General features: G+C 41.3%; 2 protein-coding genes and 1 non-coding gene across 3 annotated transcripts; 1 reads left to right on the forward strand and 2 right to left on the reverse strand.

The window, feature by feature from the left end:
- Positions 1-17,383: 17,383 nt before the first annotated feature.
- LOC126267188 (uncharacterized) lies at positions 17,384-93,352 on the reverse strand. Its single transcript, XM_049972156.1, has 5 exons — positions 93,286-93,352; positions 76,790-76,909; positions 66,510-66,787; positions 39,809-39,991; positions 17,384-17,681 (listed from the first exon to the last, which is right to left on the reverse strand). The coding sequence occupies exons 1-5, from the start codon at positions 93,319-93,321 to the stop codon at positions 17,642-17,644; spliced, it is 657 nt and encodes a 218-aa protein (XP_049828113.1). The 5' UTR covers positions 93,322-93,352; the 3' UTR covers positions 17,384-17,641.
- Trnas-cga (transfer RNA serine (anticodon CGA)) lies at positions 46,698-46,772 on the forward strand. The gene has a single exon. It is a non-coding gene; the product is annotated as a tRNA-Ser (tRNA).
- Positions 93,353-115,618: 22,266 nt separating the features above from the next.
- On the reverse strand, positions 115,619-137,876 carry LOC126267689 (uncharacterized). Its single transcript, XM_049972992.1, has 3 exons — positions 137,841-137,876; positions 130,782-130,928; positions 115,619-115,750 (listed from the first exon to the last, which is right to left on the reverse strand). Exons 1-3 carry the CDS (start codon positions 137,874-137,876, stop codon positions 115,619-115,621), a joined length of 315 nt encoding a protein of 104 aa, XP_049828949.1.
- Between the last annotated feature and the right edge of the window lie 6,303 nt (positions 137,877-144,179).

Raw genomic sequence — 144,179 nt, forward strand, 5'->3', positions numbered from 1 at the left:
TTTGTTGCGTAGTTAGTTGTAACAATTTTATTGTTTCATCTGTGTGTAGATAAGGTAGCTCGCTGTGTTTTCCAATTTCCTTCAATTATTATTATGGTTTCAGAAACAAAGATACAACTGTACATACTTTCTTCATCAAATGAGACCAGTGGTGTAGTGCCAGTGTTTTTAATGTCTACCATCTGAGAAGAATTTCTTATTTTTCTATCATTTTCTAATTTATAGTACTGGGTTACATGTAACTGTATTTGTTTGCTAGCAGGTCTGTCGAAGCTGCTCAGAAATTCTTAATTAGTTGGACAGGATAATAGTCTTTATGGACTGTTGGTAGCTATCTCATATTGTGGCTGGCAGATTTTTTTTTTTTTTGTAAAAGTCGCCGTTTCTCTCTGACTATGTTTTTAAGATATGTTTGAAATGTTAGTTAGGTTTCATGTAAACTTTTTTGTGTTGTTTTTGCTGATGAATTCTTTTGTTTTCTCGATGTTCATTTGTTTCCTTGTGCACAACACAACTGCATTTCTCAGATTTTGTTATAATGATGTTTTATGACACTGCAATGATCTTTGAATTTATTGTTTTCTTTTTTAATGTGTGTTGCTACATTTTCAATTTCTTCTTTTATTAGCTCCCCAGTTAGACCTGATCTACATTACTGTTGTCTTTTGTTTTTGTTACTCAGATTCGGCAACGAAATCTTCTATCTGTTATTCCCTTGCATGTGAGTCAACATTGTGTTTAGACCTGTATGTAAGAGCTGTTATTCGTTTGCAGTTAGTGTTACACCTGTGAAATTGGTGACCCTTGGATACATATGGTATGTGTGAATGTGGTTTTTGCTATTGGGTTTTGTGCAGTGCAATTAGAGAATTTTAATTTTCTTCTTATGCTGCAGGCGGATTTTGTTTATAGCTGTTTCCTTGATGGAAGCGAAAATGGCAGGATTATTTGATTTTCATGCTATCAGAAGGTGAATTTCATATAATTCTTGGTTTAGTGTCTGTTCTTTTGTATTCAGTGATTTAATTTTGTGTTTTTGACAGGCACTTTTAGCGGCCTGTCTGGAAACATTAGCTGCTTTTGAACTGTTTTTGATCTTTACATTTATATGTTTTGTCATAAGACGATAACGTTTTATTCCCACACACCCACTGACAACGGTGCACAGATATCACTTCTCTGTTGCCCCCCCCTCCCCCCTCCTATCAGTGGAACTGATCTAAAAAGTTTGTATATATATTTTCCTGGCTAGTTAAGAACCATAGAACCATTCCCTACCATGTGGGTCAGGCATAAAACATCTCTGAATCACCTTGTGAATCTAGTCATGTGAATTAGCAGTTTAAAGTTGATCGCATTTTTTCAGAGATAATTCATACACTTTCAGCTTCAATGGATCCATGGACAGTTTCGTTTTTTATTACTCTGGAATAAGATATTAATTGACTTTCAGTATATTTTTACTAATTTGTTTCCCTGAGTAATTTGGTTTAGTTACTTTAGCAGTCTCCAAGCATTTGTTGAATCCCATAAAATCTGTTTGTAAAAAGGTTTATCGGCTTCCTTCAATAACCCTTGAATGTTCACAGATATTATTGTCTATATACTAGATGATTATGGAATTTAGGAAACATTGCAAATGTCTCGATTATTGTGTTTTATTGACACAGTTAATGAGAGATGGCTCAAGGAGATCTATGAAAGGAGAGTTGATCCTAGTGTGTATTGTTTCGGTATGATAACAGTCAGTCAGTACTACATTCCTTCCTGTACCTATCACCAAAGGTATGCTTTCCCATGAAACTGTCCTTGGCCATTTATGTCTGACAAATTATAAATATGCTCTGGGCTTTACACTGTATAAGCTTCTCAATTTTTACGACACAGTATTAATTATGGTTTCGAATCCTTTCAATGTCTGTTCAGCACAAGTTTAGTCTTTTAAAGGACACTATTTTTAACTTCTCGTTTATTAGTGGAATGACCTTGACAATGTGTGGCAAAGGCACCAGTGTGATAATGTCCAAACTATTTTCGGTCCCAATACTCTTTAATAATTCGCATACAGCGAATAAAGTCCTAATTCAACATAAAAGTTTGCGTATTCTCAATAAATCTCTTCACAATCGTAAGTATACGATCGTAGCGCTTCGTTTAACACGTACAATCACCATTCACTTGAATATCAATGTTAAAACACCCAATCACATCTAATTGACTCCGTCTCTGAATTTATCCAAAAATAATCTATTCTCCACCACTCCAATCTCTAATCCAGTTCTAAGAACTCAATTTAATTATGCTTCTAATCCCATAATTCCGACTACAACGGAAGAACTGCGAACACACTCGCAACCACTGAAAACAAAATCTCAAGAGACCTAACAATGCTGCGCATTGGTTTATATATTACATTCAAAACAAAACACAGCTCTGTTATGTCTTCCTTGCATTCCCTTTGTACTACTTTGCGTTACTCTATTTCGACTATCTACTCTTTGTAGAATTTTAACTAACTATTACTTCGAAATACTACTGCCATGTTTTGGCTCTTAGGTCATTTCATATTACAGAATTTAATCTAATATTCGTTTCTGTATAACCACTACCTAAAGATCCATTACAGTGTACATCAGTTAACGAATCTGTTGGTTTCAACTGTTTTATACGGATTAAAATAAATCTACTTAAATTGGTAATAGAGACCAACTGGAAATGCTGGACAAGGCTTCATTAATTTCTTCATTTGTGAGACCATATTGCTGAAATGTTTTGCAATTACTGAGGGTATTTTCGTTCTGTCGTTGCAGCTACAAGAAAATGCGTATTTTTTTACCAGAAGCGTTTCACTTTACTGAGGTAAAGTATCGTCAGTGGTCTATGATTAAAGATATTTACAATTCGATTGGTTTTCAGTATAAAAGAAAGGTCGTTAACCATGTTTCGCTTTTTACTTATTGTGATTTCAGGTTGATTTCTCTCCTACATCGGGAAATTCTGCTTGCAAACATATCTTCTGTATTTTTTTCGGGCGGCCGGGGTGGCCAAGCGGTTCTAGAAACTCCAGTCTGGAACCGCGCAACTGCTATGGTCGCAGGTTCGAATACTGCCTCAGGCGTGGATGTGTCTGATGTCCTTAGGTTAGTTAGGTTTAAGTCGTTCTAAGTTCTAGGGGACTGATGACCTTAGAACCTAAATCCCATAGTGCTCAGAGCCATTTGAACCATTTTGTTTTTCTACATTAGACACTGGTACTTCTAGACTAATTTTTTGTTTCTCTGCAGAACTTTGCATTTCTCTTGTCTTATACGGCACACTTTTTGCGCACTATAGGTTTCTGTTTATTTTTTTATTTCTAACTGTGCATTGTAGTTTTATACTGTTACCAACATATCATTGGTAATAGTTGTCATTGACCTATACATTTTTAGTTAATTGTGTACATGAAACACTATTTAATTATGTTGCTGTGTATTTATATGCTGTGTAGGAGTAGTAAAGAATTAGTGTTTGAAATTTCTTTTGGATGGGAGAGAAAGAACCACGATTAGTGGTTGTAAGTGTATAGTAGTGTGATGTGTGATGGAGTGTAAGTTGGAGGAAAAAGTGAGAAGCAAGAAGTGAAATGAAAATGCGAGGGAGGGTGATGGATGCGAAAGGGTTAAGAATGGAATACTCTGTTTTCATTTTCATGCAATATCTTCAATTCTTTTATATACTGTCCAATTTCCAAAATTTATTTTGTACTTCAGCAAATGCTTATTTTGTGTTAATGCTTTGATAATGTGCTAACTTATTTAGCAAGGGAGAAGGTGTCTGTCTTCACTGATTTTTATAAAGTTTGTAACATTTGCAATATTGCTTTGTCCACGGCATTCTCATTTTGGATTATCTGCATTTGTGGAATCGTTTCTACCATATTTAAAAGCTCTGATGTGTTCTTTATACATTGTGTAAAATGTCCTGACACTCAGTCCAATTCACAATTTCTTATGGTTATGTCGAGAAAGTTGAGTGAGTTTGCTTGTCCTTCTTCTACTGTGAACCTTGTGTTTTTGTGTACACTATTTAGGGGTATACAGAATGAGTTTTTCGATGAAAAAATCGATTTTTGGGTAAATGCATTTTCGAAAAATTTAGACTCTCCCGTTTAATACAATGTATAAAATATTTGGATGGCGTGAATAGAACTGTTTTAAATATTTTTTAATATAATTTCGACACATGATGTTCTCACCTTGTATATGAGACGCGAAATATACCTGATATAGACAGCCTTGCCAGAGATGTAATTGAGCACAACAGAGTTAGCTTTTCTGTTGGCTACACTGCTAGACAGTTGGCAATAGATTCTGCACCATTTGTATTGTTTCCTTTGTGAGTACATCCATGTCACTGTTGTGAAAGTCATATGTGGAGAAGTCATTGAGTTTTCTTTCCTTCAACATGCCAAGACCTAGTCTGAAGGTATTTAGAAAGCGTGTACATTGGAGCAAGACAGTAAAGGGTACTAAAAATTCGTCTGATTCATCTTCATCAGTATCTGATGTCCCAGTAGCGACTAACCTCGACACTGGTAGTGATACGTTGAGTGATGCTGCTGCCACTACACCGGAAAGTGCTTCAAGAAGGAAACTAGCTGGAATTGAAGAAGAATACAAGAAACTAAATGCTGGGACTACAAAATATGAGGTAATTAACGTCTGTTTATTATCAGACGTTTTGGAGAGCAATGTGTGCTGCAAACAATGTGGAAAATGTGGTGTTTCATTGAAAACAAACTTGCGTGTAGGACTTGCTTTTGAATTAGAGTCGATGTTTAGTTATTGCAAACACAGTGTTACTTTCTTCAATTCCTCACATGTTACTGCAGATACCGGTAAACTATACAATATGAATATTAGACTGGTTTATGGATTACGGTGTATAGGAAAGGGCAGGGCTGCAGGTGCCATGTTGTGTGGTGTGATGAACCTCCCTCCTCCACCTTCAAAATTTAACAAACACATAATTGCAATAGGCTCTGTTGTGGAAGCTGTGGCACAGGAAAACATGAAAGATGCTGTTGAGTAAGCAGTTCTTGAAAATAATAATAGCAGAGGCTTTTCCATAGCTTTTGATGGAAGCTGGCAGAAGAGAGGCCACACATCTCTGAATGGTGTAGTAACAGCTACAAGTGTGGACACTGGTAAGGTAGTTGATGTGGCAATACTTTGCAAGCATTGCAGATGCAAGGAGAAAATGAAAAATAAACATGAAGAGGAGTGCATGGCAAATTACTATGGGTCAAGAGGTGGTATGGAAGTTGCTGGTGTAAGAAGTATTTATCAATGCTCAGTAAAATGGTACAACATTAGATACATAAATTATCTTGGAGATGGTGACTTAAAGGCTTTCAAAGAAATTGAGGAACTGAGACCCTATGGTAACGATGTGAAAATTTCCAAACTGGAGTATGTTGGCCATGTTCAGAACAGTATGGGATCAAGACTTTGATGGCTCAAGGCTAGCATGAAAGGCAAGAAATTGAGAGATGGAAAAACTTTAGATAGGAAAAATAGACTGACAGATGCTACACTAGATCATATTCAGAAGTGCTATTGTCAACAATAAGACAGAATACAGCAGATGCAGAATTAATGAGAGGAGCAGTCTGGGCTCTGTTTTTTCATACAGCTTCAAACAATGAGAATCCCCAACATGGGCTATGTCCAAAAGGAGACGATAGTTGGTGCAAGTACAACAGAGGCAAGGTAACTAAGAAACAATACAATCAACCTCATCACCTGCCACCTGCCATAATGGATGAAATAAAACCAATATTCTGAGACCTCGGAGATATTAGTCTACTAAAGAAATGTCTTCATGGCCGGACTCAAAATCCAAATGAGTGTGTGAACCATGTGATATGGAATAGACTACCTAAAACTGTGTTTGTGGGTAAAATACACTTCACTTTGGCGTTTATGAGGCTGTTTCATCATTCAATCAGGGCAATATAACAAAGGGCAAAGTTCTGCAGAAGTTGGGGCTCTGTGTAGGACTACGAACTGCCACAGCTATGCTTTGTTTGGACAAGGAACAGCTAAGGTCTTCAGATAATGCCATAAAAGTATATTCAAAGATGGTTAGACATCATAACAGAGCCATCAAGAGGAAGCTGTTGGACGATTCTGATGATACAAGGTATGGAGCAGGCTTGAACTGAAGTAAAAAGTTTGAAGCTAATTTCCCATAACTTTAGTTTTTGTGTATAAGGTACATTTTCTCAGGGCCTATTTATAGTATAAAGATGACATTTTCTGTAGTTGTTCCTTAAGACCTTCTAATATATCTAAATTAAAAGATATATGGAATTATTTTGTATTAATGGATGTAAATTTTAAAATACTTGTTAAAATGTATAACTTTTTTTTAACATTTACAAAAAATAAAATATCTGAAAAACTGTACATTATTTTTTTCAAAATTAATAATTCAGCATAAAAGCAGAACATATCTCTGCGTTCTGTGAAAAAATCAAGTGTATCGTCCAAATAACAAATGAGAAAATGTTCCTAACTTTTAGCTCAATTTAACATTGTAAGCATAGGGTGATCCATATACCCTTAAGCTTTTATGTAGAAACTTTATTCATTTTTTAGATTCACCTATCATGCATATTATGTCATCCATGTACCTGCACCAGTAGATGATGATGTAGCTTTTTCTTTGTTGATCAATTATTAATCTTTTTATATGATTCACGAAAATGTTGACTAATGTTCTTGAAATAGGTGAACCCATGGGTAACACTTCTTCTTGTATCTAGTATTATTGATCAAATTAAAATAAGTTTCTGTGTTATTAACACTAAAAATTTTATTGTTTCATGAAGTGGCTGGTTGTGTGTTTTCATGTTTTTCTCAATAATTTTTGTGATTTCGTTAACTCAGATGCAACTATACATACTTTCTTCATCGAATGAGAGCAGCTTTGCTGTGCCAGAGATTTTAATGTCTCTTATATATACTACTGGCTCAACGGTATTACTTATTGTTCTCTCATTTTCTAATTACATTTCTTGAGAGATGTAACTGTTTTTATTTTTTTAGCACATATGTAGGGGCTGTTCTGAAATTCACAATACAATGGAAAATGGAAATGAAGTTCTATGCTTCTTGACAGAGCATAGGGGAACAACATGGGAGATGTGCACCGCCGTACTAGGCAGGGATACAATGGAGGTGGTTTACTGTTGCCTTCCTCTGACTGTAAAAGGGGATGAATGATGATGATGAGGACGACACAACAACCATCCATCTCAGGGTAGATGAAAATCCCTGATTCTGCTGGGAATCGAACTCGGGACCCTGCACTCGGGAAGCAAGAACAATAATGCGAGACTACGAGCTACAGACACTATACAATGGAGAAGATAATTTTCTTTACGGATCTTTAGTTGACATCGCATGATGGGGGCTGAGGATTGTTTTGCACAAGTATCTGTTTTTCTCTGCCTGTAAATGCTCTGAATGTTTTTTTCCACATGTGTTTAAAATCTTGACTTATTTATGTTGTCTTTTCTGATGAATTTTTATACTTTATGTACTCTTGTATTTTCAAGTGGACAACACAATATCGTTACTAAGATTTTTTTATAATATTTATTTTTCTGTTTCACTTTGTGTTTCTATATTTTTTACTTCTTCTTTTATAAAGTCCCTAGCTTGCCCTGTGTTTACATTACTCTTGTCATTTCCTGATCCTATAGTGAGAATATGTTCAGATTCTGTAATGAGGTCTTCTATCTGTAGTTTATTTGCTGGTGAGTCAACATTCTGTTTTAGACCTTTTATAAGAGTTGTTGTTCGTTTTCATTTACTGTTGTATATGCAATATTGTTCGCCCTTCAATAGAAATGTGTGTGAAACTGTTTGTTGTTATGGGGTTTTGTGTGGTGCAATTTGACGTTTTCAATTTGCTTATTATGCTTTAGTCGTATTTTTTATAGTTTTGTATGAGCAGTATTCGCCTTTTTTCATGATCGAGGATCAAAATTTTTGTGCTATCTGAAGGGGAATTTCCCACAATTCTTGGTTAGTGTCTGTTTTTGTGTATGCTGTGATTTAATTTTTTATCTCAGTCAGGCATTTGTAGCGCCCTGCCCGGCAACTTTTGCTGCTTTCGAAAAATTTTTCATCTTAAAAACTGTATTTTGGCATATGATCATTATGTTTACATTGACTATTAAAGATATTCGGTTTAGGCTCTTTTACACCTATTAAAATGAATATTCTGAAACTGGTAAGAGAGGTCAATAGAGGTTTCAGGAAAATTAGCCAAAATTTTCAGGACATAATAGCAAAAATAAATTCAACAACATCATCTACTGATGCAGGTACATGGATGACATAATATGCATGATAGGAGAACCTAAAAATAGAACACAGCAACTAAACATAGGCGTAAATAGTGTACTCACACACATAAAGTTCACAATAGAACAAGAACAAGAAAATGCACTCAACTTTCTGGGGATAACCATAACAAAAGAGAGTTACAAACACACATTTGACGCATATAGAAAGCCCACGCCTAGTGATACTCTCTTAAATACATCCTCAAGCCATCTACAGAATCAGAAACTAGCTGCAATATTAACACATGTTAAGCAAGCTGTAAGGGATACCCCTAAGCACTACTATTTACCTGAAAGAGCTAGACATTATAAAACCAACAGCCTTAAAACGGACACAAAGGAACAATGGCAGACAAACTGAATAGAAAAGTAAAGACACAAATAATGAAAAAAGTTAGCCATACTAATATAACCTGCATTACTACAAAAATAAGGGCATGCAGTGACCTACCACAACAAAGTCCCACATAAGACATTTAACATGTTAAAAAAAGAAAGACTTAAACACTGCTTACAAAACAAACAACACAATACAAAAGCACATCTCAAACTTAAACCAAAACTAGACAGATGCCAACAATACATATCTAACAGCTGTGTTGCAGAGATTACAAATAATACACAGTGGTATGACTGGCAGGACACTGGACACAAGACATAAAGAACATGTTGGAACATTTCAGTGATGTACAAACCATTCAACATTTGCAGGTCACCTAAAAGAAGAATACCATAGCCCAAGAAATATTGAAAAAGCTACAATCATCATAAGAATCAGTAAGATAGACACCTCTTCCCTTTCCAAAAAAATTTCCACATACACAAAGCATTGACATTAAATAAGCAGTTGCTCAATGACCAAATAAATATTGGAAACCAGACACTATTTAAAATAATTGAAGAGATTACATTAAAAAGGGAAGTGCCTATTTTGTCCTTCACACTCTCCCTTCCACCACCTTCCCTCTCAACTTTATTTCACTTCTTGTTCCTCACCTTCCCCTCCAACACACTCAACACGACACAGTACAACTACACCCTGTAACCGCTCATAACTGCATCTCCCTCACCTATCTAAAGAGAAAAAGAAATGTAGTCCACCTCTACTCTCCCACTACTCTTACACAGTATATAAATATAAGGCAACAAAATTAATAGAATTATATGTAAAAAAACTAGAAAGTAGTATAAGTCAATGACAGAGTAGTGGAAATGTCATGTTGGCAATACTACAAATCACATACCACAGTACACACTTGGAAGTATAATAATAAACAGAAAACAGTAATGTGTGTAGCAGTGTACTGTGTAAATACCAAGCAAGGTGGCACAGTGGCTAGCACATTGGACCCGCATTCAGGAGGACGACGGTTCAATCCTGTGTCCAGCCATCCTGATGTAGGTTTTCCGTGATTTCCCTAAATCGCTATAGGCAAATCCCGGGATGGCTCCTTTGAAAGGGCACGGACGACTTCCTTCCCCGAGCTTCCCTAATCCGATCAGACCGATGACCTCACTGTCTGGTCTTCTCCCCGAAACAACCAACCAACTGTGTAAAACATAAGAAATGCATAGTTATGCAGAGAAACTAAAAATTAGATTGCAAGTATAAGCATTCAATGAGGCAAAACACCAAAGATGTGGCAGCTGAAGAAATTTTCCGATGTAGGAGAGAAACCAACTGGAAATCATCATAAATAGAATGGAAAATATTATTAATGGGATTATATTAAATGAGATTATTTTAAATCTTGAAAGGAAATAAAATTACAAATATCTTTAACTACAGAGCACTGATGATGCCTTATCTCAATAAAGCGAAATGCATCTGCTGAAATAGCACATGTATTCTCATAGCTGAATGACAGAACAAAAATACCCTAAGGAACTGTAAAGTAACTACTGACAATATGGCCACACAAATGAACTATTTAATGACACCTTGCCAAGAATTTCTATTTTCCCAGTGTTACCAGTTTGAGAAGATTCATTTTAATCTGTATAAAACAGTTGAAACCATCTTTTTAATAACCAATGTAAATATAATTACCTAATGTCAAAACATATAAATGTAAATGTTAAAAACAGTATACAAGCAGAAAAAGTTGTCAGGCGGGCCACTAAAAGTGCCTGGATGGAACAGAAAATTAAATCACTATATACAAAAAACGTACACTAAACCAAGAATTAAACAAAATTCAACTTCAGATAGCAGTAATATTTAATAATCCGGCTATTTTCGCTTCCATCATAGAAAAGTCGACTGTTGAACACGAAGAACTACAAATAAAATGCCACTAAAGAATGAGAAGAAAATTGGAAATCTCAAATTGCACTACACAGAATCCCATAACAATAAATACTTTCACACACATCATTTCTGCCCAAGGGTGCTTACTCTTACAGATATAACTCCAAATGAAAACGAATAACATATCTTAAAAAGGGTCTAAAACCCAACATTGACTCACCAGCAAATGAACCACAGACAGAAGATTTCATATAGAATCTGAATATTTTCTCACTCTAGAAAAAAATAAAGAAAGTAATGTAGATAAAGAGCTATCTGTGGAGTTAATAAAAGAAAAAATGAGCAACATAACACCAAAAATTAAAACAAGAAAAACAAAAAATTCGAAAATTATTGTGATTAAACAAAACTTAAAAATCTAATAAAAAACTGCAAGCAAAAAATATCATTATAACAAAATGTGACAAAGGTACCAGTGTTGCCCTCATGAAAACAAACCAATAGATAGAAGAAGAAGTAGAATTCATCAACAAAAGCAACATTAAAAAGTTAAAATCAAATCCAACTCAGAGACTTCAAACACTTATTAAAAACACACTTAGGTGCATAGAGTATACATTTGCAGACAAAGAGGAACAGGGACTTGTACAAAAATTCCTCATACCTCCAACATGATACATCAACCAAAGAAAATAGTGAATTTCAGAGCATGTCCTTCATACTAACTACCAAAAGAAATGCAGTCACACCTTGCTCAATACTATAAACTAGAAAATGATAGAACCCCTCAGCTAGTAGAACATATAAAAGACATTAAAATCCCTGGAACAGTGACACTGCTCTCCTTTGATGTAGAAAATATGTACAGTTGCATCCAAGTTAACAAAATCATAAAAATAACTGAAGAAAACCTGAAATCACATAACCTGCAACCTCATCCACACACACACATGAAACAAAGTCCTTACATCTAATAGCACAACATATTCATTTTGAATTCAATCAAGAATAGCATATACTAGAGGAAGGATTACCCATGGGTTCACCTGTTTCAGGAACACTAGCCGACATTTTCATGGATCATATAAAAAAATAATATTATAAGACATAATAACAAAGAAAAGCTACAACATCTTCTACCGGTGCAGGTACATGGATGGCATAATATGTGTGATAGATGCACTCTATAAAGAATCAGGGCAACTACACAAAGACATAAGGAGAGAACACAAAAACCTAAATTTGACAATAGAAGAAGAGCAAGAAAATTCACTTGGCTTCATCAATGTAACTGTGAGAAAAGAGAGTAACAAACACGCATTTGACATATGTAGAAAACCCAGAAGTGACTCTGTCTCAAACGCACCTTCAAACCACCCGCAGTATGCAATTAGATACATGTAAAACAGACTGAATGGGATTCCCATATGCACTTCTTATCATCTGAAAGAGCCAGACATTATAAAACAAATAGCATTAAAAAGTATACAAAGGAAAAATGGTAGATAAACTAAACAGAAAAATAAAACCACAAATAATGAGGAAACTAACCAAACCACAAACAACCTCCACTACCACAAAAATTGATATACAATGACCTACCACAACAAACTGACACATAAAATGAGTAACACATTCTAAGAGAACAAGGCATAAGCATTTATTACAAAACAAACAATTCAATACGAAAGTACATCTAAAAACTGAAATCAAAACCAGACAGATACTAACGATTTGGTATCTGTCAGTTCAGCAGTAGAGAGCTTGTGGAAAGATATACGCAGGAAAGACTACCAGGGAATTGGACACAAGATATAAAGAACACATCAGAGCATTTAAATATGGCACAAACTATTCAATATTCGCAGATCAAGTAAGACAAGAATACCACAGATCAAGCAACATTGAAAAGTATGTGAACATCGTAAGACTCAGTAAAGACAGCCACCTCCACCCCTTCCAAGAAAATTTCCTTATACACAGAGCATTAACAGAGCAGTTTCTAAATGGGGAACCAACCACTATGTAAGATAACTGAATAAATTACGTGAAAAGAAAAGAGTCTATTCCATCCTTCACCTTCTCCCACCCACCACCCTCCCACCCAGTTTCATTTCACTTCTTTTCTTCTCTGTTTTTCCTTCGATTCACACTCCATCACATATCACACTAGTATACACTTATAACCAGTTATCAACAGGTCAGTGTGTTACTAGCTGTCAGTGTCGACTTGCTTCTAGACAAAAATTATCGTTCACAGTTATTACTGCGCGAAATGTTTCATGTACTATGGTGGGCTTAAAAGAGCTAATTACTATTGTTTAAATTATGGTATAACTTTCCTGCCGTTTATGGCAGCCAAGCTTGACAGTGGTCATTGACCGGCACTAGTAGCGTATTATGCAACAGAAATTACAACTGAATGTTTCACATGAATTTTAACAATCGAAGGGAAGTGCACGTTTGTTCCCCATAACAAACGAAATTACTTTTAAAGCGGTATTTCACGTGCCCCTTCTATAGAACAGTCCCAAATTAGTCCATTGTGTTATGTTATTCAGTTTATCGCTGTGTGATAACCACGCCAGTCACAAATGCAACAAAAGCAAGAAGGAACTGCCACATTGCGCACACTGTGGCAAGGACAACATAGCCACATGGCTTGAGTGTGCAACGGTAAAGAAATCTCTACGCATCAACGCGGGAATCAAAAACAAGAATCGCAAGCTACAAAGAAGTTCCGCTAGAGGCCGCCAGATGCCACTCGCGGTCTACGACATGCGGCGGCCGTCCGCCACGCCGGCCATCGGCATCGAGGGGAAGGGGGATCTAGCCCCACCCGAGCAATATGCTGGAATACTCATTACCAACATTACACAAGCACGTGCGCTAATGCCTTCGGGAGCGATCTCGCGTTTCCACACGATGTCGCTGTTGAGAAGCGGTAGCAACGTGGTACATGTATGCCCGTTCTGGTATGAGACTATCCCTCTTAAATTAACACTCATTTACGAAAACTGAATGGCAAGGTAGCGAAGTGTGCGTACGATAGGAACATGCTTCCTACGGCCACGACAAGAGTGAAACTATGAATTATGACTACTCTTGACACAGTACACGCCATTATTCAATATTTTCTATCAGATAACTTCTAATCTGCCGTCCTTACTTTTCAATAGTACTGCATAAGCCGGTTCGAGTCCTCCCTCGGGCACGGGTGTGTGTGTTGTTCTTAGTATAAGGTAGTTTAAGTAGCGTGTAAGTCTAGGGACAGATGAAATGGTTTAAATGTCTTTGAGCACTATGGAACTTAACATCAGAGGTCATCAGTCCCCTAGAACTTAGAACTACTTAAACCTAACTAACCTAAGGGCATCACACACATTCGTGCCCGAAGCCGGATTCGAACCTGCGACTGTAGCGGTTGCGCGGTTCCAAACTAAAGCGCCTAGAATCTCTCGGTCACAGCGGCCGGCTCGGGAACGATGGCCTCAGCAATTTGGTCCCTTAGGAATTCATACACATTTGAACTGCACGAGAGTTTTCAGAGCGTTGAACACATTTTCTGCGTCACAGTTAGGATGACCAGATCTCAAAGAGAAAAAACCGGGACGCTTGTGTTTATACTTGAGTTCATTACTACACATACGCTTACCTTTCTTGTCAGTTACCATGTTACTGCTAAACAAATAATAGTAGATTATGGGTCTATGATGGAGTAGCAGTTGAAAAACCCTTAGCAAGAATATATCTTCATTTTGTGAATTGGGAAGGAACATCTATGAACATTACAGATAGCTGAAATTTTCTTCAGAAATAAAAAAAGACTGATACATACTTTTTCATTCTAATAGCATGGATGTATTTTCTGCAGTGTTTAGTCACCTACTTACTTGGGTACAATTTGTCAACTCTAAAAACTGTGTAATATTACTAGTCAGTAATCAGACCCAAATTATACATTTCATAGTTTAATTTACGATCTCGTTTGAGCGCTGACTCTTAGGGCAAGCATGCGTATATGCCAAACGATATTCAATAAGCATTGCTACTACCCACCGCAACGCCTCCTTTTCCCACGTGGTTACCGTTCCGTTAGGAGAAATGATTTAAGTGATACTCATTTATACCTGCTTTAGTTTTGGTTTTAATTGTAAATAAAGTGGAGGGTCAGCAAGTTCGAGGCGGGGGTAAGTAATATCTGCTTTTCTTTTCAACATACCTCTTACAGTTTCTTTAGGCATAAGACGAGTTCAACAAAATGCTGTAATCCTTATAGGAGGGTATTGTGAAAATATGTATTTCTATAACTTTCAACTTCTAGAAAACATGTTTTTTCACAAATATTTAGTTAAATGAGATACATTTTCGAGGGATTTTGATTCTCGATTAAAAACAGGGACAACTGTGTGTCCCGAAAGATCTTCTCCGGACGCGAGGACATTTATGTGAAATCCAGTACTGTTCTGGCAAAACTGGGACCTCTGGTCAGCCTAGTCACAGTCATCAATAGTGATTAACATTTTTGCACGCAGATGTGAAGTAACAAGAAAAAACACAATTCCAATTACCTGACACATGCACAATTATATAGGCGCTTGAGATTAATCGTCACACCTAACCAAAATGCAGGCATGGCACCGATTTAATTTCACTTCTCTACGGCCTTTTTCTGTTTCTTTCCTTTGGTCCACTTTTTTCTTCGTAGATGAAGTATATCTAATGTGTTAACCATAAATTTTCGAGTTTTTACAAAATTTTTATTATTTATTTCAGAAACCCCTTTTCTTCTGTTACATCATCAACAGTTACAAAGATAAGTATGTGGAGCAGTGAAATTTTAATTTTTGTGGGATAAAAGATTTTAAACTAGTGCATCTCCAGAGTACCTCCGTTTTCAGTGATGAAAATGGTTAATATTAGATTTATGAACAAAAGTAAAGAAACTAGTTCAGTGAAAATGCTATGTAACATTATTTAACTAAGATAAAATATATGATACGTTAGCTTACGAGCTGTGTAGCAAACGGCAACAACTGTTCTAAGAAGAAAATAAATTGAATGATAAACTTGGGTGATAAACTTGGGTGATATGTTCCAAATGAGTGCCTGAACAAAATAATCTTGTGTTTAACGGGTCCTAAATTACACACTAGCAGTGATATGAAGCAGCTAAGTGAAGCACGTGCGATTATACAAAGCAATTTTTTTCCATGAAGCCTATTGAGTAGAGAATGGAAAAGCAGGATGAACGGCTGTAATGTAAAAGCTACAGTGTAGGCCTTGCAGTCCACTTTAAGAACTTCATTTGTGTGAGTTTCAATAATCCGGGCTGGCGATCTTTAAAATTATGCTACAGACAGTAGCAGCTTTAGCGTTATCACCCTGAGATCTTCTAAAGAGCTGAACCCACAGATAATATGTCTCTGGATATTTGCGAAAATTATTAATATTTGTCTGAATGTAGTTTACACGTAAAGCCACAGCCCAATTAGGCATTATTAATGTCAAATAGAACGAAGAACACGATAGAACAGAAAAACAAAGAGCAACAACACAGAAGTTATTCGCCTCAACACGTATGAGCACACACGAACTGAGCGGAGGTTCTCGACAGTAACATCAGTCGTAAAACGGAGAAAAACCTCTGATCTTGTCACTGACTTTGGGTCTGCACGTGAACACTCCGATTCCCTTAACCGGTGGAAGCGGCAGATGTGACCTGCATACCAGACCTGAATCATTCTTATCATCCATAACAAAAGAAGATTCGGTCCAACTGAGACGGAACTTTTAACTTACCGGGGGGCGCACTTGATTCTCACTGAACAAATTTGAGCTTTCGGTGAAAATTAGACAAGTATTGTCTCATCCCGTTCCAGTTTACCAAGTTCGTGTGTGCCGCTTGTAGTAAAATCAGTGTGGTGCGTAGGAAATTAAACTCTATGTCTGATTGATCCAGTTCATGTTTAACAATGAGTTGGAAGAACTGTGAATTCTGAGCTATGCTGGGTGCCGAGGAAAGAAAACAATGTTACTGGACTGTTGTCATTTTGGGTGTGTGATACAAAGGAATATTTAGTATATTTAGTTTTTCTTGAACAGTTTTTTACGTGATTTCAATGGCTACTTCATCACTACCTCACAATATCAGATAAGGATTTCTGTTTAGCTATGGACAGCTAGAAACTTTAGGTAATATAGACTACCAGTGACTCGAAATTCCTGTCAGATTAAAACTGTGATCCGAATGGGGACTCGGATCTGTGACCTTTGTCTTTCACGAACAAGTGATCTACCGACTGAAATATCCAAAAATGACTCACGACTCCCTCTTACAGCTTCATTTCCGCCAGTGTCTCATCTCCTGCATTCCAAACTTCAAAGAAGTTGTAGTACATACTTTGCCAGACTAGAATTCGTGGAAGAAAGGATATTGTGCAGACAAAGGCTTAGCCGCAGCCTGGAGAGTTATATCCAGAATGAATTTTTACTCTGAAGTGAGTGTGTGCTGATTTTATTACTTCCAGCATCCACCATTTCCATTTAAACACGACGACAACTATGCATTTTTCATTTTTCAATTTGTTAACTACGTTCTTGCAGGAGGTTCCCTAGTCTTCTGTTTCCACTAACATCACCCATCTCCAGTAAGAGAAAATGAAGCAAGGCATAACGTTTTGCTTTCCAAGGTTTAACGGCAATATTTTTAAACATATCCCTCACAGACATAAAAATAATGAAATAATTTATTTCGTAAACTTTAAATAATATACTTTCATAAATTAACGATTTTAGCTAAAATAAATAATTACGGCGCTTTATTGGGCAAAAGTGAAGACAGACTCTCAGTGGACACAGGGTGTGAGATAAATGAACATCGCACACGGTGCCAATCCACTCGACTGTCGTACTCCATCATGTCAGCACGATGACTGCTGCGAATCAGGGTTGTGGCTGCTTTGTGACATCGTAGATACCGGTTAGATTCACATAATAGCCATGGTTGTGGATGTGCTCTCAACACAGCTGCAAAAGAAAAACTTCTTGACGACACAGGAAACATGGAGGTCTGCTCGTTGAAACATACGCATCCTGAACAGCGCTCGTGTCTGTTTCTGCATAAGTCAGAGTTTTAACTGTTACCTCATCAATGATCTCAACTTACATCTATCCATATCGGAATCCAAGTCATATTGCTAGAGTTGTAAAACTATCGTAGGCTACCACATATTATCATAAGTAGGCGTAGACTGCGGTAGTTCTCTTTTTTGGTCATTTAATATCGTACCCACATTGCCTGTACGTTGGCTGTGCTGCATACAATTTCAGTGTAGTTCATAATGATCGCTTTCTTTATGTATGCGATCAGTGTCTTACTAGATTCCCCTAAAAACTGGAAGCGGTGAATTGTCTAGAAACTGAATGAGCATATACAGGGTGTTACAAAAACGTACGGCCAAACTTTCAGGAAAGATTCCTCATACACAAAGAAAGAAAATATATTATATGGACATATGTCTGGAAACGCTTACTTTCCATGTTAGAGCTCATTTTATTACTTCTCTTCAAATCACATTAATGGAAGCACACAGCAACAGAACCAGCGTGGCTTCAAACACTTTGTTACAGGAAATGTTCAAAATGTCCTCCGTTAGCGAAGACACATGCATTCACCCTCCGTCGCATGGAATCCCTGATGCCCTGGAGAATGGCGTATTGTATCACAGCCGTCCACAATACGAGCACGAAGAGTCTCTACATTTGGTACCGGGGTTGCGTACACAAGAGCTTTCAAATGCCCCCATAAATGAAAGTCAAGAGGGTTGAGGTCAGGAGAGCGTGGAGGTCATGGGATTGGTCCGCCTCTACCAATCCATCGGTCACCGAATCTGTTGTTGAGAAGCGTACGAACACTTCGACTGAAATGTGCAGGAGCTCCATCGTGCATGAACCATATGTTGTGTCATACTTGTAAAGGCACATGTTGTAGCAGCACAGGTAGAGTATCCCGTATGAAATCATGATAACGTGCTCCATTGAGCGTAGGTGGAGGAACATGGGGCCCAGTCAAGACATCACCAACAGTGCCTGCCAAAACGTTCACAGAAAATCTGTGTTGATGACGTGATTGCACAATTAGGTGCGGATTCTCGTCAGCCCACACATGTTGATAGTGAAAATTTACAATTTGATCGCGTTGGAATGACGAAACTAAAATGAACTCTAACATGGAAATTAAGCATTTCCGGACACATGTCCACATAACATCTTTTCTTTATTTGTGTGTGAGGAATGTTTCCTGAAAGTTTGGCGGTACCTTTTTGTAACACCCTGTATAAAGGACTAGGTAAACTATGGAACATTTTTGTTCTACAGTTATCCCCCTGTCTGTTAATTCAGAGTAAACAGTATTTCCGGTACATTGAAATTTTAGATATTTGATTCAAGTTTTATTCGAATATTGTTTACTTGTAACGTGAAAAGTGGGATGTTGTAATAAAAACAAAGAAAATAATATAGATTTATCATATAGCGCTAGAAAACACAATTTCCTCAACAAAAAGGTAAATTAAAACATAGCAAAATAAAAATATATCATGTTGGTTCATTTAAACTGCACTTACCTCTCCCGTTATTGGTTTTGTTACGTAAAAGGGCAGAAGTTACGCGGTCAACTAATTTTTACTGCTTACAGAACGCAATTTATATTGAATGCGGATATATAATACACAGAGGATAATGTGCGGGTCTAATTATGTGCAGAACAAATAAATAAACAAACAAAAATACAAACCGACGTCGTAGGTTCCCATTTTCTCTCTTACACACTAATCTATGCTTCTTTTTCTGCCAGTTCTATCAATAATAACGGTAATTCAATCATCTACTACGTCATTTATGTAATATACCAAAATTACCGAACCGTAGTTTTGGTAGAGTGCAAATCAACACACTGATGAGCCAGAATATTATGATCACCTGCTTAATAGCTTGTCTGTCCATCTTTGGTTTGAAATACATAATTGATTCTGTGTATCAGGGATCCGATAGTTTGTCACTAGGTTCGTAGAGGTTTGTGGCAATTGATGTCTACGGAGAGGTCATGTAATTCGGGATTTGTATACGCGGTGATGACGTCCCAAAAACGATCCAGATGTGTTGAGTAGGATGTACATCAGGCGAATTTGGTCGCTGGGACATCAACGTGACTTCATGTTAATACCTCTCAAACCACTGTAGCCCGTTTCTGGTTCCTAGACAAGGACATTTATACAGCTGAAAGATGACATCGCCGTCGGGGAAGATATCAAGCATAAAGGGGTGCAGATGGTTCGCAGCTGTCAGCATGTATGTCTTCGATCATTACCACAGGTGCCATGCAAGAGCAGGAGAATATCTGCCATAGCTAATACCGCTCCCACCACGCTTCGTCCATGGCGCGCTGCACGTTTCGAGCCTCCGTGCACCTCGATAACGCGATTCGTGGAGACGACCATTGACCTACTGTTGCAAAAATGTCATTCAGCCGAAGAGCCGATACGTTTTCACTGATCAACGGTCGAATCCTGATGATGCCCATTGCAATCGTAATTGACGGTGTCGATGGGGCAACACGTGTACACGTAGTATTGGTTCCATCTTCATTAATGTATGATGAACTGTGCGCTCCGAAACACTTGTGCGTGCACCAGCGTTGTACTGTTTCTGCAGAGATGCCACAGATCACCATCTACCCTACTTTACAGAGCAGTCAAGCCTCTGAACCGCACGTTCTGTGGAGAGTCACGGACGTCCAATCATTTAACGCCTAGTGGTATTTTCACTGTCCTTCCACCTATTACCCTAGATGCTTATAATAGCACATGAATGTTCAACCATCCTTGCCGTTTTCGAGACACCCGTCCACAGGCTGCGCCTAATAAAAATCTGCCCTGTGTCAGTATCGCTTTTCCCATTGGATTTCTCCATTTTCATAACATATTTCCGCTACAGCGCTCTCCCGTCCGTGTCTGCTCTGTTTACGTACTTTTGTGACTGCGCCGCGTGCAAGCAACACAACCAGGCGGCATTTAACATCACGGTGGGCAGTGCTCGTAATGTTTTGACTTATCAGCGTATTACCCTTAATATGTCGAAAGTGTTTCAGTAAATCAAAGACGCATTTACTGGAACAGAAGCTACATTTCTGTTTCATTGGAATGAAATACCTTTTAATGGCTTTCAGTATCCAATGAAAGGCACTGTGTTCGCCAGACAGAGACAGGGCGCCTCTCTGGTTGGCCAGCCTCCGAGGGTTGGAGGGGGGGGGGGGGGGCGGGGGGGTCACAACATTGTTGTGGTCAGACGCCATGGGCGGTGCGAACAACACAGACTCTGTTATGCTTCAGCCTTACATCACGCAAATAGTTCCCAAGTGACCAAGTGAACACTGCCAACCGCAGATCGATGTGGGTCCACGGCTCGGCTCAACCAGGCGTCTTAACAATTAGTTCGACAGTATCAGTTGCCGCCTGGAAGAACCCAACTGCACATTCTACTAGTTGCTCACTATTCACTGGATTCATTACTAGACTAGAGTTGGCAGACAGATCAGTACAAGTCAAAATAAATGTTGCCACACATCATTATCGTACTAAAGTATGGTATTTCTATTAAGGAATTGTTAAAAATTGATCATGATCTGTACTGCCAACATTCTTTTCGTAGCTGTTGCCTGATCGTATTTGGCCCTGCAACAAGGCTGTATGGCTGCTGTATGCAAGCAAGCGAACTCCTTAACAGAAATAGGGGCTTATTCCTGGTACTTAATTATTCTGGACGACAAGATTGCAGTGTACAATAGTCTCCTTGTTTATAGAGAACAGATTCGTAAAAACAAAGAAAGATATATAAATATGCTAACTGCAGCGACAAAGTGTGATGATAGAGATCTGTTTGAAGGCTCATTACTAGTGGCCAGAGCAGTGTCGAGTGCAGTAACAACAACGCAGTGAAAATGAAATATCGTGTGGCTAGGGCCTCCTGACGGGTAGACCCATCGTCTGCTGCAGGTCTTTTTCGTTGCGCTACTTCGGCGACTTGCGCGTCGATAGGAATGATATGATAATGAGGACAACACGACACCCAGTGCCTGAGCGGAGAAAAACTCTGACTCCACCCGCACCCCTTTGCATGGCATTCTGTCGTGATGACAACTTTTTTTTTTAACTCTCATTTTGTTCGTTGCATTTATTCGGGGTAGATGTCCCATGACACCCACTGAAGTTCTCTATTGATCCATTCACTCAGTTTTTTATTACAGAGGGCAGCTAATCCTCTGACCAAACATGCTAAGCTATTGTGTCGGCGCCACTCATCTAGTGAGACAGACAACAACGTAGTGTAATGCAGAGTAAACTTTTAGACAGGAGATCTGAATGAGATTTTCACTATGCAGCGGTGTGTGCGCTGGTAGCAAACTTCCTGGCTGATTAAAACTGTGTGCCGGATCGAGACTCGAACTCGAGACCTTTGCCTTTCGCGAGCAAGTGCTCTACCATCTGAGGTACCCAAGCATGATTGACGCCACATCCTCACAGCTTTAATTCCACCAGTATGTCGTCTCCTACTTTCCACACTTCACTGAAGCTCTCCTGCGAACCTTGCAGAAAAAACTTATGTTTTTGAAAAAATATTTAAAAAACAGGCAACAAGAAATGTAAAAACAGATAATAATAAGGAATTTGCAGAATTGATGAAAAAATATAATATTAATCACTACCCAACTTTTACAGAATTAAAAGCATCTGTCATAGAAACATTTAACTGGACATTCAATGAAAAAATGTGGAAAAAATTTGCTCTACAAGGTAATTATAAATGCTTAGATTTAGTTTCTAAATACTGCAAAACAAACAGTAATAAAAATGAATCCAATAGAAGTTAATGAAAAAATAATGAGCAGCCATCACGGTATCTCAGGACAAAGCATAATTTAAAATGGAAGATTAAGTTGGGATTAATAAAATTAAAAGAATTTTTGAAAAAGGATACATAGCTAGTTGGTTAACAGAAATGTTTGAAGTTGATGTAATTCATTCTATTCTAGATACATATTAATTGGAAGATGTCAAAGCAAATTTTTTGAGTAAGAACTACAGAAAATAAAATATCCTGATGAATAACTTGTTGAAACAGTTTTGAAAAAGAAAGATGATAAACTGTTTGTTAAAAGTTTGGGATTTGATAATACAGTAATAGTTACATAAATAAAATACAATAATTTTATAAAAGAATTCTTATGTCTTGCAAAACTTGTTTTCAGTATATCCATAAGTTAATGCAAATTCATTTCTGTAAAAATTAATATTTTCTTTCAATTCCTGTTTCATTTTAATGTACAAGTTGATCGAGTAAGAATTATATTCTGTTATTATTATATCTTCACCATTTCAAAGTGTGTCTAGAGCTACATACTCATATTCATAATCAATAGTTGTAGAATAACAAACAAATTTCTCTAATTAATATCTTTAGTTGGTAAAGTTACATGTGTTTGAAATTCAGTTATTTGTTTTACAAGCACTTCCTTTTGTCATTTTAAGTTTCTGATCACAACATAGCCATTTCTTTAACAGTTTCTAAGGCTTCAATTTGTTCTTGTAAGTTTTCAATTGTTCATTGTAGTTTATATTGTCTGTGCCTGAAGTGATTAATGTTGTTTTAGAGAAGCATTAATGATATTTCAGGACACACACAACCTTTAAATATAAGAACTTTCAGCATTGCAGCGCTTCAGCAATCGTAATTATCTAAATAAATTATTAATAATCCGCCTCGATTGCGAAAATTCCCGGTGTTTACCCAGGTTTCAACGTGGATAACCACGCCTTCTTCAGAACAAAATTAAAAAAAAATTTGGCAAGTTGTTTTTTATTTTGTTCTGAAGAAGGCGTGGTTATCCACGTTGAAACCTGGGTAAACACTGGGAATTTTCGCAATCGCGGCGGATTATTCATCATTTATTTAACCTTTAAATAAATGGTGAGTTAAGTGAGAAGACTCTGAACTTTATCAATAAACCTATAAGTGGTGCAAGAGATGTAAATACTGACTATAGAAACAGTATGTAGAAACAACAAAAATATAAAATGGTATTACAAATATGCAACCATAAGCGTGTTCCATATAAAAATGGCAGCATTTCGGCAAAAGTATATTGACATATGGTTTCATGAGGATAACAATATTTAAAATACAAAAAAAAATCAAAGTTGTGAAATATGTTGTCACTATTGTTCAAAACACCTACATGGAAAAGGCAAAGTGATAGGTGGTGCGTTTTTACAGATATGGGAAATGATCCAGAGGAAATACATATAGATGACAAATAGTTGTGGTACTTGGAGACCGATGGGAACATGCCATAAGCTAAATTAAGTCTATCTAAAGTTCTAGTTCATGAAATTGGTCATCATTAGATCTAGAACACCGTTCTGTTTATGGGGAAATAATGTATTCTTGACACAATGGTACAAAATTAAAATTTACTCAAGATAGTATTAATGCTATTCACAGCTTGTACGCTGCGGCAACATCAACACAATAAATTACACTAAAAACTGTACCAGACTGTACAGACTGAATGATGAAAGCATTTTGATCATTTACTATTTATGGACAAATGTTGATATATTTTTATCAGAAGTGGATGTCGATATGTTAATATGTGAAATCATAATTAATAACTAATTGGTTACCATTTTTACTTCAAGATTTACAAAAAATAGATGGGTGTATAAAAGATGTTGTGGTGAAGTTGTGTTATTTGTTGAGGATATGACACATATAAATTACAATAAATTTGAGGATATCCCCAATTTCAGGATACCTAGTATAGGATTAAGTAAAAAATTATTTATTAAATGGTGTCGCCAACACTTACAATAGGTGAACACTTTTATTCTTTAATGAACTGTCCTATGTGGAGCTAGATTAGTGCGATTTTAAATGTAAAACACAAAGAGTTAAAACTTGAAAATTTCCAGGAATGCCTATTGTAATGAATTCTGCCTTGAGTGCTTCGATGGAATGTTATATTTTTCAAGACTGATATCTTGCCGTTGGTGGGGAGGTTTGCGTGCCCCAACGATACAGATAGCCTACCGTAGATGCAACCACAATGGAGGAGTATCTGTTGAGAGGCCAGACAAACGTGTGGTTCCTGAGGAGGGGCAGCATCCTTTTCAGTGGTTGCACGGGCAACAGTCTGGATGATTGATCTGGCTTTGTAACATTAACCAATACGGCCTTACTGTTGCGATTCTGCGAACAGCTGAAAGAAAGGGGAAACTACAGCCTTAACTTTTCCCGAGGGCATGCAGCTTTACTGTATGGTTAAATGATGATGGTGTCCTCTTGGGTAAAATATTCCGGAGGTAAAATAGTCCCTCATTCGGATCTCCGGGCGGGCACTATTCATCAAGAGGACATGGTTATCAGGAGAAACAAAACTGGCATTCTACGGATTGGAGCATGGAATGTCAGATCCCTTAATCGGACAGGTAGGTTAGAAAATTTAAAAAGGGAAATGGATAGGTTAAAGTTAGATATAGTGGGTATTAGTGAAGTTGAGTGGCAGGAGGAACAAGACTTCTGGTCAGGTGAATACAGGGTTATAAATACAAAATCAAATAGAGGTAATGCAGGAGTAGGTTTAATAATGAATAAAAAATAGGAGTGCGGGTAAGCTACTACAAACAGCATAGTTAACATATTATAGTGATCAAGATAGACATGAAGCCCATGCCTACTACAGTAGTACAAGTTTATATGCCAACTAGCTCTGCAGATGAAGAAGAAATTGATGAAATGTATGATGAGATAAAAGAAATCATTCAGGTAGTGAAGGGAGACGCCAATTTAATAGTCATGGGTGATTGGAATTCGACAGTAGGAAAAGGGAGAGAAGGAAATATCGTAGGTGAATATGGATTGGGGCCAAGAAATGAAAGAGGAAGCTGTCTGTTAGAATTTTGCACAGAGCATAATTTGATCATAGCTAACACTTGGTTCAAGAATCATAAAGGAAAATTGTGTACATGGAAGAATCCTGGAGATACTAAAAGGTATCAGATAGATTATATAATGGTAAGACAGAGATTTAGGAACTAGGTTTTAAATTGTAAGACATTTCCAGGGGCAGATGTGGACTCTGACCACAATCTATTGGTTATGAACTGTAGATTAAAACTGAAGAAACTACAAAAAGATGCTAATTTAAGGTGATGGGACCTGGATGAACTGAAAGAACCAGAGGTTGTAGAGAGTTTCAGTGAGAGCATAAGGGAGCAATTGACAGGAATGGAGGAAAGAAATACAGTAGAAGACGAATGGATAGCTCTGAGGGATGAAGTAGTGAAGGCAGCAGAGGATCAAGTAGGTAAAAAGACGAGGGTTAGTAGAAATCCTTGGGTAACAGAAGAAATATTGAAAATATAAAAATACAGTAAATGAAGCAGGCAAAAAGGAATACAAATGTCTCAAAAATAAGATCGACAGGGAGTGCAAAATGGCTAAGCAGGGATGACTAGAGGACAAATGTAAGGATGTGGAGGCTTATCTCACTAGTGGTAGGATGGATACAGCCTACAGGAAAATTAAAGAGACCGTTGGGGAAAAGAGCTCTGATGGAAACTCAGTTCTAAGCAAAGAAGGGAAAGCAGAAAGGTGGAAGGAGTATATAGAGGGTCTATACAAGGGCGCTGTACTTGAGGACATTATTATGGAAATGGAGGAGGATGTAGATGAAGATGAAATGGGAGATACGATACTGCGTGAAGAGTTTGACAGAGCACTGAAAGACGTGATTCGAAACAAGGCCCTGGGAGTAGACAACATTCCATTAGAACTACTGACAGCCCTGGGAGAGCCACTCCTGACAAAACTCTACCATCTGGTGAGCAAGATGTATGAGACAGGCGAAATACCCTCAGACTTCAAGAAGAATATAATAATTCCAATCCCAAAGAAAGCAGGTGTTGACAGATGTGAAAATTACCGAACTATCAGTTTAATAAGTCACAGCTGCAAAATACTAACACGAATTATTTACAGGCGAATGGAAAAACTTATAGAAACCGACCTCAGTGGTCTATAAAATGAGAATTATACTCAGTAAATAAAAATGTGGATAGGACCACAAAATATAAAAATGTATTTGTCTTAATCAAAAACCTGACGGTTTTTAATTTCCTGTAGAGGCTGATAGATAAGAAAAAGAATATATTTAATTTAACTCTTAATATTTATTCAGTTGATGGAAAAATATCAAATGTATCCCTTGAAATAACAAAACGAAAAAGAGAAAACAGGTTAATGTACTTTTTTTAAAAAGAGAGGTAATTCACACTACAGTTTTATCAGAAATTTATGTAACCTTATTTTGAGTCAAATTACAAAACATGTAGAAGTAAAATTTATTTGTGATACGTATTTGCCCCACTTCAATTTTAATGAAAAACTATTGAATGTATGAAAAATGGTTTTAAGAAATTGTAAGAACGTATTCTGAAATGGAAGAAATGAGATGATTGGTGTCTGAAGAACAAACAAGACATCAAGATCTGACATATGCTCATAATATAGATATCATCATCCAAAAATTAATAAAAATGTCGGTCATATGATCATTTGACTGGAAAATCTATAGATCTGTTATGTTTTAATTGTAATATAACCTCAAAATATTCAAGTTTTTCTACCAATTTATTTACATAACCTCTGAGGATATGTTTCTGATTTGTTTGACAAAGAACTTGGTTGTGATAGAAAGAATATCGATTTAAAAACAAATAATGAAGACAGATACATTAGCTTTGGAAAGAAGACAGAAAATTTGAATGAGGTTTATTGAGATGTGTAAATTTATATCTACTACCCTTGAAAAACTTTTATTAAATTTTAAAAGAAATAAATGAAAAATATTTTTAAAAAAATTTCCAGAAATTCTATTCAATCTAGTATTCAAGAGAGGCGTCCCTCAAGTCCACCCAGCTAGCTACACAATCTAACATCCTTCTTCCTGAGTGGGAAGGCATGCAGGCCCCCAGCAAGAATCTGCCCAGCAGATTAGTGTCGAGGTCCAGTGTACAGGCAAGCCTGTGAATGGTTTGTAAGGTGGTTTTCCATCTACCTCAGCAAATGCAGGCTGGTTCCTTTTATTCCGCCTCAATTACGCTATGTTGGCAATTGCTGCACATGCATTGTCTCCACATATGTGTACACCATAATTACTCTACCACACAAACATATGGGGTTATACTCATCTGGTATGATACTTCCTGGAATGGGGGGGGGGGAGCACATGGGGCTGAATAGCACAATAACCCTGGGTTTAGTGTTGGGCAACAGCGAGGTAGGTGGACTGCTGTGGCCTGTTGCGGGATTGTGAACCACTGAGGGCTATGGTGGAAGAAAGCCTCTCCATCGTTTCTAGGTCCCTGGTTTAATACACAATATACAACACAAGGTGTCTGTCAATATGATTACATGAATAGTTGAACAAAATTTGAAGGAACACAGAGTCCACCAAGAGCAAAATTAGTAGGGAAAAAATTTAATATAAAAAATCTTGCTGAATATCATGATCTATATGATAAAACTGTTGTTTTGTTATTGGATGATGTACCTGAAATTTTTTAAAAAGGTATATAAGACCATATAACTAGGTCCATCTTGGCATTATACAGCACAAGGTTTATCTTTTGATGTGATGTTAAAAATGAAACATCGACCACTCCAATTACTACACAATTGTGATATGATTTTAATGGTTTAAACGATATAAGAGGTAGTACATCCAAATCTTGTAAACCGTATGTTACAGCAAATAATAATTATATGAAAGATCATGTTGTAAAAATATATAAAATTATTTAGCATATTAAATGCAAATAATTCATATGGTCATGCCATGAGTCAATATTTACCATATGGTTGACTTGAATGGGATGAACTAAATATTTTCGATTTTACAAATATCCATCCAAAAGCATATATATATATATATTTGAAGTAAATCTAGAAAAACCAAAAGAACTGTATGAGTTGGATAAAGTTTTACCACCAGGTCATGAAAATACTACTCTGGAGGACAAGCATAATTATGTAGTTGTCTACAGAAATCTTAAACAGTATCTGCCTCTAGGACTGAAGATAACCAAAATACATAGAGTTTTAAAATTTAAACAGTCTGATTGTTTAAATAAATATTCAGATTTTAACACAGCTATGAGGATGGAAGCAAAGAATGATTTCGAAAAACGTTTGTGTAAGTTAGTAAATAATTCTAGTTTCAGTTAGGTAATAGAGAACTTAAGAAATAGAGTAGATATAAAATTGGTTTCAGATGGAGATAAGTGTAAAAACCTTGTAGCAAAGTGAAACTTCAAAGAACAACAATATTTAATGATAATCTTTCTGCCATCCAAATGAATAACAGGAATTGTATTTAAGAAGACAGTTTATATTGCAATGAGTGTACTTGATTTATCTAAATACCTAATATATGATTTTCACTATAATGTTCTGAAACAAAATACAGAGAAAATATGTAACTTTTCTATATATATATATATATATATATATATATATATATATATATATATATATATATATATATATTGATGTACAGGTATATTGTACTGACAAGATTTTTATGAAGATCTGAAATCCATGACTTACAAATTTGATTCTAGTAACTTTCCACCACATAATATACATAGTATTCCCAAAGTAAACATGAATGTTTTCGATAAATGAACGTTAAATGTAATTGGCAAACAAAGCAGCAGTTTTGTGGTTTAAGGGCAAAAAAGAGAAAAAATATAAAGAAGTTAAGAAAAGTGTTGATGAACATAAAATATGTATAGAAGATTATAAAGATTGTTTGTTTCAGAACAGAAGCAACACAACACTGTGAATTTAATATTAAGCTTTAAACATGAAATTTATTCACTCAAAGTAAATAAAAAAGGTACTTAGGCCATATGACAATAAATAATATATTTTAGAAAATAGAATTGGTACATTGTCATATGGACATTATCTGTTCAAATAATTTCATAAATTTTGAGTGTGTGGTTTAAATTTTATATTAACCCTTTCAGACCTAGTGGCCACTATTGTGTACATAAAGTTTGTTCACTAATATTTCACTGGCAAGAAATGTCAGGTGCATCAAAACTCACTGTGCACATTTGTGTAGGTTTATTTTAGCCATGCTCCAGCATCTGCTGCTCTCTTGTGAGCAGTCTGTGAACTACATAGTAAAATATACTCTCTGGTGTTGTCTCTCTGTGGGAAGCCATTACTCGTTGACGTTATTGCTGTAATAGTCACATTGTGGGTTTTGTTAATGAATGTTTTGTGTGGTTTCCTTCTTTTGGAAACATTATACATTCCTTCGACGAATTTTCAGCAATTTCATTCAGTTCGTATTTGTGTACAACAAGTCTTTAATGGTGTAAAATAGAAAACGTAACCTAAAATTTGTCTCAGATGTATTTGCATGGCGATGGTAGTTTTGTGTGGTATTTTTTTCAGTAATTTCAGTACCAGCAGCAAGAAGGAGAGTAACTGACCAGTACAAATGATTTTATTTTATATTTCTGGCATTCTCTTACAAATGCAGATAAGAAATTTCTTTCTGTGGAGAAAGTTTGGGACTTGATTATGGACATAATTGAAAATGCTGACGTTTCTGACATTAGTTTGAGTGGAGATGAGGATGACAGTGTACCACTAATTGAAAGGCAAGCTCCACAGATAGCGAAATGTGTTGGAGAAGATAAAGTGGCCGTGAATGATACGTGTAGAAACACCATATCTGAAGATGAATATGACGCAGATGTGGTGGATGCTGAAATGAACTTTTTATGAAATGAAAACAACTCAGAATTGAATAACCTGTGTGACAACATAATGGTGACACCTAATGAATCCATAAAATGGAAATGCAAGCCTCTAAGTACCATGGCAGAATCATACAAAGCTCCAAATTTTGAAGAATCTTTCTTGTGTTCTCCAATACAATTCTTAAAAAGATATATACCAGATGATTTGTTCACTAGCATGGCAGCACATACTAATGTTTATGCATTACAACAAAGCAAATCCTCATTCAAGCAGACAACAACTCAAGAACTATAGGTGCTATTTGGTTTGCATATACTGACTAGCGCTTTGAAATTTCCCAGATTACGAATGTATTGGGATACAAGCCTGAAGGTAAATGTGTTTTGGGAAAACATATCACGAGATAGATTTTTAGAATTACGAACAAATTTACACTTGGTGAACAAACTGGAGAAGCCACCTGAAAATAAAGATAAATTTTTCAAAGTCAGGCCAGTTTACACAGCCATTCGAAAACGCTGCAGTGAACTTCCTATAGAAGAGAATGTATGTGTGGACGAAGGAATAGTAAAAAAATTGCATTAGGTCCTGCTGTTGTTTTGGGATTTTCTGTTCCACTCTCAAAAGTTAAAGGTCTTAAACTATACTTTGACAACTTCTTTTTATCTTATCATCTGTTTCAAGTTCTGAAATCTCAAGGCATCAATGCAGCAGGTACTGTCCATCAAAACAGATTTGGAAAGAACTTGTATTTTTCAAGTGATAAAACAATAATGAAACAAACCAGAGGTTACTGTGAAGAAATCACTAGTGCTGATGACATTACCATGTGTAAGTGTTTAGACAATAGGCCACTTGTATTGTGTTCTAACTTTGTTGGTAAAGGCTCAGTGGATGAAGTTGAGCGTTGGGACAAAAAGCACCATAAATATGTGAAAGTAGAAAGACCTGAAATAGTGAGAAGATATAAACATGCAATGGGTAGTGTGGATCTATTTGATCAATTGATAAGCTACTACAGAGTTTTCATCAGATCTCGAAAATGGCCTTTGCGTATGATTTTTCATGCTGTTGACTTTGCCATCGTGCAAAGTTGGTTGGAATACAGAAGAGATGCAGACAACCTGTCTATCCCAAAGAAGAAGCAAATGGACCTTGTTTCCGTTCGTATCAGGGTAGCAGATGGATTGATAATGTGCGAAAAGAAAGTGACTGGAAAGAAGAGGGGGCGTCTGTATGATGAAGGACTGGCTTCAGACAAGAGGGTCATACCAAGAAAAAGAGGAGAATTGCGACCAACTACAGAGATACAGTTTGATTCCATTGACCATTTGCCTTTGCATGATGTAGGAGCTCCAAGTCGCTGCAAATTTCCAAAATGTACAGGGCGTTCAAGAATTCAGTGCAGAAAATGTAAAGGACAGAAATTGTTTTTTGCAGTTTCATAGTAAACCTTAAAATCAGGTGTTGACCATTGTTGTTTAAACAAGAATGGAATATGGAGTTATTTTTATTGTTTCCTCTATTTTAAAGTGAAATAAAGAGCGGCATAATTGATCCGCACTGTTAACTGCCTTAATGTATGACATGAAGCTCGAGACCTGATGAACACATTTGTGTACATTAAATATCTGGAAAAGTAGAAATCACACCAAATTTTTTCTTAGAAAAATGTTGTCAGGAGACTCACCTGAATGCAAAAATGATGTCAGACATTTTTTTTACAAGTAAATAAAAAATCAAGTCTGAAAGGGTTAATAAAAATTTTTGCTATATAAATGTAGGCTCTACTGAAGAAGCTCAGCAACACTAACCATTTTAATATGTTACAGTACTCGTTTTGAATATTTCAATTCTACACATGGAGAAAACATTTGTATGGAGCTTGATAATAAATTTAAGATTATTTTACAAGACAGATACATGAAATTAATTAGGTGCTGGGATATTCAATTTTTTGGAGATAGTATTAAGGTAAGATATAAAGGAATGAAAAAATTGCTAAGTAATCGATTTCATCATGTAGAATTTTCATTCTGAAAAATGGACAACAACATTCAGCTAAAGGAGTGTGGTGAATGTCTGAATACAAAAATTAATTATCGAAAAATAGATATCATAATAAACATATATATCTACCATGTAAAAATAACAGTTCATAATAATCTTATGTCTGCTAAAAAGCAAGAACATATGAAAATATATAATAAATACAATACATTTCCCTTATTTTCTTAAGTTTGATTTTTTTCTGAAAAACAGAATATTAGAAAGAAAACCTTCCTTCTAGTTTTTCTTAGTTTTGTATATATTTTATAATAAAATATATATACTTTTAATGAAAGGCTGTGGAAGATCAGAGCTCCACATTGATTAAGCTGTTCCAAGAACCACACATAACAAAGTTTGCTCTGGGAAATTGTCTACCCCTGGAGATGTTGTAATTGACGTTTTTATCGCGTCATTATCAATGATACGAGTCTCGGTCATCAATCGAGACGTTTTTGTCAACTGCATGCTCACAAAGTAAATCTACATGCCACTAATGATCTAAGAATATTAGGTGATGAAGGAGAACCTTGGGTCAGTATTTGTCACCGGCTGCCACAACTCGTCCCTAAGCTGTTAGGGACAGCCAAACATGACACTGAGGAAGAAACGTGCTCTGTTATCGCTACAGACAACACAGGGGAGGAAGCATTAGTGCTATCTGTGACAAGCTACTAGGAAGGCTAGATGAATGGGGCCAATGGAAAAAGAGTAAGTATAGCACACGCCGCCAGTGTACCACACATATGATGCTGCAAAGGAAACTTGGTCCAGTTACATTGCCAGACTGGGGCAACACTTCACTACACACTGCATAACAGGTGATGTAACCTATTGTGCATTTTTTAATATCCAATGCTGGTACTCGTATCTATGGATTGGTGCAACAACTGTTTCTGTGGGAAAACTCATATGTGTTAGTTTATACCGAAGTGAAGGACAAAGGACTGCATATTTTGAAAGTAAGATTCTATTGGCAGAGCACGCCGTAAATTGTATAGGGCTTATTTCGGGGAATGGGTAGCTATACTTCAACGTTTCACTAGGGATTGTAAATTAAATCAGGAAAATCACGGCAGCAATCTTTCCTATGCCAATACACTGCTCAGGAATGTGCTTACTGTTCATGTACTAGACGCAGGGATGCGGAATGGCGTTATGCACACTGGAAAAATCTTTATCTGTTATTTTGAATTTCAACAAACAATGCAAGTAGAGCTGGCTTTCCCTCACGGAGTAACGAGGTACTTAAGACAGACTTTCATAGTGGCAACAAATCTTTCTTGGAAGGATAGACAGAAGGCAGAACCCACCAAACTGTATGGGGTAGTTCCACCTCTCCAAAGGACAAGTCGGAATTTGTTGAAAATTAGCCATCTAAAGCGAAGTCTGGTACTCGGTGCTTCGTCACTCATCATAGACGGTGATGTTACTACAAAAACTTGAAGTGTTTACATTGTCGAAAAGAGGAGCGTAAGTCAGTGGTTTGTTTGCAGATCCAACGTCACCCTGACATGTAATCTACTTGCATGGGTGACTCGACAGATGGATGGATGAATGGATGGAAGATGACTTCGAAGACAGTTTTCATATTATTATTTCTCCAGGTACTAAATCGGTTTTGGGCGATGTTGGGTTCAACTGACGAAATGGGCGATTTCAAGTTGAGATAATAAATAGTGCTACTAATGGCTTTATTGGCTCTCCGTGGCTGATCGAATTTCAAGGCACCGAGTTATACTGATCAGCTGATCCAAACCAAAGATCATTGTATAGTAATTGCCCTGTATAACAACAAACATCTGCAGACAATTCTACTGCTGACGCCATCTCAAACACCGGCCAAAATAATGGGAGTTCATATTTTTCAGCAACTGGGTTTCACGGTTCATAATTCGGCAAAACATATCTACGTTACAGACGGAAATGTGGAATGTACATAACTCTATGGCCGGCGACACACTCACCACTAAAATCTAATTTTCCTTAGTCACAGGAAATGAAACGTTGGATTCGACTCCATCTACTCTACACTGGACTATTTCTGGGGACTGACTGGTTTATTGTTGTGGATGCCTACACTAACTATCCTCACGTCGAAAGGCTGAGCAGGACCGGGGAATACCAAACGGTCTGCATCCTGAAACAAATTTTCAGAGCGAAATATCTCCCAGCAGTTATTGTTACAGATAATGGCGCCCAGTTCACTGCTCAAAAATTTTAGTCTCTCTGCGCTCCTCATGGAATTCAACATATTCGTAGCACACCATTTCGCCCAGAGTCAAAATGGTTTCTGGAAGACTTTGTTTGGACAATCAAGGCTCAAAATAAAACTCACGGCTGAATACAATTAAGAAATGGCCTTGTTGGTGTTTGTTCCTCCTTACAGTAGTTTTTCCCATAAGGCCACATCTACCAGGAAGATGCTAAACAGACGGAAGATGAAGACCCTTATTTTTCTTATTGCACCTCATCCTTGGAGTAGCATCATTGCCAGTGGCTTCGGAAAGAAGGCTTTTGCGGTGGTTGCCAATGGAAGGAGAAGTGATATACTGGGGCTGTGGTCCGTCGCCTGTGTAGTGTTATGTATGTCACACTGAAGGCAGGAGAGGATATATGACACAAACATGTGGATCAGTTCCCACCACGACTTGATACTTTTTCTCCTTCCAGGAATTATAGGCCTGTTTCAGTTTCAGGTGGGAATTCTTCTACCTTGTAAGGGAAGGGGAAACCACAGAACCACAGCAACTTATGGCCTGACACCACCAGAACTAATAAAGCCCAACTGTGATGGTGCGGAGGCCAGAGTGGGGGTGGACCTCATTCAGCAACGACAGCAGCATCCGAAAAAGAAGAGGCTTCGTCTCTACCCCTTGGAGGTGGCGGGATGTTGTGCCACATGTCACTTCCCCTGTCACAGTTAACATGAGAGTCTTGCCTTCATCAGCCGGCCACGGTGGCCGTGCGGTTCTAGGCGCTCCAGTCCGGAGCCGCGCTGCTGCTACGGTCGCAGGTTCGAACCCTGCCTCGGGCATGGTTGTGTGTGTGATGTCCTTAGGTTACTTAGGTTTAAGTAGTTCTACGTTCTAGGGGACTGATGACCACAGCAGTTGAGTCCCATAGTGCTCAGAGCCATTTGAACCATTTTTATGGCCTTCATCAAGGTAAAGCCAGAGCAGTGAGAACTTTAACGGTCTTCCACAGACACTGCTAGTGGCAAATGCACTGAGTTGCACGTCTCCGTCCTGTGCTTTAATGTTGCAGAGTGATGAAATTACTCCGCCCAGGAAGCCAATGACTGGAAGTGTGATACCACTCAGCAGCTGCAACTGTTCACACAGATTCCTAGTATCAATCTGCGCGGCTGTTTTATACTAGTGCTACAGAGCGTCAGCAGCAGTCTTGTCCTTGAATCAGCATTATACAATCTTCATCAGACATCGTCGCTCAGTAGGTACATCGGTCGTTGCAGCCGTAACAGCTCGCTGACGTCGGTAACGGACTTAGCTCTGGACAGTATTATTTCTGGAGAGTGACTATACTGTGTATCGGACTAAGTCTCAGCCATAACAGATTCAGATTAATGTGGTACCTAAACTGGATGTTATGGTTTTGTATTGTTATAATACGAGTCAATTAACATTTTACTAATTATTAGACAGTGGTGTTACACTACTCAACAGCTGCGCAGTTACTGTTATTGAACAATCATCTTGTTGAAATTCACGTGATTTCCTTTTCTATCCTTTCCTTTGACATATCTTGCAGCCACTCTGCTTTATTTCCGATAGGTGTCTGTCTAATTAATTAATAGTTGTCTGTCTTACAAGTATTTTATACCCAAGGTACTCGAAAATTTAAATTCGTGAGAACATTCCCGTAGGTGACGATACCTGATCGTACAGGAACTTTTCCCAAGACACCTGTTACTTTAGTTTTCTGGTACTGCTTTGACCATCCATTTAAAATTTAGTCTCACTTTCTTGAACTCTAACTTGATCTCCAGCCTAGAGTGTTAACATATTCATAGTTTTCGAACTGTATATTGAGAGGGAAGCTATCTTCAGTCCAGGATGTTGCATCATTAGCGATTTAGATGTTAAACTGCGATGGGCACCTGCCACATTCCTACATAGCTCAAATATTCGTATTTATACACGATGTATCCGTCCTAAGAGTTTTCAGGCATATTTTCGCCAGTCTTTCGGTAGATATTTGCAACTGCGTTTTTGCAGTGTGTAGGTACAGTCATCAAAAACAAATATTACATATCAAATGTTTCATACGACACCTACTGCCATTGCGAACGTGGCAGTTTGACATCCCAGGAGAATATGGGGGAGGGGGGCGGGATGATGTAAGATTTTATACTCCAAAGAAGTAGCAAGTGTGACTTTATCATGTGGGGCGTTGTCATGCAGTATAAACAGCCCCTCAGACAGCTTCCGCGGCACTTCATTTTAACGATCTCCTGTAACCTCGTCAGGAGACTGCGGTAGCATGCTCGTATGACGATGTGGCCCTTACAAGCATAATGTGTTAGCGTCAATCATGACAGTCCCAAAAAATACTGAATTTCAGATTGCTCAGTGAGAGTAGTGATGAATCCATGTCGCTCTACTTTTTTGGTTAGTTTCTTTGTCTCCTTGTCATGGTGTTTCGTCCAGCACTCATACATGGTGATTAAAAGAAGGAAGGAACGTCCCGTTGAAAAGAAGTAAGGAAGATAAGAGTTTAAAGACCCGCTGAGGGCGCAGTCTTTAGACACGAAGCACAAGCTCGGCTTATGAAACGATGGGGAAGGAAATCACCCATGATCTCTTCAAACACACCATCTCGTGTCCCTTCGGTAATAAGGTAGTTACAGACGGATCTCGAGCTCTGATTAACGAAGAATGAGGAAGGAAATCGGCTGTGCCATTTCAAAGGAACCATCGCGGCAATAGCCTTAAGTGATGTAAGGAAATCAGGGTCCAAGAATACAGAGTCTCTTGGCGGTAACATTGAATAAAAAGTTCTCCGGTTTCCAGCCGCGTCACATGATGAACATTACACAAGCTTTCGGCCAAGCACGCCTTGGCAATTGAAAAGTGGTTGGAAATGACCAAGGAGTGCTTGGCGGAAGGCTCGTGTAATTTTAATCACTTGAATCGGCCGGAAACTCGAGAACTTTTTATTCCAAATCAGGATGGCCGGGCGGGGTTTGAAGCGTTGTACTCACGAATGTGAGTCCAGGGTGCTAATCTCTACTCTACCTCCTCTCTGGAGCCATGGTGCATAGCCAGCTAAAGAAGTAATCTGGATTGTTGTGACAATGTTGCCACGTTTACGCTCGTGCCTCGGTTCGGCGCGCTTTTTCTATTGGAAACTGCATACTCTAGCGAGCGGCGACTCTTTTCATGTTCAAAACCCCGTGCGAGATGTTGAAAACTGATTCATGACTGCGTTCCACTTTTTACACTGTCGCCTTGATTGTAATACGCAGAACTGCGAGCAGCAGGCCTCCATATTTCTTGTGATTTCCCAGTGCTTCACTAAGAGTTGGTATCACTCTTCGTTTCTCGTCATCCCAAATTGTTTGACCAGATTGTAAACGCCTACGCCTCCTAACGCTTGTGTCATATAACTATGCTTTTTCACAGTAAAATCCATCATTTCACTTTGGTCTTGTTGCGGCGTTCTTCCTCTCAAAATACCAGAAAACTGATCACTACACGATACTCCTCTTCATCAATGGCGTGCGCCCTTTCGTTTTGGACCCTTTGATGGCATGCTACGGTACCGCGGCGCAGGCATTTCAATGTATACGAAAACTGCAGGGCATGTATCTGAAAGCAGTCAAAAACTTAACAAAGTAACGATAATTTTTGGGAGGTACTTAAAACCATATGACCAGCAATCGCACAATAGTAACGGAGCAGCGGGACGAGTGTTCTCTTAGTGCTCTCCCTCGTAGATTAACTGCGCTTCATAACTGTGGTATCTTCTACCCCACAAGATTATACGATCGATCGAGCGAAGGGACGCCCGCTTAATCAAACAATATCGGACCTATCGTTTTCTTCGGTAACGTTATACAACATTTCGTTGTTTCAGAACGCAGATCTAAATCTTCCTCCTTGTCCTAATCATCTGGAGGTTGTCCTGCACTTTGCAACATTTTTCTTAATACGTTGGCTTTGCCACCCGTCTGCCCATAAATTGCATGGAAAGGGAAGGAACACCTATTAGAAAGTGCTGGGTGGGTAGTAGAAAATAATGAGCATGTGGTGTGTAATGCTATATTTCCCCAAGTTCTTATTTTCACCTAGGGGAAGGAGGGATGGAGGGAGAGAGAAAGACAGACAGACAGAATTATAGAAAACACGTTAGTAGTTAAATTGCGTAGACGTGCATAATGCCTACACTACACTTGTTCGTTCTCTCCTGGAGTACTATTGCAGCGTGTGGCATCCGTATCGAATAGTGTTGATGGAGGACACTTCGAAATTAATAGAAGTGCAGCTCTTTTTGCATTAAGGCGAAACAGGGGAATGATACGGGCTGGTAATCATTAAAAATAAGTTTTCCGTCGCGAAGATATCTTTTCACGAAATTTCCGGATGCTAAAATATTTTATTGACAACCACCTACAAGATGATTACATCATCATACTACAATAAGAGAAATCAAAGCTCAGGCGGGTTAATTTAATTGTTCGTTGTACCTGTGCGTTTTTTTGCGGAGCAGAACTATAGACAATTAGTCTGAAGGTGGTTCCATGAAACCCTCGGCCAAACACTTAATCGTGAATTTCTGAGTGTTCATGCACATTTAGATGTAGATACAGATTGGAGAACCTGTTAGCAAACCATATTGAGTGGCAAACACCACACCTATTATTACGAGAAACTGTCGTTAAGGAAACTTCAGGGATGTTTTAAATCTGTGATAGATAACGCTTGGTTTTCCTAGAGAGTTCTCGGATGTATCATCAAAAAAATTCTTATACTTAAAACGGGCTAATCTCCGTCTGTAAAATCCTTTATAGCAACAAGGTTAAAAACAGCGATTTTGACAGTGTAGTCAAAGTTACAAGTAAATGGTCGAATAATTACATTGCAAATTGTAGGTTCTTCGACAGTATGCAAAAGATGTGTTTAACGCCAAACTTCATGTGAAGTGTATTTGTTCCATTTTTTGTTAAAACTGCTATGGATACTTACGCAGCAACGGCAGTGTCAAAGATCTGGCTGCCAGGACATCTGTACATTTCCGGGACGATTTCGTCTTCCTGCTTCATGCAGATGTAGTAGATGGCGGGGTTCTCTGGAACAATACCAATCTGCCCCGGCTGAGAGCAAGGCACAACGGGGCCTTCCGTGCACACTCGGTCGGATTTCGTCAGGCTGGCAACATAAAGCAAGTTTTGTCTGAGAAGTCTTGCAGACGGATTAACATCAGAAGCGAAAGCCAGAGGTTGAGAGACAGATGTTAGCTTTCGGTAAAGCGAAAATTGTAAAAAATGCAACATTATACTGCAAAATATTCAACATTTGTCAAGGATTTTGATGCTGTTAAAATGGATATCACTACGTCGTTATCAAATCAAAGCGTTATCACAGATAGAATTGAAGTAGCCCAAAAGTTGGCATACTGTTTCGCTACATACACTTCTATAGGGAGCTTGTTCGTTTCATTCATTCGTTGATTAAAAGTGAGTGCTTTTTCTGTATGACGATTTTAGTCAATTTCTGAAGATACTTCACGGAAAGGAGGCGTATATGTCCAGCTTATATGAACAGCCCTCCCATGAACCATGGACTTTGCCGTTGGTGGGGAAGCTTGCGTGCCTTAGCGATACAGATAGCCGTACCGTAGGTGCAACCACAACGGAGGGGCATCTGTTGCGAGGCCAGACAAACGTGTGGAACTGAAGAGGGCAGCAGCCTTTTCAATAGCTGCAGGGGCAACAGTGTGGATGATTGACTGATCTGGCCTTGTAACACTAAAAAAACGGCCTTGCTGTGCTGGTACCGCGACGGCTGAAAGGAAGGGGAAACTACATCCGTAATTCTTCCCGAGGGCATGCAGCTTTACTGCATGGTTAAATGATGATTTCGTCCTCTTGGGTATAATATTCCGGAGGTAAAATAGTCCCCCATTCTGTTGGCCGGTCAGGACTTCTCAGGATGTCGTTACCAGGAGAAAAAGAACTGGCCTTCTAAGGATCGGAGCGTGGAATGTTAGATCCCTTCATTGCGCAGGTTGCTTAGAAAATTTAAAAATTAAAATGGACAGATTAAAGTTAGATATCCATAGTTTCATATCAGCGCACACTCCGCTGCAGAGTGAAAATCTCATTCTGGAAACATCCCCCAGGCTGTGGCTAAGCCATGTCTCCACAGTATCCTTTCTTTCAGGAGTGCTAGTTCTGCATGTTTCGCAGAAGAGCTTCTGTAAAGTTTGGAAGGTAGGAGACGGATACTGGCAGAAGTAAAGCTGTGAGTACCGGGCGTGAGTCGTGCTTCGGTAGCTCAGTTGGTATTCTCGCTTCGCGCGTCGGGCGACTAGGTTGTGCTCTTAGTTCCGCCTCTACCGTAGCGCAGCGTGTTTTCCTCCTGTCGGTTTAGTGCCGTGTTGGTCTCCGTGCGCGTCGCATCGCTGGTTGTCGGCTGGTGTTTGGTGTTCGTGCGGCCCTTCCTGTCGCGGCGTCGTCTCTCGCCGTGATGTCCACCATGGTTCCCACGAAAGTTCCGCGTACAGGTACAGTCAGTTTTACCTTTGACAAATCCACGCTTCACGTCCAGCCCGGTTCTTTGGAGATACATGACTGGTTAGTCGATACAGTTAAGGTCACTACTGATCAGGTGCATACCGCATATTTCGACAGCGAATTATATGTGTTTTTTGTTAAGTTTCTTGACCCGCTCCAGGTTGATAGGCTACTTTCTCGTCATGATTCTCAGGTACCCTTTACGCACCGTGATGGTTCCACTAGTATGGTTCTCTTGGCAAATGCAGAAGTGATATATACGAATGTTCGGGTATTTAACCTTCCGCCCGAGGTTGACGACTGTTTTCTGAAGTCCGTTTTGCTTCCTTATGGGGACGTACGCCATATTCGAAAGGAACGCTGGTCTGCTGAGCACCGCTTACAGGTATATAGTGGTATTCGGTCGGTGGAAATGGTGGTCAAAAAACCTATTCCTTCTCACCTACAGGTATGTGGTTATAGGGTCCATATCACGTACAGTGGCCAGGAAGGAACATGTTATTATTGTAATGAAACTGGTCATTTCCGTACTAATTGTCCGCGGCGTGTGGTGGTATTAAAACCTACATACGAACAGCGTAAAAAATTGACTTTAGCTCATCTTCTCCCGCAAGGATCTCGGACTGAATCGCTCACTGTTACTGAGGGACGCAGTGATCCGTTGCCCGACAACGGCCGTGATTTTCCCCCGTTGTCCTTGAGTAGGGATGTTGCTGCCCTTAATTCCGATGTGCCCGCGCTGATTTCTCACAACAAGCGTCGGCGAACACAGGATGATGCGGCTGATGAATCTTCCTTATTGGCTCGCCCTTCCGATGGGCCTCCGGTAAAGGACTCTCTTTCTCAGTCGGAAATCGTGGATGAGGACGCCACAGGTGCTATCACGCCTTTGCAGAAGCTCCCTGACACCTTATTTGACGTTGTTCCTGCTGCCGCGGCAGCCTCTTCGGAGACGCCCGTGACGGAACCTGCTTCTGGTTGCCACGTGTCTTCTCCGGTTCTCTCTGACACTTCTCCTATTGACTCTGTTTCGCATCCCCCTTCTGGGATTTCTGTCGCCCCCTCTGGGTCACAGCCTCCTCCCATCAAACAACTGATTGATTCTCCAGAGCCAGTGGATCCCGTTGTTATTCACCAACTGTCCCACCGTGAACCCATGTCTGCGGACGAGTGGGATGTAGAGGCCTCTCTCCCGCAATCTGACACGGAATGTCTACATGATGCTCCCACGCAGCCGAACGCTGCAGCGTCGGCACCGCGGAGCCGCAGTCGAATCCGTAAACAGCCACAGAGAGCCGCGTCACGGCCGAAGAAAAAGCAGTGGGAAGATGAGGGTTCTGTTTCGTAGTTTTTCTCTCTGTGGTTCAGCGCTTGTTTCTGGTATGATTACTTGTATGTTGCTCCGTCAGCTGACGGCTCTCTACCGATCTTTGTTCTTCTTTCTGGGTTGAAGTTCCATGCAAGCATATACATTTCTTACTCTGAATATTAACAGAATATGTTCTGAGCTTCGGCTCGCCGCTTTGCGACAGTTTATCTATCAGTCTGGGGCAGATGTTGTTTTTTTACAGGAAGTCCTATTCGACCAGTTTTCCATTCCTGGGTTCTCGACGTTTTTTAATGTCGCTTCCGAACTTTCTACGGGCACTGCCTTGTTTTATAGAGAAGGCATTCCGTTGATGAATTTCGAAGTACTCGACAGTGGAAGGGGGATCGGATGCACGTTTTATGATCTCAGTTTACTCCTTCTTTATGCCCCTTCTGGTTCGGGTTGTACTACCGCACGTTCGAGTTTCTATAAAGAAGAAGTCATTTACCTGCTTCGTAAATCCCCGACAAAGATAATTTTAGGTGGGGACTTCAATTGTGTTCTACGGCCGGTAGATCAGTCTCCTAATTTTAATTTCAGTAGAGAACTCGACGACCTTGTGCGCTCCTTGCACCTGCGTGACGTGTGGGTTTCTCGCTATCCTACACTTGTGCGACATACCTACTTTACTCCCACGTCTAGCAGTCGCCTCGATCGCTTTTACCTTTCCGATTCCTTGTGTGGGCAACTTCTGGCTGTTGATGTGATACCAGCCTGTTTTACTGATCATTGCGCTGTAGCCGTTACGTTTAATTACGAGCGACAACCGGTAAAATTGTTTCGTCCTCCTTGGATGCTCAATATCGCGTATTTGCAAGATACCTCCCTTGGTATCGTCCTGGAGGACATTTGGACTCGTTGTTCTCGTACTATGGACCGGTACCCGTCTATCGTGGCATGGTGGACACTGTATGCAAAACCACACATTCGTAGGGCTCTCATGCGTTTTTGGGCTGCGAAGGTGGCAGAAGATCGACGAACGCAAGAATTTTACTATTCTGTCTTACGTCAACTGTACGATAGTGCTACGCATGCTCCCCTACGGGTTACTGATATACAGCGCATCAAAGCCAAATTGCTGCAGCTCAAACGCATTCAAATGGAGGGCCTGCGGACGAGGTCTCAACCACGTTCCCTTCTACAAGAGGAACTGACGTCACTCTACCATCTAGTCCGTTTACGGTCGCGCCGGAAACGTGGGTGCCTTGCCTCCCTCACAACCGCTGACGGCCGCGTGTTCACCTCTCACCGTGACATTTCTGACTTCGTTTACACCTATTTTACTGATCTGTACGATACTCATGTCCCGGCGGAAACCTCTCTTGACGACTTTACCTCCTTGCTGCCTCGCGTCGTCACTCCTCAATTAAACGACGCCTTTCTGCGTCCCTTTCAGAAGGATGACATATATGATGTTGTTGCAGGATCGCAGTCCCGCAAGTCGCCTGGATTAGATGGTATTCCTAAGGAGTTCTATGTTCAATTTTGGCCGCTCATTGGTGACACCTTAACGTCAATGGTAAATGAAGTGATGCGGGGAGTCTCACTTCCTGCTCCTTTTCAGCAAGGCAGAATGGTCCTCCTCCCGAAATCCACAGGTCGACCTGCAATTGATTCCCTCCGTCCTATTACTCTCCTTAACTTTGATTATAAACTTGTCGCTCGAGCAATTAATATCCGTCTCTCTAAGCTGCTCGATACCATTATTGCCGCCCACCAAAGCTGTGTGCCTGGACGCACGATACTGACTTCCGTTCTCGATTGTCGCGATGTAATCTCGGTGGCGGCTGCCGCTAATATCCCAGGGGCTTTGCTTTTTCTTGATTTCCAAAAAGCGTTCGATCGCGTCAGCCATGATTTTTTATCGAGAGTGCTCACCGCTGTCGGCTTTAATAATGATGCTCGACAAGTCTTAACTAATCTTTTTACCGGTATCAGTGTCTCGGTGATTGTGAACGGTCACCCTACCCCCCGGATATCGATCAGACGGGGGTTACCCCAGGGAAGCCCCTTATCCATGTCACTTTTTGTTCTATCCTTAGAGACCTTACTTCGCCATCTCACCATGCAATTACGTGGCTGGAATATATTGGGGGAAAATTTTGCAGTCCGTGCATACGCCGATGACGTCATGGTTTTAGTACGACATGCCGAGGACATACCGCGGCTTAAGGATACCTTGGATTCATTTTGTGGTCTTGCTGGTGCTCACATTAATGATCGCAAATGCACGTTCCTGACGTTGAGAAGCTTTGATCATGTCGTCATGCCTTGGGCGACGGTTGTCGATCGCCATAAGACCTTGGGGATCATAGTGGATCGTAATCCGATCAAAATGGCGGCACTAAATTGGCGTGAGGTTACGAGTCGTGTTCACGGGGCGATCCTTGAACATGACCGCCGTTCCCTTAGCCTCCTTCACAAGGCACGGGTTTTAGAGACCTATGTCTTCAGTAAAATATACTACGTTGCGCAGGTCTTCCGCTTCCCGCGATGATGGCCCGCAGGCTGAAACAGCTGTCTAGTCGATTTATGTGGCGCCGCCATGTCTTCCGTGTCCGGTATGAAGTTGTGGCCAAGCCTCGGAAGCTTGGAGGATTGGGTCTTTCAGATATCAAAGTGAAGACGTCCATCTTATTTGCCCACCGCAATGTTTTAACCTGTACGCGGGCTCCGCATTCAGTCACCTCTCGTTTACTTTCCCGCCTCCGGCCGGCCAGTCTGACCCCTCCTGTTGATGTTGGACGGATTAATCCTAAATTGCGGCACATTCGTGAATACTTTGTACTTGTCGGTATTCTGGGTGCTGATATACTTTCTATGACGCATATTACTACCAACATGCTACAAATCCGTTGGGGTACAGCACGTTTCCCTTCTTCTGTTGAACTTGCTTCCCCGTCAACGTCATGGAAAACGGTCTGGTCTCATCTTAGTCTTCCCATTTTGCCGATGGAGATTGTTTCAACGTGGTATAAGGTCATTTACCGTCTGATACCTACTGGTGATCGTCTTTTTCGTATTGGCCTTCGTCCGACTGATCAGTGTGAGGAATGTCATCTAACTGACACCTTACTTCACAGGCTAGTTGCTTGCGGACGGGATCATTGGCTCTGGGTCCGCCGTCAATTAGCTTTTCTTACTAGAGGGCCTGAAACCGCATTCCCAGACGACATCTTCTTACATCCGGACATCTCTTATTTTCCTCAGACGAAAACGAACACGATTGTCTGGCTCTTGGGTTACTATGTCCACTACGTCATTGAAGGCGGTAATGACCCAGATCCCCGCGTTTTTCACCATTATTTGTCAACTGCGCATTGGAAATGGCAGCGGTTACCACAATACCGAACGCTTTTTGCGAATATGCTTTTTCTTGTGTTTAACCGTCAAGGTGTTGGTTAAGTTCCCCTGTGATTCCTGTTTCTTCCCTGAGCTTGAGTCCCCTCCCTTGTTGTATTTTTTCGTAATTTTTTTTCTCTTTTGCATGTATATATATACACCCAAAATTCATACGGGTGGGATAACGGGTTGGTCTTCCCCTTCAGAAGTAATGTTTTATTTGTGTTTCAACTAATTTGTCGATTTTCTTTTTGCAGCTAATATTAAATGATGATTTGACTATGGTTGTCTGAATTCTCGTGAAATATACGAAGTCAATCTGATAATAAAAATAAAAAAAAAAGTTGGTAGAGGACTTGCCCGCGAAAGGCAAAGGTCCCGAGTTCGAGTCTCGGTCGGGCACACAGTTTTAATCTGCCAGGAAGTTTCATATCAGCGCACACTCCGCTGCAGAGTGAAAATCTCATTCTGGAAACATCCCCCAGGCTGTGGCTAAGCCATGTCTCCACAGTATCCTTTCTTTCAGGAGTGCTAGTTCTGCATGTTTCGCAGAAGAGCTTCTGTAAAGTTTGGAAGGTAGGAGACGGATACTGGCAGAAGTAAAGCTGTGAGTACCGGGCGTGAGTCGTGCTTCGGTAGCTCAGTTGGTAGAGCACTTGCCCGCGAAAGGCAAAGGTCCCGAGTTCGAGTCTCGGTCGGGCACACAGTTTTAATCTGCCAGGAAGTTTCTTAAAGTTAGATATATTTGGAAATAGTGAATTTCGGCGGCAGGAGGAATAACACTCCTGGTCAGGTAAATACAGGGTTACAATTACGAGATCAAAAATTGGGTAATGCGAGAGCAGGTTTAATAATCAACAAAAAAATACATTCCTGGAAATTGAAATAACAACACCGTGAATTCATTGTGCCAGGAAGGGGAAACTTTATTGACACATTCCTGGGGTCATATACATCACATGATCACACTGACAGAACCACAGGTACATAGACACAGGCAACAGAGCATGCACAATGTCGGCACTAGTACAGTGTATATCCACCTTTTGCAGCAATGCAGGCTGCTATTCTCCCATGGAGACGATCGTAGAGATTCTGGATGTAGTCCTGTGGAACGGCTTGCCATGCCATTTCCACCTGGCGCCTCACTTGGACCAGCGTTCGTGCTGGACGTGCAGACCGCGTGAGACGACGCTTCATCCAGTCCCAAACATGCTCAATGGGGGACAGATCCGGAGATGTTGCTGGTCAGGGTAGTTGACTTACACCTTCTAGAGCACGTTGGGAGGCACGGGATACATGCGGACGTGCATTGTCCTGTTGGAACAGCAAGTTCCCTTGCCGGTCTAGGAATGGTAGAACGATGGGTTCGATGACGGTTTGGATGTACCGTGCACTATTCAGTGTCCCCTCGACGATCACCAGAGGTGTACGGCCAGTGTAGGAGATCGCTCCCCACACCATGATGCCGGGTGTTGGCCCTGTGTGCCTCTGTCGTATGCAGTCCTGCTTGTGGCGCTCACCTGCACGGCACCAAACACGCATACGACCATCATTGGCACCAAGGCAGAAGCGACTCTCATCGCTGAAGACGACACGTCTCCATTCGTCCCTCCATTCACGCCTGTCGCGACACCACTGGAGGCGGGCTGCACGATGTTGGGGCGTGAGCGGAAGACGGCCTAACGGTGTGCGGGACCGTAGCCCAGCTTCATGGAGACGGTTGCGAATGGTCCTCGCCGATACCCCAGGAGCAACAGTGTCCCTAATTTGCTGGGAAGTGGCGCTGCGGTCCCCTACGGCACTGCGTAGGATCCTACGGTCTTGGCGTCCATCCGTGCGTCGCTGCGGTCCGGTCCCAGGTCGACGGGCACGTGCACCTTCCGCCGACCACTGGCGACAACATCGATGTACTGTGGAGACCTCACGCCCCACGTGTTGAGCAATTCGGCGGTACGTCCACCCGGCCTCCCGCATGCCCACTATACGCCCTCGCTCAAAGTCCGTCAACTGCACATACTGTTCACGTCCACGCTGTCGCGGCATGCTACCAGTGTTAAAGACTGCGATGGAGTTCCGTATGCCACGGCAAACTGGCTGACACTGACGGGGGCGGTGCACAAATGCTGCGCAGCTAGCGCCATTCGACGGCCAACACCGCGGTTCCTGGTGTGTCCGCTGTGCCGTGCGTGTGATCATTGCTTGTACAGCCCTCTCGCAGTGTCCGGAGCAAGTATGGTGGGTCTGACACACCGGTGTCAATGTGTTCTTTTTTTCCATTTCCAGGAGTGTAGAAACACGGGTAAGTTGCTACGAAAAGCATAGTGAACGCATTATTGTAACCAATATGGACACGAAGTCCAGCCGGCCGGAGTGGCCGTGCGGTTCTAGGCGCTACAGTCTGGAGCCGAGCGACAGCTACGGTCACAGGTTCGAATCCTGCCTCGGGCATAGATGTGTGTGATGTCCTTAGGTTAGTTAGGTTTAATTAGTTCTAAGTTCTAGGCGACTGATGACCTCAGCAGTTAAGTCGCATAGTGCTCAGAGTCATTTGAACCATTTTTTTTTTTTTAACACGAAGTCCATCCCTACCACGGTAGTACAATTTTACATACTTCACGGAGAGGAGGCGTATAGGTATAGTTTACATGAACAGCACCCACCCCACCCCAATGAACCATGGTGAAGAAGATGAAGAGAGTGAAAAAATGTATGAAGAGGTAAAAGAAATTATTCAGATAGTTAAGGGAAACGAAAATTTAATAGTCATGGAGGACTGGAATTCGACAGCAGGGAAAGGAAGAGAAAGAAAAGTAGTAGGTGAATATGGACGGAGGGATAAGGAATGAAAGAGGAAGCCGCCTTCTAGAATTTTGTCCAGAGCGTAAGTTAATCAACGCTAACACTTGGTTTAAGAATCATGAAAGAAGGCTGTATACGTGGAAGAGGCCTGGAGACACCGGAAGGTTTCATACTGGAAAGACAGAGATTCAAGAATTACTTTTAAAATTGTAAGACATTTGCAGGGTCAGATGTGGGCTCTGGCCACAGTGTATTGGTTATCAACTGCAGATTAAAACTGAAGAAACTACAAAAAGATAGAAATTTGAGAAGATTGGATATGGATAAACTGAAACATCCAGACGTTGTACAGACTTTCAGAGGGCATATTCGGGAACGATTGAGAAGAATATGGGAAAGGAATTCAGTACCAGAAGAATAGGTAGCTTTGAGAGATGAAGTAGTGAAGGCACCAGAGGTTCAAGTGGCTAGAAAGACGAGGGCTAATAGAAATCCTAGGGTGACACAAGAGATATTGAATTTAATCGATGAAAGGCGAAAATATGAAAATGGAATAACTGAAACAAACGAAAGGGAATACAAACGTCTAAAAAATGAGATCGACAGGAAGTGAATAAAGGCTAAACAGGAATGCAAAGAGGACGAATGTAAGGATGCAGAAGCAAGTATCACTAGGGTTAAGATAGATGCTGCTTACAGGAAAATTAAAGAGACCTTTGGAGGAAAGGAAACCACGTGTATTAATATCAAGAGCTCAGATTGAAAACTAGTCCTAAGCAAAGAAGGCAAAACAGGAAGGTGGAAGGAGTGTATAGAGAATCTGTACAAGGGAGATGTATTTGAGGGCAATATTATGGAAATGGAAGAGGACGTAGATGAAGATGCGAAGGGAGATGTGATAATGCGTGAAGAATTTGACTCAGCAGTGAAAGACTTACATCGAAACAAGGCCTTGGAAGCAGACAACATTCCGTTAGAGCTACTGATAGCCTTGGGAGAGCAAGCCATGACAAAACTTTTCCATCTGGTGAGCAAGACGTATGAGACAGGAGAAATCCCATCACACTTCAAGAAAAATATATTAATTCCAATTTCAAAAAAAAGCAGGTGCTGACAGGCGTGAAAGCTACCGACCTATCAGTTTAATAGGTCATGGCTGCAAAATAGTAACGCGAATCCCTTACAGAAGAATGGAACAACTGGTAGAAGCCGACCTCGGGGAAGATCAGTTTGAGTTCCGAAGAAATGTAGGTGCACGCGAGGCAATATTGACCCTACTATGTCTCATGGAAGACAGGTTAATGAAAGGCAAACATACGTTTGTAACATAAACTTAGAGAAAGCTTTGACAATGTTGACTGGAATACTGTCTTTCAAATTTTAAAGGTGACAGCGGTAAAATACTGGGAGCGAAAGGCTATTTACAACTTGAACAGAAACCAGATGGCAGTAATAAGAGTAGATGGGCACAAAAGTGAGGCAGTGGTGGAGAGGGGACTGAAACAGGGTTGTAGCCTATACCCGATGTTATTCTATCTGTATACCGAGCAAGCAGTAAAGAAAACAAAAGAAAAATTAGGAGTTAAACTCCAGAGAGAAGAAATAAAATCTTTGAGGTTTGTTGATGGCATTGTAATTCTGTCAGAGACAAGAAACTACTTAGAAGAGCAGTTGAGCGTAATGGCCAGAGTCTTGAAAGTAGGATACAGTATGAACATAAAAAAAGCAAAACGAGGATATTGTAATGTAGTCGTGTTAAATCAGGTGATGTTGAGGAATTATATTATGAAATGAGACACTTAAAGTAGTGGATGGGTTTTGTAATTTGGGATGCAAAGTAATTGATGATGGTCGAAGTAAGGAAGATATAAAGTGTAGGATGGTAATGGCAGGAAAAGCGTTTCTGAAGAAGAGGAATTTGTTAAGATCGAGTATAGGCTTAAGTGTCAGGAAGTAATTTCTGAAAGTATTTGTACGGAATGTAGCTATGTATGGAAGTGAAACATGGGCAATAAACAGTCTAAACAAGAAAAGAGTAGAAGCCTTGAATATGATGTGCTACAGAAAAATGCTGAAGGTTAGATGGGTAGATGACGCAACTAACGAGGAGGTACTAAATAGAATTGGGGAGAAGAGAAATTCGTGATAAAACCTGACTAGAAGAAGGGATTGGTTGGTAGAACACGTTCTGGGGCATCATGGGATCAACAATTTAGTACTGGAAGGAAGCGTAGGGGTTAAAAACCGCAGAGAGAGACTAAGAGATGAATATAGTAAACAGATTCAGAAGGACTTAGGTTGCAGTAATTACTAGGAGATGAAGAGGCTTGAACAGAATAGAGTAGCATGGAGAGCTGCATCAAACCAGTGTATAGGCTGAAGACCGCAATAACAACATTTGAACAGATTAATCAATATATACAGGATGTTTTAAATTCCTTGTCACAAAAGTCTATGGTTGAAAAATCAAGTCATGGCAAAATTTTTTGTCAGGAACGGAATGTTAGCTGTCGCTTCCTGACAATGCTTGGCGTCATTTTACTGAAATCGCCGGCCGTGGGCGGCCGAACTAGCCGAACTAGCAGAGTCTAGTATCCAGGACTGCTGCCTATCCAGTAAATTGGCACAGTAGTTTTTAACAAGAAAAGGTCAGTAATTATCGTATATACCTGTAAGTGGAGCAAGATACTTCCGAAGCTCGGCCTAGCACAGTGGTCGTCGAGGCCCGAACCAAGTATTCGGGCGGCCCGGAATTCTCCACTCACATTTTATGATAATTTCCGTCTAGAAACTAACAGTTGAATCCAAAAACGTCAACTAACAGCAAGGGATTCTTAAGAGTGCAGTTCCTGTTCAGTAACAAAGTTATCGAAGTAGTAACATTTTAAGACATTGTCATCTTCAAATTCGGTACATATTTTAGAAAGGAATACAAAATTAAAGTAAGGGTGCTGCAATAATGCAAAGAGTAGAAGAAAATTGATATTCAAAACATTTATCAACAGCAACTGAATAACATGTGCTAAACCGATACTAAATTTCTGGAGATAACGAATCAATAAGTCGAAAGTGGTAAAACTAATCTATACTCCTCCCGAACAGGTTATGAAGGCCCAAGGGTACCGACCGACCGTCGTGTCATCCTCAGCCCATAGGCGTCACTGGGTGAGGCATGTGGTCAGCACACCGCTCTCCCGGCCGTATGTAAGTTTCCGAGACCGGAGCCGCTACTTCTCAGTCAAACAGCTCCTCAGTTTGCCTCATGGGGGCTGAGTGCACCCCGCTTGCCAACAGTGCTCTGCAGACCGGATGGTCACCCATGAAACTGGTAAAGCATAATAAAAATATATTTGCACCTGATGAATGAATTTTACTCTGAAAAATATATGCCAAAATTGCTAAAAATTACAGCCCTGAATAAAATAATAAACCTTTATGTGCATTCACTCCTTGACAAAGAAAACGAAGCATCCACAAGACATGGTCAGATGTCAATGTGACCTCGTACATGTACACACCATTGACGGGTGTGAAACGATTAGAGTTGCAGTTCCTTGTGGCAGGTAGAATGACTACCAGGGCGCATTAGATTTGTTTGTGTTTGGCGTTGTTATCAGTCCTCGTAGCGTATACAGGCTGGTCACAAAAACTCTGAAAAGCTTGAAAGTCAATAAATTAGTTTCATGTTCCATGGATCTTAGTCCACGAAAATCGTAATCATGTGAGACGAGTCATTTCACATTCGCATTGCAAATTAATCTGTAGATATGGATACATGCTGAACATTTCTGAAGTTCCGTTCAAAAACGAAAGAAGATATACAGATGCAAGTTAGTGCTTCCTACCCAACACCTTTTACACACTACAGTAAGAGAAATTTTTCTACCGAACAGAAGGAGCTGTCAAGGACAAACATTCTCAGTTTGTTTTCAAATTTTACTTTGCTTTTATACTTCTATATCGCTGGTAAATGATCAAAATTTTTCTTTCGGCATTTCGAACCCCTTTTTGTGTTAAAGACAATCTTAATGTGGAGTAATGAATGTTAGTTTTCCTTCTGGTACTGTAATTACATATATCATTGTTCCCTTTGAAGTGTACCGTCGTAGTGGATTATTTGCAACCAAATTCATGAAGCTGTAGACAGAAGGCCCAACTCCTTAAGTAGATGTCTACAAGATGATCGTGGGTGAGCACCATATATTACTCTTACAGAACGTTTTTGAGCGACGAATACTTCCTTTCTTAAAGAAGAGTTACCCCAGAACAATATTTCATATGACATTATTGAATTAAAATATGCAGTATATATCAACTTACTGATTTTCTCTCCACAAGTTTTGCAATGATTCTAAGTGTAAATGTGGCTGAACTAAGTTGTTTTAGAGTTCTAAAACGTGCCATTTCCAGTTTAAATTCTCATCGATATGGACACCTATGAATTTTGAAGTTTCCATCCTATTTATCATTTTCTTATCATATTTTATTACACTTATCGTTGGTGTAGTTCCCCTAAATGTGCAAAAATGAATACGCTGTGTCTTTTTAAAATTAAGAGTGAGACCACCAGCAGAAAATCACTCAGTGATACTTTTAAGAACGTTGTTTGCCATTTCTTATGTTTCTGTAGGCATTCCTCGATTGATTACAGTGTTAGTGTCACTTGCAAAAATAACTAATTCTGCTTGTCGTATGTTGGATGGAAGTTCGATTACACATATGAGGAATAATAGTGGACCTAAGATTTAGTCTTGGGAACCTCATAGGTGATTGCTTCCCAATCAGAATTGCGTCCCCGGACTATATTGGTTGAATTATGAAGTACAACTTTCTGCATTATTTTTGTTAGTTAACTACAAACAGCATAGTGAACGCATTATTGTGGCCAAGATAGATACGAAGCCCACACCTACTACAGTAGTACAAGTTTATATGCCAACTAGCTCTGCAGATGACGAAGAAATTGAAGAAATGTACGATGAAATAAAAGAAATTATTCAGATAGTGAAGGGAGACGAAAATTTAATAGTAATGGGTGACTGGAATTCGAGTGTAGGAAAAGGGAGAGAAGGAAACATAGTAGGTGAATATGGATTGGGGCTAAGAAATGAAAGAGGAAGCCGCTTAGTAGAATTTTGTACAGAGCACAACTTAATCATAGGTAACACTTGGTTTAAGAATCATGAAAGAAGGTTGTATACGTGGAAGAACCCTGGAGATACTAAAAGGTATCAGATAGATTATATAATGGTAAGACAGAGATTTAGGAACCAGGTTTTAAGTTGTAAGACATTTCCAGGGGCAGATGTGGACTCTGACCACAATCTATTGGTTATGACCTGTAGATTAAAACTGAATAAATTGCAAAAATGTGGGAAATTAAGGAGATGGGACCTGGATAAACTGAAAGAACCAGAGGTTGTACAGAGTTTCAGGGAGAGCATAAGGGGACAATTGACAGGAATAGGGGAAAGAAAAACAGTAGAAGAAGAATGGGTAGCTCTGAGGGATGAAGTAGTGAAGGCAGCAGAGGATAAAGTAGGTAAAAAGACGAGGGCTGCTAGAAATCCTTGGGTAACAGAAGAAATATTGAATTTAATTGATGAAAGGAGAAAATATAAAAATGCAGTAAATGAAAAGGAATACAAACGTCTCAAAAATGAGATCGACAGGAAGTACAAAATGGCTAAACAGGGATGGCTAGAGGACAAATGTAAGGATGTAGAAGCTTGTCTCACTAGGGGTAAGACAGATGCTGCCTACAGGAAAATTGAAGAGACCTTTGGAGAGAAGAGAACCACGTGTATGAATATCAAGAGCTCAGATGTCAACCCAGTTCTAAGCAAAGAAGGGAAGGCAGAAAGGTGGAAGGAGTATATAGAAGGTTTATACAAGGGTGATGTACTTGAGGACAATATTATGGAAATGGAAGAGGATGTAGATGAAGACGAAATGGGAGATACGATACTGCGTGAAGAGTTTGACAGAGCACTGAAAGACCTGAGTCAAAACAACATTCCATTAGAACTACTGACGACCTTGGGAGAGCCAGTCATGACAAAACTCTACCAGCTGGTGAGCAAGATGTACGAGACAGGCGAAATACACTCAGACTTCAAGAAGAATATAATAATTCCAATCCCAAAGAAAGCAGGTGCTGACAGATGTGAAAATTACCGAACTATCAGTTTAATAAGTCACAGCTGCAAAATACTAACGCGAATTCTTTACAGACGAATGGAAAAACTGGTAGATGCGGACCTCGGGGAGGATCAGTTTGGATTCCGTCGAAATGTTGGAACACGTGAGGCAATACTGACCTTACGACTTATCTTAGAAGAAAGATTAAGAAAAGGCAAACCTACGTTTCTAGCATTTGTAGACTAAAGAAAGCTTTTGACAATGTTGACTGGAATACTCTTTTTCAAATTCTAAAGGTGGCAGGGGTAAAATACAGGGAGCGAAAGGCTATTTACAATTTGTACAGAAACCAGATGGCAGTCATAAGAGTCGAGGGGCATGAAAGGGAAGCAGTGGTTGGGAAAGGAGTGAGACAGGGTTGTAGCCTCTCCCCGATGTTATTCAATCTGTATATTGAGCAAGCAGTAAAGGAAACAAAAGAAAAATTTGGAGTAGGTATTAAAATTCATGGAGACGAAGTAAAAACTTTGAGGTTCGCCGATGACATTGTAATTCTGTCAGAGACGGCAAAGGACTTGGAAGAGCAGTTGAACGGAATGGACAGTGTCTTGAAAGGAGGATATAAGATGAACATCAACAAAAGCAAAACGAGGGTAATGGAATGTGGTCAAATTAAATCGGGTGATACTGAGGGAATTAGATTAGGAAATGAGACACTTAAAGTAGTAAAGGAGTTTTGCTATTTAGGAAGTAAAATAACTGATGATGGTCGAAGTAGAGAGGATATAAAATGTAGACTGGCAATGGCTAGGAAAGCGTTTCTGAAGAAGAGAAATTTGTTAACATCGAATATAGATTTAAGTGTCAGGAAGTCATTTCTGAAAATATTTGTTTGGAGTGTAGCCATGTATGGAAGTGAAACATGGACGATAACTAGTTTGGACAAGAAGAGAATAGAAGCTTTCGAAATGTGGTGCTACAGAAGAATACTGATGATAAGGTGGATAGATCACGTAACTAATGAGGAGGTATTGAATAGGATTGGGGAGAAGAGAAGTTTGTGGCACAACTTGACTAGAAGAAGGGATCGGTTGGTAGGACATGTTTTGAGGCATCAAGGGATTACAAATTTAGCATTGGAGGGCAGTGTGGAGGGTAAAAATCGTAGAGGGAGACCGAGAGATGAGTACACTAAGCAGATTCAGAAGGATGCAGGTTGTAGTAGGTACTGGGAGATGAAGCAGCTTGCACAGGATAGAGTAGCATGGAGAGCTGCATCAAACCTTCTCAGGACTGAAGACAACAACAACAACAACAGTTATGATATTTTCTTTTTATTAACTGTACTATCAATCGTATAAACCTTCAGTTTATCTAGGAGAATAGTGTGATTCACACAGACAAATACGTTAGATTGGTAGCAGAAAATACCGACCTGCGCCGTCTTATTATTTATTGCTTATAAAATATGGCGAATGAACATGTAAATGGCATTCTCAGCAGAGTAACTCTTCTGCAACCAGATTTTATTTTTGGCAGCGAGCTATGGTCTTTCAATAAGGAAACCATTCGAAAACCATGGATCGATGGAAACGGGAATTTTGGTAATTACCAGGAAAGATCGAAAAACAAATTAATCGGTTATCGCACTGGATTGCAAAGTACAGCAATGACCGAAATAAAAATGAATTGAAAGAGAGCAGGACCAACAATCGTGGAAATACATAGTGGAAGAAATAGCGAAGCTCTTTGCTGGATTCCAAAGATTAATAAAAGACCAACACGATGACTAAATGTATAGATGGCACTGTAGATATACTGTAACAACATGGACGCAAATGAATGGAGACTGTGATGAGGAGAGAAGTCTAGTGGAGACTTTTACCCAACAGACCTCGTAAAATGGTTGATGACGATGAGAATTGCCTTAAAACAAGTAACCAGGAAACAATGTATATCCGTCAATAATTTTAGAAGGAGCGCATCTTCCGGCTGTGCATACGAAATTGTTCACGAGTGTTCATTAGTGGTATGTACCGAGAAAATTTCCAAAACAGGCTCCTGTAAGAAGGCTTTTTCTTAGATGTTTTCTGTAATATCGCCCATTTTTGAGCGAAATATGTAATCTTATCAAATGAAATGAAAGAAGACATAATGCGATTCCGACGAGATGTTACACAAAGCATATCGTTAGCCAACGGAGTTACACGAAATTCTACATCTGTATACAGATGTCGCCCTCTTTTCGACTAGAAATATAATACTATAGTATGTATGAAATGAAAGGTGTTCCCAGCGAGATATAACACACCGCATTTTATTATCCATTGGAGTCACAAGGAGATCTACATCTGTATACATACTCTGCAAGCCACAATACGGAGCATGGCGGAGAGTACTTTGTACCACTACTACCTATTCGCTTTCCTCGCAAATGAAGCGGTGGATAAACGAATATCTGTGCGCCTCTGTGCGAGCCCTAACTTTTCTTACCTTGTTCTTGCAGTCCTTAAGCAAAATATAGGTTGATGACAGAAGAATAGTCCTGAAGACAGCCACAAATGCCGGTTCTCTAAATTTTCTCAATAGTACTTCGCAAAAAGAATGTCGTCTTCCCTCCAGGAAATCCCACATGAGTTCACGGACCACCTCTGTAATATTCAAGTGTTGAGTAAACCTACCGGGAAAAAATCTAGGAGTACACTCTGAATTGATTCGATGTCTTCCTTTAATCCGGCCTTATGCGAATTCCAAACACTCGAGCAGCATTTATGAATGGCTTGTACTAGTTTTTTTACGCGCGGTCCCCTTTATAAATCAGTTTCCTAGAATTCTCCCAAAAAACCTGCAGTCCTTACGTGCTCACTCTATTTCATATCGTTTTGCTATGTTCTGCCCAGATATTCAATCGACGAGACTGTGTCAAGCAGCATACCACTAATACCATACCTGCATATTGCAGGATTGTCTCTCCTACTCATCTGAATTAACTTGCATTTTTCCATATTTAGAGCAAGCTGCCATCCATCACACCAAATAGGTATTCTGTCTAAGTGATCCTGTATCCTCTTGAAGTCACTCAGTGACGACAGAGTCATCAGCAAACAGTCGCAGATTCCTACACACTGTATTAGTCAGATCGCTTGTGTGTAGAGAGAGAAAAAGCGCACTTAACACACTTCCATGGGGCACTCCTGACGATACTCTTTATCTCTGACGAACACTCTCCGTCCAGAACAACGTACTGCAGTCTGTTTCATAAAAACGCGTCAGGCCATTCACATATCGGAAAACCTATACCATGTTCTGTGACCTTCGTCAACTATATCCAGTGAGCACAGTATTAAAGGTTTTAAGGAAACATAGGAATATAGAACCCGCTTGTTATCCTTCATATATGGTTTGCAGTATATCGCTCAAGAAAAGAGGAAGCTGAGTTTCGCACGAGCCATTATTTTCCATGTTGAACTGTGGAAAGGTGCTTCTCTGTCTCAAGTAAATTTACTGCTCTCAAACTCAGAACATGCTCAAAAATTCAGCAGAAAAACACATCATAGAGATATTGGTCTACAATTTTGCCGGTGTGTGCTTTTACCTTTTCTGTGTATAGGAGTCATCTGCCACCTGTCTACTCAGTTGGGACTTTGCTCTGAGGGACAGATCCGTGATAAACGGAAGAGGCTAAGGCCGAATAGTGCTCTTTGAAAAGCTGAACTGAGATTCCATTCGGACATGGCGACTTAAACAAGAGACCAATTTCCATAAAATCCGACACAAGTCCTTCGTGTGCAATAGCTATCGACTGAACTACGCACGCTCACTATATCGGACAGCTCAAAAGTTGTAACCTGCGACTAATCCCATTCCGTTTAAGCACACGCTACCAACGCCAAAAGAATTTCATCATCGGAAACAGATGAGTCACCCGCTCTAAAAGATCATGTAGGTGCTTTGAAGATCTGAGGTACAGTGTAACTGGTACCAGCCGTTCAGGTGAGCCTAAACAACGGCCCCAAGTTATGGTAGGGAGGTGTGAGTGTCTATACCAGTTCGTTGTACGGAATCAGAGCAATAACATCGGTCGACGCGGAGACATGATAAAATAAGAGGAAGTAGTTATCGTGTTTGGACGTACCCATGACAACAACATGACAGTCTTGGATACCATACTAATGCGAACAGCGAATCACAGTGTCGATGAGCCACTACCGTACAGCTTTGGAATTCCGATACGTACTTGTAGGAGTTTCAACGTTTTCAAGAGGCATAACACGACCTCACAACAGAAAATAATCGAATGTGATTTCTGAATAAGAACCGCACCATACATAATACTGATGCCTTACACATATTTACTTACTCTGGTTGCACTGAAACTCTAATCATTTGCGTATCCAAGAATGTAGCAAACATCATGCGACTTTGAAGATGTTGCATGCCGAGGCCATGATATAGTTTTAATAAAAATATAACTTTGACAAGTACGTAAAAAACGGTCAAGAAAACCATAAAGATAAACAAAATAGCAGTAGTTACTAGATACGATAACCTGACGTGGTGTGCTCTGTACGAACAGTTGCGTAATTTTATTGTTGCATATGCTGGCGTACCTCGTTGTCCAAAGACATTTATTAAATAATATTTTCTTCTAGCTAGGCTAAAAAAGAGGTTAAAAATTATTACTTTGCAAAGAGAATAATTATGACAAGCCAGCTGAAAATCTGAGTGAATAACACAAGTTTGGACATCGAGGCACGCCTGCTTATGTAATAATAAAAATACGCAACTGATCGTACATTACACAACTTGTCAGATCATCGCATCTACTTACTACTGTCATCTTGTTTAACTCTATGGTCTTCAGACTGGTTTTTGACATACTTGTCAAAGTTATATTTAACACGTATTTAAAATAGTCGTCTGAAGACTGGCAGAGCCCGAAACGCGTAATAAGGAATAAAATAATACACACAGACACACACTCCATCGTGAAGCCACGAGTGGCCTGCCGAGACCATCCGACCGCCGTGTCATCCTCCGAGGAGGATGCGGATAGGAAGGGCACAGGGTCAGCACACCGCTCTCCCGCTCGTTATGACGGTATTCTTGACCGAAGCCGCTACTATTCGGTCGAGTAGCTCCTCAATTGGCATCACGAGGCTGAGTGCACCCCGAAAAATGGCAACAGCGCACCACGGCTGGATAGTCACCCATCCAATTGCCGGCCACGCCCAACAGCGCTTAACTTCGGTGATCTCACAGGAACCGGTCTATCCATTGCGACAAAGCCATTGCTAAGGAATAAAATAAAAAGGGCCTAAAATACTTAGTACTTGTTTTTCTATGATCATCCAGATTTTTAAAAAATTTCTTATATTTTTTTTATTATAATGATGGCACTTGTTTATAATGATCGCACAACGCTACCAAGACACTCAGTCAAATTTACGATATTTATGAAATATACTCACAGTTGCGATTATGAATCACCTCTAGCTGTATAACAGAATGACGACAGTGAAAATTTCTGCTAGAACGGGACTCTAATCCGGATTTCCCCTATTTGCAACCGGTCGCCCTACCCACTTTGGCTATCCGAGGACGATTCACGACCAGACTCAAACTTCCCCATGTCGCCTTCCACGTGTCATACCTGCACTCGTACATCCATTTAGTGTTATTCCCGTACAGGCGGGACATTTTATTGTAAGTAGCAATCCCGGTATCGGCCGATGCGTTTCACTGCCCGTTTTGTAAAGGGATAGGAAGCAACGTTCCTTCAGACGTGAAAGCGTCATTGCATCTTACCTCTCCACAGCACGCCAACTGCAGCTTCGTAGACATGACTTTGTCGGATGAGAGATGTTGGAAATAAAACGCTATGTGTGCTTCTGGCTAGGAAGTGTAATGGCTAATTCTTGCAGATGTTTTAGACATCAGCAACGTGAAAGCGTCAGCGGCCGGTAATCGCGTTCCCTGTAAATTGAGACTTCTTTTCACTCCTGCAACTCAAACTTGGTCCGTAGAAGTCACTTTAGATTCGCTAACATTTGGTCAGTACGAATATTTTTTTCGCCGTCCCTTGATATTTCTTATGCTTATCGTCACAACTATATCCGAGACGCCAGATTCTTTTGCAGTTTGAGCGATAGCGATACAACATACCAACAATGCCTCCCCTTGTTATTCAATGGAGTGACGCTTGTTTGGTAAATAACTTCTTCCTACTATTCGTCACTGCGCCTCCATCTAGAGTTGACTACTCAACTCACACTTAGTCATTGAGACAGAGTGAAGTGAAGCAATGGTTAGCACTCGCAATCAAGAGGACGACGCCTCAAACCTACGTCCAGCCGTCGAGACTTAGCTTTTTCGTGTCTACCTAAATCGCTTAAAGCAAATGCCTGGATGGTTCTTTCGAAAGGGCCTGGCCGCTTTCCAAATCCTTCCTTCCCTAATTCAAGCTTTTGCTCGGTCTACAATGACCTCGATGTCTACGGGATGTTAAACACTAATCTCCTTCACCTCTAATAACAGAGGACCTCTCACGCCGGAATGCCATCAGTAATGAGCTCACTAAACTTGCTTTTACTGATAAATATGATCAGAACGAAAGCTGTTCCATAGTTCCGATTTTGACTAGTAGTCGCTGAAAGCTACTTTGATTGTGACTATAGAACTGCATGATTTTCCTGGTCAGAGACACACAGCAACAGTTTCCAGTGCACGAGGCAGTTTCGACGGCTTATAGTAACACCTAGCTTAAACTACCCAACGTTTATAAATTGAAGTCAATCATATCCTCTTGGCTTACCGACTTCAAAATCACCTGCATATGAAGTGAACACGCGTTTTTGCAGAGTAATGCGGAAGTGTTTTTTATCAAATTATCTACTTCCAGCCCTTAACCAGTCTTAGCGAATTCTCACGATCGCCAGCTGAGACATACTCGTACAACGGAGTCAGGGGAACTGTCACACAACCTCCCTCGAGTAATAAGTCTCTAAATTTTCCGAACAAGATTTCACGAGTATTTCATTTTTCTTTCAAAGGTTCAGATTTACATTCGTGGAGCTTCTCTCGTCTCTGGTACATCCGTGTACACTATTATCCTAACATCATATTTACGAACTCCTTCCTGATTTGTAGTCAGACCTTTCGGCTTAACATCTCGCCAGCGATGACATCATAGAGCACAATCTCGTTTTGCAGAAGAATTGGGGAGGCAGTTGGATTTTCTTTCTCAAAGGAACAATTTCGACATTGGCAAAATTATTCAGAGAAATCACAAAAATCTAAATCTCGATCGTCTGCCAGTGTCTGGAATCCCAATTATTTCGACAACTGCAACAATATCTGGAGAGCCATTGAAGACGTCGCCTCGAGTAACTGAAATTACCATGGCAGCCAGCTCATTTTGGGAATAATTATATCCCATGCCGTTAACCGTTATACAAGACAAATGTAGAATTTTACAAAAGTCTTGAGAATGTCCTTGGAAGCACAGCTTCTGAGATTTTCCTCAGGATGTCAAGGAGAACATGGAGTGATCTTTGCTTAAGGCTCGATGGTGCACCAACAGATTCGTTAGATCGATAGCTTTTAAATGTAAGAAATCTAGTATACAGTAAAGTGTTTTGACCTAGGGGTACGGAGGCTTCTGGGACACACTGAGATTGTGATATATACAGGTCTGTCATTAAGATATACAGGTTGTCCTAAAGGAACAACGACAAACTTTGGGGACTGGTACTTTATATAAAAATAAGTAAAAAATTTCTAGTAAAAACCACCCAGTATACAGTAAAGTGTTTTAACCGATAGGTATGGACGATTCTCGGACACACTGTCATTTGATACATAGGGTGCCCCAAAGAAATACCGACAAACATTAGGAACAGATATATTATATAGAAAAAAGTAAAACATTTCTAGTAAATATGGGCTCCAACATGCATAACTTAAGAGATATGATCACTTGTTCATCTTCGATACTATGACAGATTTATTCTACTGCAAGGTTTTTGCTTTCTGTATTTTGGGAGAAGGACGCATTGACCAAAACAAAACAAAAAGTCTGTAAACATGCATACTTTAAGAGTTGTGAGCACTTGTTGATCTTGTTGTTGTTGTTGTTGTCTTCAGTCCTGAGACTGGTTTGATGCAACTCTCCATGCTACTCTATCCTGCGCAAGCTGCTTCATCTCCCAGTACCTACTGCAACCTACATCCTTCTGAATCTGCTTAGTGTACTCATCTCTCGGTCTCCCTCTACGATTTTTACCCTCCACGCTGCCCTCCAATGCTAAATTTGTGATCTCTTGATGCCTCAAAACATGTCCTACCAACCGATCCCTTCTTCTAGTCAAGTTGTGCCACAAACTTCTCTTCTCCCCAATCCTATTCAATACCTCCTCATTAGATACGTGATCTATCCACCTTATCTTCAGTATTCTTCTGTAGCACCACATTTCGAAAGCTTCTATTCTCTTCTTGTCCAAACTAGTTATCGTCCATGTTTCACTTCCATACATGGCTACACTCCAAACAAATACTTTCAGAAACGACTTCCTGATACATAAATCTATATTAGATGTTAACAAATTTCTCTTCTTCAGAAACGCTTTCCTTGCCATTGCCAGTCTACATTTTATATCCTCTCTACTTCGACCATCATCAGTTATTTTACTTCCTAAATAGCAAAACTCCTTTACTACTTTAAGTGTCTCATTCCCTAATCTAATTTCCTCAGCATCACCCGATTTAATTTGACTACATTCCATTATCCTCGTTTTGCTTTTGTTAATGTTCATCTTATATCCTCCTTTCAAGACACTGTCCATTCCGTTCAACTGCTCTTCCAAGTCCTTTGCCGTCTCTGACAGAATTACAATGTCATCGGCGAACCTCAAAGTTTTTACTTCGTCTCCATGAATTTTAATACCTACTCCAAATTTTTCTTTTGTTTCCTTTACTGCTTGCTCAATATACAGATTGAATAACATCGGGGAGAGGCTACAACCCTGTCTCACTCCTTTCCCAACCACTGCTTCCCTTTCATGCCCCTCGACTCTTATTACTGCCATCTGGTTTCTGTACAAATTATAAATAGCCTTTCGCTCCCTGTATTTTACCCCTGCCACCTTTAGAATTTGAAAAAGAGTATTCCAGTCAACATTGTCAAAAGCTTTCTCTAAGTCTACAAATGCTAGAAACGTAGGTTTGCCTTTTCTTAATCTTTCTTCTAAGATAAGTCGTAAGGTCAGTATTGCCTCACGTGTTCCAACATTTCGACGGAATCCAAACTGATCCTCCCCGAGGTCTGCATCTACCAGTTTTTCCATTCGTCTGTAAAGAATTCGCGTTAGTATTTTGCAGCCGTGGCTTATTAAACTGATAGTTCGGTAATTTTCACATCTGTCAGCACCTGCTTTCTTTGGGATTGGAATTATTATATTCTTCTTGAAGTCTGAGGGTATTTCGCCTGTCTGATACATCTTGCTCACCAGCTGGTAGAGTTTTGTCATGACTGGCTCTCCCAAGGCCGTCAGTAGTTCTAATGGAATGTTGTCTACTCCGGGGGCCTTGTTTCGACTCAGGTCTTTCAGTGCTCTGTCAAACTCTTCACGCAGTATCGTATCTCCCATTTCGTCTTCATCTACATCCTCTTCTATTTCCATAATATTGTCCTCAAGTACATCGCCCTTGTATAAACCTTCTATATACTCCTTCCACCTTTCTGCCTTCCCTTCTTTGCTTAGAACTGGGCTGCCATCTGAGCTCTTGATACTCATACACGTGGTTCTCTTCTCTCCAAAGGTCTCTTTAATTTTCCTGTAGGCAGTATCTATCTTACCCCTAGTGAGATAAGCTTCTACATCCTTACATTTGTCCTCTAGCCATCCCTGTTTAGCCATTTTGCACTTCCTGTCGATCTCATTTTTTTTGTTGATCTTCGCTAGTGTGAAACACATCTCTTCCACTGACCAAGTGCTCGTAGCTCTTACGGTATGCATTTAGAACCCATGTTCACTCGATTCTTTTTCTTGTTTTGGTCCCTAGCACCTCCTTCCAAACACGAAAAGCAAAGTGCTTTCAGTAGAAGAGATGTGTTTCATAGTTCAGAAAGTGTTCACATCTCTTAAAATATACACTTTACAGCCATTGTTTATCACATATTTTTTTCTTGCTTTGTACCTGTCCCTAAAATTTGTCAGTGTTTTTAGGGACTCCCGGTATAGTGTACACTAGCAACAGAAAGGAAAGCGTTTTGATGAATCGAAATTGATTAACACTAAAAACAATAAGTCTTAGGAAGTCTTTTCTGAAGGAATATGTATGAACTGTAGCCTTGTGCTAAACTAAAATGTAGGCGACGATCAGTTACAACAAGAAGCGAAAAGCAGCGTTAGAAATATGCTACACGAGAAGGTTGTAGATTCGGTGCTCAGCCGGATAACAAAAGAGGAGGTATTAAATCCAATAGCGTAAAAAAGACATTGTAAGTAGGCTGTTTAGGTTTTTATGTTGGTACCGCCATGTAGCGCTCGGTATGAAAATCACTGACTGTGCTGTGTGAAGGCTGTGGTTGGTTTGCATTGTTGGAATTCGCCATTGTAGTGTTGGGCAGTTGGCTGTTAACAGCGCGTAGCGTTGCGCAGTTGGAGGTGAGCCGCCAGCAGTGGTGGATGTGGGGAGAGAGATGGCGGAATTTTGAGAGCGGATGATCTGGGCAGAGACAATAAATTTGTAATATTGGATATCATGGACTGATATAGATATTATGACTTTGAACACTATTAAGGTAAATACATTGTTTGTTCTGTATCAAAATCTTTCATTTGCTAACTATGCCTATCAGTAGTTAGTGCCTTCCGTAGTTTGAATCTTTTATTTAGCTGGCAGTATTGGCGCTCGCTGTATTGCAGTAGTTCGAGTAACGAAGATTTTTGTGAGGTAAGTGATTTGTGAGACGTATAGGTTAATGTTAGTCAAGGCCATTCTTTTGTAGGGATTTTTGAAAGCCAGATTGCGTTGCGCCAAATATATTGTGTGTCAGTTTAGTGTTGATCAGAATAAGTAAAGAGAGAAATGTCTGAGTACGTTCAGTCCTGCTCAGCTGTTTGAAAATCAAATAACGCAGGGGGTTTACCAGCACGGTCATTCATACGTAAATAGATTGAAAGAAGGAATTGTTTCATAAAATATATCCCAAAGAATTACAGAGTCGGCAGATTGGTAAAGGAGTGTATTTGGGGGACGGGGTGGGGGTAAAAATTGCAATGGGAGACCAAGGATTTACTACGGTAAGTAGGTTCAAAAGATTACAAAATCCATGCAAAAATGAAGAGGCTTGCAGAGACAGACTATCTGGGGATTTGCGTCAAACCAGTCTGCGGACTGATGACCACAACAACCAAGACCAAGTGCCTTTTTTGCCACGAATTGAGTCCTGGAACACAATGTGAGAAGAAGTCGCATTTTTGTCTTGGCTCACCTGCAGTCTGCTGTCAGAGGGTTGTACGCCGTAGCGCCAGAGCACGAAAAAGATTCAGAATCTGCGTTGACTTCAGTGCAGACGTGAAACCTCTGGCAGTCGTAGGGGTCAGGGAAGAACCCGACGTCGTGGCACGTGAAGTCGGCGGGTGGGTGGCAGTCCGAATCCTCTTTCGCAACGCAATCGGCCTGCTCCGTGCTGCATCTCGTGTTGGATTCACAGGTTGCCACCACCGTAGGAATGTACCCACCTGTACCATCGCCTAAACACAACACTACCTGTGCAAACAGTGCAACATACACTCAGTAAACGTAATAAGTTTTAAAAAATTCCAGCAGCTATTGCGTAATCTTATGCATATACTTACTCCAAGCATCTATGCAACGGAACTGTTGCAGAAGTGATCGCATTTCGATATTATTTCTGTTACGTCGATATGGATTTTCTTTTGCTACCGCAGAGCAGTTCATGCGATATTTTGGGAGGTGACTTCAATCATATCCCGAACGGAACCTGTTATTGCTTCATCCAAATAGGAAGCTGTCTCAGCTACATGTATTTGTGTTCCTGACGGCCTTGACGAACAAATTTCTGAGAATGAATGTTTGGAGCACACCACTGTATGGAGTGAACCATGGGCTATGGGAAAACTGGAAACAAAAGAGAAGCTAAGCATCTGAGATGTGGTGGTACAGATGAGAGTTGAAAATTAAGTACATTGATGAGGTAAGGAATGTGTAGGAAACGAAAACACGGAATGGAAAACACTGAAAAGAAGAAGGACAACGATGATTGGGCACATGTTAAGACATCAAGGAATAACCTCAATTGGTGCTGGAGGGAGCTGTAGGAGAAGACAGAGGTTGCAATACGGCTGTCAAATAACCGAGTACGTAGATTGCAAGTGCTGCTGAGAGATGAAGAGGTTAGAACAGGAGAGCAATTCGTGACAGGGCCGCATCAAACTGGTCGGAGGATTGGTGGCTCAAAAGAGAAAGAAATAAATCTGGCCTTGGCGATTAATGTATTTGGCGACCGCCTCCCCCCCCCCCCCCCCTCTCCCACCTCTCCCACCAGTTTCTCAGTATAACAATACAATCAAGATTTCAGTAGTAAGCTTAATGGGACAAAAAAATTGTCAACCTCTAGAAAACAGCACGCCGTCCTCTTTGGAGTACTTCTAGTCGGTCGTCCAACCCTCCACCACTCATAGCACTGAAAGGGCGTTTATTTAAAGTCGGTTATACTCGTACATAATCAGCAATGCGAGATAGATCGACATGGAGCAGTGACAGAATGACAGAATGGAGTTATCTTGTTTGGGCGTGTCTATGACAACGCCAGAATCAAATTGCCTGATATGTTAGTGTATCAAGACGCACAAGGAATTGTGTAATACAGCTTAAAAACACTGGTCGAAAAGAGATTCTAACCGACAGGGAATCTAGATGAGCGGCATGCCTGGTGAATGACAATCAGGTTCAAACCCGACACGAATTTCTGCCGTCAGTGAATGCTGGTCCATCTTAAGCAGTTGCTGAGCGAATGGGCCTGCGTGCAACACACATTTGGAGAGAGATACCTTCCAACAGATCATTGTTCACAGCGTCACATATAACTCCACTCCTTCAGTGGGCCGAACAACACGCAAATTGCACAATATCTGACCGGAGGGGTATACTGTGGTCAAACGTGACACGTTTTTGCTTGTTTTCAAATGCTGCAAGACGTCGAGTCTAGTACACAGACGGTTCAATGCGGCGTTCAACCTACAGCACGTGGAGGGTGTTTCGGTGGTGTTTTTCGTCTCAAGATGTGGGCCCACATATTCAGATCACCGTGAACATGATCAGAACGTTTATTTCAGTACTAATTACAATAAGAAAAACAACAATAAAACTGTTCACAATGTAGAACATTCGATTTTTTTAAATTTTCTCCCTGATGACAAGCAGAAGATAAAGACATCATACATGTCCTGCTTTTTCTGGATCTCCGATATTCTTATGTACATGATATAGTCATGTTACAATGCGTATCAACGTGCGAGATAGGATAATACCATGCATTCGATACCACGCTTGCATGACATTAGTTCATGTTAATGCACCAAAAGGAATGACTGTGTTAACCAGTTTGTGACATTTTTTCATGCTGGAAATAAACCAAGAGCTGATATTTATCATGCACAAAACGTTAGGAACCAATATTGTCACGTCGTAACCACGCTCAAGTCCTAACCCGTGAACCAAATCGTCAATGAAATTTAACATTTAACAGTGAATCCTATTACCACCAACATAAAATGTTCCCGAATGCTATTTATACAAACATAGAATACTCCAAACATACAATCATTACAGATATAAGATACAGAGTGGTTATAAATAAAACTTTTGTTGCTTCAGGGCCCTCACGACAAACGAGTGATCACAGGACAATGAAACTTTGTGGAAACATTGTTAAGGACATACTGAAGAGACATAGCGGATAAACCACTGAAAGCAACCATTTTAATTTCCACATGAGAGAGTAAAATTTGTTAATTACGTGCCATGTTTACGTTCCAGGTTACAAACGTTGCTCAATGCGGCGACCATCCGCACCCACGACGCCCTGGAACCGCACTAGAGGTACCATTTCCCAACTGTTCGCAGCACTTTTCGAACGATGGACTACGGAATGTTCAACCGGTGATTTTCTTGAAGATCGCACATTGCGTCCACCATTCTCAGCCACGGCAATAGCAACTTCAACAATTTGTGATGCAGTTAGCCGTCGGCCTCTCGCGATTACCAATCCCAAACCGACAGTTGATTCCAATTTCCGAATCATGTTCTTCAACACCAGTGCGGAAAGAAGACTTTTCCTTATTCCTTTAATGTATCAGTACTCGCAAGGAGCAGCAGCACTATTGCTGTTGCTTTGGTAAAACAGCTTTACAAGTAAAACTCTGCTCACCTTGCACCGACCAATGTCTGCAACAAACTAAAAACAACACAAATCATGTAGCGCACAGATTGAACACCATTCCTATAAATCTCGGTACCCAAACGGTAAATAGTTTTTCGTCTTCTAAAGCAGCTGAAGTTTAGTTGTAATCACCCTGTATTTCGAGAATGTTCCATAAACGATAAATACGAAATAACAAATAATTGCTAATGGTCGGGCTTGAAATGGCGTCCCGCGGCACCTCAGCCACTAATGCTAACCACTGCGCCGCTGTGTATGCGCCACATCTCCCAGCAGTACACTTGTGATGACATAGAAACATGTGAATACTGCTCAATGGTAGCCATCTACTTCAGGCCTCTTGAACGGTAATGTGTGTCCTCGAGGGCCCCCTGACATCAGGTCCGATAAATCACAATATCCGTATGGGTCCTTGGCAATTACGATTATAGGACCCGATACCAGGGTGACTGTACAAATGTTACCATGTATTGTATCCGATATCAGGGGGCCACATCTGGTTGGTTGTTCACACGTTCCCATTTTGTTATAAGAGGAGATCATTTGTGCATGAACATGTATTGGCTGCAATAAACCTTAAATTTTAGATTAAGGTTATCCATTGTAAATACGAGACTGTGTATTGAATATAACTCATAAAACTGCCACTTTTTGAAATATTTGTTACTCCCGTGAACAGTTTTCGTGGCTTTTCTGCCTCATCTCAAGATGAGGTTCAGAAAGTTACATCTTTCTTTCTATAGTACTGTAAACCAAGAAATTACACTTCGACCCAAAAGATCTACAACCAGCCTCCCCATAGCCGAATTATGGACAACGCTGAAGTATTTTATCTCCCTTAACAGCACATACTACAGTATATATTTGCTTACTGATTTTTTTATGATAATGTGGTATAACGTTTGTTAATTAACTAGAAAAATTATGGTTATAACATGATATACGAAATGAGTACACTTTAAACTTGTAAGAGTCCGCTGGCGAAGATATCAAAATAAACTTTAAAATTTGCTACTTTGTTCACTTTTAGTTTATATGAATAAATAACCACTTTCGGCATTGCAGACATCTTTAAATCTTACAAAAGCTGTGCTGCAAATCTGAAATCGGTTTGATCGCAGAAACTTAATTGAAAGTTGAAGTACACAAATGTTGTTGTTGTTGTGGTCTTCAGTCCTGAGACTGGTTTGATGCAGCTCTCCATGCTACTCTATCCTGTGCAAGCTTCTTCATCTCCCGGTACATACTGCAACCTACATCCTTCTGAATCTGTTTAGTGTATTCATCTCTTGATCTCCATATACGATTCTTACCCTCCAAGCTGCCCTCCAATACTAAATTGGTGATCCCTTGATGCCTCTGAATATGCCCTACCAACCGATCCCTTATTCTAGTCAAGTTTTCCCACAAATTTCTCTTCTCTCCAATTCTATTCAATGTGATCTACCGATCTAATCTTCAGCATTCTTCTGTAGCACCACATTTCGAAAGCTTCTATTCTCTTCTTGTCTAAACTATTTATCGTCCACGTTTCACTTCCATACATGGCTACACTCCATACAAATACTTTCAGAAATGACTTCCTCTTTCATTCCTTACTGCCATTCCATATTCACGTACTGCGTTTCCTTCTCTTCCTTTCCCTGCTATCGAGTTCCAGTCACCCTTTAAGTAGGCTGTTTAGGTTTTTATATTGGTAATGCCACGTAGCGCTCTGTATGAAAATCGCTTGCAAGTGCTGTGTGCAGTCTGTGGCTGGTTTGCATTGTTGGAAGTTGCTATTGTAGTGTTGGGCAGTTGGCTGTTAACATCGCGTAGCGTTGCGCAGTTGGAGGTGAGCCGCCAGCAGTGGTGGATGTGGGGGGAGAGATGGCAGAATTTTAAGAGCGGACGATCTGGACGTGTGTCCACCAGAAAGAGTAATTTTGTAATACTGGATGTCATGAACTGATTTACATGTTTTGAACACTATTAAGGTAAATACATTGTTTGTTCTCTATCAAAATCTTTCATTTGCTAACTATGCCTATCAGTAGTTAGTGCTTCGGTAGTTAGAATCTTTTATTTAGCTGGCAGTAGTGGCGCTCGCTGTATTGCAGTAGTTCGAGTAACGAAGATTTTTGTGAGGTAAGTGATTGATGAAAGGTATATATTATTGTTAGTCAGGGCCATTCTTTTGTAGGGATTTTTGAAAGTCAGATTGCGTTGCGCTAAAAATATTGTGTGTCAGTTTAGTGTTGATCAGAATAGGCAAAGAGCGAAATGTCTGAGTACGTTCAGTTCTGCTCAGCTGTTTGAAAATCAAATAATGTAAGAGGTTTATCAGCATAGTAATTCACACATTTTTCTAAGGGGACGTTTCAACCCATTACTATTAAATTTTCGCCTTCCTTCACTATCTGAATAATTTCTTTTACCTCATCATACATTTCATCAATCTCTTCGTCATCTGCGGAGCTAGTTGTCATATAAACCTGTACTACTGTGGTAGGCGTGGGCTTCGTATCTATCTTAGCCACAATAATGCATTCACTGTGCTGTTTGTAGTAGCTTACCCACATTCCTATTTTCCTATTCATTATTAAACTTACTCCTACATTACCCCTATTTCATTTTGTATTTATAACCCTGTATTCACCTGACCAGAAGTCTTGCTCCTCCTGCCACCGAACTTCACTGATACCCACTATACCTAACTTTAACCTATCCATTTCCCTTTTTAAATTTTCTAAACCACCTGCCCAATTAAGAGATCTGACATTCCATGCTCCCATCCGTAGAAAGCCCGTTTTCTTTCTCCTGATAAAGACGTCCCCTTGAGTAGTCCCCGCCCGGAGATCCAAATGGTGGACTATTTTACCTCCGGAATATTTTACCCAAGAGGACGCCATCATTATTCAACCATACACTAAAGCTGCATGCCCTTGGGAAAAATTACGGCCGTAGTTTCCCCTTGCTTTCAGCCGTTAGCTGTACCAGCACAGCAAGGCCGTTTTAGTTAATGTTACAAGGCCAGATCAGTCAATCATCCAGACTGTTGCCCCTGCAACTACTGAAAAGGCTGCTGCCCCTCTTCAGGAACCACACGTTTGTCTGGCCTCTCAACAGGCACTCCTCCGTTGTGGTTGCACCTACGGTACGGCTATCTGTGTCACTGAGGCACGCAAGCCTCCGCACGAACGGCAAGCTTCATGGGTGGGGCGGGGGTGGGGGGGGGGGGGGGGTGGAGGAGTACACAAATATAGTGCACAAATAACCTATGATATATATGATCTCTCAGGTTTTCTCGCGTGATTGCTTAATTCTGTTATCACCGGTGTTCAGGAGAGCTTTTTCTTCTTTCATTCTACAGCCACTATTTCGACGATCGAACTCAGCCATTTAGTTCAACTACTAATAGCTATGTAATTACGCACACTCTCTGCCTGAACTGCAACAAGTCTGTGAAGTACTCTTGTTATCGTGCCGCTATTTATAGCAGAGCTCCATTCACTAGCACCTTCTACTTCCTTCAATGCTCATTTGTTTTCAGAGTTCGCTCTGTCATTCTGTGAAATGCGCAAATTCTCAACGTTTCCTGCCACTGGTATGTAAGATGATCGTCGCAGACTTAAACAGCTGAGTGCCGAAACCCAAAGACTGTTGAAACTGAAGTCCGCACCAGTAGTTAAATGGTCAGGGCGCTGCAACGCCACCCACGGGGGCCCGCGTTCGATTCCCGGCTGGTGTGTGAGATTTTCTCCGCTCAGGGACTGGGTGTTGTGCTGTCCTCATCATCGTTTCATCCCCATTGTCGACGCGCAAGTCGCCCAATGTGGCGTCGCACTCAATAAGTCTTGCACTTGGCGGCCAAACTTCCATCCTGGGACCTCCTGACCACTGACGCCATACGATCATTACTATATATATACTGGGTGATCAAAAAGTCAGTATAAATTTGAAAACTGAATAAGTCACGGAATATTGTAGATAGAGAGGTACAAATTGACACAAATGCTTGGAATGACATGGGGTTTTATTAGAACCAAAAAAATACAAAAGTTCAAAAAATGTCCGACAGATCTGATCAGAATAGCAATAATTAACATAACAAAGTAAGACAAAGCGAAGATGATGTTCTTTACAGGAAATGCTCAATATGTCCACCATCATTCCTCAACAATAGCTGTAGTCGAGGAATAATGTTGTCAACAGCACTGTAAAGTTATGGTGCGGCATTGACGTCGGATGTTGTCTTTCAGCATCCCTAGAGATGTATTTCGATTACGGTACACTTGCGACTTCAGGTAACCCCAAAGCCAATAATCGCACGGACTGAGGTGTCGGGACCTGGGAGGCCAAGCATGACGGAAGTGGCGGCTGAGCACACGATCATCACCAAGCGACGCGCGCAAGAGATCTTTCACGTGCCATCTGTCGGACATTTTGTGAACTTTGTTTTTTTTTTCCATGTCATTCCAAGCATGTGTGTCAATTTTTACCTCTCTGTCTACATTATTCCGTGGTTTACTAAGTTTTAAAATTTATACTGACTTTTTGATCACCCTACATATATATATATGTTGAAACTGAAACTTACGAGCCAGTTTGTTAGGTTATCCGACCTATTTATTTCGAGTCTTTAATAACTTGCCATTTTCACCCCGATACAGCTTTCCTCGTATTTTATTTCGTGACTGTATTTGAGCTAGTGTCCGGAGACGGTTGATTTACTTGGTTGTTTCAGTCGGAATTGTCGTTGATGTCCCTTGCACCCCTCTTCATTCGCTACTAATGCGGTACACACCCGGATTTCGGGGCCGTAGATCGTCTTTACCATCATAAAGAATACTTTTGCTCTTCGTTGACGGGAGTGAAATGAACTGGATACCATGTTTCCGGAAGACTCTAGCCATCTTTGAGATTTGGCCAGCATAAAGCAAATTCTTGGTTTATTTCCACGGGTGTCGTTAACTCTTAAGATTAAGACTGTGTGCAGAACGTAGAACCTTTCCCTTTCACGAGAATGTGCTCTTCCAGCTGGGCCATCGAACGCGCTATCCGACCCGCTCTGTCACGTCCACTTTCCCCAATAACTCTGTACTACTTCGCAAACTTCACAGGATTTCTCCTTCATGGATTGTGGGACTAGCACTGCTGGAAGAAACGACATTGGGGAGAAATGGCATAGACACAGGGTAGCGGATTGTTCCCAAAATGCTTTTTCATTCTGCAGCGGAGTGTGCGCTGACTGAAACATGCAGGTAGATTAAAAGTGAGCACTGGGCGCTGGCTTTTTTTTTGTTTTGGCTGTAACACCAGCTCGGTTTGACTATGTGAGTACGCTCCCATCAGAATCGGCGAGAATTTTCTTGTTTGAGAGGGTTAGAGCTCTACGAACGAGAGCACGAAATTCCTTTTGACACATGGTGATGGCCAGAAGCGTTTACGTGGGTTTCCTACACAGGATGCCGCTGGAACGATGATCAAGAACCACCATTCTAAGCAAAAATGTCCTGACCACATGGCCCACAAATTGTATATCTTAAGAGCTTTCAACATTCCTTTATTCCGATACTACGAAACAAATTTCTTCTACCGTATCCTCTTTGCTTTCCATATTTCAAGAAGTGGTAGAATTGACCAAAATTAGAAAAAAAATGCCCAGTAATCATGGTTGCTAAAGTGTAAACCTTAAGGGCTTTGAGCACTTTGCCACTGTGGAACACAACCCTTCTACTGAACAAGTGCTCATAGCTCTTGTAGAATGTGTTTTAGAGCCCATTTTTACTCGACAATTGTTTCTTGTTTTGGTCCATACTACCTCCTCCAAAAGCGCCTGCAGTAGAACATATTTGTTTAACAGTTCAAAGATGAAAAAGTGCTCGCAGCTCTTAACATATGCATTTTAGAACCGATGTTTACTAGACATTTTTGTTTCGAATAATCGTTCGTGGTATATCACTGAATATTGCTCATTCCCCCGGGACAGGATGTGTCACACACATTCTTCCCTCCACCAGCACCTCCCGTAAAGGTGGGCCTCTTCCAGTCGAGATGGACAGAACTTAAATGCTCCGAAAACATGTCACGTTTTTAGGGTTTGTGTCTCAATCTGTAAAACCTGAACCCTTACAGGATCGCTTTATTGTCTGTCTTTCTGTCCTATTGTTGAGAACCAATTTTCTGAGGAAACAGTTGACGTATCAGATTCAGACTTATGTCACATATTAAGGTCGATGGTCGCTTGGAGGGATGCAAAGTTTAAGCTTCTAAGTCACTTCAATCGAAAGATACAGCTATTTCTATCACATATTTTGATACTTGGAAACTCACTCATCAAAATATATAGGGTGCTTCCTGTTGACCTAGAATCATAGAAGTCGACAAGAAGCTACATTTCACAGTAAAAGTTAAATAAAAATCTGGAAGTTGCTGGATTTTAATTATATTGCAGAAAAATATATTTTGCCATTTGAAGATATATTACATTCATTTACCGTCAAAAACATGATAGACGAACATCACTCCACGCAAACATAACATGTAAGTTGTAATCATGTTTCAGTAAGTGTCTAAAGAATGATATTTTAAACTTTCTCTCGTTACTGACATGAAGTGCTCGCTTCCTTTTGTATGTCGGGGCTAGTCTGAGGAACTTTTTTTCATACGGTCTTGGAACTCCCGGGATCAGTATCTCGCCAGTATCGATATCGATAACAAGCCAAAATCGCTGAGATTCTAGATTCCCGGGATGGGTGAACTATATATGAAGGGCTTATTTCAATAGTGATACAAGTCAATTACCTCCACTTTTCTGACTATAATACTTCTGACATTAATGATCCAAACCAACAGAAAGAAAGGTTCATCTCTAGGAAGAAGCCATATGCTTGAAAATTTCTGGTATCTCAACTGCAGATTTTTCAGCGCTCATTTAACTTTAGGACTCTGTATCTCAAAATGAACAAAAATGGACTTGTACCACTATTGAAATAAGCCCTTCTTATAATGTGTGCTTGTATGTGTGTGTGTGTGTGTGTGTGTGTGTGTGTGTGTGTGTGTGTGTGTGTGTGTGTGTGTTTAAGTCTGTAAGGAAGCCTCAGTGTGAGAGTGATACTCATACTTGGACAGATTACTCGTCCCATGAGTCCACAATTTAGACATGTCGTCCATTCATCGATAGAAACTCTTTTAGTGTGGCTCTGCATATCCTACTACATTTGCTTCAAAGTGTCTCATGTACAGATTTGCTACAACGGGCATTAAAGGACTACCCACCACCACACCGTCAGAAACAGCAAACAGTGAGACGGAATAATAGAGACCCGTGTGCAATTGGTGCTGCAGATGACTTCACCAGGCGCCGTGCAGACTGCCCGCCCAGTGACCGGGAACAGCTGGGGCGCTGCTCCGAGGGACGCACAGGCGTGGGCGGCACTCAGCAGCTGCAACACAGAACGGTACCAGCTCCATACAGCGTTTCATAACAACCCACAGAAATTTTAGTCTGGCTCACAGATCATTATCCGAAATTATGTTCAACATGTGATTCTGGTAACATTGAATTACTGTTCATTTGGAAAAAACGTTTCCTAGCTTGTATATGGTCTGAGCTTGTAGCTACATTTAATACTGATTACACACTAAATAATTACATTATCGTTGTCTGATATCCTGAAATTTCTTTGCGCTGCATTAGAGTGATCATATAAAACAAATAGCAGGAAAAGCGGATGTCCCACTGAGATTTATTGGGAGAATCTTACGGAATGTACCTCTAAAGCTACAGCAACACCGGACGAGTCTCACTTGGCGCCTGCGTTACCTCGCAGGTCGCCTGGTGCGAAGCTCTTCAAAGCTTGGTGGCCACACCTGAGCATCGATGCCAGTCACCATAGGTGTGCTGCCCGCTCGCACTGTCGAAATGTCTGTGCTATTGCAGAAAAACTACAAAAACAAAATACTATTTAAAGAGCTAGCATATATCCAGAGAAGCGTCAGTTGCTAAAATTTAGGTGGGTAAATATAAATTTAATACATTCGTTTATTTAAAGAAGTTCTACAGGATGAATGCACATTACAAAATGAGTTGGGAATGGCAGCAAACTGGACCATACGGACAAACCAACATACTTTGGTGTTGTGCTGGATAGATCACTGACGTACAGATATCACTGTTAGAAAACCTGCCAAAAAGTTGCTGCCAGGAACAATATTTTAAGAAAACTGACGAATAGTAAATGGAGAGCTATCCGACTGTGTTATGAACAACTGCTCAAGCACTTTGCTTCTTCACGGCAGAATATGCCTGCCCTGTATGGTCTCGATCCACACATGTCAAAAAAGTCACTACAGTCCTTAATGAAAGATGCAGGCTAACAACAGGATGCATGAAACCCACTCCACTTGGGAAAATATACAAAGCAGCTGGATTCTCATCTGCTGAATCCCTAAGAATTGCGCACGAACATACAGAAAAATTTAAACAGATTTTCGACGATCGCCACCCGCTGTATGGTTCTTCATGTGGACGTAGCAAACTTAAATCCCGCAAGAGATTTCTCACTAGTGAATTGAACGAGCCTCAGAAGGACTACCATGCCTCACGAGAAATCCCAGAGGCATTACATCAAGCTAAAAGATTTGGAGAACACTAAACCGCATCAGAACAGGCGTAGCACCAGTTAAAGCAGACCTAGTCAAATGGGGCTTCAAGGACGAAGGAGACAATAAATGCGACTGTGGTGAAGTTCAGGATATGGAACACCTTCTACAGTGTTCCATCTGGCCCACAAGGTGTACCCTTGACGAACTATAGCTTGAGAAGAGAGAAACATTAGACTTAGCCCGAAATTGGAACCGCGCGACCGCTACGGTTGCAGGTGAGAATCCTGCCTCGGACATGGATGTGTGTGATGTCCTTAGGATAGTTAGGTTTTAGTAGTTCTATCTAGGGGACTGATGACCTCAGAAGTTAAGTTCCATAGTGCTCAGAGCCATTTGAACCATTTTTTTGAACAGGAAAGCAATCTGCGGTTGTTTGCTGATGAACCTGTGGTGTACGGCAAGGTGTCAAAGTTGAGTGACTGTAGGAAGATACGACTTAGGCACACCTAGTTGGTGTGATGGATGGCAGCTAGCTCTAAATGTTGAAAAATACAATATGAGGATGAATGGGAATAAGAAACCTGTAATATTCGGTTACAGCATTACTAGTGGCCTGCTTGTCACAATGAAGTCGTGTAAATATCTGGGCGTAACGTAAAGCGATATGAAATGGAACGAGCATGTGAGAATTGTGATAGGGAAGGAGAACGGTCGACTTCGGTTTATAGGGACAACTGTAGGAAAGAGTGGTTCACCTGTAAGGGACACCACATACAAGACACTGGTGCGACCTATTATTGAGTACTTCTCAGGTGTTTGGGGTTAGTAACAGGTCACATCGAAGCAGTTCAGAGGCGGGCTGCTAGATCAGTTATCGGTAGGTTCAAACCACATGTAACTGTTACGGAGATGCTTCGCGAATCCCAGGGGGGAAAGCGACATTCTATTTGAGAAACACTATTGAGAAAATTTTGAGAGCCAGCACCTAAAGCCGGCTGCCGATAGATTCTACTGCCGCTAACATACGAGGGTTGTACCAGAACTAAGATTCCCATATTTTTTTACAAATAAGAAACATTGTTTATTGTTATTAATTTATACATTGTTGAAAGTCTTAGACTAATGGCTATTTTTCAACATAGTCTCCATTTGTTTCGACACACTTTTGAAGATGGTGCTCCAGCATTTGTATCCTTAAGTAGAAAAAATCTCCCGCCAACCTGTTGAGGAAGTGTGTGACCTCGACTCAGACTTCATCGTCGCTCTTGAAGCGTTTGTCACCTAAGTGCTCCTTTAGCTTGGGGAAGAAGTGATAATCGCTGGGGGCTAAGTCAGGGCTGCACGGGGAATGGGGCATAACAGTCCATCCAAATTTCTTTAAAAGTTCCTGTGTTTGATGAGCGATGTGGGGTCGAGTGTTGCCGTGAAGAAGCAGTACTCCCTCAGTCAGTCGTCCCCTACGGAGATGCTGAATTTCTGGCCGGAGTTTGGTCAATGCTTCCCAATATCTCTATGAGTTTATTGTCGGCGCAGGTTCCATGAAACCGATGATGAGTACCCCCTTCCGATCCCTAAACACAGTCGCCATAACCTTTACTGCCGACTGCGTTTGTTTGAAATCCTTTGGTGGCGGTGAGCCGGAGTCATACCATTGACGAGATTGTTCTTTTGTTTTGGGGATGTAATGAAACACCCACATTTCATCTCCATTGATGATAGACTCCAACAACTTCTCCTCGTTGAAGAAACTTGAGAGCACAGTCAAAGCGTTGCTCCTTGTGTCCGTCAGTCATCATCCGGGGGACCCAGCAAGCACACGCTTTGCGACAACCCAACGTTTCTGTTAAAGTTCTTTCAATTGTGCCATTGGAAGCTTCAGGAATGCGTTCAACAAGTTCACGGACAGTGACCCTCCAATCTTCTGGGCCATCACAGCCGAAACCGGCGGTCTTCCACTACGTTCTTCATCTGAATTTCCAAGCGACCCTCAGGAAAAGTCCTGCACCATTTGCGGACATGCTGAATGACATGCACTCTTCACCATAAAACTCAGTCAGTCGCCAATGAATCTCCATCGGCGGTAACTTCCTTGCGTGTAGAAACCGGATTACTGTTCGAACCTCGCACTAGGCGGGAGCGGTGATCGACGCTTCTATCTCTGACAGCTGCCAAGCCAAGACTGAGCGACGTAGCGAATCGCGGACGGGCGGGCTCGAGAGAGGGGGAACCACTGCGCACAGCACTGTTGCCGGATTTAGCCTGGCGCCTTCCCTTGTGGCTGCTGCTCATTGGGAACCTTATTTTGGTACAGCCCTCGTACATTGCGCATAAGGACCAGGAAGATAATATTCGAGAAATTAGGGCTCATACAGAGACATACAGACAGTCGTTTTTCTCTCGCTTTGTTTGCTAGTGGAACAGGAAAGGAAAGGACTATTAGTGGTACAGGGTGCTCTCCGCCACACACCGTACGTTGGTTTGCGGAGTACCTATTTAGATGTAGATGTAGACAAAGGCAGGAAGATATAACGCTACCATCTCGGAGTACAGATGCCGATGTTGATACTCGTACAAAATACTGAACAAAACGAAAATAAGTAGATGTTAGATATAATTAATACCTGCAATCCCGAGATCCGTTTCGCATAAGTTTCTCACAACGGCTTCTCTTGGCAGTGTGGTTATGTAGTCTGTTTATCATTTCGAAAATTGGAGAACTTATTGGATGGATGTATTATCTGAAACAGTGATCTGGCAGTTTTTAAACCACTAAGGCGAGTGGAATATCTTCAAAGTCGATTTACTGCATATGCCGAAGAAATGTGAAAGGGAAATGATGGAACTAAGAAAATTATGCATGGTGCGGAAAAACAATCTGACCAAGAGAGTAGGGCAGAACTTCAGCATCAAACGAAGATATTTGACTACAGCAACTAGGAGTCTCAGTTGAATATTTACGCCGCTATGCCAGCGTGAAAACGGTGTACATTTGAACATTTGCTACAACATACTGATGGTAATTAAGTTGTGTCCTTTTCAGGACATACTGAAGCACGAAACATGGACATTTGATTGTTTTCATTTCTAAAGAAGTGCTGTACAGTACGTCAGCTAAGTATGGTGCACTTGTAAGTGATGCTTTAAGTTTTTCTTCTTCTCATCGAGACTATTGATTAGTACAAGGTGTGTAACTTTGATTCCGCCGTTTGTCGATAGGTGGCATCAACGGAAAGTAGCGGTAGAATGAAATAGATCGCAGACGTCAGGGAATTAGCTTGAGCCTCGCTCAACATAACCTCATTCAAACATTAGTCAATTTGTGTCTGCATCATAAAGTCGTTCTTGATTCAAAATGTCAGTTTACGAGCCTAATTCTCGTCATTTGGGGGAGGTGTTACTGTTTTGTTTCAATATGAAGAAAACAGCGGCTGAGTCTCATCGAATGCTCTCAAGTACGTATAGTAAGGACGCTTTTAGTGAAAGAATGTGTGGCGAGTGGTTTCAGTGCTTCAAGAACGGTGATTTTAACGTCGTAGACCGACATCGTGGTGGAAGAGAGAATGTTTTCGGCGATGCAGAATTGGAGACATTGCTGAGCGAAGACTCATGTCAAACTCAAGAAGAATTGGCACTATTAGTGAGAGTGACACAGCAAGCCTTTTCAAAACGTTTCAAGGTTTTGGCATGATTTAGAAAGAAGGACCTTGGGTCCTGTGTGAGCTGGAACCAAGAGGCGTTGAACGGCGTTTGTGTGATTGTGGACAGTTGCTTCAGAGGCAAAAACGGAAGGGATTTCTGCATCGCATTGTGACCGGGAACTTAAAATGGGTTCATTACGATAACCCTAAACGCAAAAAAATGTGGGGATATCCCAGCCATGCTTCCACGTCGACGGCCAAACCGAATATTCACGGCTCCAAGATCATGCTCAGCATTTGGTGAGACCAGCTCGGCGTGGTGTAGTGTTAAAACCATGTGAAACAATCACAGGTGCTCGTTATCGAACGCAATTCATGCGTCTGAGAAGAGCATTAAAAGACAAACGACCGTAAAAAAAATACAGCGAGAGGCACGATAAAGTGATTTTGAAGCACAGCAACGCTTGACCCCACGTTTCAAAAGAGGTCAAAACGTACTTGGAAACGTTAAAATGGGAAGTCCTACCCCATCCGCCGTATTATCCAGACATTCCTCCCTCTGATTATCACCTGTTTAGATAAATGGCGCATGGACTGGCTGACCAACACTTCCGAGCTCACGAAAGAATCACAAATTGGATCGATTCGTGGATCGCTTCAAAAGATGAACAATCTTTTTCTACGCAGGATTCGTACACTGCCCGAAAGATGGGAGAAAGTAGTGGCCAGCGATGGAAAATATGTTGAATGATACATGTGTAACCAATTTGTTCCATTAAAGCCTCAAATGTCGGAGAAAAACGGCGGGAGCAAAGTTGTACACTTCGTACAAACATTTCGTTTTCGTTTTCAGTTTCTATTAATTAAATTTTAAATTAAATTTTATTTTGAATAAAGACGACCATATGTCAGATTTCAGTTACGTTCCTGTAGCGCCGAAAATATGCAACTAGTTTCTGTACTCAAATTCCTTTCATTGATATTGTCTTTGTGCCCTACACTTTTGGTGACTGTATAAGGAAAGGGAGTGTTGAGATCCAAATACGTCGTGGAAAAGAAATTACAAGTAACTAGGCTGAAGAAACAAGGTTACAAGAAGGGAAACGTACATAAACAAAACATGGATGGACAAGTCAGCAATGTCACTTCAGAGACGGCTAGTCATATTATTTGCAGTGTTAACGCACCATCAGTACCACAACAATGGTACGGAGAACAAGGACATTTTATTTTCCTTTCCTTAGGGTAAACCAGGTATAAAGTGGTGTTTCGCTGTCTAATTGCAGTAACGGATATTTATTTCATTCTTAGAAGTACAAGTCATCTAATACGTAACTACGTCTCAACAGCCAACATCAATTTCAAAATGAGAATACAAATGTTAATGAGTTTACGAAAAGAAATTTTATTGGTATTGATTTCTAAGCCAGCTAACTTCAAACACTGTTACAGTTATAAAGGCATATTGCGTAAGGCACCAATTTTATAGGTAGGTTAGTTTCCCACAACTGTTAGTCGTTAGAATGGGTCAGGAAAATGTGAATAGTTGATAAGGTTTTGCAGATTTTACAGATTTTTCTTTCAAGTAAAAGTGATTCAGTTTTCATGTTCTCAATTATATTATAGAAGTTCAGCGACCAAGAACATTTTTTTAATTAAGGGAAAGTATATTTAAGGATATTGATCATATCCCATTTTTATTGATTGCCAAATAATTAGAAGTTCAGTGAATATTTTAATTCACCCTAATCTCAGGCCTACTTTCATATAACAGATTGCTGATAATAAAGCACTGATAAGAAAAGGGAATTGTTTCGAAGAGTATTTCAATCACCGGCAAATCACGTGACACTATGTGATGCCACTGGGGAAAAGCACATAGCGAGCGACGTGGGGCGTTGAACAGTTGGAGGAGACGGCAACATAGATCACTACTCAACAGAGCGGCTAGGATGTCTAGAGTGATGAATGTAGGAGTCAAAGTTGGTAAATGATGTGGGAGTGCTGTAGAAATACTAAGACAATAAATAATTCTAGACAAAATACGCAAGATGTAAGTGACTATTGAATAACAAAATCATCCAGCTTATTATTGTATCGTAGTGCGTAATGTGATGAGACAAAGTGCAACCAATATTAACACTGTATGCTAACAGTTATTGCCATAAAACAAAAGAAACTATAGTTATAGGTCTCCTATTAAATTTAATCATTTAGCCTATGAATCGACATCAATAAAAGACTGACGGAATTAAGCGGAGCTCCCCATCACCTTGAAGTTAACATTGTGCATAATACGTGAAGCTGAATACTTCTTGAAAGTAGAAAATACGACAGAACACTATTTCAAGATAAAAATTTGGGCATTTGAAGAATCAAGATTAAAGTTTGCAAGCTATAGATTCTCACACAAACATTTCAGTGCAGTCATATTACATCTGACAGATATTTAAAATATCCTTTCTCCAAGTAAATAATTAAAAAATAAAAATTCAGTGTTCAAAATCAGAAAAATTTAGCATACGGCACATTTTATATGTTGCCAGTATAACGTCTGTGTCACATACACACAGTTAGGCAGCAGTAGCCGACCGCGACAGTCGCAACAACAGATAAGTAAACCGCTTTTGTGACATTTACGAGTTCCTATCCAGGAGGGAATTTTATTATATCATCTGTGTGCTTTAATAGTTTGGTTTCTTGAGTTTCTGCGTGTAAATTTAAAATCTAATAGCCACAGTTCTCGCGTTTTCGTTTGCGTCAGAAAGTAAACCGATTTTGTGATGTATTACAAGTTACTTATCACGGGCAAATTATCTAGTTTCACCTGAGTGCTTCGGTAGTTCGGTTCTTGAATATCTGCGTATTACTAGACACAGTTCTTTCGTTTTCGTCAGGGTCTACGTTAGAGTTGCGCAGCACGTGCCGATAATCCGTTTATCTGCGTAGTTTAGTTTTCCACGGTCTTGGGTATGGACAGGGACTGCGATTGTTGTGTACGGAAGCGAGCCGAGTGGGTGACACTTCGCTCTCAGCTTCAGGCTGCAGTGGATGGGTACCACTGTTGTGTGCCGGCCGTGGGGATCCAATGGACGTCCAACGCGTCAGAGTCCTCCGATCGGTCCTCACCGGTGGCCAATCCAGTTACTGCTCGCACTGAGGCTGACCCCTCACCTGTGGTCTAATGGGAGGTCGCCCTGGGACGAAGCAGGTGGCAAAGACTTCACAGGCGGTCGCACGTAAGGCCTCCCCGGTTTGTCTGACAAACAGGTTCCAGGTGCTGTCTATGGCTGACAGTATCGCTGAGCCAGATGCTGTCGCCTGTCCTGTTTCAGAGGAAACCACTCAGCCTGCAAGATCCTCGCAATCGCAGAGAGCGGGACTGTTGGTAGTTGGGAGCTCCAATGTTAGGCGCGTTATGGGGCCCCTTAGGGACTTGGCTGACAAGGAGGGTAAAAAAACCAATGTGCACTCCTTGTGCATACCGGGTGGAGTCATTCCAGATGTGAAAAGGGTCCTCGCAGATGCCATGGAGAGCACAGGGTGCAGCCAACAGTAGGTGGTTGTTCACGTCGGTACCAATGATGTGTGTCGCGTTGGATCAGAAGAGATTCGGTTTGGTTTCAAACGGCTAACAGAAGTGGTAAAGGCTTCACGTCTTGCTTGCAAGATGAAAGCAGAAGTGACCATTTGCAGCACAGTCGACAGGATCGATTGCGGACCTCTGGTACAGAGCCGAATGGAGGATCTGAATCAGAGGCTCAGACAGTTCTGCGACCGTGTAGGATGCAGATTCCTCGACTTGCGCCAAAGGGTAGTTGGGTTTCGGGTTCCACTGAATAGGTCAGGTGTCCACCACACGCAGGAGGCGGCTACACAGGTAACAGGGGCTGTGTGGCGTGGACTAGGCGGTTTTTTAGGTTAGAGGGTCTCAGGAAAACACAAGATGGACTTCAGTCACAAAGGGTGCAGGCTAAACAGAGGAAGAACGTAGATACAGGAACCATTGGTATAACAGTTGTAAATTGTCGTAGCTGTGTTGGGAAAGTACCAGAGCTCCAAGCCCTAATACAAAGCACTGATCCTCAAATCGTAACTGAAAGCTGGCTAAAGCTGAATAGAAGCTCAGCCGAAATTTGGGCCAAGAACCTAACGGTGTTCCGAAAAGATAGGCAAAACACGGTTGGCAGTGGTGTGTCTGTTGCTGTTAAAAGAAGTTTAATTTGTCGCGAAATTGATACTTTCTGTGTGTTAGTATGGGCAGAGGGCATTGTTGGCAACAGGAATAAAATAATAATTCGATCCTTTTACCGACCTCCCAGTTCAGATGATGCACTTGCTGAAAGGTTCAAAGAATACTTTGATTCTCGAGAATGTGCTGGCCAGGGCAGCAGTCGAACACATACCCAACTCATACAATAATACACTCCTGGAAATTGAAATAAGAACACTGTGAATTCATTGTCCCAGAAAGGGGAAACTTTATTGACACATTCCTGGGGTCAGATACATCACATGATCACACTGACAGAACCACAGGTACATAGACACAGGCAACAGAGCATGCACAATGTCGGCACTTGTACAGTGTATATCCACCTTTCGCAGCAATGCAGGCTGCTATTCTCCCATGGACACGATCGTAGAGATGCTGGATGTAGTCCTGTGGAACGGCTTGCCATGCCATTTCCACCTGGCGCCTCAGTTGGACCAGCGTTCGTGCTGGACGTGCAGACCGCGTGAGACGACGTTTCACCCAGTCCCAAACATGCTCAATGGGGGACAGATCCGGAGATCTTGCTGGCCAGGGTACTTGACTTACACCTTCTAGAGCACGTTGGGTGGTACGGGATACATGCGGACGTGCATTGTCCTGTTGGAACAGCAAGTTCCCTTGCCGGTCTAGGAATGGTAGAACGATGAGTTCGATGACGGTTTGGATGTACCGTGCACTATTCAGTGTACCCTCGACGATCACCAGAGGTGTACGGCCAGTGTAGGAGGTCGCTCCCCACACCATGATGCCGGGTGTTGGCCTTGTGTGCCTCGGTCGTATGCAGTCCTGATTGTGGCGCTCACCTGCACGGCGCCAAACACGCATACGACCATCATTGGCACCAAGGCAGAAGCGACTCTCATCGCTGAAGACGACACGTCTGCATTCGTCCCTCCATTCGCGCCTCTCGCGACGCCACTGGAGGCGGGCTGCACGATGTTGGGGCATGAGCGGAAGACGGCCTAACGGTGTGCGGGACCGTAGCCCAGCTTCATGGAGACGGTTGCGAATGGTTCTCGCCGATACCCCAGGAGCAACAGTGTCCCTAATTTGCTGGGAAGTGGCGCTGCGGTCCCCTACGGCACTGCGTAGGATCCTACGGTCTTGGCGTGCATCCGTGCGTCGCTGCGGTCCGGACCCAGGTCGACGGGCACGTGCACCTTCCGCCGACCACTAGCGACAACTCGATGTACTGTGGAGACCTCACACCCCACGTGTTGAGCAATTCGGCGGTACGTCCACCCGGCCTCCCGCATGCCCACTATACGCCCTCGCTCAAAGTCCGTCAGCTACACATACGGTTCACCAGTGTTAAAGACTGCGATGGAGCTCCGTATGCCACGGCAAACTGGCTGACACTGACGGCGGCGGTACACAAATGCTGCGCAGCTAACGCCATTCGACGGCCAACACCGCGGTTCCTGGTGTGTCCGCTGTGCCGTGCGTGTGATCATTGCTTGTACAGCCCTCTCGCAGTGTCCGGAGCAAGTATGGTGGGTCTGACACAGCGGTGTCAATGTGTTCTTTTTTCCATTTCCAGGAGTGTAGTTGGTGGTGACTTTGATTTACCCTCGATATGTTAGCGAAAATACATGTTTAATTCCGGAGGTACGCATAAAATATCATCCGAAATTGTGCTAAACGCATTCACTGAAAATTATTTCGAACAGTTAGTTCATGAGCCCATGCGAATAGTAAACGATTGTGAAAACACTCTTGACCTCCTAGCAACAAACAATCCTGAGTTAGTAAGCAGCATTAAACACGATATAGGGACTTGTGAACATAGGGTTCTCATAGCGAGAGTGAATATTGTAATCCGCAAATCCTCGAAAAACAAGCGCAAAATATACCTATTCAAAAAACCTGATAATAATTCACTTGACGCCTTCCCGAGAGACAGTCTCCACTCATTCCAAATTAATAATACAAGTGTAGACCAGATGTGGCTTAAATTAAAAGAAATACACCACTGGCCATTAAAATTGGTACACCAAGAAGAAATGCAGATGATAAACGGGTATTCATTGGGCAAATATATTATACTAGAACTGACATGTTATTACATTTTCAAGCCTTTTGGGTGCATAGATCCTGAGAAATCAGTATCCAGAACAACCCCCTCTGGCCGTAATAACGGCCTTGATACGCCTGGGTATTGAGTCAAACAGAGCTTGGATGTCGTGTACAAGTACAGCTGCCCATGCACCTTCAATACGATACCGCAGTTGATCAAGAGTAGTGACTGGCGTATCGTGACGAGCCAGTTGCTCGACCACCATTGACCAGACGTTTTCAGTTGGTGAAAGGTCTGGAGAATGTGCTGGCCAGGGCAGCAGTCGAACATTTTCTGTATCCAGAAAGGCCCGTACAGGACCTGCAACATGCGGTCGTGCATTATCCTGCTGAAATGTAGGGTTTCGCTGGGATCGAATGAAGGGTAGAGCCACGGATCGTAACACATCTGAAATGTAACGTCCACTGTTCAAAGTGCCATCAATGCGAACAAGAGGTGACAGAGACGTGTAACCAATGGCACCCCATACCATCACGCCGGGTGATACGCCAGTATGGCGCTGAAGAATACACGCTTTCAATGTGCGTTCACCGCGATGTCGCCAAACAATGATGCGACCATCATGATGCGGTAAACAGTACCTGGATTCATCCGAAAAAATGACGTTTTGCCATTCGTGCACCGACGTTCGTCGGTCGTTGAGTACACCATCGCAGGCGCTCCTGTCTGTGATGTAGAGTCAAAGGTAACCGCAGCCATGGTCTCCGAGCTGATAGTCCATGCTGCTGCAAACGTCGTCGAACTGTTCGTGCAGATGGTTGTTGTCTTGCAAACGTCCCCATCTGTTTACTCAGGGATTGAGACGTGGTTGCACGATCCGTTACATGCATACGGATAAGATGCCTGTCATCTCAACTGCTAATGATACGAGGCCGTTGGGATCCAGCACGGCGTTCCGTATTACCCTCCTGAACCCACCGATCCTATATTCTGCTAACAGTCATTGGATCTCGACCAACGGGAGCACCAATGTCGAGATACGATAAACCGAAATCGCGATAGGCTACAATCCGACATTTATCAAAGTCGGAAACGTGATGGTACGCATTTCTCCTCCTTACTCGAGGTATCACAACAACGTTTCACCAGCCAACGCCGGTCAACTGCTGTTTGTGTATGAGAAATCAGTTGGAAACTTTCCTCATGTCAGCACGTTGTAGATTCGCCACCGGCGTCAACCTTGTGTGAATGCTCTGAAAAGCTGATCATTTGCATATCACAGCATCTTCTTCCTGTCAGTTAAATTTCGCTTCTGTAGAACGTCATTTCGTGGTGTAGTAATTTTAATGGCCAATAGTGTAGTATCCGTAGTAACTGAGAGGTTTATACCAAATAAACTAACAAACGACGGAGCCGATCCTCCTTGGTACACAAAACGGGTTAGAACACTGTTGCAGAAACAACGAAACAAATATGCCAAATTTAAACACACGCAATATCCCCAAGTTTGGCGAACCTTTACAAAAGCTCGAAACTTTGCGCGAAGTTCATTGCGAGACGCCTATAACAGTTTCCACAACGAAACGTTGCCTCGAAACCTGGCAGAAAATCCAAAGAGATTCTGGTCGGATGTGAAGTATGTTAGCGACAAGAAACAATCAATGCCTTCTCTGCGCGATAATAATGGAGATACTATCGAAGACAGTGCTGTCAAAGCAGATTTACTAAACACAGCCTTCCGAAATGCCTTCGCAAAAGAAGACGAAGTAAATATTCCAGAATTCGAATCGAGAACAGCTGCCAGCATGAGGGAAGTAGAAGTAAATATCATCGGAGTAGTGAAGCAACTCAAATCACTTAATAAAAAAATGGTTCAAATGGCTCTGCGCACTATGGGACTCAACTGCTGTGGTCATCAGTCCCCTAGAACTTAGAACTACTTAAACCTAACTAACCTAAGGACATCACATACATCCATGCCCGAGGCAGGATTCGAACCTGCGACCGTAGCAGTCGCACGGTTCCGGACTGCGCGCCTAGAATCACTTAATAATAAAAGCAAGTCTTTTGGTCCAGACTGTATACCAATTAGGTTCCCTTCGGAGTATGATGATGCATTAGCTTCATACTTAACAATCATGTACAACCGTTCGCTCGAAGAAAGATGCGTACCCAGAGACTCGAAAGTTACACAGATCACACCAATACTCAAGAAAGGTAGTAGGAGTAATCCACTAAATTACAGGCCCATATCGTTAACGTCGATATGCAGCAGGATTTTAGAACATATATTGTGTTCGAACATTATGAATTACCTCGAAGGAAACGGTCTATTGACACACAGTCATCATGGGTTTAGAAAACATCGTTCCTGTGAAACACAACTAGCTCATTATTCACATGAAGTGCTGAGTGCTATTGACAAGGAATTTCAGATCGATTCCGTATTCCTGGATTTCCGGAAAGCTTTTGACACTGTACCACACAAGCGGCTCGTAGTAAAATTTCGTGCTTATGGAATATCGTCTCAATTATGTCACTGGATTCCTCTCAGAAAGGTCACAGTTCATAGCAATTGACGGAAAGTCACCGAATAAAACAGAAGTCATTTCAGGCGTTCTCCAAGATAGTGTTATAGGCCCTTTGCTGTTCGTTATGTATATAAACGATTTGGGAGACAATCTGAGCAGCCGTCTTCGGTTGTTTGCAGATGACGCTGTCGTTTATCGACTAACAAAGTCATCAGAAGATCCAAACAAACTGCAAAACGATTTAGAAAAAATATCTGAATGGTGCGAAAAGTGGCAGTTGAGCCTAAATAACGAAAAGTGTGAGGTTATCCACATGAGTGCTAAAAGGAACTAGTTAAACTTCAGTTACACGATAAATCAGTCAAATCTAAAAGCCGTAAATTCAACTAAATACCTAGGTATTACAATTACGAACAACTTAAATTGGAAAGAACACATAGAAAATGTTGTGGGGAAGGCTAACCAAAGGCTGCGTTTTGTTGGCAGGATACTTAGAAAATGTAACAGATCTACTAAGGAGACTGCCTACACTACGCTTGTTCGCCCTCTTTTAGAGTACTGCTGCGCGGTGTGGGATCCTTACCAGGTAGGACTGACGGAGTACATCGAAAAAGTTCAAAGAAAGCCAGCACGTTTTGTATTATCGCGAAATATGGGAGAGAGTGTCACAGAAATGATACAGGGTTTGGGCTGGAAATCATTAAAAGAAAGGCGTTTTTCGTTGCGACGGAACCTTCTCACGAAATTCCAATCACTAACTTTCTCCTCCGAATGCGAAAATATTTTGTTGACACCGACCTACATAGGGAGGAACGATCACCAAGATAAAATAAGGGAAATCTGAACTCGTACGGAAAGATATAGGTGTTCATTCTTTCCGTGCGCTATACGGGATTGGAATAATGGAGAATTGTGAAGGTGATTCGATGAACCCTCTGCCAGGCACTTAAATGTGATTTACAGAGTATGCATGTAGATGTAGATATAGATCACGCTGACAGATACATGTGTTAGAAGCGTATGTCACGATTACGACATGACTCGAATATCAGATATCGATTATGCTGTTGTTGTTGTTGTTGTGGTCTTCAGTCCAGAGACTGGTTTGATGCAACTCTCCATGCTACTCTATCCTATGCAAGCTTCTTCATCTCCCAGTACCTACTGCAACCTACATCCTTCTGAATCTGCTTGGTGTATTTATCTCTTGGTCTCCCTCTACGATTTTTGCCCTCCACACTGCCCTCCAATGCTAAATTGGTGATCCCTTGATGCCTCAGAACATGTCCTACCAACCGATCCCTTCTTCTGGTCAAGTTGTGCCACAAACTTCTCTTCTCCCCAACCCTGTTCAACACTTCCTCATTAGTTATGTGATCTACTCATCTAATCTTCAGCATTCTTCTGTAGCACCATATTTCGAAAGCTTCTATTCTCTTCTTGTCCAAACTATTTATCGTCCACGTTTCACTTCCATACATGGCTACACTCCATACAAATACTTTCAGAAATGACTTCCTGACACTTAAATCTATACTCTATGTTAACAAATTTCTCTTCTTCAGAAACGCTTTCCTTGCCATTGTCAGTCTACATTTTATATCCTCTCTACTTCGACCGTCATCAGTTATTTTGCTCCCCAAATAGCAAAACTCCTTTACTACTTTGTCTCATTTCCTAATGTAATTCCCTCAGCATCACCCGACTTAATTCGACTACATTCCATTATCCTCGTTTTGCTTTTGTTGATGTTCATCTTATAGCCTCCTTTCAAGATACTGTCCATTCCATTCAACTGCTCTTCCAAGTCCTTTGCTCTCTCTGACAGAATTACAATGTCATCGGCGAACCTCAAAGTTTTTAGAATGAGATTTTCACTCTGCAGCGGAGTGTGCGCTGATATGAAACTTCCTGGCAGACTAAAACTGTGTGCCCGACCGGGACTCGAACTTGGGACCTTTGCCTTTCGCGGGCAAGTGCTCCACCATCTGAGTTACCGAAACACGACTCACGCCCGGTACTCACAGCTTTATTTCTGCCAGTATCTCGTCTCCTACCTTCCAAACTTTACAGAAGTTCTTCTGCGAACCTTGCAGAAGCTGTGAGTACCGGGCGTGAGTCGTGCTTCGGTAGCTCAGATGGTAAAGCACTTGCCCGCGAAAGGCAAAGGTCCCAAGTTCGAGTCTCGGTTGGGCACACAGTTTTAATCTGCCAGGAAGTTTCATATCAGCGCACACACCGCTGCAGAGTGAAAATCTCATTCTGGAAACATCCCCCAAGCTGTGGCTAAGCCGTGTCTCCGCTATATCCTTTCTTTCAGGAGTGCTAGTTTGACAGTTTGACATCGATCAGATGAAGATCGAGGGCTCGATACCGATTTCCGAAAGTTGTATGGCAGACTTACGAGAGCTATGTAACAAAATTGACATGTCTAATCAATAAACAGATCAGTTTGTCCTTGCTTAGTGCTATGAGTAGCAACTTACATAGTAACTAAGTTACTATTGCACATATATATGATGCTAACATATATTGGACCACCCTACCATCTCTGCATAGTTTCCCATATACCAGTTTAGATTATTGTTACGATTATTGCTCTAAAATGCCTAGAACTATTCCTTATCGAATATTAGTGTAACTCTGCAAATTTTCTGTACCTGGTAGCTTAGATGTTAACAGAGCTTGCAACGTAACTAGAAATATAAACACAGCCATATTTATCTAACAAAATCGGATCAACCACACTTACCAGAAAGACAGTCTTCACACCTCTCGGCAGCCCCATATTAGCCTGTGTGATTCCGAATGTATTGAGCCAGCTGTTTAAATACTTATGACTAGCCACGAGTTTATCAAGTGACCTACCAGATAATGTTGCTATCAGAAAAATCCTTGCGCAACACTTTTGACAGCTCTTATCGAAATACCTGATGCTGTATGAAGAGCAGGGAATTTACGAAAATAGTTCTAGGTTCGTAAATTGAATTTGATTATATGGAATAGCTGCGTCTAGAGCACGTGGTCATTGGTTTTTCGCCGGGGGTGAATAAACACTTGGCGAAAAACTGTTAATAAAATTGCATGTTTTGTCGACATTTTAACGATACTCATGATTTTTTGAAGTTTTGTTACATTATCTGTATTATTAGATATGATTTAAAATTGAAATAATCACTCAATGAACAAGTTTTGCTCAACTTTAAAAATTTTGATCAACCTTCAAAATAACCAACGTGTTGCATCGAAGTACCAGGATTCTCAAAGAGTTCAGTCAGAAAAAAAAAAAAAACTGGGAAATCCTGGTCTAGAGCACTGATTTATGCAGTTAAGTACATGTGACACTTAACTGAAATGCAGTGTTTTGTAGACCTCAAGGAAATTACACAGTTAAAAAAGTCAAGAATGATGAGGTATTTCAAAAGCTTTTGAAGGTTCTTTATTCGCAACTACGGTTACACATCAGGATAGAAACTTCTCGAGGTTTATAAAGGCTATATTTCCGTAATAAAGATGGACAATTATGGAGTTCCAGCTTTCGAGAAGTTATCCTCGTTTACATTCAAATCACAATCGTGGGTTGTCATAATAAAATTGAATACACCCAAAGGATACTTGTAAAAATACTCAAAACATGACTGCTAAATGCACCAGGCGTGATACCACCACAGTAGATGCATTACGAGATCCGGTAGATGCCAACTGTATACAACCAGTGAAGTAAAACTTAAAATCTCGTGTAATGTACGTACTTCCACAGTATACTGTCTTGCTAGCTTCCATGGGTTGTTTGCGCCACATCGGCCTATTAGTAATACGCACAGGATTTCAAGTTTTACTTCAATAGCTTTATACAATTAGTGTCTACCGAATTTCATAATACATCCTACGGTGTACCATCCGGCCTGGCTCATTTAATAGCCGTGCTTTGTTTTTACAAGCATCTTTTGCGTGTACTCAATTTTATTATAACACACCAGTACTGTGGTTTGACTTCTAACGTGGATAATTTCCCAAAAACTGAGACTCCGCAATTGTCCATCTGTATTATGGAAATATAGCCATGAAAAACCTGAAGATACGTATATACTGACGTGAAACCTGTAGTTGATGATAAAGCACTTTCATACAGCTGTGTAACTTTTGTAAGTACCTCATCAAGTGGTTCAATTAGCTCTGAGCACTATGGGACTTAACATCTGTGGTCATCAGTCCCCTAGAACTTAGAACTACTTAAGCCTAAAAGCCTAACTAAGCTATGGACATCACACACATCCATGCCCGAGACAGGATTCGAACCTGCGACCGCAGCGGTCCGCGGTTCCAGACTGAACGACCGGCGTACGTCATCATTCTTGACATTTTACTTGTTGTAATTTTTATTATAATTTGAATGATTATTGAGTGTTGAATGTTGTTTGTCATTGTTATTCATAATATAATAATTACTTTAATTACTTCAGTTGTTATATTGATATTTCCTCGCTGTTTTATTTAGTTTGCGAGACAACAGTTCCCACTGCGTGCAGCATCAGTGCTGACTTCACACTGAACTCCATGGTTCTCGAGATTAAAAACCATACGAAAAGACATCTAGTAATACTTGCTAAGCGCAAAGAGGCGTAAGCAGCAAGCCGAGCTACAGTAGGGTCTCTTCAGCACTGCTCCACCGAAATATTACTATCTAAGATTATTGTCTTGAAGTAGATATCATTTTCGTACTTTTATGTGCACTTTGTGTGTTAAGAAAAAGTGTCAGATTGAAGAAGTTCAGGTTTATTCCATGTGGTAAGCTGGGATTATTCGAATGAGAGATCACTGCTTTAAAAACAGGTACTCCAGACGAAGTCTGTCTCGAGGATTTAACTCGTCAAAAAATGCTTAACAGGTATTTTGCCCTCTGCTAAAGACTATAAAACATTAGATACCAGGTATGTTCCTGGGATTTGCTTCGGAGTATGAGGAAGGCACAGGTAGCTCAATTTGACTAACATTGACTGGGAGAGGTTCTAGACCTGTATTTCGAGCACAGTGAGTGACTGCCACCGCGCGGCAGGCGTCCAGCAGTTGGTGAACAGCAGCAAACTTCTCATTCGACGGTGGCCACCAATCACGGTACATAACGCAAGAGCCAATGGACAACAGAGGTCACGTTCTCCCTCCACCGCAATAACCTATTAAAATAAAGTTCCCTCTCCTTCTTCCTTAAGTGACCAATAAACTAACTACCTTTTTAAAATTATGACGTAATGGCATGCGCAGTGAACACTAACAACAAAATATAAAGGACACTGCATAGCTAGAACGCACCATTAGACGCAGAAGAAGGCCGCTGCAATCGTGGCCGAAACGTTGGCTTTTCTATAGCAGCAGTAGTTTTTACATTTGACGCGGTACCAAACCCAGAAAACTTTTATATCGACTGACCCTGGTCACGGAAGCCTACGCAATTATACTATATTCCTGACACTCTCTGAACATTTTTGTACTTTCTCTTTCCGTCAATCAGTTGAATCATTTCTTCTTTTACCCAAGGATTGTTTGGTGTCACCTTTTTTTTTGCCTATGTTTGTCTGTCGAACATCTGTGATTGATCTGTTTATTGTTGTCTCTTCAACTGTACTGTCTGCTGTGATATTCCTTATCGCACTGTCCACATCCGTCGTGAACTTCAAACGCACTTCATCATTCCCCAGTACTTCGGCAATCCACTTACCTCAGCACTGTATCTTCCATAGTGTTCTCTCAAACTTCAGTCAACTCTTCATCATTACTAAATTATAATTTGAGTCTATATTGGGTTTTGGGTATGGCTTACAGTCTAGTATCTGATTTCGGAATCTCTGAACATACGTAACCCGTCTGGAATCTTCCCATGTCTCCAGTCTTTTTCTAAGCATACCACCTCTTCTTGTGATTCCTGAACAGAATATTCGCTATTATCATCAGAAATTTATTACAGAATCCGGTCTTTCTGCTCTCTTACTCCTACTTCCAAGCCCATATTCTCCCATTGCCCTTTTTTCTATCTTTTCTCCTAAGACCGCATTCCAGTCCCTCATAATTATTAGATTTTCATCTTCCTTTGCATATTGAATCACTCATTCAGTATCCTCATATACCTTCTGTATCTCTTCATCTTCTGCTTGCGACGTCGGCATGTATGTCTGAGCTATCGTTGTCGGCATTGGTTTGCTGTCGAATCTGATGAGAACAGCACTACCACTGAACTGTTCTCAGTAGCTCACTCTCTGCTTTACCTTCACATTCATAACGAAGGTTGCCGTTTTTCGCTACTGTTGGTGTCATCTGATATTCATCTCATCAGAAATCCTTATTTTCTTTCCATCTCACTTGACTTACTCCCACTGTCTCTAGATTTGTGTCTAGTTTTCCTACAACGTTGAAGCCTCTGACATTTCATGTTGTGATTCATAGAAAGTTAACAGTTTGTTGGTTATTCCATCTTTTTCTCACGGTCGCCGCTCCCTTGGCAGATTCGTACCAAGATCCCAGTGGAGAAACTAATTCGGAATCTTTTGCCAATTGGGAGATCTTCATGCCTTTTGAACAGCTGTTTCCATTTCCTTCTTCATCCTCACGGTGATATCATTGCCTTTTTGGGGGACTTTCACACCCCAAGGGCAAGAGAGTGCTGTGAATCTCTTTCCGCTCCCCTCTTTGACAAGGACGTTGGCAGAGCGAGAGTGATTTCTTATACCTGGAATGGGTACCATGTTGTTAATGGACTATCTGACCACGACGCATAATTAATGGAAATAAACAGTGTAGCATCTTACAGCTTGTTAATAAGGACAGATTACATTGTTATATGTATAAGTCAAGGTAGGTGGCATGGGGAGAGATATATACAGAAAGAGATGTTATTATGAAATGTAATATATTCCGTTTAAATTTGTGTCAACATTTGAAATTAACTTTCCTAAATATTGTCTAGGAACTCTGTCAGAAAAAAAGTATGTCATGAATAAGTGAAGTGATAAAAATTTCATGTGAGAGGAAAAGAGTTATTTACACAAAGTTAGGAATAAGTCAAGATCCAACCAGCAATATGAAAGCGTCAGTGCCCAGCAACCGTCTTCCCTGCTAATCGAGGTTTCTGTGCATTTTTGTAACTTGAACATGGTTACTACTAGTCACTATCGACTTTCTAGCTTTCTGCTGAGTACGAAAACTTTCCTCACCCTTGGCTTGATGTTCTCTTATCAGCATTGTCACAGCTACCTCCGACACACCAGCTTCTTCTGCAATTATATTGACAATGCGGTCCCTTATCTCAGAGAAGTATGGCATGATAAGAAAATAATCTCTTCCTATTTTCGTCTTTATCTAATTTCTGACGTATCTGACACGTAATACTTGAGGAATTCTCTCAGTGTAATGACAGGAATAATGATCGGACGGAGCTTGCTTTTATTGACAAGTCTGATCAGGAAAGAAGTTGGTCGACACTTGCCGTTCCAGCCAGTTATCGACGAGAGAGACATTTGATCGTCATTAAACAAGTAACTAGTTTCTTCTTGCATTGTGGAGAAATAAACCGATAGTTTCCAGTGCACTGAGAACGTATTATGGCGTACAGAAGCACGTAATTTAGAGAAGGAAGGAAGGAAGGTTAGAGTTTAACGTCCCGTAGACAGCGCGGTCAGTAGAGACGGAGCACAAACTCGGATTACGGATAAGGTGACGAAGAAAATCGGCCATATCCTTTCAGACGAACTATACAAGGTTTGCCTAGAGTGATTTAGGAAAAACATGTAAAAACCTAAATCTGAATGGTCAGACGGAGATGTCAACAGTTGTCCTCCCTAATGCGAGTCCATACAGTTGAAAACTGCGCTACCTCAGTCGGCAACATCTAACTTAAATAGTCCCAAAGTTCGTAAATTCATGCCAGCATTGTTGTGGTCTTCAGTCCGAAGACATTTTTGATGCAGCTCTCCATGCTACTCTACCCTGTACGAGACTCTCCATCTCTGAATAACTATTGCAACCTACATGTTTCTGAATATGCTTACTGTTTTCATCTCTTGTTCTCCCTGTGCGATATTTACCTCCCACACTTCCTTCCAATACTAAATTGGTGATCGCTTGATGTCTAATAATGTGTCCTTCCAACCGATCCCTTCATTTAAAATAAATGATACATAATTGAAACCCTCGGCTGCCGACAGGTGTTGTTGATATACCTCGATGAGGACAGCTGAAAATATGTGCCCCGACCGGGACTCGAACTCGGGATCTCCTGCTTACTTGGCAGACGCTCCATCCATCTCCTTTTTTCCTCGATATAGTTCGTTGTGTTTGGTCTGGGCGGACGTCACAAGACATCTGTTCAAGTTCATCGTTGATTCCTTTACTTAGTTTTTTTTTTTTTTATTACAGAAAGCACGCAGCCCTCTCACCGAACACGCTGAGCTACCGTGCCGTCTCCATCTGAGCCACCGAGGACACAGATGAATAGCTCGACTGCAGGGATTTATCCCTTGCACGACCCCTGAGAGACCCACAATCCCAGCTGTCCACTATCTACATACGTAATGCTCCTAGTAGATATTTGCCCATCGACTCATTACCCGCGCCCAACATGTGACAATTCCCGTAAGAGTTCGGGTAACCTGTGCGCATTCGCACAGACGAAGGTCAATGGCTGGGTAGCCTTTAAGTGTACATGAAGACAGTAACTGTTCTCGAAAGAACAGGTACCATTGATGACCATGCAGCTTCTCTAGAATAAATGACAATTAATTGAAACCCTCAGCTGCCGACAGGTGTTGTTGGTATACCTCGATGAGGACAGCTGAAAATGTGTGCCCCAACCTGGACACGAACCCGGGACCTCCTGCTTACATGGCAGTCGCTCCATCCATCTGAGCCACTGAGGACACAGATGAATAGCGCGACTGCAGGTACTTATCCTTTGCACGCCCCCTATAAGACCCACATTCCCGGCTGTCCACAATCTATATACTTAATGTTCCTAATAGATATGTGCCCATCCACTCATTACTCGCGCACACTTAGGTGACGATTCCCGTGAGAGTTTCCTTCATTTGGTTAAGTTGTGCCACAAATTTCTTGCCTCCTCAATTCTATTCGGTACTTCCTCATTAGGTATGTGATCGACCCACCTAATCTTCAGCATTCTTCTGTGGCATCACATTTCGAAAGCTACTATTTTCTTTTAATCTAAACTGTTTATCATCCATGTTTTACATCCATATCCTCTTGGTTTAGCTAAGCTGATCGACATAAAAATCTAATCACTTGCACATGCATATCTAAAGCCACCGTGCCGTTCACGGCAGAAGGTACGGGAGGCGTTAATAAATAATGTAATGCTTTTTGGCAGGTGCTTTTTTTCAGGATTCCAAAACACCATATTGGAATGCTCGACTTCATTTTATTGGGAGAATTTTATAAAGTGTAACAAATCTACAAAGTAGACGGCGTATAGAACACTAGTGTGGCCCATTCTTGAGTACTGCTCGAGTGTTTGGGATCCCCAACAAGTCGTATGCAAGGAAGATATCCAAGGAATTGAGAGGCGTGCCGCTAGATTTGTTACCGGTACGTTTGATCAGAGCTCAAGTATAACGAAAACGCTTCGTGAACTCAAAACAGGAATTCCTTAAGCAAAAACGACGCTCTTTCCACGTGGGACTATTGCGGACATTTAGAGAAGCGGTAATTGAGGCTGACAATCGAGCGATTCTACTGCCACCAGCGTAAATTTCGCGTAAGAACCACAAGGATGAGAGAAATTAGTGCTATAACGGAGACCTGTAGACAGTCGCTTGTCCCTCGGACTGTTTTCGAGAGGAACAGGAAATAAATGACTGTTATTGGTAGAGAATACCCTATGTCAAGCACCGTACGGTGGCTTGTGTAGTTACGTGTAGATGCAGATGTTAAATTGGATGCAGCCACAGCATGTATGGACGTCTCACAAAAGGACTACACGTCAATCGGATGTTTGTAATATTTTATGTTTGTGGTACGTTCAAAATGGTACAAATGCCTCTAAGCACTATGGGACTTAACATCTGGGGTCACCAGTCCCCTAGACTTAGACTATAACTACTTAAACCTGACTAACATAAGAACATCACACATATATGCCAGGGGCAGGATTCGAACCTGCGACCGTAGCAGCAGCTCGGTTCTGGACTGAAGCGCCTAGAACCGCTCGGTCATAGTGGCCGGCTTTGGTACGTGAAGTTCAGCATTCAAGTATCAGTCGGTCAAAGCATTTCATTGTTATTTTCCACTGAATGCATTTCTCAGAAAACTCTTGGGAAAATCGATTTTCAAGGTTTTGGATGCGTTTATAATACCATGTACTTAAAATGATTTTTCGACAGGTAGCGTGACGCTCTGAGATAATACTCGCCTGCTACGTGTGGGCCCTCGGTACGATTCCAGGCTGAAGAAAATTTTTAAACGGACGAACATAATCTATGAGCATTTCAGTGAAGAGTAAAATACACGGAGACTGAGGAAAATTGGTAGGGCTCGAGAGATAATCATTGCTTCGAGTCTCGTTTCAGACATAAATTTTATTTCTTTGTTTAATTCAATCTGAACATGTATGACATTTAACCACAACCTTCATTGAATATATGCTAACTAATTGTTATTTAATTGTTATTTTTAAGTAAAACGCACGTCTTCTTATTTCAAATTACATGTCACACGAGAAAATCCCTTATGATTGCAAATACACTGACAGAAAAAGGTGCAGCATCAAAAACTAATTTAGTGTAATGAAATTTAATGAATATCTTCCTCCAGGTATCATATTTAAGTGACCACAAGTTTCTTGTAAGGGTGAGATAAGCCAGATATGCCACTGAAAATATGAAATGGCTAGTACATTAATAACCAGTGTAATCGTCAGAATGATGAATGCAGACGTGCGTACATTATATTGACAGGTGCAGGAATTCAGTTTGTGAAATGGTGTTGCATGCCTGTTGCATTTGGTCGGTCAATACAGGGACGGTTAATGCTGTTCGTGAATGACGCAGCTGTCGTCCGATGACGTCGCATATGCGCTTGATTCTAGACAGATCTGATGATCGAGCAGGCCGAGTCAACGCGTCGACACTCTGTAGAGCATGTTCGGTCACAACTTCAGTAAGTGAACGAGCATTATCTCGTTGGAAAAGACCTCCTGGAATACTGTTCATGGATGGCAGCGCAACAGGTCGAATCGCCAGAGTGACGTTCAGTTTTGCAGCCAAGGTGTATGTTCCTGGTGTCATACGAAATCACAGCCAAGAGAACAACTCCTGGTGTAGGTCCAGAGTGTCTAGCACACAGACTGGTTGGCCTTAGATCCTCATTTGGCCTCATTCAAACTATACATGACCATCACTGGCATCGAGGCAGAACTAGCTTTCAACAGAAAACACAGTAGACCTCCACCCTGCTCTCGCTTAACTCCACTGTAGTCGCAAATGGTTGTGGTCTGGGGTTGGTGGAGTGCACGGTACAGGGCGAGCTGTCAACCAAGTAACCGATTTGTAACAGTTCGTTGTGTCACTGCCAACTGGTGCTCATATTGCTGCCGCTGGTGCAGTTACGATGAGCCAGAACCATATGAGGAACACGATGGTTTTCCCTCTCGTTAGTGTCACGTGGCCGTCCACGCGACCTTCATGTTCGTGAGCACCGCTGCTAGCAATCATGTACAGTGGCTATATTCCTGCCAAATCTTTCTACAACAGGGCGGAAGGAACAGCTATTATCTCATAACCCTATTACACGATCTCGTTCAAACTCAATGAGATTTTGATAATGGCAACTTTGTCACCGTTAAAGCATTTTTGACTAACATCAACTGACCACTTCCAATCTCAAAGGTAACTAACGCTCGCGACCGTTACAGCGTGTATTTACAGAAAACCTGATTTGTATCCTCATAGTGACACTACTAGCACCTCACTTACGCGACTGGCGCGAGATCTAAAGAGACATCACCTTTCGGCTGTAGAAACGCGCCTACCAACTTCCGTTTCTGTCACACAACTCCTTCTTGGTGATGCGATTACTTTTCTGTCAGTGTATAAATTCTAAATTACTGAGCTTTTATAAATGATTGTTTACATTAAAATAACATGACAAATGTAATATTTCCATTTTTGTGAGTTTGAAGCTTCATGGAAATGCTCGTACCTTTGTTTAAAAATTTACCGCTGCCAGGAATTTTACCCGGACCGCCCCTGTCATAGGAATGCATTCTATGGCAAAGTAACGCGAGCCATTGAAAAATCGAACTTGATTCAGGATATTACAGACACTAAAATACTTAGAAGTTGGTTTTCAAGAGAATTTCAGACAGTTACATCGAACAACTTTGGGAGAGAGATATATGAATTCTAAGCTTCACTTAGCACAAATCTAAAAAAAAGTACAAACAAAGGACCGTTGATTTGACTTTCACGCTACTCTATAATATTGTAAGTAAGCGTAGCCTAAGTAGTTTTCCTAGTAGCACTGGTCAGTTAAGGTGGCACCATCGTTACTTCTACATTAGGAGTAGTGCATACCTATCGGGCACTAACGCACAACGACAGCTTTTTTTTACATATGTGATCAGTGTCTTACTACAGTCTCCTAGAAACTGGACGCGGTGAACCGTCTGGAAATTGAGTGGGGATATATAAAGGGCAGCATAACCTACGGAACGTTTTTGTTCTACATAGCTATCCTTCTGACTGTTACATAAAAAGTAAACAATATTTATAGCAAACTTGAAACAATCAATTTTTAATTCAGATTTTATTCCAAAACTGTTGATTTGTAACGTGAAATAAAAGGATATTGTAATAAAATTAAAGGAAACAATACAGGTTTTTCATATAGCACTGTAAAACACAATTGTCTCAAAAACAAAACGGTAAAATGAAAAAATCGCAAAATTAAAATGTATGAGACATCGCTTCAATACTTCGTCGAAGTTACAGTTAGTTAGTTAGTTACATGTGCCATGTACCTTTTGGATAATAGACCTAAATCGTGTGGAACGAGTGATCTTACATTTGCGTAGCAAATATGGTTGCATTCTGAACACTTTTAACCTTTTTTTGCTGTTATTTAAAAACAAGTTCTGGATTTGTCAATAACAGCAGGAAATTCTTGCCTTTGGTCACAATGATGAAAGTTCTATTGAGTACTAAAAAACATTAATTATATGTCCTTTTTATGTTTATGCATGTAAACAGGACTTACATCAAAGGTAACTACTTTGGTTACATAAAAGGGCAGAAGTTAATCCAGCAGCCAACTTTTTGTTACTTACAAAATGTTATTTATATTTTGTAAGAATATGAAATACACAATGGACAAATACACAGTGATGTGTGGCTCTAATTATGTGCAAAACAAACAATCAAATAAATACAAAAGTAAGCGAAATCCTTGGCTGCCATTTAATCTCTTACACATTCATTCATGTTTCCTTCCCTACCAATACCACCGGTACTACGTACGCCATTTACGTACTGTAGCAAAACCACTGAACCATAGTTTTGATAGAACACAATTCTATGTTTGACGGAGGGCGGAGGATGTCGGTCCTGTAACAGGCAGTTGTGGCCGGTTCACGCCATACTGTCAAATTCGCGCGAGTCTAAATGTGACGTCATGCGAGCAGTTACAGAGCGCACAAAGACTAGACACTCGATGTAGCTGATATATATATCGACTGTCCACATGATACATTTAATTAGTCATTGACCCAAGAATGTATGTGTTACGAACTTTCACAATAGCTTTAATAGCAATTGTAATAATTGATCTTCGAAAGGGATCGACCTAGTGTATAAAAAGGCACATCTAAACGCATCGAGTAAGCTACTTATAAGAGAGTCACTTCAAAAGAAATGCATACTATTTTTGTAAAAATACTGTTTTCATTCTACATTGTGAAAGTCTTACAGTGTGTAGATACATCCTTCCCGCTTGTTTTCAAACTTAGTTCAACCTGTCCCCGTGAGTGGCGCCATCACGTCTTCACGATGGCTGCTACACTTGACGTTCGTCAGATGCAACGCGCTGTCATAGAATTCCTGTGCTGTGAAAACGAGACAGTGGGAAACATCCACAAGAGGTTGAAAAAGGTGTATGGAGATGCTGCTGTCGATCGCAGTACAGTTAGTCGGTGGGTGAGGGGGTTACGTGATGAAAGCGGGCACGGCAATATTGAAGATTGTCCTCGCAGCGGCAGGCCTCGTACTGCACGCACTCCAGACTATGTGCAGAGAGTTCACGAATTGGTGACTGCTGACAGACACCTCACAATGAACAAATTGTCACGCTATGTTGGGATAGGGGAAGGAAGTGTCTGCAGAATACTGAAAGTGCTGGCGTTAAAAAAGGTTTGTGTCAGGTGGGTTTCCTGGATGTTGACAGTGGCTCACAAAGAAACAAGGAAAACGGAATGCAGCGAACTTTTGGAACATTACGAGAAAGGTGAAGATGAATTTCTTGGAAGAATTGTGACATGTTATGAAACATGGCTCCATCATTTTTCACCAGAGGTGAAGAGGCAATCAATGGAGTGGCATCATGCAAATACATCCATGAAAAAACAATTCAAAAACACACCTCCTGCTGGAAAAGTTATGGCTACAATGTTTTTCGATTCCGAAGGACTCTTGGTTGTGGATATCATTCCAAGTGGAACCACCATAAATTCTGATGCATATGTGACGACACTGAAGAAACTTCAAGCTCGACTGAGTCGTGTTCGACCACATAGGCAAAAGCAGGATGTTTTGCTGTTGCATGACAATGCACGGCCACATGTCAATCAAAAAACCATGGAAGCGATCACAAAACTCGGATGGACAACACTGAAACACCTGCCTTGTAGCCATGACCTGGCTCCATGTGACCATCATCTCTCTGGGAAACTGAAAGACTCTCTTCGTGGAAAAAGGTTTGAAGATGATGACTCCCTTGTGCACTCTGCCAATCAGTGGCTCCGACAGGTTGGTCCAGAATTTTACCGTGCGGGTATACAGATGCTGGTTCCAAGATGGCGTAAGGCAATCGACAGGAATGAAATTATGTGGAGAAATGAAAACATTGTTCCTAAAGAATGTATCTACACACTGTAAAACTTTCAAACATGTAAAATGAAAGTTGGATTTTAAAAAAATAGCGTGCATTTCTTTTGGAATGACTGTCGTATGTTTATTTAGGTAGTTATGTAACTAATGAGAGACGATCAAAGCAGATGTTTAATTAAAATCAGCATAATGAATTACCCAAGGTAGCGACATGGCAGCATGTAATCGATAGCGTAGACACACTTCATAAGCAACAGTTAGATTATAATATTTTAGAGGTAAATAGCTAAATTCAATTAATTAATCAGAATTTTTCACAGTTTCAATCACAGATACACAAATTTGGACCACAGTAATGGAAAAAGGACATCGTTTCCTATAAAATGGATGTGCCGTAATGTATGTATTGTAAGTATTCAAAGCAAAGTTAAAGAAAACTGAACATCCCGTTTTCATTTGAGTTGTGTAATCTTACTAATTATGATTGTGGGCGAACTTCTTAATCCATCTTTTATTGTAGTATATCATTGGAATCAACTTTTCAGTGCTCGTCTACTGACAGCTCTAGCCTTAAGATAGCATTCCTGAATCAAAAGTTGTAACTCAGGCTGTTTATCTCACTAACGTGCTGAATGCCATCCATGCTCGGAAAATCCAAGGGGAGTGAAACCGATCTCATAAAAAGAGACAGCTGTTTTTGATCTAGGCTATACAGGCCGAGGCACTCTTGAGGATATGTGCCTTTCTGGGCCGTGGTTTGGATCCTTCCGTTTCACGGAGTTACCAGTTTTTCGCGACAGCAGCAGTCAACACAGAATAGTTTTGTCTTTGGTGCAGTTAAATTTGAGATTTTCATCTATAGGGCTGGCTCTAAAGTGCAATAAATTCGCATCGAGCTGAGCGCTAACTCAGACAGTCGAGTCACACCCTTAATATTTTTGCTTCAGTTAATACTTAATAGTAATCTTATCGAGCGTTGCACGGATATGAGTTTATCACGGATAGTGAAAGCCAGTACTGAGAATTCATTCATGCGGAGTTGGATTGTGTCACACATTTCAGTGGGGCTCGACAAATTGGTAATGGACGGAAGTTTAGACGTAAAAAACTTAATGCTTTACTACAAAAAAGCAGGTTCAGGTGGATGTAGGGTGCAGCAGCTATGCTGAGATGAATGGGCTTGAGGAGAATTGAGTGGCATGGAGCGTTGCATAAAAGCAGTTTTCGGACTAAAGACCACAAAAACCACAGCGAGGTGTCTTCCTTACCTCGAAATGCCTCCTGAAACCCATTGTGATATGACGTAGTGTTGTGGGAGCAGAAAAAATGGATCACTTGACTCACCTGCAGTCTGCTCTCAGAGGATTGTACGCCGTAGCGTCGTTGCACGTTCCACGTACAGACCCTGCCTTGGTCTCAGCACAGGTGTATTTCTGGTAATCGGTCGGGTCAGGGAAGCATCCGACGCTGTGACGGGTGGCACTTGAATCGTAACGGTCCATTTTTCATACGATTTCGAAACTAATTAGGATCACTTTATTGACTGTTGCGTTATTAGGAAAGACACATACAGTGCTGTTGAGTCCTGAAGTGTGATTTTCAACTATTACATCTCAAATTATTCCCTAATAGTACGTGTATTCATTAGCAGGAACATGTTTGTCGATTCGTCAAGTTGCAGCTAGCACTACGGCGTTTACAAACAATTGGATAGAAGGAAAAGTGTTTTTCTGTATTTTATAATTTTAGAAACCTGTAACAACTCTGTTTGTGATACTGTTAACTTGCTATACTACTGTGTAACATAACGACACCTAATTACTTCGTAATTACTGTAATTCACAATAAGAAACTACACTGATAATGTAAACAAAGCGTATATTTAGGCTCCTGGATTACATATTGAAATTCCTTCACACTAAAAAATAATGTACCTATATTTGAAGCTAGAAACATGATATGAATACTTCGGATAATGTAGTTTCAGTGCAATTAACAAAAATGTAATCCGCATTGTTTATGTGAATCATTTCACTAATTTTTCCATGAAAACGATAGATATGTATTTGACCATGTATCCTATTTCATATATTTCAATTGTAAATTCAGAATGATAACATTTTCTGTAACTTTGAAGAACTTCTGTGAATATCCTTAACGAGATTACTAAATGTAACAATGTTCAGATTGTGAGACCAGAGGGAAATCTCTCGACAGTGGCAGTACAACGTAGAGATGGAACTGTACTGTGTGACGTAACGTCATGTTAAGAAATAAACAACATGCTGAGTTCGAACTCTGAGTACACCTGAATTACTTTTTGACCATTCATGTTAATGGAGAATCATGGTGTTCTATGGCCCATCATCACTTAAAGAAGTGTACAGGAAGCAAAGAAAAGAAGTCAAGTTCACTCCAACGTTTTCCTTCGAAGTCTGAGTTACACCTGTCCGACTACAAGAACTTTTATTTCAGTTACCTTCTTCAAGATTAATATTCGTAAATGCTTTTACTTTGAATCATTTATTTTTTTGAAAATTATTACCCCCACCAAGGCGACTACAGAGCAATATGGTACTAAAAGCTGGAATCGTGATTGAATTCGAGTCAAAGTGCTGACGTCAACTAGTGAGTTTCAGGAGTACCATCCTAACATCAAGACTGAAAGACGCTTTTATTTCGGAAGCAAAATTTTAGGCAAAATTTTAGACTGGACGCTGAAACATTCTGGAACCAAAAAATTATAAAGAAAACGAAACTGGGCTCTGGAACTGTGAGTAATAGCGGCTACAGCGATCTTGGACATCGCGACAACCGCGGTATGCCTCCTATTATATTTTTATCTTTCCTTCAACATCATCAGTTCAGTAGGTCATGAACAACGTTTTGTTCAGGGAGTTTCTTCTTTTCTTGTGTGTTTTCGTATAATATTTCCATCATGGGCTATGACAGTAGGGCCCACAGTCAAGAGGTGGAGGAGGCAGTAACTTTGATACAAAATAATGGGGAAACAGTTCAAGTGAATGATAGTGATATACAATCAGAAGGAGAAGTTGTAGGTGTAGATTTAGACAGTATCCATCCTCCGATCAAGGTTTCAGTCATGAGGAAATAGCTGGCGATAGTAGCAACCTTTTTAATAGACTCATTGTGGAGAAACTGGAGAAATTAAATGAGAAGTTATACAGTCAGATTGGGAAAACCTGAAAAACAGAATGAGATATTAGACAGAAAGTTGGATCAAAAAGGAAACAAATTAGACCATCTGGATAAAAACATGGAGAGGCTATGTCTAGACAAAACATATCAGAAGAAGTTTATGTGATGTCAAGTTCAGGTAGAGAAAACTGTAGAGATAACTGAGGGGTTAGAAATTGAATTTTAAAATGCGTGTGTACGAAGAACATAGTAAGTATGAAACATAGTTTTAGTTCTGCAGAAAACAAAACTGAGTAGGTAAGTAATGATCTGATCAATGATATAGAGAGAAATGATAGAAACTTAAAAACGTTGCATTCTATTACTAAAAATGAAAGCGACAATATTAATTTGCAATTGAGCGAATCAAACAGAATACTTCATAAAGAACTGTCAGATGTAAACAGTGATATTGGTGCATGAGCTAGTAATATTTCAAACGTTACGGCAAAATTAGATGAAATCAAGGAAACTGGTGGAACCCAGAAATTTTTGTTGTAACAGTGGTAGTATGTGGAATATTATAAACATAAAGAATTTTCCCAGGGAAAACGAACTCCACCCTGTGGACTTCATTTGACACTGTAGAGACTATTTTACCAACAGTATGTTGGACAACTTAAAAATTAAATTCGTGAGGAGTTTTTAGATGGGGAGGCACCATTATGGGCTAAGCAGAATATACATACAGATATGACTTTCACAGAATTTGGAAAATGTTTTTTAACAACTTTTGGTCTGAAACCAAAATGAGCTAGGAACAAATCAGAGTTCTTTAATTGTCCATGTTCAAGGTAGGTAGCATTTGCATGAAAGATATTTGTGAACAGTAACTAAAAACACTTGTACACTTAGACACACTATTAGGTGAAACAGTACAAATAAATGCATTAAAGAGACAACTGCTACATAACGTATAGCGTGGGTTAATATCCGTACCAGATGACTCTGTTGAACAGTTTTTAAGATATTTTGCTTAAATAGATATCTTATGGGAACGAAATGAGGGACAGAGGGATAGGGAAAAGTAACATGGATTTTATCACAATTGGGTGGGGGGGGGGGGGGAGGGGAGGGGTGGCTCAATGATCATCATGGAGACAGAGACATAATAGGGCATAACAGGAACACTTCTCATGATAATAGCAATGGGAGGGACAACCAATGGAATGACAATTGCGGGGATGCTGACATTAGAAATAATAATTTGAATGATAGGCGTGGCGCTGATGAAGGGTGTCATGAGCAAAGAAGTACATCAATGGGAGGGCAATGGCAGGTTTGATGAGACGAATTCTGAAAAAGATGGAATCAATCAGAAAACTAAACGTCACCTCATGGGGAGCCTGTCGATTTGGGGTGAGAAAAAACATATACCAACATCAGGCTCATAATTTTAGGAGAGTAAGATGTAATCTTCAGAGGAGTTACACAATAGAGATTACAGTAGTTCACTCCAAGTAAATAAGACGAAGTTTAGCAGGAAATTGTGGGAAGACATATTAATGGAAATGAGTGAGGAAGAAAATAAGTACAGGGATGACACTGATCTTGATAACGACGTCTTGATGAACTTACTTCATGAATCTTGTAGCTACAACAGAATTCTGACTGCAGTTACTAGAGATTATACTTGTAATAAGTTTGGTTTCGTGAAGTTAATGAATGATGAAGATATAGAGAGAATGGTGAACATACTGTATTTGTGTTGAGGCTGAAAGTGTTGCAGCTGAGAATCTTGTACTTAAGAGGGTAGAAGATATGATAGGCAGTAGCTACGATGATAATGATGGTGTTGATGATTCTTGTGCTCTGAATAGTGATGTTATTGAAAATGATTTAGGTAATGATGCCGTTGGTTATGTTGAAAAGTGATGATGAAACTGTGTTTTATAAAGAGTTACATGGGACGACGTATGTTGAGATCAAAGAAGAAAGAACGTTGAAAGAAGATGATGAGAGTACAATTGTTGGTCTTGAGATAATTTAGTGAAGAATAGGAAAGTACTTAATGATCTGCTTCTACCAGGTAATATCAGTGAAGTAATTTCGACTTATTCTGATGTTAGTAAACAAAATTAGCTGATTAGTGATGAGCTTTTGATGGTTACTTGTGATGTTTTGATAATATTTGCAACGGTAGTGATTTTTGAAAGGAATTTTTCAGGACATACAATCAGAATATGTGAGTGTGTTCTGAGGCTAATGAAGAGCCAGCAGATTACTTGTAGTTTTGGAAAGCTTACAGCCTGTGGAAAGGGGAGAGTCTGTAGATGAAGAATAAGGTATGCATTTCAGAGAGATAGAAGAGGATTTGTTGTATGAAGATAAAAACATTGATAACTGTGATGTACAGGGAAGTCCATATACATTGAAGAGCCAAAGAAACTGGTACTACTGCCTAATATCGTGTAGGACCCCCGTGAGCACGCAGAAGCACCCCAACACGACATGCCATGGACTCGAATAACGTCTGAAGTAGTGCTGAAGAGGACTGACACCATGAATGCTGAAAGGCTATCCATAAATCCGCAAGAGTACGAGAGGGTGGAGATCTATTCTGAACAGCACGTTGCAGTGTATCACAGATATGCTCAATAATGTTCATGTCTGGTAAGTTTGGTGGCCAGTGGAATTGTTTAAGTTCGGAAGTGTGCTCCTGGAGCCACTCTGTAGCAATTCTGAACGCATAAGGTGTAGCACTGTCCTGCTGGAACTGCCCAAGACCGTTGGAATGTACAATGAACCTGAATGGATGCACGTGATTAGACAGGACATCTGTCACTGGGGTATCTAGACGTGTCAGGCTTCCTATACCACTCCAACTGCACACTCCCCACACCTTTATAGAGCCTCCAACAGCTTGAACAGTCCCCTGCTGAAACGCAGGGTCCACGGATTCATGAGGTTGTCTCCATATCGGTACACGTCCGTCTGTTCAATATAATTTGAAATGAGATTCGTCCGACCCGGCAACATGTTTCCAGTCATCAACAGTCCAATGTCGGTGTTGACAGACCCAGGTAAGGCGAAAAGCTTTGTGTCGTGCAGTCATTGCCCGCCGGAGCGGCCGTGCGGTTCTAGGGGCTGCATTCTAGAGCCGAGCGACCGCTACGGTCGCAGGTTCGAATCCTGCCTTGGGCATGGATGTGTGTGATGTCCTTAGGTTAGTTAGGTTTAATTAGATCTAAGTTATAGGCGACTGATGACCTCAGAAGTTAAGTTTCATAGTGCTCAGAGCCATTTTAACCTTTTTTTTTTTCGAGCATTCATCATGGGTACACGAATGAGCCGTCGGCTCCGAAAGCCCATATCGATTATGTTTCTTTGAATAGTTCGCACGCTGACACTTGTTGACGGCCCAGCACTGAAATCTGCAGCAATTTGCGGAAGGCTTGCACGTCTGTCACGCTGAACGATTCTCTTCAATCGTCGTTGGACCCTTTCAAAATGGCTCTGAGCACTATGGGACTTAACATCTGAGATCATCAGTCCCCTAGAACTTTGAACTACTTAAACCTAACTAGACTAAGGACATCACACACATCCATGCCCGAGGCAGAATTCGAACCTGCAAACCGTAGCGGTCGCTCGGTTCCAGACTGAAGCTCCTAGAACCGCTCGGCCACAACGGCCGGCTGGACCGTTTCTTGCACGATTCTTTTCCGGCCGCAGCAATGTCGGAGATTTGATGTTTTATCGTATTTCTGGAAGCCGAACCGCCTGTGTGAACGACCAGTAGACTGCTACCTAGGGGGAAATGCTGAGCGAGCTGCGGCGAACACAGAAGGTATCGCAGCGCAAGGGGACGGCCAAGTGCTCAAGTGTGCAGCCAAACCATAATGACATCGTGGAAGCCGAGAGATACCATATTAGTAGTGACAAAGCAAGTTTTCGTAAAGACTGCTAGATACAACGCAGCAATAAGTATTCAGGTACCAAGGTATCAGAAAAGAATCTCTGAAAGGTGAAGCTGCGAAAGTCTGAATTCACTAGAAGAGCTGGCAGTGAGGGTAAACCTGGACACATGATGTCATAGCCATCCCACCGCTGCAGAGTACACAGAAAGCGCCAACATAAATGGCCACCTTTCTTAACAAATGTCTGATTGCTGAGTGGGCCAACTTCAAGCTGCATAGTCGTAGCCCTTGTCTCAGCTATCCAGCGTGAGGGAAGGCTATGGAGGTCGAAGCTTAAGCACTCCTAGCTGCCGTCGATCGTCTACGGAACAACGAGTCTCGGTGCAAGGACGCTGCACTGCCAACTTCCGAAACAACAATGGTGGGTTGCAGAGACCGCCATCACACTACAAGCCTGTGGGAAGTTTGACCTGCGTGACCTGGACACTGCCCATCACCCACCTTCGAGGCTTCGAGAAGAGTTGCAATGCTGTTGCTCTTCCCACTAATGTGGCAGACACCGATGATGCCGGCTCCTGTCTGCTAAACAGGGGCTGAGAGCCACCCCCTGCGATCCAGAGAGTACTTCAGATGAACCTGGGGCCTGACTCCTGAGTGTGAATCTACGACATCAACGAGTGCACTTTGGAGATCACGACGCGGAGCTGGAGGCCGCCACAGTCCTTGGGTCGACAGCTGCCCTATGATGTAGCAGCCGGCACCTGAAGCTCTCCTGTGCTGGTGATACCGCAAGTCGTGTGCACACTAGCATTCATCTGCTGACGAGGCGCTGCTCTGCCAGTCCGACTGTGGTGTAGCCACAATATTGTATAACCGCGACATAAGTGTCTTATTTCAATGACTTCTTGGTGCTCTCAAGCGTAACTAGGTCCTCACCACCACCGACCTACCTGGTTCTCGCCTGACGACTGTAGGAGTCTGAGACCGGATTCCTGTAGTAGTTTCAGTTACAATAACAAAAATAATCAGCATTTTTTTTATCTGAATTATTTCACTCATTTTCCATGAAAACGACCGACATGTACACTACTGGCCATTAAAATAGCTACACAATGAAGAAATGCAGATGATAAATGGGTATTCATTGGACAAATATATTATACTAGAACTGACATGTGATTACATTTTCACGCAATTTGAGTGCATAGATCCTGAGAAATAAGTACCCAGAACAACCACTTCTGGCTGTAATAACGGCCTTGAGAGGCCTGGGCATTGAGTCAAACAGAGCTTACATGGCGTGTACAGGTACAGCTTCCCATGCAGCTTCAACACGATACCACAGTTCATCAAGAGTAGTAGTGACTGGTGTATTGTGACGAGCCAGTTGCTCGACCACCATTTACCAGACGTTTTCAGTTGGTGAGAGGTCTGGAGAATGTGCTGGCCAGGGCAGCAGTCGAACATTTTCTGTATCCGGAAAGGCCCGTACAGGACCTGCAACATGCGGTCGCTCATTATCCTGCTGAAATGTAGGGTTTCGTAGGGATCGAATGAAGGGTAGAGGCACGGGTAGTAAAACATCTGAAATGTAACATCCACTGTTCAAAGTGCCGTAAACGCCAAGAAGTGACCGAGACGTGTAACCAATGGCACACCATACCATCACGCGGGGTGATCGCCAGTATGGCGATGACGAATACACGCTTCCAATGTGCGTTCACCGTGATGTCGCCAAACACGGATGCGACCATCATGATGCTGTAAACAGAACCTGGATTCATACGAAAAAGTGACGTTTTGCAATTCGTGCACCCAGGTTCGTCGTTGAGTACACCATCGCCGGCGCTCCTGTCTGTGGTGCAGCGTAAGGGTAACGGCAGCCATGGTTTCCGAGCTGATAGTCCATGCTGCTGCAAACGTCGTCGAACTGTTTGTGCAGATAGTTGTTGTCTTGCAAATGTCCCCATCTGTTGGGTCAGGGACCGAGACGTGGGTGCACGGTCCGTTACAGCGATGCGGATAAGATGCCTGTCATCTCGACTGCTAGTGATACGAGGCCGTTGGGATCCAGCACAGCGTTCCGTATTGCCCTCCTGATCCCACCGATTCCATGTTCTGCTAACAGTCGTTGGATCTCGACCAACGCGAGCAGCAATGTCGCGATACGATAATTCGCAATCGAAATAGGATTTATCAAAGTCGGAAACGCGAGGCAACGCCAGTCAACTGCTGTTTGTGTATGTGAAATCGGTTGGAAACTTTCCTCATGTCAGCACGTTGTAGGTTCCGCCTCCGGCGCCAACCTTGTGTGAATGCTCTGAAAAGCTAATCATTTGCATATCACAGCATCTTCTTCCGGTCGGTTAAATTTCGCGTCTGTAGCACGTCATCTTCGTGGCGTAGAAATTTTAATGGCCAGTAGTGTATTTGACCTTGTATCCTACTCCATGTCTTTCAATGATAAAATTTTCTGTAATTTAGATCAACTTCTTTGATTGTAATTAACGGAATTACTGTAAGTAATAGTGTTCTGATTGTTAACAAACGTGTATAACACCCACTAGAAACTGTGGGAGGGGGCCAATACACTGCAAGATTTTTAGCTGCATTGTGTGATGGACCCTCAAGTCAAGAAATAAACAACATTCAGAGTTCGAAATCTGCGTATACCTGAATCACTTTTTGACCTTTCATGTTATTAGAAATGCTTGGTGTTCTCTGGCCTTTCCATAGTTAAGAAACATATAAGAAGGATTAACTGCAGGTGAACAACGAAAAGAAGTTAAGGTCGCACCAACATTTTTTCAAACAATCTGAATTACACCAGTTCAGCTTTAATAACTTTTATTCACTACCTTCTTCAAGATTAATGTTCGTGAAAATTGTGATTTATTAATTTTTTCGACAGTTATTATTTCCAGCATTACGCCGCACAGTCTGAGTCCTGTTCTGCAACGCAAGCGGCCTGCTCTGAGCTGCACTTCGTACTGGAGTCGCACGTTTCCACCACCGTAGGCAGGTACGCAGTTGAAGGATCGCCTATGCAAATCATTACCTGCACAAACAGAGTAATATTCAGTAAGGAAGTGTAATAAATTTTAAAAAAATAACAGCAGATAATTCTTAGTTTGATAGAAATATTTATTTCAATCACCTACGTTACAAAACTCTCTTTTTAAAAAATAAATAAAAATGGCAGTGGTATTTCGTATTTGGTGGAGCGCACACACCCTACGAATTCTGGAACTAAACATTGTTAACAAGTTCGTTAGAGACTTCTGTGTTCGTCTTAACGTAACGATCTTAATAGAAGCGTGGTGAAATTGAGTACGAGAAAAATCGTTTTTAGGGTTTCTTCAATTTAATTCTTTAATTTACTGTGAGACATCAGGAATCATCATTTTAAATTTCGTACGCAGTAATTTGGTGCTTTTGCACTGTGATCTGCCGCCCCCTTAAACCAAACATTCCTTTGGCTGTATAATTGGGAATTTTTCATCATAGTCTCAGAGATAAAAAAGTATAACATTACAATTACGGACTACAGAGAGCAGTATTTAAGTAAACTTACTTATTCACTGCCAAACATCCACAAAAATCATAGGTTGGATTGCAAATGTTTTGACTTCTGACAGAGTCCACAATGCGTGGAGTGACAGAAAAGGTGAGAGGCAGGAGCAGAACAATCGAAGTCAGAATACTGTCTCTCCCCACATAATCTCTTTTCTTCTGTAATGGTGCTCTTCCTTACGGTACCTGCAGACATTTGGTCTGACAGGTCGGAATTCAGCTATGTCTTTCACCTCAAAATTTTCCGGAACTGTTTAGGAATTCGTGATTCTGTTTTCACCCAAATGAATTCTGAGAAAGTTCTCACTAACCGAAGTTACATTAAACGTACAGATATCGGTGTTAAATTCGTTTTTTAAGAAATTATAGCAATTTCTATTTAAGTGTCGTAGTTGTGAAAGAGATTAATTCAATGGCTTTACAGTCTTCAAAATCCAATTAGCAGTTCTTTAAAAATTATAATATTTATAAATTTAGATCTATCTATCACATTTAAACACTAAGCAAATATCTATCTTAGGCAGAAGTCCTTGATTTCAATTATGGAAACAGGCCACAACGGATAAGGTGGAAACAGAGTGTTTCACAGTCGCGATGCTTGTAAAAAAATGGGCACAGATGAAATCTAGCTTGCATTTTGCCTGCATCGCACAAGTTTGTCGAGTGCGGGTTAGTCTGAAACTATACGATGTGTCTGAGAAAAGTAATGAGACTTATTTTTGTCTACGAAAGTTTTTATTTTTTCCACACACCAATATTGTCCACCTCGAAGTCCACTGTGTGATCAAAAGTATCCGGACACCTGCCTGAAAATGACTTACAAATTTGTGGCAGACTCCATCGGTATTGCTCGAGTTCAATAAGGTTTTGGCCCACCCTTAGCCATGATGACAGCTTCCACTCTCGCAGGCATACGTTCAATCAGGAGTTGGAAGGTTTCTTGGGGAATGGCAGACCATTCTTCATGGGGACTGCACTCAGGAGAGGTATCGATGTCGGTCGGTGAGGCCTGGCACAAAGTAGGCGATCCAAAACACCTTTGGGTGTTTTGTAGGATTCAGATCAGGACTCTGTGAAGGCCAGTCCATTACAGGGATGTTACTGTTGTGTAACCACTCCGCCACGGGCCGTGTATTATGAACAGGTGCTCGATCGTGTTGAAAGATGCAACCGCCATCCCCGAATTGGTCTTCAACAGAGGGAAGCGAGAAGGCGCATAAAACATTTATGAAGGCCTGTGCTGTGATAGTGCCACGCAAAACAGCAAGGAGTGTAAACACCCTCCATGAAAAACACAGCCTCACCACAACACCGCTTCCGAATTTTACTGTTGGCATTACACACGCTGGCAGATGACGTTCACCGGGCATTCGCCGTACCCACAACCTCCCATCGGATCGTCACATTGTGAACAGTTATTCTTCACTCCACAACACATTTTTCCACTGTTCAATCGTCCATTGTTTACGCTCCTTACACCAAGCGAGGCGTCGCTCGGCATTTACCGGCGTGATGTGTGGCTTATGAGCAGCTGCTCGGCCATGATACCTACGGTTTCTCACCTCCCGCCTAACGTCATAGTACTTGCAGTGGATCCTGATGCAATGTGGAATTCCTGTGTGGTGGTCTGGATAGATGTCTGCTTATTACACATTACGACCCTATTCAACAGTCGGCAGTCTGTCAGTCAACAGACGAGGTCGACCTGTACGCTTTTGTGCTGTACTTGTCCATTCACATTTCCATTTCACTATCACATTGGAAACAGTGGACCTATGGGTGTTTAAGAGTGGGAAATCTCTCTTACAGACGTATGACACAAGTGACACCCAATCACCTGACCGCGTTCGAAGTCCATGAGTTCCGCGGAAGGCCCCATTCTGCTCTCTCACTATGTCTAATGACTACTGAGGTCGCTGATACGGAGCGCCTGGGAGTAGCTGGCAGCACAATGCACCTAATATGACAAGCGTATGTTTTTGGGGGGTGTCCGGATACTTTTGATCAGATATTGTAGTTCCCTTCGGCCGGCGGAGTCGTTGTTCCCAGTCTTGGTAGCAGCGATGAAAGGCGTCAACAACTGGTAGGGCCTTTAACGTATCAACATATCGGTCACATTCGTTTGATTCCTGACACGTCGACGTTTCTAAGACATCTTCAGTTTCGGAATTTCGGCGAAGGAAAACAGTCACAAGGACTCAGATCAGGTGAATGGGGAGAAGGGGGTTGGGTGGCGACTGTGGAAAAACGGAAAAGCCTTTTGAGGTAAAAAGTTCCGTGGTGTAAGTAGCTGTGTCACATGGGGCGTTGTCATGATGCAACATTCACTTGTCTGCAGTGTCCGATCTTACTCGATTCACTCTTTTCCTGAGCCTTTCAAGGCTATCTTTGCAAAACACTTGGTTGACGGTTTGTCCTGGAGGAACAAACTCTTGTGCTCTTTTCGCCAACTGTCAGAAAAAAATCAGCAGTGTTGTGATCTTTGATTTGCTCATTCGAGATTTTTTCGGTCGAAGAGATGTCTCAGTGTGTCATTCCTCACTTTGCCGTTTTGTCTCATGGTCGTACTAAAAGCTACCAGATTCATCACTTGTGATAACACGCTGAACCATTCGTGGTCATTGGCAATCCTCTCAAGAATATCAAGGGACCCATTTCTTCAATTGCCCTCAGTTGTGTGGTTTTTCAGCATCATTTTGGCATACACCTTTCGTTTGTGCAAATATCCGTCCAAACTTTGATGGACAGTGAAAATGTTTAAGCTGAATAGGTCACACATCACCCTTATTGTTAAACGTCGGTCTGATCTCACAAGAGCAAGCATACGTTTGATGTTTTCGGCGGTATTTGAAGTTGAAGGTTGCATGAGCGAGATTCATCTTCAACGTGTTCTCGGTCTTCCAAAAACGATTTTTGCAAGCGGAAAATTTGTGCTCTTGATAAGGATTGTTCCCTATAGAGCTTATTCATCTTTTCAAAGGTCACACTCGCGGATTCCCCAACTTTAATACAAAACGTGATTGCATAACGTTGTTCTAAATTCCGCTTTTCCGTTTTTTTGACACACAACAAAACACAACTTGACGGATGGCGCCCTCAAAAATCACATGATGGCTCTACGGAGCTGAAACTCGGACTGAGCATCTGGAAGGGATGAACTCACTGATCTAAATAAACCAAACAATATAGCGTTTCCAGATCCCTTGCAGTGTTGCCAGTTTCATTACTTTTCTCACACAACTCGCAGAAGCAAAGCGAAGTTAGATATGCTACTTCTTCATGTAGAACAGAGAAGCAACACGAAGAGAACAGTTGTTGAGTTTTACGCTTAAAGGCATCGCGTTATAAGATGGCCAGCTAGAATCACAATTCTGCGAACGTGTAAAATATTCTTATATTAAGAGCACTGGAATACTATTTAAAGAGTAAGGACCAAGCCTGAAACGAGCGAACGAAACAGTTGTTGCGTCAACTATTGACGACAATCCCTGTGTAAGCCCAAGAGGAACTGCAAGTACCTTTGGAATAAGTCAGACCAGTGTTGTTCCTAATTCCTGCTCAGACAGTTTCCATCCACACCATGTGTAACGTCACTAGCAGATTAACCAGCGGGACTGCAGAGGACGCGTGGACTTCTTTCGCTTTTTGATGTTCAAGCTTGAGCATCAGAGGCAGTGGAGCGTGAACATTTGATGTGCAATTATTGGAGACTACGAAATTACCATACTTCATCGAGGAAAACTTAAGGGCTAAGACACACAATTTCTTACCAAAGTACAGACGGTTCTCGTAGAGTAAGTACCACTTGGAATACGTAGATGAATGTGGTACCAGCACGATCGGTGCCCAGCACACTATTAGCTTGTGGCTTGGAAAGCGCTCTTCCACGTCTTTCCTGGATGCTGGATAGGATGTGAAGATGTTACAAGCTGACCCACATGTTCGCCAGATACGACACCACTAGACTTTTTTCTCTAGGGCAAGCTCAAGGCTGAAATCTATGTACAAGTTTCGATGCCCAAAAGGATTTAAAACGTAGCATTTCAGTAACATCTGCAATGATATATAAGGTACTTCTTCAGTCCGCCCAAAGGTGCTGGAGCGAACGACTGCAAACGCATATGAGTGTAGACTGTGGGCATTTCAACACTTGATGACATACATGGAACGTTAGGGCAGTGTTTGCGGTCACATTCTTTTGTCATTTTCTTTTGGTGCTGCTGGTGATGTCGTTATGCGATGTAAGTATGTATCTTGATATTGAACCCATAACATGAAATTATTATTTAATAATCGTTATATATCAGTGTTTCACGTACCTATACTATTTTTGAAGCACTCTTTTCTTTCAAGGCTGTAGTAGAAAAATTAGCATAACTCATAGCGCAGTAAACTGCTGAATCATACTTGATGTATGTCCTTCACCTTCCAGTGCTAAGCCCCAACCGACTGGAGAAAAACACAGGTGACTACTGTACATCAGAAGGGTAAAAGAACAGGCCCGAATATCCTTAATATCGTCGTCCTCATGAATTCCTGAACACATTCTGAGTTCGAATACAACAAAACTTCGCGAGATGGAAAAGCTTCTGTCTCAAATCAGCACAGACTTAGAAAGCGGAGCCCAAGCAAAATCCAGCTTGTCCGTTTCTCACATGACATCCTGGGAACCATGGATGAAGGGCTGGAAGCAGATTCCATGTTCTTCGGTTTCCGAAAAGCATTTCACACAGTGCCCCACGTCACGCTGTTGACGAACGTTCGAGCATTCGGATTAAGTTCTCAGATACGAGGTATAAAGTAATGAGACTGATTTTCTTTGCAAGATGTGGCAATCCTGCAGGCTTGCGTAGGCACAATATCTTTGACTTTGGTCTATAAGCTGCTTCTAGTCCAAGCGGCACATCGATGCAACTGCTCAGTCATGAGTTGTGCTGTAATAAGTTAACACGTGTTTGTGTCTCTCGTCACGGAAATGGAACCGCATAATATTACGCAGCGGTATGCCATTTCTTTTTGCGTTAAATTGGGTGAAAACACGACGACAAGCTTCAGAAGGCTTTTGGAGAGGAGGTTATGTCAAAAGCTCAAGTTTTTCGTTGGGATAAAATGTTTAGTGAAGGCAGAACGAATTTGATTCCAAGGGATTTGTTCATAAAGAGTGGATGCCTCCTGGACAAACAGTTAACCAATATTACTACAAAGAAATTTTAGAAAGACTTCGTAAAAGAGTTCTTCTTGTCCGTGCCAACATCGCTGATAATTGCATTCTGCATCACGATAATGCGCCATCCCATTCTGCTCTGTCAGTACAGCAAGTTTTAACCTCAAAACAAATTTCAGTACTACCACAGCCACCATATTCGCCATATATCGCTCCTTGCGACTTTTATCTATTTCCAAGAGTCAAAACGGCGGTCAAGGGATACCATTTTCAAACAACACATGATGCCAAACAGCTGTGATGAGGGTCTTGGAAGATATTACAGAAGATGAGTTCCAGAAATGTTACCACCAATGGCAGAAGCGCTGGAAAAAGTGTGTGCAATCAGAAGGGAACTACTTTGAAGGAGACAACACTAAACTTGACTAAAACGGAAAGCAACATTTTTTTCATATCAGCCTCATTACTTCATTGTCGCACCTCGTATGTGAACATCTCGAAGACCTCTTAAGTAGTAGAGACCAGAACCCAGAAATCGACGACGAGTGTTCGTCAGAAGCAAGGGTATTGTTAGAAGCGCCTCGGGTAAATGTGATAGGACCACTGTATACAGTAATGGTCTGACAGTCAGGATGGGCAGAAATTTACGGCTGTTTGCTGGCGAAGCTGTGGATATAGGAAGGTGTCATTGCTGAGTAACTGTAGAAGGATACAGGATACTGTGACAGAATTTGCAATTGATGTTCTGAATTGTAGCTGGGCCTAGTTGTAGAAAAACGCAAATCACTGTGGATGATTAGAGAAAAAAGCTGTAACATTCGGTTACAGCATCATTAGTGTGCCGATTGGTACAGTCACGTCGAGTAAATATCTAGTCGTAACGTTTCAAAGAGATACGAAATGGAACAAGCATATCAGCTTGGTAGTAGGGAAGGTGGTGGTCCACTTCAGTTTATTGGGAGAATTTTGGAAAAGTGTAGCTCATCTGCAAAGGAGACAGCATAAGGAACCCTACAGCTATCCATTCTTGAGTACTGCTCGAGTGTTTGGGATCCCCTCCAGTTCGGGTTAAAGGAAGACATCCAAGCACTTCAGAGGCAAGCTGATAGATTTGTTACCGGTAGGTTCGCTTAGCATGTAATTTTATCGGAAATATTTCATGAACTTAAATGGGAATCGCTTCAGGAAAAGCGACTTTTTTTTAACAAGACACTATTGTGGGAATTAAGAGAACCGGCATTTGGGGCCGATTGCAGAACGATCCTACCGCCACCCATGTACATTTCACGTAAAGACAATGAAGATAGGATGAACTGAATTAGGGACTGTACAAACGCTTATAGACAGTCGTCTTCCCTCAATATACAGGGCGAGTCACTAACTATTGCTACCAAGTATAACTCTGAAATTATCATAGGAGCTGAAACGTTTGTGGGACAAATGTTGCATGGGACAACAGGGGCCATAATACACTACTGGCCATTAGAATTGCTACACGACGAAGATGACGTGCTACAGACGCTAAATTTAACCGACAGGAAGAGGATGTTGTGATATGCAAATGATTAGCTTTTCAGAACATTCACACAAGGTTGGCGCCGGTGCTGACACCTACAATGTGCTGACATGAGGAAAGTTTCCGACTGATTTCTGATACACAAACAGCAGGTGATCGGCGTTGCCTGGTGAAACGTTGTTGTGATGCCTCGTGTAAGGAGGAGAAATGCGTACCATCCAGTGACATAATTGAGACGATATTCCACAAGCACGAAATTTTACTACGAGCAGCTTGTGTGGTACAGTGTCAAAAGCTTTCCGGAAATCCAGGAATACGGAATCGATCTGAAATTCCTTGTCAATAGCACTCAGCACTTCATGTGAATAATGAGCTAGTTGTGTTTCACAGGAACGATGTTTTCTAAACCCATGATGACTGTGTGTCAATAGACCGTTTCCTTCGAGGTAATTCATAATGTTCGAACACAATATATGTTCTAAAATCCTGCTGCATATCGACGTTAACGATATGGGCCTGTAATTTAGTGGATTACTCCTACTACCTTTCTTGAGTATTGGTGTGATCTGTGCAACTTTCCAGTCTTTGGGTACGCATCTTCCTTCGAGCGAACGGTTGTACATGATTGTTAAGTATGAAGCTAATGCATCATCATACTCCGAAGGGAACCTAATTGGTATACAGTCTGGACCAAAAGACTTGCTTTTATTAAGTGATTTCAGTTGCTTCACTACCCCGAGGATATTTACTTCTACTTTCCTCATGTTGGCAGCTGTTCTCGATTCGAATTCTGGAATATTTACTTCGTCTTCTTTTGTGAAGGCATTTCGGAAGGCTGTGTTTAGTAAATCTGCTTTGACAGCACTGTCTTCGATAGTATCTCCATTATTATCACGCAGAGAAGGCATCGCTAACATACTTCACATCCGACCAGAATCTCTTTGGATTTTCTGCCAGGTTTCGAGGCAAAGTTTCGTTGTGGAAACTGTTATAGACGTCTCGCAATGAACTTCGCGCAAAGTTTCGAGCTTTTGTAAAGGTTCGCCAAACTTGGGGATTTTGCGTGTGTTTAAATTTGGCATGTTAGTTTCGTTGTTTCTGCAACAGTGTTCTAACCCGTTTTGTGTACCAAGGAGGATCAGCTCCGTCGTTTGTTAGTTTATTTGGTATAAACCTCTCAGTTACTGCGGATACTACACTATTGGCCATTAAAATTACTACACCACGAAATGACGTTCTACAGGAGCGAAATTTAACTGACAGGAAGAAGATGCTGTGGTATGCAAATGATCAGGTTTCCAGAGCATTCACACAAGGTTGACGCCGGTGGCGAATCTACAACGTGCTGACATGAGGAAAGTTTCCAATTGATTTCTCATACACAAACAGCAGTTGACCGGCGTTGGCTGGTGAAACGTTGTTGTGATATCTCGAGTAAGGAGGAGAAATGCGTACCATCACGTTTCCGACTTTGATAAAGGTCGGATTGTAGCCTATCGCGATTGCGGTTTATCGTATCTCGACATTGGTGCTCCCGTTGGTCGAGATCCAATGACTGTTAGCAGAATATAGATTCGGTGGGTTCAGGAGGGTAATACGGAACGCCGTGCTGGATCCCAGCGGCCTCGTATCATTAGCAGTCCAGAAGACAGGCATCTCATCCGCATGGATGTAACGGATCGTGCAGCCACGTCTCAATCCCTGAGTAAACAGATGGGGACGTTTGCAAGACAACAACCATCTGCACGAACAGTTCGACGACGTTTGCAGCAGCATGGACTATCAGCTCGGAGACCACGGCTGCGGTTACCCTTGACGCTGCATCACAGACAGGAGTGCATGCGATGGTGTACTCAACGACGAACCTGGGAGCACGAATGGCAAAACGTCATTTTTTTATGTAACTAGGTTCTGTTTACAGCATCATGATGGTCGCATCCGTGTTTGGCGACATCGCGGTGAACGCACATTGGAAGCTTGTATTCGTCATCGCCATACTGGCGTATGTATCACCCGGCATGATGGTATGGGGTGCCATTGGTTACACGTCTCGGTCACCTCTTGTTCGCATTGACGGCACTTTGAACAGTGGACGTTACATTTCAGATCTGTTACGACCCCTGGATCTACCCTTCATTCGATCTCTGCGAAACCCTACATTTCAGCAGGATAATGCACGACCGCATGTTGCAGGTCCTGTGCGGGCCTTCCTGAATACAGAAAATATTCGACTGCTGTCCTGGCCAGCACATTCTCTAGATCTCTCATCAATTGAAAACGTCTGGTCAATGGTGACCGAGCAACTGGCTCGTCACAATACGCCAGTCACTACTCTTGATGAACTGTGGTATCGTGTTGAAGTGCATGGGCAGCTGTACCTGTACACGCCATCCAAGCTCTGTTTGACTCAATGCCCAGGCGTATCAAGGCCGTTATTACGGCCAGAGGTTGTTGTTCTGGGTAATGATTTCTCAGGATCTATGCACCCAAATTGCGCGAAAATGTAATCACATGTGAGTTCTAGTATAATATATTTGTCCAATGAATACCCGTTTATCATCTACATTTCTTCTTGGTGTAGCAATTTTTATGGGTAGTAGTGAATGACGTTGGTTTCTTGTTGCTAGGTGGTGTCGCTTCAGAGATATGAAGGTTAATTTTATTTTTTTTAAGTGATTCTATAGTTTGGTACTTATTTTATGATAGCGGCTATCGAGACGAATCAATGATGCGTAACAGTAAGGTCTTTAAAGGTCAGCGAAGGTCAGAAAGGTGACATGAACGTCCATTTAAGGAAGGGGTTCGAAGAAATGACCATTGGTATCAATGCAGTGCTGCAATCTTCTTATCAGGGATTGAATGGTATTACTGATCATATCGGCACTTATCGAAACACTTGCTCTGACAATTCTCTCTCACATATCTTCAGGTGTAGTTGGAATGTCTTTATAAACAATGTCTTTTACGAATCCCCACAAGAAAAAAATCCAAAGGCGTCTACTCTGGTGAACCAGCCGCCCACGACACATCTCCTCCGCGTCCAGTCCAACGATTTGGGAATTGTCTCTGCAACTCATTTCTAGCCTTCAGCGGAAAATGTGCCGGACACCCATCGTCTGGATATCACATTATGTCGCTTGTTCCTAAAGGTATTTCTTCCTATAAGAGACTTACTGTTTCTTGCAGGATTGTGGTGGACTTCCTACCATTATGATCTCCTTCGGTGAAATAGGGGTCTATAGTTCTGTCCTCCAGAATCCCACACCGTACATTCACCGACCACGGTTTTTGGTGTGCAACGTACCGCAGCCAGCATGGATTTTCAGTTGCCTAGTAATACATGTTATGCAAATTAACATTTCCATTATTCGTGAATGTAACCTCGTCAGTAAATAAAATCAAATTAATAAATGTGTAATCCATCTGAATCTGAAGTTGAGCCCATCGGCAGAATTTAGTGCGACGCATACAATCCGTACCAGTTAATTCCTGGTGGAGACTGATACGGTAAGGATGATATTTATGGCGATGCAGAACATGAACAATAGTACTCTGGTTCATGCCAGATTCTCTTGGGATTTGAAGCGAACTAACACAAGGATCTCGAATCGTAGAGCAAGAATATCAATTGTATTTTAATGTAGGACATGTAGGATGAGTACGTTGAGGATATCATTCAGCGTATAAGTCTCTAGCTCTCACTGAAATTCGTTGGCATTCTCCGTAAATGAGAAGAATATCGACTTGTTCTTCGAAGGAATACATCATTCACATTCGCTTGATTCGACGATACTAGTCTTACCGAACCTATTAGTTTTGTATTGCGAAACCGTCGAATGGTGTTTACACGTCATTGTCACTTTAGATGGACACGCCGTATTTGGCAAATATTTAATATTAATCGATATATGAAAGAGAATTGTCAGCACATATGCTTTGATAAGTCCTGAAGTGATAAGGAATACCGCTCAATCCATGATAAGAAGACTGCAGCACTGCATTCATACCAATGGCCTTCACTTCAAACACCTTCCGTAAATGGACGTTAATGCCACCTTTTTGACCTTCGTTGAACTTCAAAGACCTTACCGTTACACGTCATTGGATTAGTCTCGATAGCCGCGATCAGAAAATAAGTACCTAACTATAGCATCCCATTTAAAAAAAAACAAAGTTGACCTTCATATCTCTGAGGCGACCCCGCCTAGCAACAAAAAGCGAACGTCATATTATGGCCCCCGTTGTCCTATGCAACATTTGTCCCACAAACTATTCAGCTACTATGATACATATGGAGTTATTCTATGTGGCAAGTGGCAATAGTTAGTGACTCACCCTGTATTAGCCAGTGGAACGGGAAAGGAAGTTACTGTTAGTGGTACATGGTATACTCCGCCATGTACCGTACAGTGGCTTGCGAAGTATGTATGTATACAGATGTAGTGGTGGAGATCCCTTTTGCTACCAGTCATCATTCCATAGATAGGTAGAGTTCTACAGTTGAACGCTTTGCAAAACTGCTTATATCGCAGAACATACACTCCTGGAAATGGAAAAAAGAACACATTGACAACGGTGTGTCAGACCCACCATACTTGCTCCAGACACTGCGAGAGGGCTGTACAAGCAATGATCACACGCACGGCACAGCGGACACACCAGGAACCGCGGTGTTGGCCGTCGAATGGCGCTAACTGCGCAGCATTTGTGCACCGCCGCCGTCAGTGTCAGACAGTTTGCCGTGGCATACGGAGCTCCATCGCAGTCTTTAACACTGGTAGCATGCCGCGACAGCGTGGACGTGAACCTATGTGCAGTTGACGGAGTTTGAGCGAGGGCGTATAGTGGGCATGCGGGAGGCCGGGTGGACGTACCGCCGAATTGTTCAACACGTGGGGCGTGAGGTCTCCACAGTACATCGATGTTGTCGCCAGTGGTCGGCGGAAGGTGCACGTGCCCGTCGACCTGGGACCCGACCGCAGCGACGCACGGATGCACGCCAAGACCGTAGGATCCTACGCAGTGCCGTAGGGGACCGCACCGCCACTTCCCAGCAAATTAGGGACACTGTTGCTCCTGGGGTATCGGCGAGGACCATTCGCAACCGTTTCCATGAAGCTGGGCTACGGTCCCGCACACCGTTAGGCCGTCTTCCGCTCACGCCCCAACATCGTGCAGCCCGCCTCCAGTGGTGTCGCGACAGGCGTGAATGGAGGGACGAATGGAGACGTGTCGTCTTCAGCGATGAGAGTCGCTTCTGCCTTGGTGCCAATGATGGTCGTATGCGTGTTTGGCGCCGTGCAGGTGAGCGCCACAATCAGGACTGCATACAACCGAGGCACACAGGGCCAACACCCGGCATCATGGTGTGGGGAGCGATCTCCTACACTGGCCGTACACCTCTGGTGATCGTCGAGGGGACACTGAATAGTGTACGGTACATCCAAACCGTCATCGAACCCATCGTTCTACCATTCCTAGACCGGCAAGGGAACTTGCTGTTCCAACAGGACAATGCAACGTCCGCATGTATCCCGTGCCACCCAACGTGCTCTAGAAGGTGTAAGTCAAGTACCCTGGCCAGCAAGATCTCCGGATCTGTCCCCCATTGAGCATGTTTGGGACTGGATGAAGCGTCGTCTCACGCGGTCTGCACGTCCGGCACGAACGCTGGTCCAACTGAGGCGCCAGGTGGAAATTGCATGGCAAGCCGTTTCACAGGACTACATCCAGCATCTCTACGATCGTCTCCATGGGAGAATAGCAGCCTGCATTGCTGCGAAAAGTGGATATACACTGTACTAGTGCCGACATTGTGCATGCTGTGTTGCCTGTGTCTATGTGCCTGTGGTTCTGTCAGTGTGATCATGTGATGTATATGACCCCAGGAATGTGTCAATAAAGCTTCCCCTTCCTGGGACAATGAATTCACGATGTTCTTATTTCAATTTCCAGGAGTGTATAATCTACAGCTATCGAGTCTCCTAATGATCGTACTAACAGCATATATAGGTACACTAATAATCTGAAAACTATAGAATTTCAAAATCGATACCGTCATCGTACAGATACTTGCTGTGGCCGCTACTAATTGGATTCTGCATCACGATAATGCGCCATCCCATTCTGCTCTGTCAGTACAGCAAGTTTTAACCTCAAAACAAATTTCAGTTCTACCACAGCCACCATATTCGCCATATATCACTCCGTGCGACTTTTATCTATTTCCAAGAGTTAAAACGGCGGTCAAGGGACACCATTTTCAAACAACACATGATGTCAAAAAGCTGTGACGAGGGTCTTTGAGGATATTACAGAAGATGAGTTCCTCAAATGTTACCACCAATGGTAGAAGCGCTGGAAAAAGTGTGTGCAATCAGAATGGAACTACTTTGAAGGAGACAACACTAAACTTGACTAAAACGGCAAGCAACATGTTTTTTTTTCACATCAGCACACGGGGCAGCAGGCGACAGGCAACTGGCGTTGCCGCCTCTTTGACACAGAGGAATAGGCTCCCACTGCGCTCAGGTCGAGAATGTGTTAGGTTAGAGCACAAGTAATGTTTTCATTTTTCATGTTGGTATTTCGGTTGCTATAGGTTTATTTATCGCCTTTCATTTTTTTATTTGTAGTTCACTGTTGCTATTTGAGTTTACGTACTTCCATTTTCTCATTTGTAGATTATGAGCGTAGCTGTGAACGCTACAAAATGGAATACCAAGTGTAGAAATCGAAACTTTTCCGGCTTATTTTTCCGTTTGAGTTCACGTAGGGGTGAAAGCAACGGAGGCAGCCAGAAACATTTGCACCGTCTATGGGAACAATGCCATTTAACAAAGCACAGCATAAAAATGTTTTGTACTTTTAAGGAGGACCGTTTTGACATTAACGACTCTCCACAGTCATGAAAACCTTTTGGGTTTTATTATGGTTTAAAAGCACTCGAGAACTGCGAGATGTGATCATTCCACCACCGTGCGACATTTGCTTGCACTGGAGAAGGTTCAAAAATCAGGTGTACGGGTACCGCATGCTCTAAGCCAAAATCACAAAAATCAACAGGTGCCAATAAGTGCATCTCTGTTTCCTCGTCATCAATTGGCTCTTGAACAACACCGACCATTCTCATCCCGTGTCGCTATTGAAGAGAAATGGTGTCTTTATGCTAACAAAAGGAAAAGAAAGGAATGGTTAATCCCAAACAAAGCATCAGCTCCCTGTACAAAGACGCGAGCATCCACAAAAGGTAATGTTATGCATCTGGTGGAACAGCGATGGCATGGAGTATTACGAGTTGCTGCCCTGACGTATAATCATCACAGCTGACATTTAAGGTCAATAACTGAGACGTCTTTGCAGACGCAAAGCAAGAGCAACGACCAGGATGACTGCGTGAAGTGATGATTCTCCACAACACCCGCCCGCATTCTGACAAAGTGACAAAAAACACTATACAGGACTTTGGCTGGTTATTCACCGGTCTTGCGCCCTCAGATTTTCATCTTCTCCGTTCTCTATCGAGCAATCTCCAAAGAATTTGCTTCCTAGATGAAAATGCCCTCCGAACATGGCTCAACCAGTTTTTCGTCTCAAAACCATGTGATTTCTACAGACGCGGACTCGAAAAGTTATCCCAGGGTTGGTAGACTTGTAATTAGTGAAGGAAAAGCCATTACCTTTGGCTAAGGTTTCGGTTATGTGTACCCTTTGTGTTTATTAATCTTACGGGAAAACGCTACGAACTTACACAGCAGTCCAGTATCTCTGCTCATTGGCCAGTTTACTTTGCACCAGACTTGACCATCTAAAACCCGTCGGAAACAGCAAACTCACCTGCGAGCAGTCGCTGGTGCAGATGGTCTCATTAGATGCCGTGCAGATTGCCCACGGGGTGACGGTGGACAGCTCCGGCGTGGTGATTGCCCACGGAGACACCTCTGGCGTGGTGACTGCCGGACTGGTGCGGACGGCACTCAGCAGCTGCAAGTGGGGAACGTATGAGCTCTACACAGTGTTTCACAACAATCCACAGCAGTTCCAGTGTGTCTCACAGTTCTGTCATCGAAATGATACTCAAAGTGTGATTCCGGAAACTTTATATTAGCGGTCATTGGAACAAAACTATTGCACAGCTTGCATATTGGCTATGCTTTAAGCCACGTTTAACTGGATTGTACACACACTAATTACATACTCAACTGGCAATTGTTAAAAAGGCAGCTAGGAGAAGGAGATATTTAGACAGTTGTACTTTGCGTGTAACCAATAGATTTGAGCGACTGTCAGAGTTTAATGGAGAGGAGCCTTTTGTATCTGTAGTTGTAGGAAACATGCAGTAGCCCTCAGTAGTTAGGAAGCCTAAGTCAGTTGCAAATTCTAATAGAAAAAAGAAGGTTCTGCTGCTAGGTAGTCGCATGGCAGAGGTGTGGGCCAGAAGTTGCAGGAAGTGTTGGATAGTGAGTACCAGGTCACAAGCATTGTGAAGCCTAGAGCAGCGTTGGGTCAGGTAACTGACAACACAGGGGAGTTAAGTAGTAATTTTACGAAAGATGATCAGGTAGTAATTGTGGGTGGAACTTAGATAGTCTTGGCAGGGACGAAGAGTGTGATGTAGGTGGTGGCCTGGTAAAGATAGCTACTCAAACTGGTAGCACTACTGTGCAGTTCGTGCAGCTGTTTCAGCGTCATGAATGGCCTCATCTTAATGCTGCTGTTACATGTGTTAACATGGGCTGGAGAAGGCGCTGATGGTGGAGGACATGGCTCATACTGCAGTGATGCCAGTTGTGTCTATCAATAGATCGGGTTTCACTAGGCATGGCATGCACCTCAATAGGTATGGGAAGGGGAGGCTGGCAAAGCTTTTGGGTAAGTGTAATGGGCGGGATCACTCATGGAAAAGTTCCTGTGGTAGTTGGTGTTAGAGCTGCACCTTTTTTAGACTGAAGTCAGCTAAGAGGTATACCTGCTTAAAGTAACTATCTCTAAGAAAAGAATCACCTTCAAAACTGATTATAGATGTTCACTCCGACATTATTGGTATATCGAAGCACCACTTAAATACTCGTAATTTGACAATTCAGAGGCTTCCTTTATATGGCTAAAGATTAGCTGGCTGTTCTTCAGGGAATTCTTTGAGGAGTGGCGGATTCGCCATGTACGTAAAAAAACTTCCATTTGAGTCATTATACGTGCACTGAACACGTATTTGAATGTTGTGCAAGGGCAATTGAATTTCTTGAAACTAAACTTCTAACTGTTGTTGTTTCTAGGTCCCCTACCTCTGACTTCAGATCATTTCTCCTCAAGCAGGAGAGGGTTCTAGGTTCACTTCATAGGAACAAACAAAAATTAGCTATATGTGGTGACTTCAATATTAATTTTGTACATGATTGTGCAAGAAAATGGATGTTAGAAGACCTCCTAAATTCATATCATCTGATGCAGACTGTGTTTTTTTTTCAACCAGCCTGAAGGTGAACAGTAGCACAGCCACTGACAATATTTTTATTCAATCTTCATTACCATATGGGCATTGTGTTAGTAAAAGGGTAAAACGCCTTTCAGACCGTGATGCACAAATTTTAATACTAAAAGTTTTTTGTTCTCAAACAATTGTTATATATAATTTCAAACTATGTATGAAAGCTAATCCAACGGCAATAGAGAGATTTTTAAACCTCGTTAATCAACAAGAGCGGCAGGACATTTATAGTGCCGATAACATAGATGACAAATTCAATGCTTTCTTCATCACATGATGCTCACAGAAAGTTGCCTTCCATCAGAACGTTCTAAAGAAGGTACTAGCAGTAAAAGGCAGCCTGGGTGGCTGACTAGTGGGATAAGGATACCATCTAGAAAAAAGTGGGAATTGTATCAAAATGTTAGAAGTAGTCACAGTCGAGCTACAGAAGCCCACGACAAACAGAACTGTAATGTTCTTAAAAAAATTTGAGGAAGGCGAAGAATATGTAGTACGTAAATAGAATAGCTAATTCACAGGATAAAATTAAAGCCATATGGTCAGTTGTTAAGGAAGTCGCTGGTCAGAAGCACAAGGTCAACGATATAAAGTTAGTTCGTAGTAAAAAAAATTCTGTTACTGATAAACCAGACATATGTACCGTATTTAACAATCACTTTCTGAGAATTGCTGCTCAAATAAAGAAAAACTTCATTTCTACTGGGAACCATATAACTCTATTGGAAAAGGCCTTTCCGAGACTGGTGTCTGAAATACTCCTCTGTGATACTGGCAAGTGGGAAATCGAGTCAATCATTAAATCACTGAAGACTAAGGTCTCTCATGGATATGATGGAGTACCTAGCAGAATATTACAGTACCGTTCTGCGCACGTTAGCCCTGTGCTTAGCCATATTTGTAATTTTTCTTTTAAGAATGGTTCGTTTCCTGAACGATTAAAGTACCCAGTAGTAAAGCCGCTTTATAAAGAGGGGCAAAAGCATAATGAAGGCAATTTTAGACCTAGAATGAGATTTTCACTCTGCAGCGGAGTGTGCGCTGATATGAAACTTCCTGGCAGATTAAAACTGTGTGCCCGACCGAGACTCGAACTCGGGACCTTTGCCTTTCGCGGGCAAATGCTCTACCATCTGAGCTACCGAAGCACGACTTGCCCGCGAAAGGCAAAGGTCCCGAGTTCGAGTCTAGGTCGGGCACACAGTTTTAATCTTCCAGGAAGTTTTATATCAGCGCACACTCCGCTGTAGAGTAAAAAATCTCATTCTGGAAACATCCCCCAGGCTGTGGCTAAGCCATGTCTCCGCAATATCCTTTCTTTAAGAAGTTCTAGTTCTGCAAGGTTCGCAGGAGAGCTTCTGTAAAGTGTGCAAAGTAGGAACGAGATACTGGAAGAAGTAAAGCTGTGAGGAGCGGGCGTGAGTCGTGCTTCGGTAGCTCAGATGGGAGAGCACTTGCCCGCGAAAGGCAAAGCTTCCGAGTTCGAGTCTCGGTCGGGCACACAGTTTTAATCTGCCAGGAAGTTTCAATTTTAGACCTATTTCTATGCCATCAGTGTCAGCTGAAGTTGTTGAAAAGGCTGTTATGGAAGGATAGCCGATCATTTTATTCCACATCATTTGCTATTAAATCTATAGTTCAGTTTTAGAAGTGGACTAACAACTGGAATTGCTGTTTCCTCTTTTCTCCGTGAGGTACTGAATGGATTAAACAAAAGGTTTCGAACGCTAGACATCTTGTTTTATTTAACTAAGGCGTCTGATTGTGTTGATGACAAAATATTGCTCCAGAAGTTGGACCATTATGGAATAAGTGGGGTTGCTCACAATTGGTTCACCTCTTATTTTAACAATAGACAGCAAAAGGTCATTATTCATAGTGTTGAGAATGGCTATGATGTGGGGGTCTGAGTGTGACATGGTCAAATGGGGCGTGGCCCAGGGATCAGTGCTAGGACCTCTCCTGTTCCTTATTTACATAAATGATATCTCTAGTATTTCGGGTGATTTCTGTTTGCTGATTACAAGGATCATATAGTAAAGGATGTTGTGTGCAACATTGGCACTGTTTCATATAGTGCGGTTCATGATATAAGTTCATGGCTTATAGAAAATAAATTAACGCTAAATCACAGTAAGGCTCAGTTTTTATATTTTCTAACAGACAATTCAACAAAACCCGACGTTTTAATTTTCATAATGGGCACATGAATAGTGAAACTGAACAGTTCAGATTTCTTGGTGTTTAGATAGACAGTAAACAGTCGTGGAAAGCCCACATTCAAGATCATGTTCAAGGACTTAATGCTGCCATTTGTACTATTCGATCGGTATCTGGAGTAAGTGATAGTTCGACACAAAAAGTATCCTACGCTGCTTATACTCATTCGCTTATGATATTTTGGGGTAACTCTTCCCATCCTCAAAAGATATTTTTGGCTCAGAAACGGACAGTTCTCCATTTGGATCGCACTTCCGTGACTCTTGTGCAGAACGGTGTGGAGTATACTGCTGCATCCATTTTCAATAAGCTACCACAAGAATTCAAAAATCTTAGCAGCCATCCATGCACTTTCAAATCGAAGCTGAAGAGTTTCCTAATGGGTCACTGCTATTCTGTCGAGAAGTTCCTTGAGAAATTAACCTTATTTCTGTGTTATATTGTTGATTGCGTTTACATAAACTTTTGGCTTGTTTTTTTTGGGTTTCTAAACATTTTATTTTATCTGTAATTACTTTTGTGTTGCAGTTACATGTTCTGATACATTACATGTCTTTGGCGATTTGCTCCTCAATTTGGTCTTACGGAATTAGACATGTAAATTTAAAAAATTTAAAAAGTTATATAGCCTGATATTGCTTTACAATTGAAGTAAAAAATATCAGACAATTTGAAGACAAGTGGGAGTAAGATATAATTAATGATCGTAATCCCAAAGCTGAACATAAATTTGAAGAGCGACAGATCTACAATTTTTTTGTGGCTGTAATACTTATCTTTTAAATCTTTCTGGTCGTTGTCTTATCTGGAAGTGCTTCTTTTCAAGTTTTTAGGTTGTTTTAGTTGGTATCACCAACGAGTGAAACAAAGAACTTTGGAAACTCTGTGTGGTTATTGCCCTGACATTCTATTAGAGTTTCAATGGACGCAACATTAAACTTACCTATGTCATATGGATGTTAATGAACTTCAACACACGTTGAGACACAACATTAACATACACACAGATCAAAACTTAGAATCAGTATGTAATATCTGAAAAGCCCTCTATGTAAGCCACACTGGGGAAAAAAAGATATAACAAACATGTAAATGCCTATCACACTAACAACTAAAATAAATCAGCATCAGCCACAGACATAAGAAAAAGGCCACCCATTTCATGATATTGTACGTGATCTTCGTACATTCATAAAATGAACAAGGGACAGCAAATGGACTTAAATTAAGAATTGAAAACATTCACTCATGGCAGAAAGTAATAATATTAACTTCCTTAAAAGCTTCTCCTGTGCGGAAGACCTATTTCATTGAAAATGTTATCTTCAGCAGATATTCAATTTGTACCATGACATAAATACATTTTGATATAAATGATCTTCACTGTACATGACTGTTTTAGCAGCAAACTAGTTTATCTTAGATATTAAGACTCTTTGGATTGAAGTAAACAAATGATTGTAAAAGTGTTAAGCTGTGATATACTTGTCATTGTGTTCTGTGTCCCAGATAAGGAAATTACCAACAAAAATTTAAGTAAATGCGCAAACGAAATGAACAGTCATGCTTATCACATAATGTGCACTAACATGTTCATCTTCCTGCGGAGGCGCTTTTTCGATACATAACCTCACTGGCACACACGAAAAAGGAAACTGACCTCACTTCATATAAATTCCAATGTAAAAGTAACTGTAAATGAATTTGATGAATGCAGCTTGCTACCAAAATGCATCGGGATGATACAATGTTAGTAACAAATGACTGTTGCAGTATAAATTATTTTTTAAAAAGGATCCAATATATGTTGCAAACATAAAATATGTATCACACGAACACACTGACAGCTAAATATATTACAAGTATGGCATACTTGGCCGTCTATAAATCACAATTACTAGATAACTTGAAACTCAATTGTTAGTTATCGTATTCTTAAATGAAGGTGAACTCCAATGTAAGTGGACCACTTGGATGTTTATGTGAAGCAAGTTTCTAAGATATTGACTCAACTGGGTCGAAATTACAATGGTACTGTTAGACACACAATAGAGCAAAACTTACTATAATATTACTAAAATAAAGATTAAATGGAATACTATTGTTATGCATATCAAACGATAACATTTGATCTGTGGAACAGGCCTCTGCAATAAAATTTTGTGTAGCACACATGTTTGAAAAAAAAAATGTTCTGTTGCTGTTTTCAATAATTCATTTTAAGTAAAATACGATCTTTTGTAAGGTATCTTGACCTCTTATTCCTATTGTGTTTGTGGAGTTATTCCAACAGGTTGCCTGCTAAAAAGTGTCTAAAAGCAAATGATGCAGTATATACATCAGAGGTTTGTTGGGATTGGGTCAAGGTAGCGATCTCCCTATGAAAGGTATTATCTCATTATAAATAGGAACTGGTTCTGACTGTCAATAAATTTTCTAAAAAGCAGCATCTGTTTGAGTAAAATTGTTCATATGAAAATAAACAGGATATTTCAAGCAGTGCTATAGAGGATGGTCAGAAAAAGTCTAAAAAGTTTGTAATGGTGTTGCATGGGAGGTTGTGCTGAGAAATAAAACTGAAGGAAAAAACTAGATACGTTGCATCATTGAAATCAGCCAATTATTATTCCGTGGGCGCAAATTCAAGCAGCCTGCCAGAGGCGGAATCGCAAAACGTGTTGTTCATTTGGTTTTCTCAGACCGTACAAACGTAGCTTTTGCTCAACTAACTTCAGTTTATCACTTCCGAAAAAGTCACAGTTCAACTGGTAACGAGCAATTCAATAAGTGGTAACTCACACACCCAGAGATATCTGCGCCATGCCGCATTCTAGCGCGTTCACGTGCTTGAATTTCCGTATATAATAACTTGATTGGCGAACTTCAATGTTACATAACGCGAATCAGTGAAACGTATAGAATTTTTTTCTTAAAAATTATTTTTAGCACAACCTACCCTGCAACATACTTCAAGCTTTTCAGACTGTTTGTGACAGCCCTGTATAGTAATTACGTAACATGTGGACCTTATGATACTTTCCCGTGCAACAATTTACATGTTTGTCGTGATGGTTCTCTTAATGAAGGATAAATTTAGTCCTTCTGTCACATTGGTGTAGCTTTGTAACTCTATTTGACTTAGATGTTAGCAGGGAGTTGCAACGTAACAAGATATAAACTTCACTTACCAGTAATGCAATCTGTACAACCGTCGCCAGCTCCATGTTAGCGTGAATGACTTCGGATGTTTCGGTCCAGCTGATTAAATACTTATGACTAGCCTTGAGTTTATCAATATCTACGAGATTGTGTTGGTATCAGAGAAATCACTGCACAACAGTTTTGAAGTTACTACAACGTTATCGAAGCAGTTGATGCAATACGAGGTGGACTGGATTTATGAAAGTCTGCCTAGGTTTATAAACTGAAATTTATCACGTGGAATAAACCAGTCTACAGTAGTGATTTATATGGTTTCAGCACATGAGACATTCAACTGACATGCAATGTTTTGTGGATCTCAAGCAGGCCTCTTGCACAGACGAAAAATCGAACTCTCTAGAATAGTATTCATCTTGATGAGAGTGTGTATGGAAATAGTGTTATTAGCATCACTACAGTTATTACTCTGACACTCTTTCGCCGTTTTATTTACTATTACTTTACCAAACAACCAATTGTTCCCTTTGCGTATACTGTGGTATCACGCTGGCTTTGCAATAAACAAAGCTCCTTCGGGAATTGTTCAAGTGAGACTTGATAATGATATCAGTGTAATATGGCTGCATCACTCTGCACCTAGAATGTACTGTGATAGAAATTTTTATTTGATATTTGTTTCACCTGCACATAGTTCGTTCAGTTGTATGTTTATTATGCGGCCCAAAATTAATTTTTTTCACAAATGCCACGATAAAGAATTTTATCTGGCTCCAAAACTACGAATATTACCTTCAAAATAATTTTTCAGAGCCCCTTTTACCACTGTAATTCACTTTTAGCAAAGCCCATTTTCTTCGCTAATTGTGTGCCTAATATAGTATTAAACTGTTATACAGTGCGAAACAATGTTCTACCATTCATCAGTTCTGCGCATTACCGTCGCAGGTGCAGATGACTTCGTCCGATGTTTTGCTTCCTGAAACATGACTTCACACCTTCACAGCTTTAATTCCACCAATGCTTTTGTCTCCTTCATACTTAGCAGGACCAGCACTACTAGGAAAAAACTCAGTGCGGAGACAGTGGCTTAGCCACAACCAAGGGGATTGTTTGAAGGTTGAATTTCCACTCTGCAGAGGAATGTGCGGTGATTGAACTTGGCCGGCAGCTATGGCCGAGTGGTTCTAGGCGCTTCAGTCCGAAATCGCGCTGCTGCTACGGTCGCAGGTTAGAACCCTGCCTGGGGGTATGGATGTGTGTGACGTCCTTAGGTTAAAAAAATGGTTCAAATGGCTCTGAGCACTATGGGACTTAACATCTATGGTCATCAGTCCCCTAGAACTTAGAACTACTTAAACCTAAGTAATCTAAGGACAACACACAACACCCAGCCATCACGAGGCAGAGAAAATCCCTGACCCCGCCGGGAATCGAACGCGGGAACCCCCTTAGGTTAATTAGGTATGTAGTTCTAAGTCTAGGGCACTGATGACCTCCGATGTTAAGTCCCATAGTTCTTAGAGCCATTTGAGCCTTTTTTTTTTTTTTTTGGTTGAACTTCCTGGAAGATTAGAACTTTTCACCGGACCAGGACTCGAACCGGAAAGCTTAGACTTCCATGGGGCGTGGGTAATGCATGAACAGCTCAGTCGGTAGAGTGTTTGCAAGCGAAAGAAAAATCAAAGGAAGGTCTCCCTCAAGATTGTTTAAAAAAACTATTGAATAATACGATAATGAGAAGAATGTCTTCCTTGACATTGTGAACAGAATCCACAATACACGAAATGTATTCGCAGTTGCAAAGACGAACGACCATCAGCTGTATAAGGGAATGACGACAATGAACATTTTTGCCAATGAGCAAATGCATGCGTTCCCGAAGGAAAGTTACGTCATATTTCTTGTAACACAGGCACTGCAATATCTTATTTACATGCCAATCCCAGGCAGCGACTTCCAATTAAAATGTCCACCCCTGTATATGAACTGCATAATGTGTGCGAGTGCAAGTTGTTTTGTATGACAAACGACAACATATGGATGTTTGGATCTGGCCGTGAGTCGTGCACGGAGGACCAATGCGGTTAAGGAGACTGATCGCGTAAAGAGGGAAATTCAGGTTCGATCTCGATCCGACACAAATTTTCACTGTCGTCATTCCCTTATACAGTGTGTTACAAAAAGGTACGGCCAAACTTTCAGGAAACGTTCCTCACACACAAAGAAAGAAAATATGTTATGTGGAGATGTGTCCGGAAACGCTTACTTTCCATGTTAGAGCTCATTTTATTACTTCTCTTCACATCACATTAATGGAAACACACAGCAACAGAACCAGCGTGGCTTCAAACACTTTGTTACAGGAAATGTTCAAAATGTCCTCCGTTAGCGAGGACACATGCATCCACCCTCCGTCGCAAGGAATCCCTGATGCCCAGAATGGCGTATTGTACCACAGCTGTCCACAATACGAGCACGAAGAGTCTCTACATTTGGTACTCGGGTTGCGTACACAAGAGCTTTCAAATGCCCCCATAAATGAAAGTCAAGAGGGTTGAGGTCAGGAGAGCGTGGAGGCCATGGAATTGATCCGCCTCTACCAATCCATCGGTCACCGAAACTGTTGTTGAGAAGCGTACGAACACTACGACTGAAATGTGCAGGAGCTCCATCGTACATAAACCACATGTTGTGTCGTACTTGTAAAGGCACATGTTCTAGCAGCACAGGTACAGTATCCCGTATGAAATCATGATAGCGTGCTCTATTTAGCGTAGGTGGAAGAACATGGGGCCCAATCAAGACATCGCCAGCAATGCCTGCCCAAACGTTCACAGAAAATCTGTGTTGATGACGTGATTGCACAATTACGTGCGGATTCTCGTCAGCCCACACATGTTGATTGTGAAAATTTACAATTTGATCACGTTGGAATGAAGCCTCATTCGTAAAGAGAACATTTGCACTGAAATGAGGATTGACACATTTTTGGATGAACCATTCGCAGAAGTGTACCCTTGGAGGCCAATCAGCTGCTGATAGTGCCTGCACACGCTGTACATGGTGTAAGGTGTCAGGTAAATCCAACACCTTCCATGAAAATCCTGACATAATAAGCAAATCTAGTAGTATGTCACATAGCTCCGAATAAATCGTGACATTAAATTAACGAACGTAATACAAGTAACGAGTGAGCAAATGGAATGCCACAGACTAACACAAGAATGCCTAAATGCATGTCGTACCTTCCCACCGTGAGGCAGACGCAGTTCCGAGGGGAGAAATGAGGACAAAGCCGAGAGCAGAACCGTGTTAAGCTAGAAGGCCCTACGATAAGGGACGGACGGGCCAGCCCACCTGTACGACTACCACCCGCACGTTTTAGCGTGAGACTTTTTCGCGTCTCAGGTACGTCAAGGACCACCCCCAGCCCATGTTAAAAGCTAGAGCCCTCCAGAAAAGCAGTATATATCTTACGATAACACAAAAAGGGCCACTACCACCCGCAAGTTTTAGAGTGAGACTTTTTCGCGTGTCTGTTACATTAGGACAATCCTCCAGCCCATGTTAAAAGATAGAGCCCTCCAGAAGAACAGTATAGGTCTCACGATAACGCTAAAAGGACCACACCAGCTGCAGGTTTTAGCGTGAGACTTTTTAGCGTCTCTGTTACGTTGCAAACTTTAAAAAACATTGCCCCACCACGCAAAGTATAACGTTTCTCATTGGATAGACAGATTTTTTGTAGTCGGAGCTTAAGGTTAACATTGAGACCCTGATTGGTCAGATTAAAACACAGCCAAATAGTTTTTTTTAAACCAACTTCGGTGAAATTGTAGTAAGGAGAAGTTAGAGGAGAGTTAGTTCCGAGACGGCGAGCTGGATGGCTGGTGAGCCGCCCGCTGTCGCCCTGACGCTGCCTGAACACCGACAAGGTAATGAACGCACGCGATGCCGCATTTTTGAGCGCATAAGACTTCACTCAGAACTTCAGAAGACTCATCTGTTACACCCCCTTTTTGCGTAATACTAGTGTCGATCGTAAATTAAAGCTCATGGTGTTCACATTTGCCACTTGAAGAACAGATCGGAAACGCGATGATTTTTCTTTTATATAGTTATTGAGAAGCCACATCAGCCACTGTAATTTACGACAAGTTAAATAAGTAATTAAAGATAATTGAGGGTCACTGTAGACCATTTTGATAGCTTTCTCTTTTGTGAAACTTAAATTAAAGCTCATGGTGTTCACATTTGCCACTTGAAGAACAGATCGGAAACGCGATGATTTTTCTTTTATATAGTTATTGAGAAGCCACATCAGCCACTGTAATTTACGACAAGTTAAATAAGTAATTAAAGATAATTGAGGGTCACTGTAGACCATTTTGATAGCTTTCTCTTTTGTGAAACTTAAATTAAACCTAGATTATAGATGTGATATGGCATAGGTCATCCTTCGATCGACTGTAGAACTTGGAAACCCATTCACGGAATATTCGTTCACATTTTTGTTGAACGCAGTTGGTTTTTACCATCCTGTATTAAAACATTTCCTTTTATCAATAGTGCAATTTATAAACGATGTTTTGTGAGTAGAATAAAACTTCCAATGGTAAATTGAACTGCTTTTTCGATGTTATTTTACTAGCTAACTAAAAATAGGAAAGCCTTGAACCCTTTCCACTAAATTTAGTTAGTATTAAGATTCTTTTACAGGGAGTGCAGTGGAGCTGACGCTGAGATCATTTAGCGTTTGGTTATATCATCGCTAGTCTGACTGAACTCTTCTGAATTCTACATGTCATGTGTGGTCAGGCGTCTCCTTACCAGTAACAGGTCCAAGGTTCAAACTAGTCAATTCCCTAAAAAACACGCTCAGAGCGTCGTTGCGCGAAAGTGGTAGGGAGACACGATATAGAACAAACAGACACCACCATGAATGTTTAGAATGGTACGGAAACAACTGTTTCTCCCGTAGCACTCTCCATACAGTGACGTGGTCAATGTTACCTTGTACAGCAGCAACTTCTCTTCTTCTTCAACATTAGGGTTATCGTCAACTGCACGAAGAATTGCCTCGTCCTTTGCAGGTGTCCTCGTCGTTCTAGGTCTTCCCCAGTCGCGAGTCATATGCTGGAATGTTCCGTGCTCCCTAAGAAGCCGATCAATTGCTTCGAACGTCTTCCTGTCGGGACACCTTCGTTCTGGAAATCTGTCTCGATACAAACGTACCGCGCCACGGCTATTGCCCCGTGCTAATCCATACATCAAATGGGCATCTGCCAACTCCGCATTTGCAAACATTGCACTGACTGTAAAACCACGTTCGTGATGAACACTAACCTGTTGATGCTACGTACTGATGTGCTTGATGCTAGTACTGTAGAGCAGTGAGTTGCATGTCAACAAAAGCACCGAAGTCAACATTACCTTCCTTCAAATGGACCAACTGTAGGTGAATCGAGGAAGTACAGTGCATACTGACGAAAATAAAATGAGCTCTAACATGGAAATTAAGCGTTTCCGGACATATGTCCACATAACATCTTTTCTTTATTCGCGTGTGAGGGATGTTTCCTGAAAGTCTGGCCATACCTTTTTGTAACACCCTTTATAGCTGACTCTTGTTCGTATTCGCAACTACTACATTTCGTGAACTTCATAAAAGCTGATGTTGTTGCATGTATATCCGAAGAAACACTGCATCGTTCTTCTTAACAAAACTGGCACTGCAATATCATACGAATCCAAAATAGCCCATATTTCCTCACTTTTTAAATAATTTGCTATGAGTAATTTATTCTTCATCATTTTTTTTTATTTTTCCTGCATAAAATACTTTCAACCAAATTCTTTGACAGGTGCCCGACAGCATTAGAGAAGGACTGATTTAGGAACACTGTGCTCTCTGTCCCAAATCCTTCGCATCCATATTTTTTTTATTTTTATTTATTTTTTTTTTCTGAAGAGAACATTTCTATGTTCACCCAAACCACGTTGCCGGAAGTGACTTCGAGTTATTCTTCCTTGCTCCTTGAAATTAAAGTCTATGCGAAAACACAGTCCTCGCATAGTCGATATGCACAAAGGGGGGGATCCGAGAAGATGGACCGCAGTAGTTTCCAGCAAGGCCAGAAAAACTGGAAACGATGCCCCTACCAATGTACAGCTGTTCAGCCAAATTACTCTATAGCTGGACATGGCGTATTATAACTTTTCTGCATACCTTGGTGAGAAAATAGCACCAATCTGATGATGCTTTCATTTATACCATGCGGTAAGCAGCGACTATTTTACTGAGGTATCACCATTCGACAAATCCTATTTAAAGCGTAGGTCCGTCACAAGAGTTTAGTTTAATG

Source organism: Schistocerca gregaria, chromosome 4 (genome assembly GCF_023897955.1).
Source record: "Schistocerca gregaria isolate iqSchGreg1 chromosome 4, iqSchGreg1.2, whole genome shotgun sequence".
NCBI classification, from domain to species: domain Eukaryota; kingdom Metazoa; phylum Arthropoda; class Insecta; order Orthoptera; family Acrididae; genus Schistocerca; species Schistocerca gregaria.

What these genes read in the sequence shown, in the direction of transcription:
- LOC126267188 (XM_049972156.1), bottom strand. Translation starts at nt 93,321, where the DNA reads ATGGGGCTGCCGAGAGGTGTGAAGACTGTCTTTCTG. An exon ending in CCTCTGACAGCAGACTGCAG is followed by an intron (nt 39,992 to 66,509) that starts GTGAGCCAAGAC and finishes TTATGTTGCCAG; the next exon opens with CCTGACGAAATCCGACCGAG. An exon ending in TTTGACACTGCCGTTGCTGC is followed by an intron (nt 17,682 to 39,808) that starts GTAAGTATCCAT and finishes TTTCTTTTGCAG; the next exon opens with CTGTGTTGAGAGCACATCCA.
- LOC126267689 (XM_049972992.1), bottom strand. Translation starts at nt 137,876, where the DNA reads ATGGAGCTGGCGACGGTTGTACAGATTGCATTACTG. An exon ending in TTGTACAGATTGCATTACTG is followed by an intron (nt 130,929 to 137,840) that starts GTAAGTGAAGTT and finishes CCCCACTTGCAG; the next exon opens with CTGCTGAGTGCCGTCCGCAC. An exon ending in GCACCAGCGACTGCTCGCAG is followed by an intron (nt 115,751 to 130,781) that starts GTGAGTTTGCTG and finishes CTGTTTGTGCAG; the next exon opens with GTAATGATTTGCATAGGCGA.